This window comes from Procambarus clarkii, chromosome 79 (genome assembly GCF_040958095.1).
Source record: "Procambarus clarkii isolate CNS0578487 chromosome 79, FALCON_Pclarkii_2.0, whole genome shotgun sequence".
NCBI lineage: Eukaryota > Metazoa > Arthropoda > Malacostraca > Decapoda > Cambaridae > Procambarus > Procambarus clarkii.
In genome coordinates this window covers 21884348-22028526 of record NC_091228.1, presented here as the reverse complement: position 1 = coordinate 22028526, position 144179 = coordinate 21884348, and the positions used below count along the sequence as shown (strand labels likewise).

At 44.4% G+C, this 144179-nt stretch overlaps 3 protein-coding genes across 6 annotated transcripts; 2 read left to right on the top strand and 1 right to left on the bottom strand.

Moving 5' to 3' along the window:
• Positions 1–8427: 8427 nt before the first annotated feature.
• LOC138349571 (uncharacterized) lies at positions 8428–26163 on the top strand. The gene is made up of 4 exons (XM_069314583.1): positions 8428–8533; positions 18131–18970; positions 19369–19551; positions 25577–26163. Exons 2-4 carry the CDS (start codon positions 18170–18172, stop codon positions 26087–26089), a joined length of 1497 nt encoding a protein of 498 aa, XP_069170684.1. The 5' UTR covers positions 8428–8533; positions 18131–18169; the 3' UTR covers positions 26090–26163.
• Positions 26164–32415: 6252 nt separating this feature from the next.
• Positions 32416–50145, bottom strand: LOC123764543 (ribosomal protein S16). Its single transcript, XM_069314584.1, has 4 exons — positions 49964–50145; positions 37337–37468; positions 32814–32928; positions 32416–32609 (listed from the first exon to the last, which is right to left on the bottom strand). The coding sequence occupies exons 1-4, from the start codon at positions 50009–50011 to the stop codon at positions 32464–32466; spliced, it is 441 nt and encodes a 146-aa protein (XP_069170685.1). The 5' UTR covers positions 50012–50145; the 3' UTR covers positions 32416–32463.
• Positions 50146–65876: 15731 nt separating this feature from the next.
• Positions 65877–137558, top strand: LOC123764541 (thymidylate synthase). 4 transcript variants are annotated; one of them, XM_045752522.2, is made up of 8 exons: positions 65877–66194; positions 71910–71951; positions 73630–73917; positions 81308–81443; positions 94462–94745; positions 101681–101923; positions 127120–127330; positions 135560–137558. In XM_045752522.2, the coding sequence occupies exons 1-7, from the start codon at positions 66012–66014 to the stop codon at positions 127327–127329; spliced, it is 1386 nt and encodes a 461-aa protein (XP_045608478.1). In that variant the 5' UTR covers positions 65877–66011; the 3' UTR covers position 127330; positions 135560–137558. The 4 variants fall into 4 exon arrangements, with proteins under 4 accessions (XP_045608478.1, XP_045608477.1, XP_069170683.1 ...); XM_045752521.2 differs by having other exon boundaries at positions 65878–66194; positions 73627–73917; XM_069314582.1 differs by having other exon boundaries at positions 65878–66302.
• Positions 137559–144179: the final 6621 nt, after the last annotated feature.

Sequence of the window (144179 nt, the reverse complement as noted above, 5' to 3'; positions counted from 1 at the left end):
GTCTGCCTCAGTTACCTCATCGGTATTCTGTTTGTCGTGACTCCTGTGGTGGTTATATGTTTGTGGGCCCCCTTGGGGGGGTCATTAGTGGTGGTTATATGTTTGTGGCCCCCCTTGGGGGGGGGGTCATTAGTGGTGGTTATATGTTTGTGGGCCCCCTTGGGGGGGTCATTAGTGGTGGTTATATGTTTGTGGCCCCCCTTGGGGGGGTCATTAGTGGTGGTTATATGTTTGTGGGCCTCCTTGGGGGGTCATTAGTGGTGGTTGTATGTTTGTGGCCCCCCTTGGGGGGGTCATTAGTGGTGGTTATATGTTTGTGGGCCCCCTTGGGGGGGTCATTAGTGGTGGTTATATGTTTGTGGCCCCCCTTGGGGGGGGTCATTAGTGGTGGTTATATGTTTGTGGCCCCCCTTGGGGGGTCATTAGTGGTGGTTATATGTTTGTGGGCCCCCTTGGGGGGTCATTAGTGGTGGTTATATGTTTGTGGGCCTCCTTGGGGGGTCATTAGTGGTGGTTGTATGTTTGTGGCCCCCCTTGGGGGGGTCATTAGTGGTGGTTATATGTTTGTGGCCCCCTTGGGTGGGTCATTAGTGGTGGTTATATGTTTGTGGGCCCCCTTGGGTGGGTCATTAGTGGTGGTTATATGTTTGTGGGCCCCCTTGGGGGGGGGTCATTAGTGGTGGTTATATGTTTGTGGCCCCCTTGGGTGGGGTCATTAGTGGTGGTTATATGTTTGTGGGCCCCCTTGGGGGGGTCATTAGTGGTGGTTATATGTTTGTGGGCCCCCTTGGGTGGGTCATTAGTGGTGGTTATATGTTTGTGGCCCCCCTTGGGGGGGGTCATTAGTGGTGGTTATATGTTTGTGGCCCCCTTGGGGGGGTCATTAGTGGTGGTTATATGTTTGTGGGCCCCCTTGGGGGGGTCATTAGTGGTGGTTATATGTTTGTGGCCCCCTTGGGGGGTCATTAGTGGTGGTTATATGTTTGTGGGCCCCCTTGGGGGGGGTCATTAGTGGTGGTTATATGTTTGTGGGCCCCCTTGGGGGGTCATTAGTGGTGGTTGTTGATTCATCTTCCTTTGACTCAGTGAGGGGTTCCTGCATTTGTGGGTCCTTGCACTTGTTGGAGATTGGTACCAGTTAAGGTAGTGGTGATCATATTGCTGACCCCTTGGGCTTTTATGATGTTGCCTAATTTCATCTTCATAGTTTTTTACCTTGTTGCTTTAAAACTGCACTGTATCTATTGCTACCCAATCTCCCAATCTTTATGTACCCAATCTGAACATCTTTACCATTGTGATCATTGCTGTCTTCTTATATGTGCTGTCAATCTGCTGTATGGTGTCTATTACCTGGTTACCTGGTTGATACCTGGTTGATGGGGTTCTGGGAGTTCTTCTACTCCCCAAGCCCGGCCCGAGGCCAGGCTCGACTTGTGAGAGTTTGGTCCACCAGGCTGTTGCTTGGAGCGGCCCGCAGGCCCACATACCCACCACAGCCCGGTTGGTCCGGCACTCCTTGGAGGAATAAATCTAGTTTCCTCTTGAAAATGTCCACGGTTGTTCCGGCAATATTTCTTATGCTTGCTGGGAGGACGTTGAACAACCGCGGACCTCTGATGTTTATACAGTGTTCTCTGATTGTGCCTATGGCACCTCTGCTCTTCATTGGTTCTATTCTACATTTTCTTCCATGTCGTTCACTCCAGTACGTTGTTATTTTACTGTGTAGATTTGGTACTTGGCCCTCCAGTATCTTCCAGGTGTATATTATTTGATATCTTTCTCGTCTTCTTTCTAGTGAGTACATTTGGAGGGCTTTGAGACGATCCCAATAATTTAGGTGCTTTATTGCATCTATGCGTGCCGTATATGTTCTCTGTATTCCCTCTATTTCAGCAATCTCTCCTGCTCTGAAGGGGGAAGTGAGTACTGAGCAGTACTCAAGACGGGACAACACAAGTGACTTGAAGAGTACAACCATTGTGATGGGATCCCTGGATTTGAAAGTTCTCGTAATCCATCCTATCATTTTTCTGGCTGTCGCAATATTTGCTTGGTTATGCTCCTTAAACGTTAGGTCGTCAGACATTATTATTCCCAAATCCTTTACATGCTGTTTTCCTACTATGGGTACATTTGATTGTGTTTTGTACTCTATTATGTTCAAGGTCCTCATTTTTACCGTACCTGAGTACCTGGAATGGTAAAAATGAGGACCTTAAACATAATACAGAGTACAAAACACAATCAAATGTACCCATAGTAGGCAAACAGCATGTATTAATATTATTGTTATTACAATATTATTATTATTTATAATAATATAAAATATTATTATTATCATATTAATCTTGTTTAAATTACCAATCAAGTTGTCAATGTAATCAATCAGATCTTTAATATGCCAATGTGCTTTAATATACTTACTAATCTCTCTCATCTCATTTTTTTCTTGCAATGTATTTGTTATCATTTTATTAATTCTGATAGAATTTACCTACTTAAAATTATCTGTTAGATTAAGGACCTGCCCGAAACGCTGCGTGTACTAGTGGCTTTACACGATTGTATATACTATGCTATGTATTCTCACAAACCCAATGTACCTTCTTGTATATAAATAAATAAATAAATAAAATAAATAAATAAATAAATTAGGTAAGGTTAGGTTAAGTTAGGTTAGGTAAGATGTGTTAAGTTAGGATGGGTTAGGTTAGGTTAGTTAAGTTAGGATAGGTTAGGTTATACAAGTTAAGTTAGGTTAGGTTGGGTTAAATTAGGTTAGGATAGGTTGGGTTAAATTAGGTTAGGATAGGTTGGGTTAAATTAGGTTAGGTTAGTTAAGTTAAGATAGGTTAGGTTATGCAAGTTAAGTTAGGTTAGGTTAGATTAGTTACGTTAGGTTAGATAAGTTAGGTTATGTTAGGTAAGTTACAACAGGGGGAGGGAGGAATAGGTTAGGTTATATATATATTTTAAAAAGTGTAAGTTTGATATGAAAAGCTGAACTAGTTACATTTGGGAGTGTTATTTTACGTCTGAAGATGTCTTAGAGAACAACATTGATGTCTTAGTGAACAACACTGATGGATGAAGGAGAGTTTCTGTGATGAACGAAGGTGTCTTAGAGAACAGCTTTGATGACTGAGATTAACTTTTGATGACACTGAGAATAACTTTGATGAACGAAGATGTCTTAGTAAGCTTCTCTGAATAACGAAGGTGACTTGGAGAACAATTTTGATGACTGAGATTAATTTTTGATGGCTCTGAAAATAACTTTTGATGTCTTAGAGAATAACTTTTGTTATCTCTGAAAATAACTTTTGATGTCTTAGAAAATAACGTTTGTTGTCTCTGAAAATAACTTTGATGTCTTAGAGAATAACTTATGACGTCTCTGAAAATAACTTTGATGTCTTAAAGAACAACTTTGATGAACGAAGATGTCTTAGAAAGGTTCTCTGATGAACGAAGGTTACGTAGAGAATTACTTCGATGACTGATTATAACTTTCGATGACTGAGAATACCTTTGATGATATAAAGAATAACTTTTCAGGATATAAGAATAACTTTTGATAACTCTGAGAATAACTTTTGATGTCTCTTAGAATAACTTTGAGGTCTTTGAGTGTGCCATTGATGTCTCGAAGAGTATTTTTGGTGTCTTTGATTGTGTCCTTAATGTCTTGAAGAGTGTCTTTGACTAATTTTCTTACTCCACGAAGTATAATGGTAGTTAAGAAAGTGTTGAACGAAGCTCCACTTGACTATTTCAGTTGAGAGAAGTGTTATTTTAGTTAAGAAAACGACAAGAAGACATGTTGAACATGGTTATTTTCAGTTGATTGACGAATATTTTTTAGTTAAGAAATGATGAAAGTGACTAAGTTTTAGTTGATTGACGATGGATAAAGTTAGTTATGAACAGTAATGACAAGTTTCCTTTGACTATTTAGTTAAGAGAAAAAGGTTATTTTAGTTAAGAATAGTGTTGAACGAGGTTAATCCTGACTTTTTTTTTGTTGATTGGCAAATATTTTAGTTAAAAATGAAGAATGTGACTATTTTCAGTTGATTGGAGAATTCTTTTAGTTTCCCTTGACTATTTTTTAGTTAATTGGCGAATGAGTTTAGTTAAGGAACATTAAGAAATGAATTTCTTGGTACATTTGATTTTAAAGAACATGTAAGAGAATGTGGTGAACACAGTGAACTTGTGGGGAATATGAACTTGCAGAGAACATGAAAACATGACAAAGAATATAGGAAATACAAAGAATGAACAATGATCTAATGAAGAACATGCTAAGAACGATGAGAACATGACAAAGATCGCAGAAAACATGTAGAAGAACACATTGAACATACGAGGAGCATGACAAAGAACACAGAAAACATGCAAGACAAGTTGATGAACACAGTTAACATGCGGGGAATATGAATTTGCAGAGAACATGACTAATGACAAGGAATACAGAAAATATGGAAGATGTTATGATCTCAGCCTACAGGAGAAACGAGTCTCCCCCTTGAGAGTTATTCAACAAGCCTGACCTAACCGGAAGGTCTAGGAAATATGGAGGTGATAACATATGTAAAATAGTTGGTTGGATTCAATGAGATTATGGGCAATAAATAAGGAAATAGATAAATGACTGGTTAGGAGATGTGGATATTTTGCTGGAGGCGTGAGGCTCGCTTCTGGAGGGCTTTGACCTCACTTGAGGCCAGACATCGCAGGGGGAAAGCCGCGCTCCGTTCGAGCTCCTTTCAGAAAGGAACCCCTAGTGATATATCTCCAAGAGAAGAGAAGTGTGCAGACGTGCCAGCTGTGGAATTGAGCTGAGAACGTTGTGGTCTCAAGTCCTGGACGGCAAGGAGAGTTTATTAAGCTGCCCAGAGACATTTTCGTGGGCTGTGTGGAGCGCCCTGACCAGACGCCATTAGAGGGATAGTGCCCTCAACTAGACAATTTGTGGTAAGCACGATTTAAGCCAGTTCATAGTGATTGCTTGTAGTTGGTCGTGTGCCCAGCGACAGTAGCGATGTTTATTTATAAGTTAGAAATGTTTTGGTAAGGCAGGAAGCCTAAATAAGAGGACAGAGATGAGAGAGACAGCTGGAGGGACGAGCAGCGTGTCCTCTCCCGTCGACCGCTTGAAGCCAACTGAGGGGCGGCGGAGGAGAGTGTGGAGGCCCGCCGGGCTAGGTGGAGCATGGACCCGCCCAACGGGGGAGTCCACTCTCACTGTATGTAGAGGACAGATAGAGGTTGGAGGCAAACATATTGTGATTATTTTTGTTTATGTGTTAAAGGGGAAACATTTTTATTGGAGTGTCAACGGGTTGCAGGTTTGTCTTTGGGGAAGAAGTTGCTGAGAAGTTCGAAGCCAGCACAGAGGGAGTAGCTGATGAGACTCCAAGGTAGTGGAGGAGAGGACCTCGAGCTGTGAGGAGAAGCAGTGAAGAGGAGTGTCACGTGCTTCTGTAGAGGTGGTGAAGCACCATAGTTGCTCGAGGGAACTTCATGGTGTAGCAGCCAAGAGAGCTGTGGAGGAACCTAGCAGAAGGGTGAAGCACCATAGTGGCTCAAGGAAAACTTCATGATAGCAGCCTGGAGGAGCTGCAGAGGATCCTGGTAGTGAAGCCCGGAAGAACCTGAAGATATCAGGGTAGTGAACTTCCGGAGGTGGAAGGGAAGTTCTGGTGGATTACTTGTAAGGAGTTGATAGTGTTTGGTTGTCATTAGCGTGCAAGACGCAGTGAGAGGTGAGTGATTGTTTGCATTCTTATGTCAAGGAGTGTTTTATACTGAAGTTTAGAGTTACAGACGTAGGATTACCTACCTACAGATGGTAATCCTACCTGGATTACCTACAGATGTATGTGTTCTAGGACTGATAGGGTGATCGATTGTTCATTGTTGTGTATCAAGGAACATTTATACTGATATATGTTATTGCATTCATATGCTGATTTTCCTTGTACACATTTATATATATATATATATATATATATATATTCTCTTGCTGATGGTGCAACAGTGTATGTAGACTTGATCAACTTGAGGAGGTTGATTGTATCAGGTGGTGAATCAGGAGATAGGATACCACTTGATAAGCTGATGATAGAGTTCTGATGGTGTTGGAATGCAACCTGATTGTAATAGTATAGAGTGTAGGATTCATTATTATTATATGTGTGTATGTATTGTGTATGTGCTTTGTCCAGTAAATGTATTCCAATTTGCTGGTGTTTGCCCTTGTCCTAGTGAGGCTTCCCAGGAAATAGTAAAGGAAGAGAGAGAGAGAGAGAAAGAACCAAGAACCACTGCTGTGGACAGGGTAGGATGGAAAATTAGTAAGTCAAAAGGGGATTGAAGAGATCATATCACCTAAGGAGAGAGTGGGGAGTCACAGCGGCTCGAGTGGGTGTGTGCACGTGACAACGAGGCTAAGTGTTGGAGCCGCATCCCCTAAACGTGTGACGTTGAGCCCCTCTCCAGGAGCCAGAAGCGCCTAGTGTGATCTCCTAGTGAGGTATAAGCACTTTTTTTTTTTTTTTTTTTTTTTTTTTTTTTGAGATATATACAAGAGTTGTTACATTCTTGTACAGCCACTAGTACGCGTAGCGTTTCGGGCAAGTCCTTAATCCTATGGTCCCTGGAATACGATCCCCTGCCGCGAAGAATCGTTTTTTCATCCAAGTACACATTTTACTGTTGCTTTAAACAGAGGCTACAGTTAAGGATTTGCGCCCAGTAAATCCTCCCCGGCCAGGATACGAACCCATGACATAGCGCTCGCGGAACGCCAGGCGAGTGTCTTACCACTACACCACGGAGACTGCACCACGGAGACTCTACCGAGTTGTGGGTTGGGTTGTCCGTAAAGGAGGATCAACGACGACAACACCACCGACCCACACCACTATAATAAAGAGAACATTATAAGACTGAAAAAGATCACAGAAAATGGAGAAAACTGGTGAAGAATATGAACTGAACAAGTAGTGAACATTTGCAGAACATGGAGTGAGCATTAAAATACATTGAAGAGTGTGCGAAGAACACAGTAGTAGTAGTAGGCATCCATCAGTCTCAGGAGACTATGGAGTTGCGCTCTGATTGTCGGTCTGGAGTGGCCTCACCAGGGCGCAAAGCCAGGGTAGGTTGATTCGGGGGAGAAGCTGTTACCCAGGCAGCAGGTCCCCCCTCTCCACGGCGCTGAAAGTCTCCAATGGAAAGGTATACGCCAATACGATTAGTTCCAGCGCCGTCGCAGGAACTGTGAGTCCCGGGGATGACCTCGAAGGTGGTGAAGAAGGTTCACGGCGGAAGAACACAGTGAATATAGAGGAAATATACAAATACAGTACAATTATTGAAGGGTTGGATAAGTTGGGAAATGGGTAAGACGAAAGGGGGAAGTAAGAGATGAGAAGGTAAGGGGGGGGGGGAAAGTAAAGGGTGTGGGGAGATAAGGACAAAAGGGAGTTGGGCAAGATAAGGGGGTAAGGGGAGGGGAGGTAAGGGATGAGAAGGTAAGAGAGGGTAAAGGTTAGGTGTTATTTGACCGTGTGATTATTGCTTAGTTGAGTAAACAAAAGGTATTGAAGGAAGGGTGCGATCTGGCCGTGTGAATATTAGCACGTTAGTGATTATTGACATAGCTCTTGAAACGTGGTGGAGATAGGGTCCCTCGATTGTTTCAAGCGCGGGTTGGACATGTATATGAGTGGGATTGGCTGGTTATAAATAGGAGTTGCAAAGAGAAGCAAAGAATGGCAAACACTTCATCCGGCCCTGGGGATTTGTTTGGTTTGAGTTTCACTATTTGTTTAATTACATCCTCCCTGGTAACTGCTAAACTCGTCAACCTGTCCTCGTCCCCACCCACATAGACTTGTTCGGCTGAAGGTATTGTGTTAAGTTCATCTTTAGTAAATACAGATATAAAATATTTATTAAAAATACTACTCATCTCCTCGTCATTATCCGTTATTTGACCTGTCTCAGTTTTTAATGGACCTATCCTTTCCCTAGTCTTAGTTCGATATAACTGAAAAAAACTTAAGGATTTGTCTTTGCTTGCTCTGCTATGCGAACTTCATAGTTTCTTTTTACCCTCCTTATCTCCTTTTTAACATTTCTAACCAGTTGTACGAATTTTTGTTCTAAACTGACTTCCCCATTCCTTATCCTTTTGTACCGAGCTCTCTTTCTACCTATAAGGTTCTTCAGATTCTTTGTTATCTATTACGGATCATTAGCATTCGATCTATTCAATTTGTATGTATACTACGTTCCTGTGCTTTGCTTAGAATATTTGTAAATAAGTTGTGTTTTGAATCCACATCGTAATCCCTTTTTACGTCACCATGGTGGAGCTCTCTATATCATTCGACTTTGTGAACTTTGTGCACATGGCAGCTGCAGAGAAGGTGGTTATCAGCTGGTGATAAGTTATCTTGGCCACCTCAGTCGCCACCAGGCTGCCTCCCCACCACTCCCCGCACCAGTCCAAGTAATTACTTACAACCTAAACTATCTATATTTAAGGTGAATAATAAAGTGAATAAGCTTGTAGTCAGGTGTTCAAGTGTCACACGAAAGGACTCAGATTTCCATATCTTTGTTGTTTCTCATCTGAACGGAAAAGTGAACTTCCAGTATGAAGTGGGTCCCGGTATTGCAGTCGGGGTCGTTCTCGAAGCACAGTCGAGAATTCCGGGTTCGAATCCCAGGCGGGACAGAAATGGTTGGGCACATTTTCTTTCACTGAATGTGCCTGTTCACCTAGCAGTAAGAAGGTAGTCAGGAGTTAGTCAGCTTGTTGCGGGGTCAGTAATTCGACCTTGAAGGGAGGCAGGTCTTGATATAAGCATATAACGTGTATGAATACACTCTGGCTACCTGTCCCCTGACACACAATGAATTATTATTAATTATAATGAATGCCACCAGCATGCAGGAGTGGTCATTAAGGTCAAGTGTGTACACACAGTGACCAGTGGTCACACCTCCCTCACCACAATACTCCTGGGTAGGCGGCTCCTGGGTTTTTATGTACCTCTCTTTTATATATCTTTATATATATATTATACCTCTTTCTTATATACCTTTATATATAATATATATATATATATATATATATATATATATATATATATATATATATATATATATATATATATATATATATATATATATATATATATGTCGTACCTAGTAGCCAGAACGCAATTCTCAGCCTACTATGCAAGGCCCGATTTGCCTAATAAGACAAGTTTTCATGAATTAATTATTTTTCGACTACCTAACCTACCTAACCTAACCTAACCTAACTTTTTCGGCTACCTAACCCAACCTAACCTATAGAGATAGGTTAGGTTAGGTTAGGTAGGGTTGGTTAGGTTCGGTCATATATCTACGTTAATTTTAACTCCAATAAAATAAAATTTACCTCATACATATGGAAATGGGTAGCTTTATCATTTCATAAGAAAAAAATTAGAGAAAATATATTAATTCAGGAAAACTTGGCTTATTAGGCAAATTGGGCCTTGCATAGTAGGCTGAGAAGTGCGTTCTAGCTACTAGGTACGACATATATATATATATATATATATATATATATATATATATATATATATATATATATATATTAGTATATTTTGGTAGCAGTCTTTCCTGTAGACATATATTATTAAATATGACCGAAAAAGTAAGACTAATAATTCTAACACGAATTTTCTCAATCTTTCGTACATTACGCTTCACTGTTGGAGGTAAATCAAAAATCAATTCTCCAAAATTCATTTTTATTTCTAGTCTGACGCGACACGGGCGCGTTTCGTAAAACTTATTACATTCTCAAAGACTTTAGTTCACAAATACACAACTGAATAGAACTTACGTATCTCCGATTTTATATCTACATTTGAGTGAGGTGGAAGGGGTGATGTGGCATTAACACAAGACAGAACAAAATGTGGTATTAATAGGGTATTAATTTCATCAACACAAGACAGAACAAGAGTATTAATAGGGTATTAATTTCATCAACACAAGACAGAACACGAAGCAATGGATATTGAATAGAAGTGTTTGTAGAAAGCCTATTGGTCCATATTTCTTGATGCTTCTATATTGGAGCGGAGTCTTGAGGTGGGTAGAATATAGTTGTGCAATAATTGGCTGTTGATTGCTGGTGTTGACTTCTTGATGTGTAGTGCCTCGCAAACGTCAAGCCGCCTGCTATCGCTGTATCTATCGATGATTTCTGTGTTGTTTACTAGGATTTCTCTGGCGATGGTTTGGTTGTGGGAAGAGATTATATGTTCCTTAATGGAGCCCTGTTGCTTATGCATCGTTAAACGCCTAGAAAGAGATGTTGTTGTCTTGCCTATATACTGGGTTTTTTGGAGCTTACAGTCCCCAAGTGGGCATTTGAAGGCATAGACGACGTTAGTCTCTTTTAAAGCGTTCTGTTTTGTGTCTGGAGAGTTTCTCATGAGTAGGCTGGCCGTTTTTCTGGTTTTATAGTAAATCGTCAGTTGTATCCTCTGATTTTTGTCTGTAGGGATAACGTTTCTATTAACAATATCTTTCAGGACCCTTTCCTCCGTTTTATGAGCTGTGGAAAAGAAGTTCCTGTAAAATAGTCTAATAGGGGGTATAGGTGTTGTGTTAGTTGTCTCTTCAGAGGTTGCATGGCTTTTCACTTTCCTTCTTATGATGTCTTCGACGAAACCATTGGAGAAGCCGTTATTGACTAGGACCTGCCTTACCCTACAGAGTTCTTCGTCGACTTGCTTCCATTCTGAGCTGTGGCTGAGAGCACGGTCGACATATGCGTTAACAACACTCCTCTTGTACCTGTCTGGGCAGTCGCTGTTGGCATTTAGGCACATTCCTATGTTTGTTTCCTTAGTGTAGACTGCAGTGTGGAAACCTCCGCCCTTTTCCATGACTGTTACATCTAGAAAGGGCAGCTTCCCATCCTTTTCCATCTCGTAAGTGAAACGCAGCACGGAACTCTGCTCAAATGCCTCCTTCAGCTCCTGCAGATGTCTGACATCAGGTACCTGTGTAAAAATGTCGTCAACATACCTGCAGTATATGGCCGGTTTCAAGTTCATGTCGACTAAGACTTTTTGCTCGATGGTAGCCATGTAGAAGTTTGCAAACAGGACACTTAGGGGAGAACCCATGGCGACCCCATCTACTTGCTTATACATGTGCCCATCCGGGCTCAAGAAGGGTGCCTCTTTAGTACAAGCTTGGAGTAGTTTCTTCAGAATATTTTCTGGTATGTCAAGAGGAGTACAGGCTGGATCACGATACACTCTGTCGGCTATCATTCCGATTGTCTCGTCCACAGGTACGTTGGTAAACAGCGATTCTACCTCCAACGAGGCTCTTATCCCTGTGGCCCGTGTGCCCCGCAGTAAGTCAACAAATTCCTTTGGAGACTTTAGGCTGAAGGCGCAAGGAACATAAGGAGTCAGCAGGCCGTTGAGTCGCTTCGCCAGTCTGTACGTGGGTGTGGGTATCTGGCTAATGATTGGCCGAAGTGGGTTTCCAGGCTTGTGCGTCTTGACATTTCCATACGCATATCCAGGTTTATATTCCCCAATGATCTTTGGCAGGTGGAGTCCGGATTTCTTGGCGTTCACAGTTTCGATCAGTTTGTTGACCTTTGCTTTTAATTCGGCTGTAGTGTCCTTCGTTACCCTTTGGAACTTAGTTTGGTCAGAGAGTATGATGTTCATTTTCGCCAGATATTCGTCTTTTTTAAGAATGACATATATTGGCGACTTGTCACCTCTCCTGACAACTATCTCCTTGTTCTCACGAAGGCTTTTAGCTGCCGCTTTAAGCTCGGGGGACAGTATGGTGCTTCTGTAATTGCCTCGATTCTTTCCTCCTTCTGCAATAAGTTCTGCTTGTAAGGTATCTTTGGTAGTGACCTTCTTTTGTGTCTCGAGGTCGAATATGTCGTCCAACAGAATTTCCAACTCTACTTTCCGGGCCATTTCACTCGGTCTGGACATGACATGACAGTTTATGCCCAGATTTAGGATAATTTGGGCAGTTTATGCCCAGATTTATATATATATATATATATATATATATATATATATATATATATATATATATATATATATATATATATATATATATATGTCGTACCTAGTAGCCAGAATGCACTTGTCAGCCTACTATGCAAGGCCCGATTTGCCTAATAAGCCAAGTTTTCATGAATTAATTGTTTTTCGACTACCTAACCTACCTAACCTAACCTAACCTAACTTTTTCGGCTTCCTAACCAAACCTAACCTATAAAGATAGGTTAGGTTAGGTTAGGTAGGGTTGGTTAGGTTCGGTCACATATCCACGTTAATTTTAACTCCAATAAAAAAAATTGACCTCATACATAATAAAATGGGCAGCTTTATCATTTCATAAGAAAAAATTAGAGAAAATATATTAATTCAGGAAAATTTGGCTTATTAGGCAAATCGGGCCTTGCATAGTAGGCTGAGAAGTGAGTTCTGGCTACTAGGTACGACATATTATATATATATATATATATATATATATATATATATATATATATATATATATATATATATATATATATATATATATATTATTATTAAATATGACCGAAAAAGTAAGATTAATAATTCTAACACGAATTTTCTAGATCTTTCTTACGTTTCTTTTCACTGTTGATGGTAATTCAAAGATCAATTCTCCAAAATTCATTTTTATTTCTAGTCTGACGCGACACTTGAGTGCGTTTCGTAAAACTTATTACATTTTCAAAGACTTTAGTTTACACACACACACACAACTTTAACTGAATAGAGCTTAAACATCTTTAGAGTTTTTATACCTACATTTGGGTGAAGTGACATGTTACAATAGTTTTGGATGAGGTGAAAATAAACTTTTAACACAAAACAGAACACGAAACAATGAAATACAAACAGGTATTAAAGGTAGGTAACTGCAGGAGGCCTATTTTTATTGGCCCATATTTCTTGATGCTTCTATATTGGAGCGGAGTCTTGAAGTGGGTAGAATATAGTTGTGCATTAATTGGCTGTTGATTGCTGGTGTTGACTTCTTGATGTGTAGTGCCTCGCAGACGTCGAGCCGCCTGCTATCGCTGTATCTATCGATGATTTCTGTGTTGTTTGCCAAGATTTCTCTGGTGATGGTTTGGTTGTGGGAAGAGGCTATATGTTCCTTAATGGAGCCCTGTTGCTTATGCATCGTTAAACGCCTGGAAAGAGATGCTGTTGTCTTGCCTATATACTGAGTTTTTTGAGGCTTACAATCCCTAAGAGGGCATTTGAAGGCATAGACGACGTTGGTCTCTTTTAAAACGTTCTGCTTTGTGTCTTGGTGTTGGCAAAGGTGTTGACTTTTTAATGTGTAGTGCCTCGCAAACGTCAAGCCGTCTGCTATCGCTGAATCTATCGATGATTTCTGTGTTGTTTACTAGGATTTCCCACAACCAAACCATCGCCAGAGAAATCCTAGTAAACAACACAGAAATCATCGATAGATACAGCGATAGCAGACGGCTTGACGTTTGCGAGGCACTACACATTAAAAAGTCAACACCAGCAATCAACAGCCAATTAATGCACAACTATATTCTACCCACCTCAAGACTCCGCTCCAATATAGAAGCATCAAGAAATATGGACCAATAGGCTTTCTACAATCACTTCCATTCAATACCCATTGTTTCGTGTTCTGTCTTGTGTTGATGAAATTAATACCCTATTAATACCACCTCACCCCATCCACCTCACTCAAATGTAGATATAAAGAAATCGGAGATGTGTAAGTTCTATTCAGTTGTGTATGTGTAAACTAAAGTCTTTGAAAATGTAATAAGTTTTACGAAACGCGCTCAAGTGTCGCGTCAGACTAGAAATAAAAATGAATTTTGGAGAATTGATTTTTGAATTACCACCAACAGTGAAAAGAAATGTACGAAAGATCGAGAAAATTAGTGTTAGAATTATTAATCTTATTTTTTCGGTCATATTTAATAATATATATATATATATATATATATATATATATATATATATATATATATATATATATATATATATATATATATGTCGTACCTAGTAGCCAGAACTCACTTCTCAGCCTACTATGCAAGGCCCGATTTGCCTAATAAGCCAAGTTTTACTGAATTAATATATTTTCTCTAATTTTTTTCTTATGAAATGATAAAGCTGCCCATTTCATTATGTATGAGGTCAATTTTTTTTTATTGGAGTTAAAATTAACGTAGATATATGACCGAACCTAACCAACCCTACCTAACCTAACCTAACCTATATTTATAGGTTAGGTTAAGTTAGGTAGCCAAAAACGTTAGGTTAGGTTAGGTTAGGTAGGTTAGGTAGTCGAAAAAACAATAATTCATGAAAACTAGGCTTATTAGGCAAATCGGGCCTTGCATAGTAGGCTGAGAAGTGAGTTCTGGCTACTAGGTACGACATATATATATATATATATATATATATATATATATATATATATATATATATATATATATATATATATATATATATATATATATATATATATATATATATATATATATATATATATTCAGTTACCATCAACAGTGAAAAGAAATAATATATATATATATATATATATATATATATATATATATATATATATATATATATATATATATATATATATATATATATATATATATATATATATATATATATACACAACTTTAGAACACTTTCCCACCAGGAGATTCGAACCCTAGCCAGCACAGAAGCCTTACAGCAACTGGCATAACTACGCGTTTAACCCACTGCACCAAACTCAGACCCTTAAAGGAGATGGTAATTTCGGGGTATTTAAACCCCCCAAAGATCATCACCTCCCAAGGGCAACTAGAGTTAGTGAGGGGTCACTCACGTTCTTTCATCAAATTCCTGTTAATATGGTAGAACTCTGTGTCTATGCTTAATGCACAACTTGCCTAAACACACAAGAGAAGTCATACAACTTTAGAACACTTTCCCACCAGGAGATTCGAACCCTAGCCAGCACAGCTGGCTAGGCTAGGGTTCTGTGCTGGTTAGGGTTCGAATCTCCTGGTGGGAAAGTGTTCTAAAGTTGTATGACTTCTCTTGCGTGTTTAGGCAAGTTGTGCATTATATATATATATATATATATATATATATATATATATATATATATATATATATATATATATATATATATATATATATATATATATATATATATATGTCGTACCTAGTACCCAGAACGCACTTCTCAGCCTACTATATATATATATATATGTCGTACCTAGTAGCCAGAACGCACTTCTCAGCCTACTATGCAAGGCCCGATTTGCCTAATAAGCCAAGTTTTCATGAATTAATGGTTTTTCGACTACCTAACCTACCTAACCTAACCTAACCTAATTTTTTCGGCTACCTAACCTAACCTAATCTATTAAGATAGGTTAGGTTAGGTTAGGTAGGGTTGGTTAGGTTCGGTCATATATCTACGGTAATTGTAACTCCAATAAAAAAAAATTTACCTCATACATAATGAAATGGGCAGCTTTATCATTTCATAAGAAAAAAATTAGAGAAAATATATTAATTCATGAAAACTTGGCTTATTAGGCAAATCGGGCCATGCATAGTAGGCTGAGAAGTGCATTCTGGCTACTAGGTACGACATATATATATATATATATATATATATATATATATATATATATATATATATATATATATATATATATATATATATTTTGGTAGCAGTCTTTCCTGTAGACATATATTATTAAATATGACCGAAAAAGTAAGATTAATAATTCTAACACGAATTTTCTCAATCTTTCGTACATTATGCTGTGGACGAGACAATCGGAATGATAGCCGACAGAGTGTATCGTGATCCAGCCTGTACTCCTCTTGACATGCCAGAAAGTATTCTGAGGAAACTACTCCAAGCTTGTACTAAAGAGGCACCCTTCTTGAGCCCGGATGGGCACATGTATAAGCAAGTAGATGGGGTCGCCATGGGTTCTCCCCTAGGTGTCCTGTTTGCAAACTTCTACATGGGTACCATCGAGCAAAAAGTCTTAGTCGACATGAACTTGAAACCGGCCATATACTGCAGGTATGTTGACGACATTTATACACAGGTACCTGATGTCAGACATCTGCAGGAGCTGAAGGAGGCATTTGAGCAGAGTTCCGTGCTGCGTTTCACTTACGAGACGGAAAAGGATGGGAAGCTGCCTTTTCTAGATGTAACAGTCATGGAAAAGGGCGGAGGTTTCCACACTGCAGTCTACACAAAGGAAACAAACATAGGAATGTGCCTAAATGCCAACAGCGACTGCCCTGACAGGTACAAGAGGAGTGTTGTTAACGCATACGTCGACCGTGCTCTCAGCCACAGCTCAGAATGGAAGCAAGTCGACGAAGAACTCTGTAGGGTAAGGCAGGTTCTAGTCAATAACGGCTTCTCCAATGGTTTCATTGAAGACATCATAAGAAGGAAAGTGAAAAGCCATGCAACCTCCGAAGAGACAACTAACACAACACCTATACCCCCTATTAGACTATTTTACAGGAACTTCTTTTCCACAGCTCATAAAACAGAGGAAAGGGTCCTGAAAGATATTGTTAATAGAAACGTTATCCCTACAGACAAAAATCAGAGGATACAACTGACGATTTACTATAAAACCAGAAAAACGGCCAGCCTACTCATGAGAAACTCTCCAGACACGAAACAGAACGCTTTAAAAGAGACTAACGTCGTCTATGCCTTCAAATGCCCACTTGGGGACTGTAAGCTCCAAAAAACCCAGTATATAGGGAAGACAACAACATCTCTTTCTAGGCGTTTAACGATGCATAAACAACAGGGCTCCATTAAGGAACATATAATCTCTTCCCATAACCAAACCATCGCCAGAGAAATCCTAGTAAACAACACAGAAATCATCGATAGATACAGCGATAGCAGGCGGCTTGACGTTTGCGAGGCACTACACATCAAGAAGTCAACACCAGCAATCAACAGCCAATTATTGCACAACTATATTCTACCCACCTCAAGACTCCGCTCCAATATAGAAGCATCAAGAAATATGGACCAATAGGCTTTCTACAAACACTTCTATTCAATACCCATTGTTTCTGTTCTGTCTTGTGTTGATACTTTTAATACCCTATTAATATCCTCTAGTGTTCTGTCTTGTGTTAATGCCACATCATCCTTCCCACCTCACTCAAATGTAATGCCACATCACCCTTCCCACCTCACTCAAATGTAGATATAAAATCAGGGAAACGCAAGTTCTAATCAGTTGTGTATTTGTGAAGTCTTTGAAAATGTAATAAGTTTTACGAAACGCGCCCGTGTCGCGTCAGACTAGAAATAAAAATGAATTTTGGAGAAGTGATTTTTGATTTACCTCCAACAGTGAAGCATAATGTACGAAAGATTGAGAAAATTCGTGTTAGAATTATTAATCTTACTTTTTCGGTCATATTTAATAATATATATATATATATATATATATATATATATATATATATATATATATATAAATATATATATATATATATATATATATATATATATATATATATATAAATATATATATATATATATATATATATATATATATATATATATATATATATATATATATTTAGGTAGCCTAAAAAGTTAGGTTAGGTAAGTTAGGTAGTCGAAAGACAATTAATTCATGAAAACTTGGCTTATTAGGCAAATCTGGCCTTGCATAGTAGGCTGAAAAGTGCGTTCTGGCTACTAGGTACGACACACATATATATATATATATATATATATATATATATATATATATATATATATATATATATATATATATATATATATATATATAAAACTGTCAGCGCTCGATTCCCGATGGTCCAACTGGCTGGGGCATTGTTCTCACATTTAGGCTCCTTGTCCTCATACTCTGCTGCAAGTACAATATATTTATCCTGGCTTAGCGCTTTCTCCTCATAATTATCTGAACTTTTAACAGAAGACTATAGGACGGTGGTGAGGTGTTGCCGGTGGCCCCATGGACGTGCTGGAGTGCAAGGTGTGCTTCGAGTCGTACAACTCCGTCAACAGGAAACCCCGCTCCTTCAGATGCGGCCACACCTTTTGTTCAGTGTGTCTGGAGGACATGTTGGTGCGGGGGTCGTGCTCGTGCCCCCGCTGCCGCCACGACCACAACGCTCTCTCGCTTAACGATATCCCTGTTAACTACAGCATCTTGTCGCTCATAGATGCCGTCGAGAGCTCTTCTGTAGACCTGTCAGAGTTGTGTGCACCCGAGGCGCCCGTCAGGACCCCCAAGACCACGGCGGGCGTCTGTGATGACCACGGCAATCATCTAGTTTTCTTCTGTACAAATTGCGACAAATTTATCTGTCGTGACTGTACCATCCTGGACCACCCGAAGGTGGATCACAGCGTAATCACCATTAAGAACTTGTTATCCCAGAAGAAAGAAGAAAACAAGGCAGCTGTTGAGACAGTAAAACAGCAGAGTAAACAAGAAATGGATGATCTCCTGAAATACTTGGATGAACTACGGGTTGAAACGAACATGCTTGACAAACTAAATGAACAGATTAAGAAGGCGATGGTGCTGAGTGTGGAGGAGCAGGACCGCGTGAAGCAGGCCATGACAGCAGCAGACCAGGTGCCGCTCCAGCTATCGGCCGTCACACGCGCTATGGACGAGGCTTCAACCTTAGACGATGTCAACAACGCTGCTACTAGAACCAGGGGCCTTAAGCAGCATTTTGAACAAATGGTTATTGACAACACGACAAGACTTATGTCTCACGAAAACAGGAACAACTTTCTTAAAGTAAGTAATACAATTCGAGCAGTCAAACTTCACAGATATTTATGAACTCTCAGGTATGCGATTTTCGTAATGCTAGCTTATGCATTTAAACAAGTTATTTAGGAATATGTTCTTGGATAAATTAGAACTTAGCAGCCTCACAGTCATATGAGAACTGTTCATAACACTCCTAATTAAGTCCTAAATATTAAAGTATTTTAACATATATTATGTTCTCTGAACTAATAATACAGCAAGATCAACCATTAAAATCCATTTAATTTACAATTCAGATATATAAAGTACACATCTACATGTCTATCAATAGAATATCTGTTTGTCTAAGGTTGTAGACAAATACAGGCTAATAGACTTTCGAAACCGGCAATATGAATATGACTGAGATTGTTTTGTTGCAGTGGCTGATGATGATGATCTCTGGTTGTGAGGTGCGTGAGGGCGCGGGCGGCGGGCGTGCCATCTACCTGCTGCAGGAGGGTGATGGCGCCACCCGCAGCGCGCCCATCACCCTGCTCCATGGCCGCCTCCACCTTCACGCTCTCTCTAGTAAACAACCTCCAGACGACGCTCTCGTCCTCCCTGTAAGTCACACATACACATTTCCTTCCTGTCCTCATCCGCCTTACAGGCCTCTCTCGACGCCGCACCGAGCCTCAGTGGGTCGTCTTTCCATTTCCTTCCTGTCCTCATCCGCCTTGGCTCCAACCTTGACACCTTTGCACCCTGGGGGGGCCGCTGGACAATTAACATAGCGCGATATATTGCTGTCAGGCTCTTCAGTTGGGGTCCCACACAAGTTGATGCGATTTTCCCGTTCTCCTGTTGTATCGACTTGGACTAATTTTGAATTAAATATTTACACATTTCTTGAACATTTGTTAAAGAATTGTCTCTGAATTCACGTATCTTTTCGCACTCCATCAATATAGTGACGGAGGGTGTGCGAATAATTTAGTTGACAGATTACATTTGGTCAGGTCTACATCAGCAGGTAATGAACATTCCTAGACACTTACAATTTGAAATTTCAAGAACAAAAGTGTGGGGGTTTTCTGCTTTGCTTTCACGACTGCAATGCGTACGTCGCCACTGTACATGTGGCAGACGCTTCACGAAGCTGTCGGAATTTGCAGAATAGAAAATACGAGAGCAACCGTACAGGGCCTGGGAGCAAGGTCGAGTTAGAGTCCTTGAGGGTCTCTTCTCAGACTAGTCTCACCTGGTCCTGGTCCACGTTGATCGTTGGAATCTCCTCAATGATTTAACACTTTAAGGGACTCCTAGGGTCCTCATCACATGTATAGTTTAGTGAGTAATAGGCAACTCGGTGTTGAAGACACTTAGAGCTGAAGGCTTGAGTAAATAGTTGGCAGTATTCAGAAGTGGTTCAACGGAAACACCGCATAAAGCTTAACAGTAGTTTATTTACTAACTTAACCACTAATACAAAGGGTGCTTGATTTACTTTAGATTGGCGTCAGAAAGGCTATGGTTGCAGTAGCGAGACTCTTGACGTCTGGCTAAACGACTCGTATCCACTCGTGGAGTAACACCTAACTTAACACAGTTGACAGCCAATCATTAACACGGCAACCTAACTGCCGGTATGCAAAGGGATCACAAGAGTTCCAACCGGATACTCGGTAATGATGATATGCAATAAACACAACTACACTGTCAATGGGACAGGCAATAACATGTACAATAATAATGTCACACAATAACTAAATGTGTGGTGTATGTGAAGCTCACATTCACAGACGAGTGAAATGCAGTGATACCACACAGATAAACACGCATTCACCGTCGATTCACCTATGACCTGTGACAGGTATGAGAAGGTGAGAACTGTGGTTGATAACTCAGATCAACACAGACTCAATAAAACAATGACAAGATCTTGTACTTACAGATAGGGTACCTTTCCTTACTCACTCACTCAGGCACATTTATACAAGCACTCGTAGGTGGCCTGACAGCTGGCTTCGCTCGTAGACACGGAGGGTACTTGCAGTAGGGCGGGCTGTATGCTTAACAGACAGACACACACACACACACTGGCATTGGCGATGAGTAAGGTGGTGACGTCACGTAGTAGTGAGGGCGGCGGCGGCGCTCGAGGTACTGGGGTACACACTCGTAGCGGCTGTGGTACCATGCAGGTACACTTGTGGTAAAGTCACACACAGGATACTTAGGCGGCAGCACTGCCTTAGTTCACTCTAAGTCACTCACAACGATCTTTGTCACCAGGGGTTACCTGATACCAGTCTGTTTCGCTCTGGAAATTTGTCACTTTAGGCTTCTGAATAATATATTCACACTCGTGATTCTGGGCGAGTGTGTCATATAATCTTCAGACGCTGAGTTAACTTGACGGTGAGGAATAGACAGTGTTCTTCTATCTATTGGCCGTTAGATAGAACAGGACACGTCCTCTATGCAAGAGATCCCTCACAAGAATGGGTTTTTGCCTGAAGCTCAGGGCGTCTTGTGGCACACACAAGGGGATTACAATTTGACCAATGGCATTGCAGAAAATGAGCGGGAACCAATCATATTAGCTCGTTCGATGAGCAGTAGGAGGAGTGACGTCATGAACACGTCACGACCATAGCTGTTATTCACCATCGCGCCGGTTGACCCCAGAGGTCAGACGCTGCTAGCGTCTCCCCTCTGTCCCACGCTCCACCACCGATGTACTCACTAACCCTGTGGCAAGTATGCTTAACTCCCTGTATCTACTTCCTGCCTGGACATACGGCGGCCTCCGTATTATAAAAGTGTTCCTGGTTAAGTGGGCATTCTGGAGATACCCAACATGCCAGGTCACTATCCTGGGTTAACAGAAATAGGACCTTGTGCACAAGATCGGTGCACTGTGCACAGCAATGAGCCATTCCAGTCAGCTGTGGGAGAATCTTGAGAGGCACTCTCTCACAAAAAGATTATAGATTCAAGCTAAGGCAACAAAGATGTCGAAAAAAATGTATCAAGTTTTCTTTTACAAAGAGAATGGTAGATGATTTGGAGCAAGTGAGAAGGCGTTGGACCCCATACCCATCCTGTGGGCGGCGGTGGACCCCATACCCATCCTGTGGGCGGTGGTGGACCCCATACCCATCCTGTGGGCGGTGGTGGACCCCATACCCACCCGTGGGCACACCCACCCAACTGGGCGGCAGCTTTACAGTCATGTGCAGCTGCACCTACAGTAAGCAAGCCGCGCAACCCGTCCTCGACTCAAGTCCATTACATTCAGCGGTCGACCCCACAGACGCATTCATACATTTTAACATGCTGTTCATTCAAAACGGGAATTTTCTCAAATATAAATTAATATTATAATATATTAATATATTGTGCATATATTTGCATAGTTTAGGTTAGGTTAGGTGTTAACCAAACCACACACTAGAAAGTGAAGGGACGACGACGTTTCGGTCCGTCCTGGACCATTCTCAAGTCGATTGAGTGGTCCAGGACGGACCGAAACGTCGTCATCCCTTCACTTTCTAGTGTGTGGTTTGGTCAACATATTTCAGCCACGTTATTGTGACTCCTCGTCTGCCTTAGGTTAGGTGTTTAGGTTCTGTTGGCGATTATTTGTATTTGCAGTACGTGGGTGAAGCATTTATAGCGTTGTGGTTCGAACAAAATTCGTCAGTGAAGCACTTGTTCCGGATATGTTCGAACGTCAGCAGTTGTGAGTCGTGTGTAAACCGCTTTTCATTCATAAACAGGGGGTTTGGCGGGTGGATGGAATCACTTTTGGATCTTTGTTTGGAGGACGGGCTGCAACTAGGTGAATACTTGTTCCGGAAGTGTTCGAATGAAATCAGTTGTGCAGCCCGTCCTCCAAACAAAGACCCAAGAGTGATTCCATGCACCCGCCAAACCCCATATTTATGAATGAAAAACGGTTTACACACGACTCACAACTGATTTCGTTCGAACACTTTCGGAACAAGTGCTTCACTGACGAATTTTGTTCGAACCACAATGCTGTAAATGCTTCACCCACGTACTACAAATGCAAATAATCGCCAACAGAACCTAAACACCTGACCTAACCTATCCTATGCCTATATATACACAATATGCTAATATGTTATAATATTCCTGACAGCTGAGTTGACAGCGCTTCGGATTCGTAGTCCTGAGGCTCCGGGTTCGATCCCCGGTGGAGGCGGAAACAAATGGGCAGAGTTTCTTTCACCCTGTTGCCCCTATTCACCTAGCAGTAAATAGGTACCTGGGAGTTAGACAGCTGCTACGGCCTGCTTCCTGGGAGTGTGTAACAAACAGGAGGCCTGGTCGACCGGACCGGGCCGCGGGGACGCTAAGCCCCGAAATCATCTCAAGATACCCTGTACGGGATGGGGTCAACAAGTGGAATGCACTGAAAGAAAAAAAACGTGGAAGCTGCTGCTATCCACAAGTTTAAACCCAATTTCGACTAAGAATTTGAATGTCACAAGGTTAGGTTTATAAGGCAGCCCGTTCTCGCACTTGCTTATAGTCAATATTGGCTTATTTAATAAGTGCATATGTGACATACTAATTGATTGTGAATATTTTAGTTTACCTTGAAAAGCTTCATAGAAAACACCGACCTCACCTAACCTTCTTAGTATGTTAAGATAAGCATCTTATTGCTTCTTAATTACAATTATTACTTAACCTATACCGTTGATAGGTTAAGTAATAATTGTAAATAAGAAGCAATAAGATGCTTATCTTAACATACTAAGAAGGTTAGGTGAGGTCGGTGTTTTATATGAAGCTTTTCAAGATAAACTAAAATATTCACAATCAATTAGTATGTCACATATGCACTTATTAAATAAGCCAATATTGACTATAAGCAAGTGCGAGAACGGGTTGCATAGGCGGGGCATTCCTAGAGCTACACCTCATCCCTGGTAGACACTGTGAGGTAAGCACTCACACTCACATTCTGGAAACTGGAACATGCTGGAGGGGTGACAGGGAGACTTCTGACATGGAGGAACATTTGCTGACAGATGAGGGACAGTAAACAGAGACAGTGTATCTGACTGGAGGAGTGTTACTAGCGGAGTACCACAGGGTTCAGTTCTTGCACCAGTAATGTTCATCGTCAACATAAACCATCTACCAGAAGGAATACAGAATTATATGAACCTGTTTGCTGATGATGCTAAGATACTGTGGAAGAGAGGATCGCAGCCGATTGTAATGCCGTTCAAATTGATCTATGTAAAATAAGTGCTTGGAGCGTCAAATGGCAAGTGGAATTCAACGTGAATAAATGTCATGTTATAGAATGTGGAATCTGATAAAATAGACCACACACAGCTTACAAATTATGTGGAAAGGAATTACAGAACTCTGATAAAGAACGAGACCTAGGAGTGGTTATGGATAGTAAGCTGTCGCCAGAGGAACCCAAGACAGCATTGCAAGAGGAGTGTATGCGTCGCTTTCCAACTTCAGACTTACTTGTAATTATATTGATGTTTAAATACTAAAGAAAAAGTTCATGACTTTTGTGAGACCAAAATTGGAATATGCAGCAGTTGTATGGAGGCCAAATCTCAAGACGCACATAAATAAACTGGAAAAGGTGCAGTGTGGCATGTTACAAAGTGGCTTCCGGAACTGAGAAACAAGTTACGAGGGGAGACTAGAGGCGTTAAACATGCCAAAACTAGAAGATAGAAGAAAGAGGTGATATGATCACCACTTACAAAATAGTAATAGGAATCGACCACATTGGCAAAGAGGAACTCCTGACACCAGCAACTTCACAAACAATTGGACACAGATTCAAGCTAAGGAAACAAAGGTGCCGAAAAAAATAGAAACTTTTCTTTTGGAAAGAGTGGCAGACGGTTGGAACAAGCTAAGTGAGAAGGTGGTGGAGGCCAAGACTGTCAGTAGTTTCAAAGCGTTATACGACAGAGTGCTGAGAAAATGGGACACCACGAGCGTAGCTCTCATCTTGTAACTACACTTAGACAATTAATTATACACACACAGCTTTAGGGAGCTAAACCTCATGTCCCCTTTAAGACAAGAGTAAGAGGAGACATGATAACCACCTACAAAATTCTCAGGGAAATTGACAGGGTAGACAAAGACAAACTCTTTAGCGGGATGAACACGAACAAGGGGACACAGGTGGAAACTTAGTACCCAAATGAGCCACAGAGATAGAAATAATTTTTTCAGTCTCAGAGTAGTTTACAAATGGAATGCATTAAACAGTGATGTGGTGGAGGCTGACTCCATACTCAGTTTCAAATGTAGATATGATAGAGCCCAGTAGGCTCAGGAATCTATACACCAGATGATTGACAGTTGAGAGGAGGGACCAAAGAGCCAAAGCTCAACCCCCGCAAGCACAACTAGGTAAGTACCCACACACGAGGCAACCCTAAGGTAATGTTTATGTCGTGTCCAGCCTTCTACTTAACTCAGTAATCCTCCGACACTTTATTGCCTAGATACTCATTCATTATTGTGTGTTCGTGGTAAGGCATCATTGATAATGAACATGTACAATGCTTATTTATATCACGTATATAATCTGCCAATTAGACCATAATATTGTGTGCACAGTACGGTCGAGTGCGGAGTCTGGTGGAGGCGTCGTCAGCGCTGACCTTCCTGCAGCTGGCATGGGGTTCCACCATCACCAGCCGGATCTACATCCGTCTTCGAAGCCAAACCCAACGGAGCCATAATTTCCTGCTGCTGTGCACGGGTGAGCGCGGGTTCACCTACAGAGGTTCCCACTTCCTCCAGGCGCACTGGCTGGGTCGCTGCGGGGAATACGTCGAGTGTGGCGACTACGAGCTCGACAACGGGTCCGGGGGCGCGCCTCTGGTAGATGCTCTTGAGTACGACGGCGAACTGAAGCAACCCATCGAGTGCGGGGTGGTGAGTGCCAGGAGTCGGGCCACCAAGACCGCCTCCATGTTCAAGATCTACACCAGAGATTCTCCCGGTTATTTTGACAAAGGTGTCTTCGGCATGGTGGAGACTGGAATGGATGTCATGAGAGAGGCTCTCACGCAGAAAGACATCATGAATGTTGAAGTGTGGGACTGCGGGGTTGTGATTCCTTTTTGACAGCTGATTGGCATATATAACTTAGGGTGACTGCAATAAATTTAAATAATATTTAATATATATATAATTCATAATGTGGCGTTCAAATATTCACTATCCTTTGTATGGTACTTATCAATGGGTTCGAGATCGACCTCAAGTACAGGTTCTAAATTAAGCAACTGACATATGTGGAGAGCTAGTGTCACAATTGATATGTTTGTCCTGCACACCGCCCCCCGTCCAGTGGGCAGCGGTGGATAGGTTACAATCACTCAGTTACTACCTACAGTTAGCAAACTGGGGATATTTGGCTAAAATTTCTGGTAGCAGATCATTTTGAATGAAATATTGACACATCGCTGGAACATTGGTTATAGAATTGTCTCTAAATTCACGTATCTTTTCGCACTCCATCACATAGTGACGGAGGGTGTGCGAATAATTTTGTTGACACAGTTTACATTTGGTCAGGTCTACATCGGCAGATAATGAGAATTCCCAGAGATACTTGTAACCGAGTCTAAGCCGAGCAGTAGTAACATCTAGAAGTCTGCTGATTTTATTGGATGATCTATAGATGTGTGGCTCCTCTTGCATGACAGTATGATGATAGATCGAATTACTGGTGTCAATTTCACTTTGCCTCAGATCTACAAAATTTTGTTGAAGATCTCGGTGTACTGCTGCTCTCAGATTGCTTATTGACAATCTAAGGTTACACTCAACGGCTCCTTTAAAGGCAGATTCTTTGGCTAACTTATCAGCTCTATCATGCATTCGGAGGCCAACATGACATTGAGTCCACATGAAATGGACTGTGTTACCATCCTTAATAATTTTGTTGTATTTGTGTTTAGCTTCGGACACGAGCATGTTACAGTTATGTCTTAAAGAGTTGAGAGCAATTAAGGATGATAAAGAATCATTTACAATTAATGTATCAAGTTTGGAGACTTGTACACATTTCAGTGCAAGGATCAAGGCAAATAGTTCGGTCTGAAGGGTAGAGGCCCAATTGTTTATACGGACTCCCCACTCAAAATATATGCCATCGCCCATTATCATAACGTCATAAATGTGTGAACATTTAATGCTAAGTTACCTTACTCAAATTTAGAGAAAGTTATAGATTTTAAAGTTACTTTAATCAATGATTTTAATATCATTACAGTTGTCAGATTGAGAGAGAACCTATTTCCGTAACAACTTACCCACAAGGTTACAATGATGGCTGTATAAACAGGTGTACAGCAGTCTATGTCACAGTTTATATTTCTGGTATAGAGTAACAGCTTACAATTTGAAAGGTGATGTACATTGGAAAATTAAAGTGTAGTTTACCATTATTGAAATAAGACAGATATTGTCACACTTTATATCACAAAATTAGGATGACGAGAAGACAATTTAAAGAGGAAATATAAACTAATCATTGCGTGAAGTTATATCATAAAAATGTTCACAGCCTCAGCATTCTCCCCTCGAGAGATTGTGCCACTATTCCAGTTCAACATCACAACACAATTCATACAACAGAGATCCGACTTCAATGGGACTCAAAATGCGTCAGTAATTCATCTGCTTTATGACAGAAGTTCCTTCAAAAGTCTAAATATCCATCTGGGGTTCTCCCTGCTTATTCTGCCGAATAAATGAAGAAGAGGACATTGGAATCAGAATCCACCATTCACTGAAGGTTAGGGGTCCGTCTCGCCATGCCCTGTGGCCGGGGGGATCGGGCTCCGAAGCTACATAAAAACCCTATACCCCCCCGAAGTGGCAAGGGGAGTTAGGGGACAAAAAAAAAAAAAAAAAAAAAAAAAAATTGCACAAGTGGGAGCTGCCGTTAAGAAAAAAAAACTATGAATAGTCAAGCGAACCTTTGACTTCAAGGAACAGAAAGTAGTTATTACCTGCTTGATGGGGTTCTGAGAGGAGTTCTACTGCCCAAGCCCGGCCCGAGGCCAGGCTTGGCTTGTGAGAACTTGGTCCAACAAGACTGTTCCGTGGAGCGGCCCGCAGGCCCACATATCCACCACAGCCCGGTTGGTCCGGCACTTCTTGAAGAAAACTATCTAGTTTTCTCTTGAAGATGTCCACGGTTGTTCCGGCAATATTTCTTATGCTCGCTGGGAGGACGTTGAACAACCGCGGACCTCTGATGTTTATACAGTGTTCTCTGATTGTGTCTATGGCACCTCTGCTCTTCTCTGGTTCTATTCTGCATTTTCTTCCATATCGTTCACTCCAGTATAATATATAGTGTTATTTTACTGTGTAGATTAGAGACCTGCCCCTTCAGTATTTTCCACGTGTATATTATTTGATCTCTCTCTCTTCTGCTTTCTAGTGAGTACATTTGGAGAGCTTTGAGACGATCCCAATAATTTAGGTGTTTTATCGTGTATGCCGTGTATGTTCTCCCTCGAATTCAGTAATCTCTCCTGCGCTTAAGGGGAAAGTAAGAATCGAGCAGTACTCAAAACGGGACAGTACAAGTGATTTGAAGAGTACAACCATTGTGATGGGATCCCTGGATTTGGAGGTTCTCGTAATCCATCCAATCATTTTTCTGGCTGACGCAATATTTGCTTGGTTGTGCTCCCTGAACGTTAGGTCGTCAGACATCATTATTCCTAAATCTTTGACATGCAGCTTTCCTACTATGGGAAGATTTGATTTTGTACTTTTTTGATCAGTGTTTTGTACCCTGTATTATGTTTTAGGTCCGTACATCACGTTATTTCCTGCTGTCCAGTTGAACACTTAATAATTGCCTGTAATTTTTTAATGTCTTAAGCGGAGGCAATTTTCATGCTGATTTTTGTCATCTGTAAAGGATGATACGAAACGGTGACTTGTATTTTTAACTACATCTGATATGAGAATAAGGAAAAGCAGTGGTGCAAGGACTGTACCCTGAGGTACAGAGCTTTTAACTGTGCTTGGACTATTTTATATAGTAGACTGTTACTCTGTTCTGTTCGACAGAAAACCAAGTATCCAGCGTCCCACTTTGCCAGTTATTCCCATTGACCTCCTTTCGTGTGCTATCACTCCATGGTCACATTTATCGAATGCCTTTGCAAAGTCCGTGTATACCACATCTGGATGTGTTTTTCTTCTAATTTTGTTAGAAAACAGTGATTTTGCCGTAATGGTCAAGTAGCCGAGAGGCATGATCTTCCTGCTCTAAATTCATGTTGGCCTGGGTTGTGGAGGTCATTGGTCTCCATGAAACTAAGTGACCTGACTCCTGATCACTCTCTCAAATACTTTTATTATGTGGGACGTTAGTACAACTGGTCTATAATTCTTAGCCAATGCTTTGCTTCCTCCTTTATGAACACAGACGGCACCGCTCCTGTGCCAGGCAAGTCCACTACGGGCTCACCATAGCCCGTGCTACTTGGAACTTGTTCCGAGTAGCTGAATCTACAACAACAATCCTCCTTTGTGTAGAGGGGCAATGTCTGCTGCTTTAAGCGCATCTGGTATCTCCCCCGTGTCCAAGCTCCTCTTCCACACTATACTGAGAGCCTGTGCTACTGGCACTTTGCATTTCTTTATAAATATTGAATTCCATGAGTCGGACTCGGGGCTGAGTGCACGGGCATATTGCCAATTTCTTTTCAACATCTGACACCGCCTATTGAACCGTATAACTCTGGTGCGGCCCCACTCTGATTACTGTATCCCAGCATGGAGACATCTTCAGGACATAGCCGCAGTGGAGAAAGTTCAACACCGGGCGACAAAAATCATTCCAGAACCAAGTCAACTCGTGTCGTATCAGGAGCGGTTGAGGGCCACAGAGCCAACAACACAACAAACCAGGCATGACGGGGCTGATCTCATTGAAAATTTAAATACTGAGCAATTTGAAAGTTATTGATTCAGACACCTTCAGAATGAGAGATGTAACACAGACGAGGATCAAGTGTTCTAAGCTCAAGCCACAATGTGGGAGAGAAAGAGCAGCAACACCAAACCTTCCCTGATATTCTAAGAAATAACGAGAGTAACCCCAAAAGTAAAAAATTGAAGACCAATATCGTTCCTGCAACACCCCCCCCCCCTCCCCCTTGTCTAAAATATTTGAAAAGCTGATCTACAAGCGGCTTTACTTCTAACAAAACACAATGTACTTAGTTTTTGCCAGATAACTTGACCCCAAAATCATACCAATAATGCACTAATTAGTGCATTATGATTAACTAATTAGTGTATGATCAACTTGGTACAGGCAGTTCGCAGACAAAAATGGGTTACCTGGTTGATGGGGTTCTGAGAGTTGTTCTCCACAAGCCCGGCCCGAGGCCACACTTAGACTTGTGAGAGTTTGGTCCACCAGGCTGTTGCTTGGAGCGGCCCGCAGGCCCATATACCCACCACAGCCCGGTTAGTCCGGAACGTCTTTTAGAAAAGTCTAGTTTTTCTCTTGATGTACTCTTTGGTTTATTTGCTGACCTTGGTAAGGCTTTTGACACTTAAATACAATAACCTTAAATTACAACACCCGAGTACTCTATCCAGTACCTGCAATGACAGGCTCCAGTGTGTCTATGAATGCTGTTACTACTATCAGTAATGATACAAATAACTCCAAATTGCCAGCCACCTCTTGGCTGCATGGCGGCAGCAGCCCAGAGACCCTTGACGAGTCGACACACTTGGATAATATTGTATTCCAGATACACACAATTGCAAGCTCTCGTGGAACTAGGGATTGATTCCTATGCAGGACGAATATGTTTGAACAAGTATCCTTTTACCTGATGAATCTATTCACCTAGCAGTAAAGAAGTTTACCTAGGGGCGGTAAAGCTAATTTAGTAGTATACAAAATTATCAATATTTTGTTGAGTTTTGATATAACATAAGTAACTTATCACTGTAGACGTATGCAGAAACTACTTGTGTAGAGGAGGAAATGTAGATGTTTATCTCGGAATGTTCGGTAATACGTTTATTGCTTGTGATATGTGTATGTATGTATGTATAAACACCATGTACTGAACGGGGTAAGAATGGCTTCAGCTACCTCATCCCTTGGTGTGTATTTTACCTCAATAAACTTATTTCAATATGCAGGAATCTTTAAGGCCCAAAATACACCAAAATATATATTAACAGGCTCACAAAGATGCAAGGCCTGGCCCCCAGGGAAATACTCCCAAAATTGTCCCAGCAAGGGATGTTAACTACAACTGTACGGAAAAAACATTTCTTCAGCATGGACAGCCAGGTTATGTATACAGGTGACCCGAGAGAGAGTAACATACCGAGGTCAGACAGGTGACATGAAGCTACTTGTCCTCCTTATTTTTCCATCTCGCTCAACACCGAAAATTTCCACTGACCTTTGTGACTAGCTTAGAGAACTACTCCCAGTAATACATTATTGGTTACAGGTTTTAGACAATTACAATGTGTGAAACAAATGAAGTCAGTGGTGGTAAAGTAGAGGGCATGTCTGACATTAAGAACATTGGACAGTTTACACGACACGTACATCATTATTGTTGTTCACTCACACGGAGCATTCAGACAATTCATGCTATAACCAGACATTACTATATAATATAGTTATGGCTATATAACCAAACAAGTACTGTACTTATCAAAGGCACCACGCCGGAAGTACTACCTAGCATCATGAATTCACCTAGTTGTGCATGCGGGGGTTGAGCTCTGCTCTTTTGGCCTGCCTCTCAATTGAATGTTTTTTCCACAAACAAACCCCCCAAGGAAGCCTCCCGTAGCAACTAACTCCTAGGTACCTATCTACTGCTAGGTAACAGGGGCATCAGGGTGAAAAACTGCCCATTTGTTTTCCGCCATCACCGAGGATTGAACCCAGACGCTAGGATTAAGAGTACCAAATGCTGTCCACTCCGCCACAGGGCCGCCCATGTGTGACAAAGAACAATGTCCTAACTAGTAGTTAGTAACTATGAAAGATGGTCATAGGAGACAGCTTTACCTGTAAAGCTGGTCTCTGACATTCTGGCTCCCTTAAAACATACCCTCCCCACAAATTTTTCATATTTATATATATATATATATAAATATCTCTAGCCTAAAGTGTGCAACCAGACCAAATATTTAGCCAGGCCAGATAGATATGCAGCTGCAAGATGTTAAACATCCTTTGTCAGGTCAATTCACTATTCAGCACATCCCTCGCACATACTGTACATTAAAATACATAGTAACTACAGTATATGTTAGATAAAGTATTTTCAATACATATCAATTGCTTGAATAAAACATTCACACTACTGTATTCTGTCCACAAGAGCAGCCAAGTCAAATTATTGAAAGGGAAAGACAAAAGACAATTATATTCCCATCAATTTATTATGAAGGACAGAATATAAAAATGAGGCTTATCGGTAGGACTTTTGGTAGCGGGCGCGAGCTCCTGGACCTCCGAACTTCTTGGGCTCACAGCGTCTGGGGTCGGCAACCAAGAGGGAACGGTCATAGTTGATCAAGATGTTTTTTATTTCTTTCTTGGAGGCTTCATCCACAACTGTAATCAAAATGGAAATACAATGAGTATAACACGTTTGAACTGCGGGGCAAAGTTTAAATGTTTACAAACACTGAACATGCCACAGGCCCACACACTAAGATGTTACGTGACCAAGGATCACATTCACTCCAAACATTTACCACCTGTGGGTTGACAGTGTTTAACACTGAACATGCTACAAAAATTATGAATAATACTTACATTTCTGGTAATATGCTACTAGAGATTTTGAAATAGCTTGACGAATGGCATACACCTGAGAGGTATGGCCGCCGCCCTTCACACGAACACGGATTGTCACGCTTGAGAATCTCTCCTGAAATAACAGAACACGTGAGAAAACCAAACATTGAATGTTGATAACTTTAAATCCTTCATAAACTGTACTGCCACAATACTGAACAGAATAATAAACATTAATGTTTGTGATTTCACTAATATAGGAATATCATTTGCAATGCTAGGACACTTGTACCATCACTGCTGCATAAAACACTCCCTCATGCAGGCGACGAGTCACAATAACGTGGCTGAAGTCTGTTGACCAGACCACACACTAGAAGGTGAAGGGACGACCACGTTTCGGTCCATCGTGGACCATTCTCAAGTCGATTGTGTATCACAATCTACTTGAGAATGGTCCAGAACCGACCGAAACGACGTCGTCCCTTCACCTTCTAGTGTGTGGTCTGATCAACTCCTTTACTTAGTTGTACTAGTTACCAATGTTATCACACATGTAACCCCCTAGCATCAAAAGCAACAAACCCCGTGTCCTCAACACAACTCTTAAACCTGCCACCACAAGAGCTAGTGTTCAGTCTGCCAGCATATTTTATGGTACAGATATATGCATTGTCTACCCAAGGCAATATTTATTAACATTTTTAATTCATCTTACAATACTGTACAATGAATGGTGCTAGTAGTAAACAAAAAAAAAAGAATTCGGGAAAAACGAACAAACTGCAGGACTATTGGCCCACATGCAGAAATTCATGTTTATATCAAAAACTGTCTAACCTCTGTTTGAAAGAAAGCCATTCATCTATTTTGTTACATGGTCAGTTTTACAACTAAGTGGGACAATGCAGTTTGGATAACAAGGAGCTGGGCGGTGTTCCACCAAGTTGCAGTTACCCCAAAAAAGTGGTGGATATTTGGGCCAGCGGGCCGCTCCATGATCAACCCTGTTTGACACACACAGTACTGTACTAGTTAAACACCAGGAAAATCAAGAGAAAAATTATGGGTATTTATTGCACAAGTGGTGTTTTGAGGGATTTCGTTCAGTGTAGACTTAAATTTGGCTCGGCTCGGATACAAAAGTTTATTCTGAAAACAATTATGAAACTTAGCACTGCATAACATGACAGGAGATAATCTTACTTCAGTAATTAATTTTAACTGCAAGACATTGCAGGAGAAGTTTTACATTACTGTGTAAATTACTATGTAAACAGTACATTACTGTGTAAACAGTGGTGCACTATAGTGTGAGGGGCCTCAATATTGAGAGGGACAACCACAAGAAGCAGATGGATTCCTGGATTCCAGGATATAACCTATACAGGTGCGATAGGAAAATTAGGTCACATGGAGGAGTGGGTCTGTATATTAGGGAAGACCTTGTATGCTCGGAGCTCCTAAACGTTACAAATGAGGTGGTAGAGGTACTGGGATTAAAAATAGAGAAAATAAATTTAGTGATTATTCTAATGTACAAACCGCCAGATGCAACGGCTGAGGAATTCACAGAACAGATAAGCAAAATAGAGAATAGCCTTGATAATTTGGAGAACCCGATACCTGATATTATCTTCTTAGGTGACTTCAACTTGCCTAGTCTCAGGTGGAGAATAGCGAACAATAATATTATACCAGGAAATCTATCAGGACCTAACCAACCACAGATTAGAGAACTACTTAGATTCTGTGACAAATTTTCACTCAATCAGCAGATATCGGAGCCAACGAGAAATGAAAATATTCTAGATCTGGTCTTTACGAACAATGAAGACATTATCAGAGACATTACGATATCAGATACCACATACTCAGATCACAAGCTCATTGAAGTGCAAACGACCATCAATACTCAGAATAGACCTAAAACGTTGATAAAGCGAGAGGGGCTATTCAGTAAATTCAATTTTAATAATAAAAGGATAGACTGGGAGATAATAAACAGGGAACTTACAAACATTCCATGGAGAACTGTTCTAAGTAATACAAGTCCTACAGAAGGAATAGAAAAACTGACTTCAGAAGCGTATCAAGTCTGTCTGAAACATGTTCCTTTGAGGAAAGCCAGAAAGAGATCTAACGTAGAAAGAAAACGCAGACGACACTATAAACGCAGGAAAAAAATAACGAAACTGCTTATGCAGACACGAATTTCCCATCAAAGAAGGAATAATTTAAATAGGGAGATTGAAGAAATCGAGCGGAAATTGAAACACTCATATGAAACTGAAGAAAGGCAGTTAGAACAGACAGCAATTCAGGAAATAAAGAAAAATCCAAAATATTTCTTCTCATATGCGAAATCAAAAGCAAAAACCACTGCCAGTATTGGACCTATTCGTACAAGTGAAGGTTCATACACGGAGGATGACAAAGAAATTAGTGAAATCCTAAAAAAGCAGTATGAGGACATGTTTAGCACTCCAATAAACAACATGAAGGTGGAAGATCCAAACAATTTCTTTATGCGGGATATTCAAACCCCTGTAAATATAACTGATATAAACACGAGCGCACTAAATTTTGAAAAAGAAATTGAAAACATGCCCATGCACTCGGCCCCAGGTCCAGACTCGTGGAATTCAATATTTATAAAGAAATGCAAAGTGCCGGTAGCACAGGCACTCGGTATAGTGTGGAGGAAGAGCTTGGACACGGGGGAGTTACCAGATGCACTTAAAGTAGCAGACATAGCCCCTCTACACAAGGGAGGGAGCAAATCATTGGCAACAAATTATAGACCAGTTGCACTAACATCGCACATCATAAAAGTATTTGAGAGAGTGATTAGGAGTCAGGTCACCAATTTCATGGAGACCAATGACCTTCACAACCCAGGCCAGCATGGATTTCGAGCGGGAAGATCGTGCCTCTCACAGCTACTTGAGCACTACGACAAAGTCACTGAGGCATTAGAAGAAAAACAGAATGCTGATTCGATATACACGGACTTCGCAAAGGCTTTCGATAAATGTGACCATGGCGTGATAGCACACAAAATGAAGTCGATGGGAATAACCGGTAAAGTAGGACGCTGGATACTCAGTTTTCTGTCAAACAGGACTCGGCGAGTAACGGTCAACCATATAAAATCTAGTCCAAGTGCAGTGAAAAGCTCTGTACCTCAGGGTACAGTCCTTGCACTGCTGCTTTTCCTTATTCTCATATCAGATATAGACAAAAATACAAGTCACAGCTTCGTATCATCCTTTGCAGATGACACAAAAATCAGTATGAAAATTACCTCGGCTGAGGACATTGAAAAACTTCAAGATGATATTAATAAAGTTTTCAACTGGGCATCAGAAAATAACATGATGTTTAACAGTGATAAATTCCAGGTACTCAGGTACGGTAAAAATGAGGACCTTAAACATAATACAGTACAAAACACAATCAAATGTACCCATAGTAGGAAAACAGCATGTAAAGGATTTGGGAATAATAATGTCTGACGACCTAACGTTTAAGGAGCATAACCAAGCAAATATTGCGACAGCCAGAAAAATGATAGGATGGATTACGAGAACTTTCAAATCCAGGGATCCCATCACAATGGTTGTACTCTTCAAGTCACTTGTGTTGTCCCGTCTTGAGTACTGCTCAGTACTCACTTCCCCCTTCAGAGCAGGAGAGATTGCTGAAATAAGAGGGAATACAGAGAACATATACGGCACGCATAGACGCAATAAAGCACCTAAATTATTGGGATCGTCTCAAAGCCCTCCGAATGTACTCACTAGAAAGAAGACGAGAGATATCAAATAATATACACCTGGAAGATACTGGAGGGCCAAGTACCAAATCTACACAGTAAAATAACAACGTACTGGAGCGAACGATATGGAAGAAAATGTAGAATAGAACCAGTGAAGAGCAGAGGTGCCATAGGCACAATCAGAGAACACTGTATAAACATCAGAGGTCCGCGGTTGTTCAACGTCCTCCCAGCAAGCATAAGAAATATTGCCGGAACAACCGTGGACATTTTCAAGAGGAAACTAGATTTATTCCTCCAAGGAGTGCCGGACCAACCGGGCTGTGGTGGGTATGTGAGCCTGCGGGCCGCTCCAAGCAACAGCCTGGTGGACCAAACTCTCAAGTCAAGCCTGGCCTCGGGCCGGGCTTGGGGAGTAGAAGAACTCCCAGAACCCCATCAACCAGGTATCAACCACTTTGGCTGGATGGTAGAGCGACAGTCTGACTTCATGCAGGTTGGCATTCAATTCCAGAAGGGATGGTTGGGCACCATCCCTTCCCCCGTCTCATCCCTAATCCTTATACTGATCCCTTCCAAATGCTATATGGCTTGGTGCTTTCCCCTGATAGTTCTCTTCCTCTCCCTACACATGTAAAATGTAAAATATTTTATTTTTGTTGTGGTTATAATGCACATTTAATGATTAAATTTTTAATATTAAATTTGTATCTCCTGTTATTAAAATACAGTACACAAAATAATGAGAGAAGTAACTTGCCTTGCCCAGGAGGAGAACAGGCTCCATCAGCTTGAACTGCAGAGTCCTGGGTTCAATGTGCTCGAGGGGTCGGCCATTGACCTTGATCAGGCCATGTCCACGCTTGCAGTGGGCAACAGCTGTGGCAGTTTTCTGTTGGGTAACAATACACCATTTAAACACTGTACAATACACAACTCGTGCCATTATGCCATTTACACAAAAAGAAGACCTACAATGATCCTACAAGTATGGTATGAAAAAAATTTGAATTACTACATTTAGTAAATGTTATGATAAATGGTACTATACATTTGCAATACTTATGGCTTTGTAGCAAATTTAAGTTTATATATACTGTATATGGAAGAAAAACAAAAGTTTCCCCACTATAAAACACTATTGCATGATATACCAGGAGCACTTTTTAAATTTACTGAAAACTTATATAAAAAAAAACATGCTACAGCAGCAAGCAACTTAACCATATTTTTTGTTTTGTTATTGTTCATACAAAATAAAAATTCTATGTTCCAAATGGATTTTTTTTTAAACAGAAACAGTATAATTATAAATATACATTTTCTAATCTACTTTTGTACCTTGTGTGAGAACGAATGATTCTAAGGGACGCTACAACAAAAGGAATAAATCGCAAATGTTCCATCTTCAGCATGGCCTACCCCACATTTCTTTAACCGGAACCACATGTATAAAAGGATCGGTGTAAAAGGGACCGGACCAGACTCCAACTAAATTGAGTCCATGCTCCTCTATTACCACTCCTTGATATTTGACAAAAAAATGCAATGTACCCAAAACAGCCAGTGCAGCAAGCGAATGAAAATATTGGATAAAAATCCACACTTGTGTATTTGTGAAATTTATATAAGGAATTTGCACTCTCCTGAGTGCTGAGTGCAAAACTTGCACTCATGAGTTCTCCTGGGTGCAAAACTTGACTTGATCGAGTAATCAACTTGAGAATGGTCCAAGATGGACAAACGTTGTCATCCCTTCACTTTCTAGTGTGATTTGATGAACATATTTCAGTCACGTTATTGCGACACTTTACCAATTTTATTTTTACCAATCAATTTTACAATACCAATTCAATTTTACCAATCTGCATTGTCAAGTTTTGGAGCTTGTGATTAGAAGACGACTTGCACCTCGACGTGTAATGAGGCTGTTATCCTGGGTCCAGTCCTCTCATTCTTTACCACCTGACCATGTCACCTCTACTCCCCATTTCTAATGTACCTGTGGTAACGTCTTGTACGGAAATATGGTCATGTGACCTTTCTGTAATCCTGCTATTCTGGGAACTGGAGTTATTAATAAAGGTGTTCATCTGGATGCTATCACTCGTAACCCTCTCAATACCCCCAAGGAATGCGGCTAATGGGACCGCTTTCATTACTCCATTTATTGAGATTTAATTTTAATTCACGCAATCAGTTTCCTAGTAAAGCTATTGTAAAGCTTTTGATGTTAGCAAAAATATTTGGAGTACTAGTATTTATTAGAACCCCTTCCACTGCCCTTCTAGTTGTAATATTACTTTTGTAGATCATTTCACTTTTCTGAAAATCAATAGTGTGATCTTTTCCCAACTATGGTTTGCTACAACGCTCTTACCATCCATAATTCTACACACATTGTTCTTCAATTCTGATATAGTTTTTGCCCTGTTCCCCCAAATACTTCATTAAGGGGGCATTAGGTTCCAAAAATGCAATAAATGAAAACTCGTTCGATTTCAATCAAACTTTTTTGACAAGTTCTATATGAAAAGTGTTTCATCTGGTCCAAGTTTCAGCATCGTAGCATAAATAGGAAGGGAGAAAAAAATATTGAAGTAGTTGTGAAAATTATGCAAAAATGGTCAAAATCGATTATCAATCAAAAGTGTCAACTGAAGTCATAGCTACGACTCTTTGCTATCACAATAGTATATATTAAACAAATATTATAATTAGTTTAATTGGAAAAAAATTAAGAAAAAAAAGTTTTTTTTTTTTTCATTTTTTTGGGGCGATTTGCATTAAATTTACACACCTGATTGTACGTAAGCCTATCTGTAAGGATGCCAATTTTGGAGAAAATTGGTTGATAACCTCAGCCACAGATTTTAGAACCTTAGACTTTATTCTTTGTTTTTTTTTCAATTGACACAAATGTTTAAAAAAACGATTCATTTTTTATTCAATTTACATGAAACTTACACAGTATATGTGGAGGGCATCTCTCTACATTGGTGAGTTTTCATTTTTCTCTAAGTTCATTTATTGATTTTATCATAGCAATAAACATGCCATATTTGCATAATTTTTGGGTGGGAACTTTGAACATTTGTATTAGGAAAACTAAAGATGTTTTGGAAATTCTAAAGTCCCAAATCCTTTATTATATGCTAATGTGTCAGAAAAGTGTCACAGAATAACTATATCTGAAACGTGTGTTCTGAAGTGTGGACTTGAAAATATGTAAAAAACGTTGAAAAAAAAATCTCCCTTTCTATTTACGCTGCAGTACTGAAACTTGAAACAATTTCAGCACTTTTCATATACAACTAGTCAAATAATATTGGTTGACATTGAACAACTTTTCCAACACCACTCTAATGCCCCCTTAATCTCTACAAGGCAATACAGTACTGTATATAAACACCATCTGGATTTCCATCATCTCCATTTATTCCTCTATTGTTACTAATCCTTTGACGCCGAGTGAAGACAGATCACGTTCATAAAAAAATATTAAGGATGCATTCCTCTCTACTCTATTCTTACTAATCCTTTCCTTAATTATATTTGGTAAATTGAAAACCATTTTGTTTTATATCCGCTACATTATGGATCAGTTTACTGTAAAAGAGGGTTACAAGGCAATTTCAAAAAATTTATTTTCAGGATTCCAAGGGTGTCTAAGTTATAGTGTCAAGGATGCCTTTAGCTTTACTGTGGGCTTATTCAATGAACCGTGAAGGATAACCTAAATAAAACAAAGTATTTAAGCTTTGCTTCAAGGCAAGACGGGTCACAAATTCTGTAAGCTTTTAGATAAAGACCGGGGCCCCTTTGCTTAAGGGGCCCTTTGGTTACAAAAATGCAATAAATGAAAACTCGTTCGATTTCAATCAAACTTTTTTGACAAGTTCTATATGAAAAGTGTTTCATCTGGTCCAAGTTTCAGCATCGTAGCATAAATAGGAAGGGAGAAGTGTAAAAATTATGCCAAAATGGTCAAAAATGATTATCAAACAAAAGTGTCAACTGAAATCATAGCTGACGACTCTTTGCTATCACAATAGCATATATTAAACAAATATAATTAGTTTAATTGGAAAAAAATTTAAGTTAAAAATTTTTTTTTTTTTTTTTTTTCACAATTTTTCTTTTCTTTTTTTGGACGATTTGCATAAAACTTATACACCTGACTGTAAGGATGCCAATTTTGGAGCAAATTGGTTGATGTCGACCACAGCCACAGATTTTAGAACCTTAGACTTTATTATTTGCTGGTTTTCTTTTTCAATTGACAAAAGTTTACAAAACTTTCATTTTTTATTCAATTTACATGAAACTTACACAGTATATGTGGAGGGCATGTCTCTACATTTGGTAGAAAGCTTTTTTCTCATTTATTAAGTTCATTTATTGATTTTATAATAGCAATAAACATGCCATATTTGCATAATTTTTGGGGGAACTTGAAAATTTGTATTAGGAAAACTAAAGATGTTTTGGAAATTCTAAAGTCCCAAATCCTTTATTATATGCTAATGTGTCAGAAAAGTGTCACAGAATAATTATATCTGAAACGTGTGTTCTGAAGTGTAGACTTGAAAATGTGTAAAAAAAACGTTGGGGGGGGGGGGTCCCTTTCTATTTACGCTGCAGTACTGAAACTTGGGACAATTTCAGCACTTTTCATATACAACTAGTCAAAAAATATTGGTTGACATTGAACAACTTTTCCAAAAAGGTTCTATCGGCCCCTTGACCATTATACTGTGCATGCCGTACATATACGCCACAAGTAACATGTCCCATCGAGCGTATGGCGTATATGTATGCCATAGGGTCTGACCAGTAACTACATGGGTGACAAAATGGATATACCTCTAACCAAAAGCAAGGTTATCTCCTAAAGCTAGGTGAAGGCTACTTGTACCTATCAAGGTGCTGTACATATCCACATTAGACACCATTTGCCCTATACCAATTTACAAATAATACTCATTGTAAACTTAAATGATAAAATAAACTTAGGAAATGCACACCTCGGGGGGACCTCGTAGCCTGGTGGATAGCGCGCAGGGCTCGTAATTCTGTGGCGCGGGTTCGATTCCCGCACGAGGCAGAAACAAATGGGCAAAGTTTCTTTCACCCTGAATGCCCCTGTTACCTAGCAGTAAATAGGTACCTGGGAGTTAGTCAGCTGTCACGGGCTGCTTCCTGGGGGTGGAGGCCTGGTCGAGGACCGGGCCACGGGGACACTAAAGCCCCGAAATCATTTCAAGATAACCTCAAGATAGGGTGAACAGGCACGATTCAAATGGCACGCGACTACACGGGGTTCACATTAGCTTCCTATGGGCTCTTGTAAACAGACGTCATGTTTAAAAAAAATCGTGGGCAATATTCTCCAGTGTGAGAGCCACAGTACTGTGGGAGCAACCAAGGCTGACGCACGCAGCATGAGCTAACAGCATTGCTGTTCAGCTTGTGACCACAGCATCGCCTAAAAATCAAAATAAATATGTAACTGCTATTATTTAGCAATGACCCCTGACTGATAAAAATGACCAGGATTGTGATAGCAGGATTGTTGTGATAATTAGCGCTGTGTGGGAGTAAGGCTGAAGGAGGGAGGAAGATAGCATCACTTACTGTGTGGTCACCTGTTATTGTCCGCATTCATCATACCAGCTCAGTGGTTCTCTATGGTGAACACAAATGTAGATACTTTATATATAAATGTGTGTATACAGTGTAATAACACCGCAAACAGTATTGTTGGGGGAGAAATTTAAGTGCGCCTAACCCTGAGTGAGGGAGGGAGGCAGCTGTGTGTGTGTAGCGGTGTGTCTCAGTGCCTGAACTAACTATATCAGCTTAAGTTGAACAGTTGTGGTGAACAAAACGTGTAGATGCTAGGGGCCTCATAGCCTGGTGGATAGCGCGCAGGGCTCGTAATTCTGTGGCGTGGGTTCGATTCCCGCACGAGGCAGAAACAAATGGGCAAAGTTTCTTTCACCCTGAATGCCCCTGTTACCTAGCAGTAAATAGGTACCTGGGTGTTAGTCAGCTGTCACGGGCTGCTTCTTGGGGGTGGAGGCCTGGTCAAGGACCGGGCCGCGGGGACACTAAAGCCCCAAAATCAACTCAAGATAATGCTTATATATATAACCTGTGTATATAGTGTAATAACAGCAAAACTATTTGTTAATTGCTTTATGAACATAATTAAATCACTAATATGAACACCATACTTTTGAGTATAGCGATGAATCACATTATATAAATATCACACTGCACACTAATGAATAATATTACTGCAAAAAAACTAAGAAAAAATCAGACATTGAAACAATTAGGTGATAATATCTTAGTGGCAACTCCCATCTGTCAGCTCGGGTGACGCTGACCGCCTCTGACAACCGCTGTCAACGCCCACATTTTGCCAGACTTCCTCGGCCTATTGCACCCAAAATATGTCACCTACGATTTTTCTATTTTTCCCCGTGCTCAGGGAACAGATATTAACATTTTAAGACAATATTTTTAGAATTTTTTTTCTTTGACACAGGGGTGTATATCTCCTCAGGACCTCTTAGCAGCTTAAGGGTTAACTAAATTAGAATATGAAAAAAATTTAATCATGCACAGTATTCGAGTTTGTATGTGCTTTTCCTAAGGAAAAAGTAAGGAACAAAGGCCCGACAGAGAAACTATAAATGGTTACTTTTGATGTTCTCACTTTTTACCAATGTGCCTTTACATATAATATTAGATTTTCTTAGAGCACAAGAGGTATTCAATTTCTTTATCATGCACCCCATACCCATCCCGTGGGTGGTGGTGTAAAGGATTACACCACCACCCACGGGATCTTCAGAAATGTGAAATGATCTACAAACGTAATATTAGAACTAGAAGGGCAGTGGAGAGAGCTGTAATAAATACTCCAAATACTTTTGCTGGCAACAAAAGCTTTATTTTGGAAGATTGCTTTACTAGGAAAATGATTCCAAGTAAAGTAAAATTACAGTAGATCTCAATAAATGGATGAATGAAAGCAGTCCCATTAGCTCCGTTCCTTGAGGTACACAGAGGGTTACGAGGGATAGTGTCCAGATGAACACCTATTAACAACTCCAGTTCTCAGAATACTAGGATTACAGAAAGGACACGCGACCATAATTTCATAGAACACATCACCGCAGGTACATCAGAAGTGGGGAGTAGAGGTGACATGGTCAGGTGGTCAACAAGGATAATACTGGACCCAGGATAACAGCCTCATTAGACGTTGAGGTGCAAGTCTCATCCTAATCACATACTCAGACCGTGACAAAGCACTCAGGAGAGCACAAAATACTAAATTCCTTACATAAATGTCAAAAATACACAAGTATGGGTTTTGTGCCATGTTATATGTCTGAGAAGACTTATGTCTGCTGAATGCCACTACTAATGATAATATTCCAATTGTGATTATTTTATTTTATTTTATGGTGACATTGAAAGTTATCTTCAGGTTATCTTTAGAATATTTCAAGGCTTAGCGTCCCTCCGGCCCGATCCTCAAGCAGGCCTCCTTTTGTTACACATCCCCAAGCAGCAGCCTGTAGCAGCTGTAACTCCCAGGTACAGTACCTGTTTACTGCTAGGTGAACAAGAGCATCAGGGTGAAAGAAACTGCCCATTTGTTTCTGCCTCCGCTAGAGATAGAACCCGGAATCTTAAGAATACGAATCCCAAGTGCTGTCCACTTTGCCGCCAGGCCCCTTAGTTGGTTACACACGACCAACCAAGAAGCAGAATATGCTACTCCAGGACTCATTTTTTAATTACGATAGGAAGAAACCGAGGGGGGGGTGTATTGCCCATTAAAAACCTGGTTTGAGGCCTATACTAAAAACTACATGTGAAAGAAAATAATGATTCACAGTTTATAAATTATGAGCAAACTGCAGATGTATGCAGCATGTAAGTCAGTCATAAATGGCGACATTGTGATCAAGTGTAGAGAAAATGTTAAGACATTAGAAAAAATGGGTATAAAGTAAGATTTGTGTGGATCCCTTCACATGTGGAAATACTGTTGAATGAAGCAGTTTATGAGATAGGAAAGAGTAAAAAAACTTGTCAGAATTGCATGTCAGAACTTTGAAACAAATAAAGACATGAACTAAGAGGATGAAAATAAGTCAAGAGAATGACAATGGTTGACAGCAGTAACACTTAAATGTTATGCAATAATAAATACAAATTCGTCCTTCACTTGTGGTAGAGGAAAGTCTACTTGGAAGGATTCAATTTACATGAGATTAACACTTTCGCGCTTTAGATTAGAGATAACTCGTCGCCGTTTTTTCTTACGATTCCGCATAACAGCCTACTTTTGTAGTCCATCGAAAAAATATTTCTATAAATTCCATTTTCTAACCGAAATGGATGGGGATACTCTCAGATTTTTCTCCATGAAATAGTTTTCATGGAGTTTCATTCATGGAGTTTTCATGGAAATAGAAATCATGTTATAGTTTGGAAGGACAAGCGCCCCGTCTCTGTCATCACCAATATCCACAATGCCGACACTACTCAAGCACAGCACAGGAAACGCGTTCGTAAACGTGACAGGAGAACTGGAGTAGAAATTGTGAAAATGAACAAACCAAAGGCCATAGTGGATTACAATAAGTTCATGAAAGGTGATCATTTTGATCAAATGGTCAAATATTATGAGTTTGCAAGAAAAACCCACAAATGGACCAAGAAGATCACACTTTCTATTTTCTGCAAATGGCCATGCACAATGCATACGCATTGTATAACCACTACTCAACAGATACAAAAAACTAAAACTATTAGTTTCACGCAGTAGGAATAAAAGCCTTATTGGCGTGGAACAGCAAGGAATGGCCAACAACAACAAGCATACCACATGTTCCCGACATAGATGCCAGCGCAGCTCCTCCTGCTGACGCGGCAGTTTCAACACCCAGCCCATCTGGTGCGAGGCGTCCTCTGTTCACCTCAACACCTCAAGCCCACTCATCAACCACAAATTCTGAAATGGACATTGAGGACATAGAACCACTTGATGTTTCTGATTTCATAGAAGATTCTACTACAAGTTTGGTGGTTCCTGTAGAAGACAATATTCCTCCAGTGCATCCAAGAAATACAAGAATTATAGATTCAGAACAACGTCTCAACTACAAGTTGACGCATGAACTCGTGCACTTGGCTAAAAAAAGAAGATGCCGTGTTTGTTTCAAGTCTGGCAAAAGGAGGGACGTGATATATGGATGTAAAACTTGTGATGTGGCACTGTGCGCTGCGCCTTGCTACACAAGGTACCACCGAAGAAAGATATTTTGAGTGGAGAAAAAATAACCACCGGCAACAGCTTCACTCCACCTAAGAAACATCAGATGAGCAACTTCAGGATCAAAAGCCTGAAGATGGTGGAGTGAAGAAAAAATGCTCAACTGTTGATCTTCAATCAACATAGACAGGGTAAGTACACCTATTTGGAATTTTTTATCATCTATAAGAAGTTATATTATATACGTTTTGTAGAGAATTTATTTGCGAATTTTTTGGTACCAGAATGAATATTATATCACAAACTTCTATGAGTAAAAAAAAAAACACAAAGTATGTTTGGGGGTGTGGCGGGTGTGGCTCTGGGTGTGGCGGGCGTGTGGCAGTGGGTTCCCTTTAGCTGTTGATAAATCCAACACGTGGGAAATATTTGTATGTGTTATGTATATGTCTGTGTAGGGAATTTTACTGCGATCACTGTCATACAAATTATAAAATGTTTCAACAAGTATAAACATGACAAACATCAAACGAACGAAAACAATGCGTTCGTTTCTGCCGCAAACGCATACTGAGCGACGTGGTTCTATATTTGGCGCTTCTCTTACACATGCTTTGTACAATTGTTATACATTTCATCTTATAGAAAATTTGATTGCGAACACATTGGTATAAAAAAGAAATACGTACATAGAAAAGTAGGGTCAGGAAACGTATAAATGTATAAACTTTCCAAGCATGATTTCCCCCGTGTTTTCGCCAGTGCGCTCGCGGCTAACTACTCTCCACTTCACACACTCTTGCGGGTGGGCAATTACCTATATTAAACATTCATATGCATATGTCCGTGTAGAGAATTTTATTGCGATTCCAATGATACCAAAATTAGCGATGTAGGACAACTGTAGGCTTCGCAACCATTAAGAGAGTGGAAACATTTTGTTGCTGTTTGGCGCTCTCGGCGAGTGATCTGCATAGTTTTTTATTTGGTGTTGATACTCCTTATGCTTGGGCGGCATTTTATAGGTATGCTCTTATAGACAATTTCATTGCGAACACAGTGATACCAAATTTAAATACGTGCGCCTTCAATTATTGTCAGGACAGTCAAAAGAGTGTACACTTTTTCGGTCTTACCGCGTAGACGCACGAAGTGCCGAAAGCATCTGGGGTATTGTTTTTTTTTTGAGCGCCGAGAGCGCGAAAGTGTTAAGGTAGGGTACAAATATATCTGGCAATACGGTGTTGATGCCAGTGAAAACCAGTCTCTGTGGTGTAGTGGTAAGACACTCGCCTGGCGTTCCGCGAGCGCTTTGTCATGGGTTCGTATCCTGGCCGGGGAGGATTTACTGGGCACAAATCCTTAACTGTAGCCTCTGTTTAATTTAACAGTAAAATGTGTACTTGGTTGCAACAACGATTCTTCGCGGCGGGGATCGTATTCCAGGGACCTGCCAGAAACGCTACGCGTACTAGTGGCTCTACAAGAATGTAACAACTCTTGTATATATATATATAAAAAAAAAAGATGTGTAAATTATGTAGTATGCTGCACGGCCACACCTTAGATTATTGGCATCTTATCAATAACTAGAAATAAGGAAATAAGTAGTATACCACATCATATTGTTTGGATGTGATAATGGTATAATAGACAGTATACTTAGGAGCTACAAGAATTTTGCCCCATGAAAGTAACACTTGTATGCTGTTTACTATATTAACCTGCAATGTTAAATGGGATTCTTGTACTGTGATTTGTGGATTTATACTCGCTGGATTTGTGCGTCCCTTGAGGGACTAAGTGGAGGTTATCTTGAGGTTATCTTGAGATGATTTCGGGGCTTTTAGTGTCCCCGCAGCCCGGTCCTCGACCAGGCCTCCACCCTTAGGAAGCAGCCCGTGACAGCTGACTAACTCCCAGGTACCTATTTACTGCTAGGTAACAGGGGGCATTCAGGGTGAAAGAAACTTTGCCCATTTGTTTCTGCCTCGTGCGGGAATCGAACCCGCGCCACAGAATTACGAGTCCTGCGCGCTATCCACCAGGCTACGAGGCCCCATTGGGGGTAGAAATAGCCTAAGCTACTCATATCCCTTTGAGATGTATTTTATTGTCACAATAAAACGTACTTGAACTTGATGTGTTGACATTAACACTTTCGGTACTCAATTCCGGTAAATGGATAAAAAACGAAACTACGGAGTGAGCGGCATGGAACTGCGTCAATAATTTAACAATTTGTAAAAATTCAGTTTGCTGTCCAAATACTATGGAACTTGTTTTAAAATGCACGCCAACATCTTCCCATTCTCTTCGCCCACGTGGAATGAATAATGAGTAAACAAATTATTAATTAACGCAGGTGTTTTCTACACAACTATGTACTTTATCTTATGGTATTGGTAATGTTGCCCTAACATTTGTTCTTGTATGCAAATATTCATTTAGAGCATTCTATTGCATACTATTTGATACAAAATTGAACGACAGCACGGGAATTGAAGTGAAAAAGTTGAGTATAAACATTTGTGTGTGGTGGCAGCTCTCGGTCTTCCTTGACATAAGGTACCTTGATATAATGTTGCTCAATATAAGCCTAACATGTACACACACTTTGGCTGCCTGTCCCCTGACAATGAATTATAATTATAAAATGCCGCTAGAAAAATCCCTCGCAACAAACGACGACGCTGCAATATTTTGTTACCGTCAAAACAAAGAGTCTCGTCTTAGCAACATTCCAAGATGGACGTTACTGAAAATACTCTACCAAACCCTAAACAACTTATATTAGGAACACAAGGTAAGGAGCGAGGTGCAGCACACACACCAGTCATGACCAGAGAGCATCGGGCCAACATGACAACTCACCACCCCAAGACCAAAGACAAGTACGGGGTCTTGATGGCACGCCTCGTCAAATTAAACGATGAAAATGTTTTGTTTAATAAAGTAGGACGTGTGGCCTCAAAATATGTTGAGACTATAGGGTGTTGAAGGTAGAAGAGGGTAGGGTAGAGGAGAGGAGGGTAGATGAGGGTAGAGCGGGGTAGAGGGCGGTATGGGATAGTAGAGGGTGGTGGATGATGGTAAAGTAAGAGGGTAGAAGATGGTGGTAGAACAAAGGGGAGGGTAGTAGAACAAGCTGGATGGTGGTAGTGGGGTAGATTAGTAGAGGGTAGTAGAGAGTGGTAGAGGGTGGTAGAACAAGCTGGAGGTTAGTAGAGGGTGGTAGATTAAACTAGAGGGTGGTAGACGGTGGTAGAACAAGCTAGAGGGTGGTAGAACAAGCTAGAGGATGGTAGAACAAGCTAGAGGATGGTAGAACAAGCTAGAGGATGGTAGAACAAGCTAGAGGGTGGTAGAACAAGCTAGAGGGTGGTAGAACAAGCTAGAGGGTGGTAGAACAAGCTAGAGGGTGGTAGAACAAGCTAGAGGGTGGTAGAACAAGCTAGAGGGTGGTAGAACAAGCTAGAGGGTGGTAGAACAAGCTAGAGGGTGGTAGAACAAGCTAGAGGGTGGTAGAACAAGCTAGAGGATGGTAGAACAAGCTAGAGGATGGTAGAACAAGCTAGAGGATGGTAGAACAAGCTAGAGGATGGTAGAACAAGCTAGAGGATGGTAGAACAAGCTAGAGGATGGTAGAACAAGCTAGAGGATGGTAGAACAAGCTGGAGGGTGGTAGAACAAGCTAGAGGATGGTAGAACAAGCTAGAGGATGGTAGAACAAGCTAGAGGATGGTAGAACACGCTGGAGGGTGGTAGAACAAGCTAGAGGATGGTAGAACAAGCTAGAGGATGGTAGAACAAGCTAGAGGATGGTAGAACAAGCTAGAGGGTGGTAGAACAAGCTAGAGGGTGGTAGAACAAGCTAGAGGATGGTAGAACAAGCTAGAGGATGGTAGAACAAGCTAGAGGATGGTAGAACAAGCTAGAGGATGGTAGAACAAGCTAGAGGATGGTAGAACAAGCTAGAGGATGGTAGACCAAGGTAGAGGATGGTAGAACACCCTACTCCAAGGTAGAGTAGCAGGGGTGGTAGAGCCCCACATGTCAACAACGTGGCTGGGTGGTACTCACCTTCCTGCCGTACACCTGCACCGACGGTATGGTCTCCTTGGTGGTCATCTGTAACACCAACACCCACACGTCACTCCCTCACACAATATATGCCCCAGGTACACACAGTATAGCCAGTAAGACAAGGTATAAGGACAGGAGGAGAGGCGGAGTGCGGCTTACCTCGGCCAGGGCTCAAGAAGGAAGGGCTACAGCACACCGCACTACCATCCTCACCATCACTCTCCACACCTCATATTCCCTCATTATTACTCTCCTCTCTACTCTTACTATACTTAATAATTATCACTTATTACTTATTCAACATAATCTGTGCACAATTTGCCATAAATTTCTCAGTGATAGTAATTAAATATACTGCGGTAATTGAGCGGGAGATTTCTAAAATTTAAACTATGATCACGTCAGAAAATATTATATCAATTGATCTATTCAGTAATATTTGTATATCTACACAACCGCCCACAAAAATAATTAAAATCATAATAATAATAATCCATCATAAGTTTTCAACAATAATAACTTTCTCTATCAGTGTGTATGGTTATCAAACGCTGTGCGTAAAAGTGGCTTTAGGCTTTATATGACAATACACGAAATAAAATAAGGCTTTATATGTACTAGTTCTATCTATAAATCCAACATTATGTTTGTTAACTTACCTTGTATGTATGTACTTTACCTCAATAAATATTTAATTTTAGTTTTATTTGATAATAAAACCCATTAAATCCCATTAAAACCCAATAGGACCCATTATCACCACACCAGAAATAAATATCTCTTTGATATCCCCAGGGTCAAACTTAATCTGTGTAAACACTCTATGCAAATTAAGGGACCTAGTCTATGGAACTCACTCCCTAGTGAATTGAAAAACTGTAAAACTTTTGCCTTATTTAAAAGCAAAACCAAAAAGTACCTAACTTCATCTATTTAGTTTCCTACACTGAGCTTTAAATTTGCTCTGTACCTAGTGTTACCCAATCTCCTAATTTTTATGTAATATCAAACAACCTTATCATTGTGTTCATTGCTGTCTTCTTTTATGTGCTAGCCATATGCTGTATTGTGACTACCAATTTTTTGTCAACTACCATTCAAGCTGTCATTGCAATCAATCTTATATTGTTTCTGCTGTATTGTGCCTACCAATTTGTTGTCAACTACCATTTTAAGCTGTCATTGCAATCAATCTTATATTGTTTCTGCTGTATTGTGCCTACCAATTTGTTGTCAACTACCATTTTAAGCTGTCATTGCAATCAATCATAGCTACCTATGTGCTTTAATATACTGTACCTATAATTTTCTCTCATCTTTTTTTCATTCCATGTAATCTGTTATCATTTTTTGTCTATAAATTTTGCAAGTATTTACCTCCTTAAAATTTTCTTAGATTAAGGACCTGCCCGAAACGCTGTGCGTGCTAGTGGCTTTACAAGACTGTAATTACCATATTTGTATCCTCACATTCCTTATGTACATTCTTGTATATGCATAAATAAATAAATAAATAAATAATGTGATAGTATAAACATCAGCAGAGTTGCCAGATCCCAATTGCGGAAAGTAGCGAGCTGACGGTCTAAAAGTAGCGAATTTGTCATTAAAGTAGCCCAATATTTTGTTTAGAGGCTGATACGGTTTTCAAACCAATATATTTTAGTAATTATATTTATTTTATAAATATATACGAGAGTTTTTACATTCTTGTAAAGCCATTAGTACGCATAGCGTTTCGGGCAGGTCCTTAATCCTGATTTTTCCCCGGAATACGACCCGCTAAATCGTTTAACAAGTACCCATTCACTGCTGGGTGAACAAGGCAACTATCAGGGGAAAATCGCCAAGCCATTAAGACTATACAACACTTGGAAGGAATCAGGATAAGGATTTGGGATGGGACCGGGGAAGGAATGGTGCCCAACAGTGTTGCCAATTGGGATACAAGTAGCGGCTTGGGCTACTTGTGATTTTTAATTTTGCTACTTGCTACTTTTTTGGGCTAATATATATATGTAGATTAGATAGATATCCTTCCCTCCTGGCCGGGGAGGATTTGCTGGGCGCAAATTCTTAACTGTAGCCTCTGTTTAGTGGTAGTAGTAGGCATCCTTCAGTCTCGGAAGACTATGGAGTTGCTTTTAAAGCCTGGGTAGGTAGATCTTTACAGTCTCCGTGGTGTAGTGGTAAGACACTCGCCTGGCGTTTCCGCGAGCGCTATGTCATGGGTTCGTATCCTGGCCGGGGAGGATTTACTGGGCGCAATTCTTTAACTGTAGCCTCTGTTTAACGCAACAGTAAAATGTGTACTTGGATGAAAAAACGATTCTTCGCGGCAGGGGATCGTATTCCAGGGACCATAGGATTAAGGACTTGCCCGAAACGCTACGCGTACTAGTGGCTGTACAAGAATGTAACAACTCTTGTATATATCTCAAAAAAAAAAAAAAAAAAAAAAGATATGGAGGAGAAGCTGTTGCCCATGCAGCAGGTCCCCCCTCTCCACGTTGCTGAAATTATCCAATAGAAAGGCAAATGCCAATACACATGGTTCCAGCAACGTCGCAGGAGCTGCCAGAACGATGTCGACGTCAACAACGAACTGCCTTAGGGTGACGGGAGACATCTCCCGTCACGCAGCGTCACGCAGGGTGCAGTCGCACCTGCACAGATCTCCAGTATCATCCATTGATACTGGTAATGGCTCAAAAGGGCCACCACTTACGGGCTATTCACACCTGTGCCACCTTTTGGGAGGCTTAATCTTCATCAATCAATCAATATAACAGGTAGAGCAGTGGCAGTTTTTGCTAGTGAGTCTGCCTTTTCATTACCCTCTATGCCAATGTGACTTGGTATCCAATTTAGGGTGATTGACAGCCCTAGATTATGGGCTTCTTTTCCTATATGTTGAATTTCTGTGAGGAGTTGTATATTATCTCTGTGTTGACTGGATAACAATGCCTGGAGCGAAGATTTAGAGTCTGTATGAATGATGACATCATGTAAATTATTCTCAATTGTATAGTTTATTGCCTCATTCAGGGCATATAATTCTGTTTGCAATGTTGAGCACCCACTATTCATGCTCCAGTAAGCTTCATGGTTGGTAGTGTAAACTGCTGCCCCAGCAGAACCTCTTTCTTGATCAACTGATCCGTCTGTGAAGATGAGAGTCGTTGTAGGTCTTGAGATGGTTTCCATTTGTTGTTCTATTACTTCCTTGAGCCTCTGCGAAGATGAGAGTCGTTGTAGGTCTTGAGATGGTTTCCATTTGTTGTTCTATTACTTCCTTGAGCCTCTGCGAGACATGCTGATTTTTTAACTGGTAATCTTTCAATGATTATCTTTAGACTCGATTCTTCCCATGGAGAAGGCTGCCGAAAGTGTTGATATGGTCTATCTTCCCCTTTGTTTTTAATGGTCCATTTCAAGTCTACTTTCTCTAGAATCTTGACAAGATTATCCATCCATGAGCTTGTTCTATATTGAAGGTTTTTCTGAAGCGATCCGTGTATGCTGTCTTTGATTGACAGTCTGGCGGTGGTTCCAACAAGTTGTGCTGTTATGCTGGCTATCCTTTGTTTGATCCTGTTTTCTAATGCTGGTAAGTTGGATTCCATTACAAGTCAAGTATTGGACATATATATAGGCAGGAGAGAGAGGTGAAGTGATGTGAGGTACAATGACAAATGAATGGGAATTAGGTGGACACAAATATGAGCCGCATAAGAACTGCAGAAGGCCTATTGGCCCATACGAGGCAGCTCCTATTCATACCCACCAATAGGCCCACACGTGGATAAAAATAATAGCATAAGATTGCAAATATTTACAATGAATTAGTAAGACAAATGTGTATCAATGATCCTACTCAAACCGCACTTTAATTGATCTATCAAAAATAGATCTAAGTTATATAAACCACTGCTAATGTTCAAATTACATTCTTTTGTAACCTGTATTAAAGCAGATTCAATTATGTTCCTGTTATAAGTGCTTTTACAATTCGTTATTGAAGAAGTCATCTCCCAGTCAATTTGGTGAGCATTTTCTGACAAATGAACAAACAAAGCATTAGACAATTGGCCATGTCCTACAGAGTATTTATGGTCACTCCCTCCAGTATCTTCAGTCTTACCTTACTGACGGGCTCCAGTATGTTTCTGTGAATAATTCCATTTCTCCCACCCTACCCATCAACATTGGTGTTCCTCAGGGCAGCATACTTGGCCCTCTCCTCTTTCTCATCTACATTAATGACCTTCCAAATGCCTCTCAACATCTCAAAACAATTCTATTTGCTGACGACACAATCTTCATTTACTCCAGTCCTGACCCCCTTGCTCTAAATGCCACAGTAAATACTGAGCTAAATAAAGTCCATCTGTGGCTAACTGCCAACAAACTCACCCTTAACATTGACAAAACTTTCTATATTTTGTTTAGCAATAAATCCTCTAATCAAATTAATCTAAGAATAAACAATATCCAAATTACTAACAAAGTAGATGGCAAATTCCTTGATGTTCTCAACGATAACAAACTGAATTTCCAGGGACACATTCTAAATATATAAAAAAAATCTAAAACTGTTGGCATTCTTTCTAAGATCAGATATTATGTACCTCGCCCTGCCCTGGTGACTCTCTATTACTCCCTCATCTATCCTTATGTCAATTATGGTATTTGTGCTTGGGGGGTTCTACTACCCAAAATCATTTACGTCCTCTAATTACTCAACACAAAGCTGGTATTAGAACAATATCTAACTCTGGCCCCAGACATCACTTGGTACCCCTACTCAAATCTCTGAATATGTTAGACATTAAGTAACTGCACATCCTCTCATATGTACTCTGTATATTTAAAACTCTAAACTGCCACTAAGAACTGTGGTCAATTGTTTGACCACAGTTGAACTAAGGTCAATCCTGACCTTAGACGCTTCCTAGAAGGTTGTAACAGAACCCATGAGCACCACACCAGAAACAAATACCTATTTGATATTCCAAGAGTACGACTTAACCAAACTAGAAATGCTCTACAAATCAAGGGACCCAGAATGTGGAATGGTCTCCCCAATCATGTCAAAGGCTGTACCTCTCTCAACCAGTTTAAGTGTAAAACGAAGCACTACCTAATTAACTCCCTGTAACCTACCTTACCCCCTAAATGTTAACCCATGTCTTGCTCTTGTTAAACAATGCTGTTTGTTCATCAACTTGAACAATTGTTATCATTTTTTATAAAACTATTATCATTTTTTATAAATTTTGCAAGTATTTACCTACTTAAAATTTTCTTAGATTAAGGACCTGCCCGAAACGCTGCGCGTACTAGTGGCTTTACAAGATTGTAATTAGCACTATCCTGGATTTTCCACTTGAAATTACAGGCAGTTTAGACAAGCGCTTGTCGGATCACGACGTAAATTTACGGTCCGTGTTATAGTGGGTATATACTACTCGATCGACTTGGGGTTTGTATGAATATGTTTGCCATTAAATTTTCGTTTTCTCTAATAGGCACAGTGCCTATTTGAGAAAACGGCAATGTATTGTAACTTAGAGGAGAGACTATTGAGTTAGTGACACAACGAGGGTAATCGCCCACTCCACACACTCTTGTGTTGGCCGCGATCATGATTCTACATTTATATGCATATGTCTGTGTAGAGAATTTTATTCCAAACACTATACAAACAAAAAAAACGGTGTGAAGCAAGTATAAACTTGAAAAAAACATGAGCAAAGTAAAAACTTTTTACGCTCACGGGTACAAACACGCGTAAGATTTTATTCGCCGCAAATTTATTTGACGCTCTGTTGGCCAATTCTACCCATGTTCTTATAGAACCTTCTATTGCGAACACATTGCTATAAAAATGAAATACGTAGCTCGAGAAATAATGTCAGGAAAGTAAAATAAGTATAAACTTTCAAAGCACTGCATCACAATAGTGTCGTCGCTGCTGAAATCACGGCTAACGCTTCGCCCAGTTCCCACACTCGTGCGAAACATAATTAGACATTGATAGGCATATGTCTGGGTGGGGAATTTTATTGCGAGTTCAGTGATATCAAAATAAGCGCTGTAGGATGACTGTGAGGCTGGCAACAAACGAAAGAGTATGAACATTTACTTCCTGTTTGGGTGTCACGGCGAGTCATCTTCGTGTTTATTTACTTCGTGGTGGGATAGCAAATGCTTGGGTGACATTTTATGCATATGATCTTGTAGAGAATTTTATTGCCAACGCATTGATACCAAAATGAAAAACGTAGCTCGAGAATTTATGTTAGGAGCGTGAAAAGATTATAAACTTTTTTGTGTTTACGCTTGAGCGCCCACAACACCGCGCGCACAACCCTCTTTTTTTTCAGCAAGCGCCGTGCGCACTAAAGTGTTAGTATGCTATGTATCCTCACAATCCCAATGTACCTTCTTGTATATATATAAATAAAATAAATAAATTGCTGATTTCTGCCATGTTCCCCTCTTTTTTATTTTTTATTTATTTTTCAACACAATTTATATCTAATCCCAATTACTGTTAAGTTTTAGTCTAAGTGTGGGTTTTCTCCCCGCACCTTGCCCGAAACGCTATGTTTATTAGTGGCTTTAGATATTGTATGTACTAGCTCTATCTATGAATCCAACATTATGTTTATAAATCAACTATGTATGTACGTTTCCTGAATAAAAATGTATTTATTTATTATTAACAATATTCCGAGCGTTGTTGATCGTGTTACTGAAATTAACTGTCAAATTGGTATAAAAATGCTTAGGCTAACTCATCCTAACCCTTGCTCAGAAGCCCTCTAGAATGTCTTTGTTGAAGATCAGCATTGTTCCAGATAGATAAAACTGGGAATGATCTCAAAATGCATCAGGTTTATCATTTGTACCAAGAGAAACAATAACGGCACTTTCCTGCACCGTGGGAGGTTACACCCTTTCCAGTTTTAATCCCTCCCTTTCCACCCAAGAAGCAAGTTAGAGATCAGCCCAAGCTTCGTCTTGAGGCAAAGCTCAACGCCTTAAGCCATATTGATGCTCTGTCCACAGAGCATTCTCTCTCTCAAATTATATACACTGATGGTTCCCTACACCGCACCACGGGTGCAGCTGGAAGTGCAGTTGTTCTGACAATGGGCGATGGCCTATACTTTGAGTGGGGAGTCCGTATAAACAACTGGGCCTCTACCCTTCAGACTGAACTATTTGCCTTGATCCTTGCACTGAAATGTGTACAAGTCTCAAAACTTGATACATTAATTGTAAGTGACTCTCTATCATCCTTAAATGCTCTCAACTCTTTAAGACATAACTGTAACATGCTCGTGTCCGAAGCTAGACACAAATACAACAAAATTATTAAGGATGGTAACAGAGTCCATTTCATGTGGTCTCCATCTCATGTTGGCCTCCGAATGTATGATAGAGCTGATAAGTTAGCCAAAGAATCTGCCTTTAAAGGAGCCGTTGAGTGTAACCTTGGATTGTCAATGAGCAATCTGAGAGCAGCAGTACACCGAGAACTTCAACAAGATCTTGTAGATCTGAGGCAAAGTGAAATTGACACCAGTAATTCCACCTATCATCATACTATCATGCAAGAGGAGTCACACATCTATCATCATTCTATCATGCAAGAGGAGTCACACATCTATGGATCATCCAATAAAATCAGCAGACTTCTAGATGTTACTACTGCTCGGCTTAGACTCGGTTACAAGTATCTCTGGGAATTCTCATTATCTGCTGATGTAGACCTGACCAAATGTAAACTGTGTCAACAAAATTATTCGCACACCCTCCGTCACTATGTGATGGAGTGCGAAAAGATACGTGAATTTAGAGATAATTCTATAACTAATGTTCCAACAATGTGTCAATATTTCTGCGGTTGGAAGAAAACGCGCTCAGATTGGGGGACTTGTTTATTTTATAATAGTAAATAATAAATTAATAATAAATTAATAATAAATAATAAATTAATAATAATAAATAATAAATTATTAATAATAAATTATTATTATATAATAAATAATATAATGATAATAACAAATAGTATAACGATAAGCAATTGTTTTAATGAATCAAATAACTAATTAGGGTAAATGATAAATAATTAGTGACTAATGCATAACAAAGTATTAAAGAATAATTATAATGAATAATCATTATAATGATACAGTATTAAATCAATTACAATTATTAGTTACATCTATAGTTAGTAATTGAAAGTTGCATTATTTGAATTTACACTAATTACAATTCATGGTAATATGTCTTAGCTATCTGCAGGCTTATCACTTTGGGGGTTCTGGCGGAGCCTCCCCCCCCCCTCAAAGATACCACAAATGCTTAGCAAGCTAGAACAAGTGCCCCCTGAGCCTGCCTGTGCGTCGTCCCTTGGAAAAGAAAAACGGGATGCAGAGGATCCCGGGTGGCAAGGGCGGGTGGGGTGGAGGGTGGGCTTTTTGCAAGTGAGCAGCTGCTTGCTTGTCGAGAACAGAGGCCCACCCAGATTGATTGATTGATGAAGATTAAGCCACCCAAAAGGTGGCACGGGCATGAATAGCCCGTAAGTGGTGGCCATTTTGAGCCATTACCAGTATCAATAGATGATACTGGAGATCTGTGGAGGTGCGAATGCACCCTGCGTGACGGGAGAAAGCAGAATTAACACTTTTCTGAGAACTTCACTTGGATTTACGGGCGGTTTAGATAAGCGCTTGTCGGATCACGACGTAAATTTACGGTCCGTGTTATAGTGGGTATATACTACGCGATCGACTTGGGGTTTGTATGAATATGTTTGCCATTAAATTTTCGTTTACTTTAATAGGCACAGTGCCTATTTGAGAAAACGGCAATGTATTGTAACTTAGAGGAGAGACTATCGAGTTGGTGACACAACGAGGGTAATCGCCCACTCCACACACTCTTGTGTTGGCCGCGATCATGATTCTACATTTATATGCATATGTCTGTGTAGAGAATTTTATTCCGAACACTATACAAACAAAAAAAACGGTGTGAAACAAGTATAAACTTGAAAAACATGAGCAAAGTAAAAACTTTTTACGCTCACGGGTACAAACACGCGTAAGATTTTATTCGCCGCAAATTTATTTGACGCTCTGTTGGCCAATTCTACCCATGTTCTTATAGAACTTTCTATTGCAAACACATTGCTATAAAAATGAAATACGTAGCTTGAGAAATAATGTCAGGACAGTGAAATAAATATAAACTTTCAAAGCACTGCATCACAACAGTGTCGTTGCTGCTGAAATCACGGCTAACGCTTCGCCCAGTTCCCACACTCGTGCGGAACATAATTAGACATTGATAGGCATATGTCTGGGTGGGGAATTTTATTGCGAGTTCAGTGATATCAAAATAAGCGCTGTAGGATGACTGTGAGGCTGGCAACAAACGAAAGAGTATGAACAGTCTCCGTGGTGTAGTGGTAAGACACTCGCCTGGCGTTCCGCGAGCGCTATGTCATGGGTTCGTATCCTGGCCGGGGAGGATTTACTTGGCGCAAATCCTTAACTGTAGCCTCTGTTTAACTCAACAGTAAAATGTGTACTTGGTTGTAACAACGATTCTTCGCGGCGGGGATCGTATTCCAGGGACCTGCCCGCAACGCTACGCGTACTAGTGGCTGTACAAGAATGTAACAACTCTTGTATATATCTCCCTCAAAAAACATTTACTTCCTGTTTGGGTGTCATCTTTGGGTGGCGAGTCATCTTATAATAATAATAATAATAATAATAATTTTTATTTAGGCAAAGGTACATACATAAAGAGATTTTACAAAGTTTGTTGGCTTTATAGATAGAACTAGTACATACAATGCCTAAAGCCACTATTACGCAAAGCGTTTCGGGCATCTTCGTGTTTATTTACTTCGTGGTGGGATAGCAAATGCTTTGGTGACATTTTATGCATATGATCTTGTAGAGAATTTTATTGCCAGCGCATTGATACCAAAATGAAAAACGTAGCTCGAGAATTGATGTTAGGAGCGTGAAAAGATTATACACTTTTTTGTGTTTATGCTTGAGCGCCCAGAACGCTGCGCGCACAAGGCCCTTTTTTTCACGAGTGCTGCGCGCACTAAAGTGTTTATTAAGGAGCTGAATGCTAAGCTTGCAATTAGGGTAGCCAGAGATCCCCATTACAATGATATTGCTAAGAAAAAAAAGAGCTCTGTGCTACTCTCAGGGGGAAACAGGAGAAGCAAAAAATGGCATCACAGATCAGTCTGCTACCTGGAAGAGCTTCACCTGCTTGACCAAGCCCGTGAGCTCCTGCCTGTAGAGAGGTTACCTCCCTGGGAGGATGACTCATGCAAGATTATCATCAATGAAATGGCAATGAAAAAATCCAACATGATACCACAAGAAATGAGGCACAAGTACCTCAAGGAAATTTATAAAGAAGCCGGAGATGAACTAGATCAAATCTACACTGACGGGTCATCTGCCCGAAACGCTTTGCGTAATAGTGGTTTTAGGCATTGTATGTACTAGCTCTATCTATAAAGCCAACAAACTTTGTAAAATCTCTTTATGTATGTACCTTTACCTAAATAAAAATTATTATTATTATTATTATTATTATCTAATCCTGTCAATGGAAGGGCTGGTGCAGCATACACGGTAATCAAGGATAATACTTTCCAACGCAGAAATGAAGAAAAAGCGCGTATTGAGAACTATGCCTCTTCAACGCAAGCAGACCTAACTGCCATTGTTATGGCGTTAAGGTTTCTTGAACGGAACACTAATGGTGCAGTGATTTGCACCGATTCAAAAGCAGCACTGCAAAGTCTAAGTAAAAATCGGGCAGAAAATCTTGCAATAATCGCTGAAATTAAGAGAGCTGTGAGAGTACTTACCAATCAGGGAAGAGTCATCAAGTTTCTGTGGATCCCCTCCCATGTTGGTGATGCCCTCCCATGTTGGAATATGTGGGAATGAACGAGCAGATGTGCTGGCTGCTGAAGGCGCTGAAGGAGACCATATTGAATACTTCATACCCAAGACTCAACTACAAATTAGAGGTATTGTCAGGCAACATCACCGTGACAAGGTAACTGAGGAAAGGAGGATAGAAGCACAAACCAGTGAATCTGCACGATGGTACAACATGGTTGCAGCTGGCAATCCCAATCATTATGGCCGAAGAGGAGGACGAGGGAGAGAATCAGTAATAGCGAGAATCCGTCTTGGATACAAATATCCTTGGAGATATGGAATGGAAACAACAGTTGATCAGCGAAGTTGTAGAATCTGTGGTGAGAGTGATGGACACCGCCTTGACCACTATCTACGTGAATGTGAACACCTGAGAGACATTAGGAATATGTGTAGAATAATAAACCCCACATTGTTTGAGTTAGGAAAACACTATTTGTCAAATATTGATACTGTTCATAAAAGATTTCCCCATTTTGCACCCGTAAGATAACGTAAGCTTTTAAGGGTTGATAGATGTTAATCTTCTTGTTTGAGGAGCTGTTCACTTGAGACAGTTAAGCAAGTCCCAGCTATGTCTCGGTACAAGTGACAGGATGAACAACCCACCCGTCAAACACACACCGAAACTACAACGTTGGTACAACGTTCGAACAAGTTTTAACACCTCCTAACCAGTTATAACAACCAATATAGCAAGTTGTAACAACGTTCTAATACGTCATAAACACGTTAAGCCAAGATGGAACAACTTTATTACAAGTTGTAACAAGCGGAAAATAGAGGCAGTTACGGTTTGTGTTTCCAAGGCAGCGGGTTTTCTTCCTATTGGGGAGTGTTGTACATTCTGCTATGGCGGTATGTCCACTCACAAGATGAGTGGCGCTGCCCATTAAACTCGCTCCTCGGGCCAAAATTTAAAAAAATTAAAATTTATGTCTCACGTGGCCCACCCAGTCCGCGACAGAGCTTATATAACCTCGGCTCATTGCGCGCGCAGCTTGAGCGGTTAGACTCAGCTGCCTTAAACACGTTTTCTTCCCTCAGAAAATCTACCGCTTTTTCTTTGGAAAAAGCAGTGTTCTTTTTCATTCAAAATGATCTGCTACCAGAAATTTTAGCCAAATATCCCCAGTTTGCTAACTATAGGTAATAACTAAGTGATTGTAACCTATCCACCGCTGCCCACTGGATGGGGGGCGGTGTGCAGGACAAACATATCAATTTTGACACTAGCTCTCCACATATGTCAGTTGCTTAATTTAGAAACTGTACTTGTGACCGATCTCGAACCCATTGATGATGTGACGACTTATACTGAATTTTGTAACTAGCTCATCAAGATTGTAACTTGCTTAGCTAAATGAATTGTGGGGTTCAGTCCCTGAGCCCATTATGTGCCTCTGTAACCCTTTCCACTACCGCCCACAAGATGGGTATGGGGTGCATAATGAATGAAGTGCCTGAAATACTGCCATACTGCCCGAAACGCTTTGCGTAATAGTGACTTTAGGCATTGTATGTACTAGCTCTATCTATAAATCTATCAATTTTTGTATAACCTCTTGTATGTATGTACTTTACCTGAATAAACATTTTCTGACCAGGGGGAGAAAGATACTGGCAGTATGGGGCGTTAAAGTTTATTGAAGATTAAATTCTGCAGAACATGTAAATATATAAAGTTCAAATATATAAGTAATTATATAAAGTTTATATTAAACACGGTTTATATTATAGACTTATAACAAAGTTGATATTATATTAAACTTAATATTGAACATGTAAATATATAAAGTTTCCAAATATAAATTAAGTAAATATATAACGTTTATATTAAAATATATAAAGTAAATATATAAAGTAAGAATTAACAGTAACAATTCCAAGTCCGAGGACTAGATTTAACTTAAAAGGTACACCCGTAGTAAGTATGAGACCTTAGCCTATAGTGACATGGAAACTAATTCTGCAGAAACCTAAAGGTTAACTGGTACTAGAATTAAGGCCGAGTGCAAATGTGTAGTAATTATATAACACTAGGATATAACAGGCAGGACACAAAGAATAACTAATAAGTGAGAGACCACATAACACGTAATGTACCCGGCCAAGAGGCCGTAAAAGACCTAATGGATAAGGAGAAGGGGGTGTGACTACAAGTAGGGCTTACTAGCACCTAGACTGGGCAAAGTATTAGCTGCGGACAGCGGGACACTTGGGGACCGGCGCTGCACCCCCACCGCAGGCCAGCGGCCGGACCCCCCCCCCCCCCGAAGGGCGAGTGCCAGCTGGCCGCGTGAGGCACTCAAAGTAGCAGAGCAACAACGTCCCGTCTGACGTAGGATGTGAGCACTACTCTTGAAGAACAATTTCTACTTATATTCTAAGCTGCATCACTTATGAACCCATCCCTGCCCTTGTGTGGCAGTGCACAATAGAAAGTTGTTTTCACATATCCACACATTAAAACATTGATTGTAACCGTGATATATATGTGCTTCAGCCTACAGTTTAGACCTATTGTCTTATGTATGACCCTCTGTCCTGCGTGACAGTGAATACTAGCATTAACCTCAATTTAATAAGACTATCAAAATCCTCAGATTAGGCAAAATTGTAATTAATTTTGTCAATAAAGATGTTAATAATAATAATAACTACTCTTCCGCCTGCCGTCTGCCATTATTTCTGATGTGGCGAGCCCGTCCCGAGACAGCTGGGTGCGGAGCGTAGTCATCTGAAGTCACGCCTAGCGCCGAGAGGGCAGCGCGTAGGATCCTGGAGAAATCTCGGCTGGTTACAGGAGCGCTTGTAGGATCTGTGCTTGTAGGATCCGAAGAGTGTTGATTCCTGACCATGTAAGCGATACCTGGTTCAGTCGGAGCGTGCGTCGATTTTTTGTCGCGTAGCTCACCTCCCCCGGGCTGAAAGATATAAGGCAGTAAGGGTGGGCAGAAGCGGCATGCAGTGTTATCGTGACAGGCAAGAGCACAGACGAGAGGGAAACCCTAGCTGAATCAATACGGAGACGAAAAACGGGGGAGGGAGCCCGGCAGCAGGAATTAAGAGAAACCTTAATTAACAATCCTAGATGAATAAAGAGCATCCGAATAATTATACTGTAGCAATGAAGGGGGCTAACAATTCTAAGAATCTTCCAGCAAACGGAAGGGGGAAGTACCTTTGCTAAGAGCAAAGGTGGGAGAAAGCCAGTAGGAGAACAGCAAGGAAGCACAAAGCAACTATAACAGGGTAATACGAAACACTATAAATCTTGAATATAAACAATACATATACCAAGAACTGGTATATACAACTAAGCAATATATACATAAACAATAAAATGGAATAAGAACCAATTCTTAAAGCCAAATCTATAACATGCTTGTGTCCTAAGCGGATGTAGAATGTGAGCGGGGAACATTACCCTTGGTCTCTATCCCATCTCTGCCTCCAGACGGGTGATTGGGCTGGATAGAAGCCAAGGAGTCTGCCTGAAGTGGCCGCTGAGTGTAGTCTTGTGTTGTCAATGAGCGTCTGCGAGCCGCAGCTAGTACGCCGTGAACTTCGTCAACATCTTTAGAACAGGAGCAAAGTGAAATCGACGGCAGGGAGCTGCCATTCAGTAACTGTAATAAGGATAATAATAAGAATACAATGTCGTAAATAATCGTACAATGAAGAATACAATGTAATAACGTAAATAACCGATGACGGCAAGTGCCGCAGAATGGAAGAAATTAAGAAAGCAACGCCAAACCATAATAACAATTTATATTTTAATAAAATAATACTGGAATGACAGTAACGATACGGAATAATAATACTGCCATATAGCCCAGCAAATAAAGGGAAGATAATAGTATTAACGTAGGCCCTGGGCGGCTGCATCCCGGCACCGCTGCGTGCGTTGTAATGGTGATCAGAGGAATATCCGGCTCGCGTTCTCTTCCTCGCCGCATTAGGGTGAGGAGGGGGGGGGGGGGGTTCCAGCTTGTCGTGGCTGCGAAAAAAGGGAACAGAAGAAGCCGGCGTTGAGCGCCAAGCGGGCAGAGCGCAGTGGAAGGAATAGCGGTTGGAGGTAAGGGGCCCCTAACCTAATGATAGATGAGGTAAAATTAAATAGAATACTATTACGTAGTAGGAAACAACAATGGCGAAGGAACAAGAAGAGTAAAATAGCCCAGAAGGCCGGATGGCCAAAGAACGTTAGCGACCGGATGGCCAACAGCATGCTGGCTGCTGCTGGCCAACAGCATGCTGGCTGCGCTGGCCAACCACAAGCTGGCCGACGTCATGCTAACTGACTGGCTTGAGCTTGCCGAAAGGAAGGCCGAATGGCCAGTTTTGTTTTTGCATGACACCGTGCGCGGCCATGCTAAACTTCTCGGTAGCGTCCAAATGTAACTTAATGTACTGTCGATACGATGAAGAATGGGTGGTCAAATATAATGCACAATATTCAGAATATATAATGAGGGAAACGAGTGTAATAGGACGAAATAACCGGAGGAAAAAAAAAATTGGGGGGGGGGGGGCCCACCCGAATGCACTGCAACTAGCGTACCTTAGCTGAAAATAACTTAAAGACACAGAGGCAAAGCAATAGATTAATACAAATCCTAATTGATAGTCCCTTAATAACAAATTGAACGTGAAACTTAAACAAAGAGTAAATTGCGATCCCCCGCTTGCGATCAAGCAGTGACCATTTAAATTTTTTAATTTGATTTGAAGTAAACTAACAACATGGAGAGTTTACAATTACTGACCGTCATCTGTTGACGGTATAGAGCATGACTATCATTGTTGTTGTTAAAGATTCGCTACCTGAAACAAAAAGTTTTAGGTAACACGGGCTATGGTGAGCCCGTAGTGCCTTCATGACTATCAGCTGTTTCAGTTTTATAGCGGTAGTTGATCCCCCTGGACCCCATCCTTCGCCAAGAACCCATCTATCACCGATATATCGCTATAAATACTGACAATGCATCATAGTTTGACACCAATATACATGAAAATGGTGTAAATCAATGTCAGGGAGTAGGGTATGGCGCTTGGTGAAGGGGTTATGGAGGTCAGTAGTGGTGGCGAGAGGCGGCGGGGGACCAGCTGGTGGCAACACAACAATAACAACACACACAATGCGCGGGAAAGATGTTCATTCCCGCCAAGACTCTCTCAGCTCAACAACACTTCCACACCACCTTGTCAAAGTATATTGCCAGGATGTGTTTGTGTACGGTGTAGATATATAGTTGTATATGTCGGTGTAATCCGTGTAATTCTGTTTACAAATAGAAGCAAAGGATTCAAAGAAGAGAGTGAGGAGCAAAGCAGTATTTGAATTTACCGGATTAACCTGATAGATATAGTCTGATATAAACTATACTACAGTAATATATATTGCTGGACAGTGCATTTATCTTGTGCTTTTAACGCAAGTATACAATTTTGCAGCGGATACCAGTCACTTCGTCCCCAAGATGGCTTACAAATATTTAAAATCCTAGTCTAACCTAACCTAACCTAGCCAAGCCTAGCCTAACCTAACCTAACCTAACCTAGCCAAACCTAGCCTAATCTAACCTAGCCAAGCCTAGCCTAACCTAGTCAAGCCTAGCCTAACCTAGTCAAGCCTAGCCTAACCTAGTCAAGCCTAGCTAAGCCTAACCTAACCAAATCAGGCTAATTTAAAATATATTTTGCATTAAACAATTGGTAAATATGCTTGGTTGAAATGCCTCTGTGTAGTTCGGAATGCCTATGTGCAGAGGAAGTAATGGCAGGGGGGAGGGAGGAGATAGTGATGGCAGGGGGAGGGAGGGAGGAGATAGTGATGGCAGGGGGAGGGAGGAGGTAGTGATGGCAGGGGGGAGAGAGGGAGGAGGTATTGATGGCAGGGGGGAGAGAGGAGGTAGTGATGGCAGGGGGGAAGGAGGGAGGGGGTATTGATGGCAGGGGAGGAGGGAGGGAGGAGATAGTGATGGCAGGGGGGAGGGAGGGAGGAGGTATTGATAGCAGGGGGAGGGAGGAGGTAGTGATGGCAGGGGGAAAGAGGGAGGGGGTATTGATGGCAGGGGGGAGGGAGGAGGTAGTGATGGCAGGGGGGGAGGGAGGGAGGAGGTAATGATGGCAGGGGGAAGGGAGGGAGGGAGGAGGTAGTGATGGCAGGGGGGGAGGGAGGGAGGAGGTAGTGATGGCAGGGGGGAGTGAGGGAGAAGGTATTGATAGCAGGGGGGAGGGAGGAGGTAGTGATGGCAGGGGGGGAGGAGGTATTGATGGCAGGGGGGAGGGAGGGAGGAGGTAGTGATGGCAGGGGGGAGGGAGGGAGGAGGTAGTGATGGCAGGGGGGAGGGAGGGAGAGAGGAGGTATTGATGGCAGGGAGGAGGGACGGAGGGAGGAGATAGTGATGGCAGGGGGGTAAGGAGGGAGGGGGTAGTGATGGCAGGGGGAGGGAGGGAGGGAGGGAGGAGGTATTGATGGTAGGGGGGAGGGAGGGAGGGAGGAGATAGTGATGGCAGGGGGAGGGAGGGAGGAGATAGTGATGGCAGGTGGGAGGGAGGGAGGAGGTATTGATGGCAGGGGGAGGAAGGGAGGGGGTAGTGATGGCAGGGGGGAGGGAGGGAGGAGGTATTGATGGCAGGGGGGAGGGAGGGAGGCGGTAGTGATGGCAGGGGGGAGGGAGAGAGGAGGTATTGATGGCAGGGGGGAGGGAGGGAGGCGGTAGTGATGGCAGGGGGGAGGGGGAGGTATTGATGGCAGGGGGAGGGAGGGAGGGAGGAGGTAGTGATGGCAGGGGGGAGGGAGGGAGGAGGTAGTGATGGCAGGGGGAGGGAGGGAGGGAGGGAGGGAGGAGATAGTGATGGCAGGGGGGGAGGGAGGGAGGAGATAGTGATGGCAGGGGGGGAGGGAGGGAGGAGATAGTGATGGCAGGGTGGAGGGAGGGAGGAGGTAGTGATGGCAGGGGGAGGGAGGGAGGAGGTAGTGATGGCAGGGGGGACGGAGGGAGGGAGGAGGTAGTGATGGCAGGGGGGAGGGAGGGAGGGAGGAGGTAGTGATGGCAGGGGGGAGGGAGGGAGGGAGGAGGTAGTGATGGCAGGGGGGAGGGAGGGAGGGAGGAGGTATTGATGGCAGGGGGAGGGAGGGAGGAGGTAGTGATGGCAGGGGGAGGGAGGGAGGAGGTATTGATGGCAGGGGGAGGGAGGTAGGAAGTATTGATGGCAGGGGAGGGAGGGAGGGAGGAGATAGTGATGGTAGGGGAAGGGAGGAGGTAGTGATGGCAGGGGGGAGGGAGGGAGGGAGGGAGGGAGGAGGTAGTGATGGCAGGGGGAGGGAGGGAGGGAGGAGGTAGTGATGACAGGGGGGGGAGGTAGTGATGGCAGGGGGGAGGGAGAGAGGGGGTAGTGATGGCAGGGGGGGGAGGGAGGAGGTAGTGATGGCAAGGGGGGGGAGGGAGGAGGTAGTGATGGCAGGGGGGGAGGGAGGGAGGAGGTATTGATGGCAGGGGGGAGGGAGGGAGGAGGTATTGATGGCAGGAGGAGGGAGGGAGGAGGTATTGATGGCAGGAGGAGGGAGGGAGGGAGGTAGTGATGGGAGGGAGGGAGGAGGTAGTGATGGCAGGGAGAGGGACGGAGGGAGGAGGTAGTGATGGCAGGGGGGAGGGAAGGAGGGAAGAGGTAGTGATGGCAGGGGGGAAGGAGGGAGGGAGGAGGTAGTGATGGCAGGGGGGAGGGAGGGAGGAGGTATTGATGGCAGGGGGGAGGGAGGGAGGAGGTATTGATGGCAGGGGGAGGGAGGAGGTAGTGATGGCAGGGTAGGGAGGGAGGGAGGAGGTAGTGATGGCAGGGGGGGAGGGAGGAGGTAGTGATGGCAGGGGGAGGGAGGGAGGGAGGAGGTAGTGATAGCAGGGGGGGGAGGGAGGAGGTAGTGATGGCAGGGTAGGGAGGGAGGGAGGAGGTAGTGATGGCAGGGTAGGGAGGGAGGGAGGAGGTAGTGATGGCAGGAAGAGGGAGGGAGGGAGGAGGTAGTGATGGCAGGGGAGGGAGGGAGGAGGTAGTGATGGCAGGGGGGAGGGAGGGAGGAGGTAGTGATGGCAGGGGGGAGGGAGGGAGGAGGTAGTGATGGCAGGGGAGAGGGAGGGAGGAGGTAGTGATGGCAGGGGGAGGGAGAGAGGAGGTAGTGATGGCAGGGGGGAGGGAGGGAGGAGGTAGTGATGGCAGGGGGGAGGGAGGGAGGAGGTAGTGATGGCAAGGGGGAGGGAGGGAGGCGGTAGTGATGGCAAGGGGGAGGGAGGGAGGCGGTAGTGATGGCAGGGGGGAGGGAGAGAGGAGGTAGTGATGGCAGGGGGGAGGGAGGAGGTAGTGATGGCAGGGGAGGGAGGGAGGCAGTAGTGATGGCAGGGGGGAGGGAGGAGGTAGTGATGACAGGGGGAGGGAGGGAGGGAGGAGGTAGTGATGACAGGGGGAGGGAGGGAGGGAGGAGGTAGTGATGGCAGGGGGGAGGGAGGGAGGAGGTAGTGATGGCAGGGGAAGGGGAGGGAGGAGGTAGTGATGGCAGGGGAAGGGGAGGGAGGAGGTAGTGATGGCAGGGGAAGGGGAGGGAGGAGGTAGTGATGGCAGGGGAGGGAGGGAGGAGGTAGTGATGGCAGGGTAGGGAGGGAGGGAGGAGGTAGTGATGGCAGGGGAGGGAGGGAGGAGGTAGTGATGGCAGGGGGGAGGGAGGGAGGAGGTAGTGATGGCAGGGGGGAGGGAGGGAGGAGGTAGTGATGGCAGGGGGGAGGGAGGGAGGAAGTAGTGATGGCAGGGGGAGGGAGGGAGGGAGGAGGTAGTGATGGCAGGGGGAGGGAGGGAGGAGGTAGTGATGGCAGGGGGGAGGGAGAGAGGAGGTAGTGATGGCAGGGGGAGGGAGAGAGGAGGTAGTGATGGCAGGGGGGGAGGGAGAGAGGAGGTAGTGATGGCAGGGGGGAGGGAGGGAGAGAGGAGGTAGTGATGGCAGGGGGAGGGAGAGAGGAGGTAGTGATGGCAGGGGGGAGGGAGAGAGGAGGTAGTGATGGCAGGGGGGAGGGAGAGAGGAGGTAGTGATGGCAGGGGGGAGGGAGAGAGGAGGTAGTGATGGCAGGGGGAGGGAGGGAGGAGTTAGTGATGGCAGGGGGGAAGGAGGGAGGAGGTAGTGATGGCAGGGGGGGAGGGAGGGAGGTAGTGATGGCAGGGGGGGAGGGAGGGAGTAGGTAGTGATGGCAGGGGGGGAGGGAGGGAGGGAGGAGGTAGTGATGGCAGGGGGGGGGAGGGAGGAGGTAGTGATGGCAGGGAGGGAGGAGGTAGTGATGGCAGGGGGGGAGGGAGGGAGGAGGTAGTGATGGCAGGGAGGGAGGAGGGAGGAGTTAGTGGTGGCAGGGGAGGGGGAGGGAGGTAGTGATGGCAGGGGGAGGGAGGGAGGAGGTAGTGATGGCAGGGGAGGGGGAGGGAGGAGATAGTGATGGCAGGGGGGAGGGAGGGAGGAGATAGTGATGGCAGGGGGGAGGGAGGGAGGGAGGTAGTGATGGCAGGGGAGGGGGAGGGAGGTAGTGATGGCAGGGGAGGGGGAGGGAGGTAGTGATGGCAGGGGAGGGGGAGGGAGGTAGTGATGGCAGGGGAGGGGGAGGGAGGTAGTGATGGCAGGGGAGGGGGAGGGAGGTAGTGATGGGAGGGGGAGGGAGGTAGTGATGGCAGGGGAGGGGGAGGGAGGTAGTGATGGCAGGGGAGGGGGAGGGAGGTAGTGATGGCAGGGGAGGGGGGAGGGAGGAGTTAGTAATAACCAGAAATAAATACAGTTTTGATATTCCTAGAGTACGACTTAATCAAACTAGAAATGCTCTACAAATCAAGGGGCCCAGAATGTGGAATGACCTTCCCAACCATGTTAAAGACTGTACCCCTCTCAACCAGTTTAAGTTAAAAACGAAGCTATACCTAATAAATTCCCTGTAACCTACCTTACCCTTCTATTGTCATCCAATGTCTGTTTTTCTTTAAAGAGCGCTGTTTGTCGACATATTTGTATTTGTGCTGCTTTTTCATCTATGTTTTCATTTCTTGTTTTCATCTACTCATTATGCTCATTTAGTATTAAGCTTGTCATTTAAGTTTATCATGCCCGAAACGCTTTGCGTAATAGTGGCTTTAGGCATTGTATGTACTAGCTCTACCTATAAGTCAACCAATCTTTGTAAAAATTTATTGTATGTATGTACCTTACCTAAATAAAATATTATTATTATTATTATTATAGTGATGGCAGGGGGGAGGGGGAGGGAGGTAATGATGGCAGGGGGGAGGGGGAGGGAGGTAATGATGGCAGGGGAGGGGGAGGGAGGTAGTGATGGCAGGGGAGGGGGAGGGAGGAGGTAATGATGGCAGGGGGAGGGAGGGAGGAGGTAGTGATGGCAGGGGAGGGGGAGGGAGGTAGTGATGGCAGGGGAGGGGGAGGGAGGTAGTGATGGCAGGGGAGGGGGAGGGAGGAGGTAGTGATGGCAGGGAGGGGGAGGGAGGAGGTAATGATGGCAGGGAGGGGGAGGGAGGAGGTAGTGATGGCAGGGGAGGGGGAGGGAGGGAGAGGTTGGAGGTAGTCAATTTAATATAATGATAATATTAGCCTGGAGCACTCTGCATAGTAGCAGGTTCATTTAATATGCAACATCTGGACCTTAAAATGTACCTCTATCATATGTTCTTTGTCCATATATTTTATGAATAAAGTATTATTATTTATTGTTACAGATTAGGCAAGGTTAGGCTTGGTTGGGTTGGGGTTAAGTAAGCTATAAAATTCGTTGGTGAGCCGTCGTGTGTACGATGTGAGGTATCCAAAGTAAAATGCTGTTTTTTCAATACAGTACTGTATTGTATTGTATTGCTTAATGTACAAGTAATTCAGAACTGGGTTCTTTCAGATGATGACTGAAGAAACTAGACCATCAGTTAATGGCAAGGAGGTGAGTGATATCAAAGTTGACATTCACTAACATTTTATCCCAAGTTACCTTTGGGAATTCATTAATTTATCATCATTTAAGCATGGGTTAATTCTGTGGTTACTCCCTTGAAGTTAAATTATCTTTTAAGGTAGATGGGTAGATGCTATTTAACTTGATGCTTGTGGGCAACAAAGAAAGATTTTCCTTTCTTCTGTATTTGCAATGTTACTTAATTCTGAAAAAAAAAACTAAATTATTGAATGTAAAGTGAAGAGTAACGAAATATATTGGCAGGAATTAAAACAATGTACTGTACTATATTTTCATCAGTCTCCAAAACATGGAGAATTTTGCAAATGTTTATATGCAATCAGGTCAGAGTCCCTGACTCTTGCAAACTTGGGTAATTACATGAGTAATTACGTAAGTGTAGTTACAGGACGAGAGCTACACTTGTGGTATCCTGTATTCCCACCACCCTTTGTCATATAATGCTTTGAAACTACAGTACTAGTACTGATGGTTTTATGTGTTATATGACGGAGTGCCACATGGGACAACATGAGCATAGCTACTACACTTGGCTACATAGCTATACTTCTGTAACTACACTTAGGTGATTACTTATGTAATTACGCACGTTTGCAAAAGTCAGGGCCTCGGAACTGATTGCATGCATATGTTTGCAAAAGTCAGGGGCCTTCGAACTGATTGCATGCATACGTTTGCAAAAGTCAGGGGCCTTGGAACTGATTGCATGCATACGTTTGCAAAAGTCAGGGGCCCTCGGAACTGATTGCATGCAAACGTTTACAAAAGTCAGGGGCCTCAGAGCTGATTGCATGCATACGTTTGCAAGAGTCAGGGTCTTGTAGCAAATTCTCCACATTTTGGGGTCTGATGGTGCAATCAAGTCATTGGTAAAGTTGGGGACTGATGTGTGGAATGAGCTCCAAAACCCCCTCTTGCAAACATGCATATATTCTGCTCCAAGACCCTCATTTTTGGTGCTTCCTATTTATAAAGATTTGTAAAACTTCAGGATATTGTTGACTATATAGAAAAAGATGCAAGTGAGCCAGGGTATGGTGTAGTGAGTGAAGATGAGATTATGCATCCAACATTTATAGTAAAGAAATAGGAAGTTTATATTAGCAGACCAAAGAGCTAATTATAAACGATGCAAATGAAAAATGTAGGCAAATCAAAATACAGCAGCTCATATTTGGCAAGATCGGAAAGCCAAAGACCTTCAACCAGCAAAGCCGCAGCAGCTGGCAGTTAAAGCTGACCTTGTCAAGCATTTCCACAATAAATCTGAGACTAGGTTAGGTGAGCTAAAGGTATAGAATTGCAGTCCTACAGTGATCAAAAAGTAAGCTTCACCAAGGTACGATAATCTGAAAATTTATAGTCATTCTATTTTATTTTTTATGAAGATCCTTCCTTAACCTTGTAAATTGGATTATTTCATGTGGAAATACTAATGATGTTGATATTGGGTACAAAAAAATTACAAATTTGTTTATTTTTCATGTTAGAAATTTGGTTAATTCGGATTTCCGTGTAATTTGGATTGTGGTCTAATTGTATTGAAATCTGATTACCTGTATGATAATTCATTGACCTCATGTGCAATAAAATGAAATATTTGTATATATATAAAGTGTTATGATGAATTCCATTCTTTCAGCAGGTGACAGATGACGCTAAACCACCAGCTGAAGTCAACGGGAAAGAACCACCATCTGAAGTCAACGGGAAAGAACCACCATCTGAAGTCAACGGGAAAGAACCACCAGCTGAAGTCAACGGGAAAGAACCACCAGCTGAAGTCAACGGGAAAGAACCACCATCTGAAGTCAACGGGAAAGAACCACCAGCTGAAGTCAACGGGAAAGAACCACCAGCTGAAGTCAACGGGAAAGAACCACCAGCTGAAGTCAACGGGAAAGAACCATCAGCTGAAGTCAAAGGGAAAACTGTGAGTTTTATGGGCATATTTTTTATGTAAAAAATTTGTGAAAAAATTCACATAATTTTTTTTTATATACTTTATAGTACAGTGTAAGTTTTGAAGAACGTTTAAAAATAACTTGTGTTCATTATTTGGATTATTTGGGTTTTGAAAGGTGCAGTGTTCCTGTGAAGATGACAGCCATAAGAGGATTTTGATTAGATTTATATAGTCTCAGCAAATTGGTAGTTTCCATATGCTGCACGTAGGTATTGAATTCTTCTTAAGAACACTCAATTCTATTCAAAGTTTCCAGCCCATAAGGATGAGAATGCAAGTCATCTTGCACTGGACCAGTTGAACTGGTTAGCTATGTAAAACAGGTATTGTGTGGATTTTTGTGTGTTGTTAATCAATAATTGGTTCAGAAAAATCAATTTGACATGACTGTTTTATGGACTTGGTAAAAATAGTTCTGCTATAATTATTATGATGATAATAATGGTAGAATTTTATTGATTTAGCATCACTGTTTGCAAACCCTTAGGTCTTGAGTATCATTACTGTTTTAAAGAAGTTTAGTTTTTGTTGGTACAGTATCGGTCTTCAACATTAACCCTCCCAAAATATTGGTACTGGTTAATACCTGTATCCAATGTGCTTCTTTTTGAGAGATCATCCACTCCCACAGCCTGGCTTTTGTAGACAGTCTTCCCTGATGATATGATTAGCTGATCTGTGAGGCCGTTTGTCTCCATAACCTGAGGTGGTCAAAGTTTTTGATATGGGTGCATCTCTAGTTAACAAATCGGTACTCCAGAGCCTCCCTGATGCTGAGCAGCACATGGAGTGGAGTTAATGTGTAGGTGAAGGAACTTTCTTGATGTCATTACGAGCCAGATAGTCTTCCCTAGTGTTTTCTTTACTCAAGCATGACCTAGCAACGATGTTTGATAGTGATCACCGCTCTTTCATTTAATGTAACTGACTCGCCATAGATGTATCATGCCTTGTATAGAAACTGTTGAGAGCCTCTTGTTGAATCACTTGTGTTATTAAAAGATTATTGAAGTGTTTGTGTACATGGATGCATGGATGTACTGTGTGTGTGTAATTACCTAAGTGTATTACAGGATGAGAGCTATGCTCGTGGTGTCCCGTCTACCCAGCACTCTTTGTCATATAACGCTTTGAAGCTACTGACAGTTTTGGCCTCCACCACCACTTAACTTGTTCCAACCGTCTACCACTCTGTTTGCAAAAGTGAATTTTCTTATATTTCTTCGGCATCTTTGTTTAATTAATTTAAATCTATGACCTCTTGTTCTTAAAATTCCAGGTCTCGGGAAATCTTCCTTATTGATTTTATCAATTCCTGTTGTATGTAGTGATCATATCACCTCTTTTTCTTCTGTCTTCTAGTTTTGGCATATTTAATGCCTCTAACTTCTCCTCGTAGCTCTTGCCCTTCAGTTCTGGGAGCCACTTAGTAACATGTCTTTGCACCTTTTCCAGTTTGTTGATGTGCTTCTTAAGATATGGGCACCACACAACCGTTGCATATTCTAGCTTTGGCCTAACAAAAGTCGTGAACAATTTCTTTAGTATTTCGCCATCCATGTATTTAAAAGCAATTCTGAAGTTAGAAAGTGTGGCATAGGCTCCTCGCACAACATTCTTTGTGGTCCTCAGGTGATAGTTTTCTATCTAGAACCACCCCTAGATCTCTTTCTTTATCAGAATTCTTTAAAGATTTCTCACGTAATTTTTATAGGTTGTCTGGGGGTCTATGTTCTCCTATCCCACATTCCATAACATGGCATTTATTCACAATAAATTCCATTTGCCAAGTGGTGCTCCATATACTTATTTTGTCTAGGTCTTCTTGAAGGGCATGACAATCATCTAAGTTTCTTATCCTTCCTATTATCTTAGCATCATCAGCAAATATGTTCATATAATTCTGTATTCCAACTGGTAGATCATTTATGTAGACAATGAACATCACTGGTGCAAGAACTGAACCCTGTGGTACTCCACTTGTGACATTTCTCCAGTCCGATACATTGCCTCTAATTACTGCCCTCATTTTTCTATCAGTCAGAAAAACTTTCATCCTTGTTAGAAGCTTACCTGTCACCTCCAATATTTTCCAGTTTCCAGAACCTCTTATGTGGAACTCTGTCGAAAGCCTTTTTTAGGTCCAGATAGATGCAGTCAACCCAACCATCTCTTTCCTGTAAAATTTCTGTGGCTCGATCATAGAAACTGAGTAAATTCGATACACAGGATCTTTCAGATCGAAAACCATACTGTCTGTCTGATATTATATAATTTCTCTCCAGGTGTTCTACCCATTTAGTTTTGATCAGTTTTTCCAATACTTTCACTATTACACTTGTCAATGATACAGGTCTATAATTGAGGGGGTCTTCTCTGCTGCCACTTTTGTAGATTGGAACTATGTTAGCCTTTTTCCACACGTCTGCTACGATTCATGTACACAGGGATGCCTGAAAGATCAGGTGAAGTGGAATGCTGAGCTCAGATGCACATTCTCTCGGAACCCATGGTGAAACTCCATCTGGATCTGCTTTGTTCTTATTTAGCTCCTTGAGCATTTTTTCCACTTCGTCTTTAGACACCTCTATCCGCTCTATGTTGTTCTCTGGAATTCTTTTTGTGTCTGGTTCCCTGAAGATTTCATTTTGTACAAACACACTTTGGAACTTTTCGTTTAATGTTTCACACATTTCCTTTTCATTTTCCGTGAATCTATTTCTCATTTTCAACCTCTGAATATTATCCTTTACCTGCAATTTGTTGTTTATGAATTTATAGAATAGACCTGGTTCTGTTTTACATTTGTCTGCAATCCCTTTTTCAAAATTTCTTTCTGCCTCTCTCCTCACTGCCGTGTAGTTGTTTCTCGCATCTTTGTATCGCTGGTATGTTTGGGGGTTCAGCCTCTTCCTGTATTGATTCCATTTTTGTGTCTTTTGATCTCTGGCCCTATCTGGTGTGTGTGTGTGTGTAATTACCTAAGTAATTACCTAAGTGTAGTTACAGGATGAGAGCTACGCTCGTGGTGTCCCGTCTCCCTAGCACTCTGTCATATAATGCTTTGAAATTACTGACGGTTTTGGCCTCCACCACCTTCTCACTTAACTTGTTCCAACCATCTACCACTCTGTTTACAAAACTGTGTGTGTGTGTGTGTATGTATGTATGTATGTATGTATATATATGTATGTACAGTATGTGTATGTAATATATATATGTGTAATTACCTAAGTGTAATTACCTAAGTGTAGTTACAGGATGAGAGCTAGCTCGTGGTGTCCCGTCTTCCCAGCACTCTTTGTCATATAACGCTTTGAAACTACTGACGGTCCTCCACCACCTTCTCACTTAACTTGTTCCAACCGTCTACCACTCTATTTGCGAAGGTGAATTTTCTTATATTTCTTCGGCATCTGTGTTTAGCTAGTTTAAATCTATGACCTCTTGTTCTTGAAGTGCCAGGTCTCAGGAAATCTTCCCTGTCGATTTTATCAATTCCTGTTACTATTTTGTATGTAGTGATCATATCATCTCTTTTTCTTCTGTCTTCTAGTTTTGGCATGTTTAATGCTTCCAACCTTTCCTCGTAGCTCTTGCCCTTCAGTTCTGGGAGCCACTTCGTAGCATGTCTTTGCACCTTTTCCAGTTTGTTGATGTGCTTCTTAAGATATGGGCACCACACAACAGCGGCATATTCTAGCTTTGGCCTAACAAAAGTCATGAACAATTTCTTTAGTATATCGCCATCCATGTATTTAAATGCAATTCTGAAGTTAGAAAGCATTGCATAGGCTCCTTGCACAATATTCTTAATGTGGTCCTCAGGTGATAGTTTTCTATCTAGAACCACTCCTAGATCTCTTTCTTTATCAGAATTCTTTAAAGATTTCTCACATAATATATAGGTTGTGTGGGGTCTATGTTCTCCTATTCCACATTCCATAACATGACATTTATTAACATTAAATTCCATTTGCCAAGTGGTGCTCCATATACTTATTTTGTCCAGGTCTTCTTGAAGGGCATGACAATCATCTAAATTTCTTATCCTTCCTATTATCTTAGCATCATCAGCAAACATGTTCATATAATTCTGTATACCAACTGGTAGATCATTTATGTACACAATAAACATCACTGGTGCAAGAACTGAACCCTGTGGTACTCCACTTGTGACATTTCTCCATTCCGATACATTGCCTCTGATTACTGCCCTCATTTTTCTATCAGTCAGAAAATTTTTCATCCATGATAGAAGCTTACCTGTCACCCCTCCAATATTTTCCAGTTTCCAGAACAACCTCTTATGTGGAACTCTGTCGAAAGCCTTTTTTAGGTCCAGATAGATGCAGTCAACCCAGCCATCTCTTTCCTGTAATATCTCTGTGGCCCGATCATAGAAACTGAGTAAATTCGATACACAGGATCTTCCTGATCGAAAACCATACTGTCTGTCTGATATTATATCATTTCTCTCCAGGTGTTCTACCCATTTAGTTTTGATTAGCTTTTCCAATACTTTCACTATTACACTTGTCAATGATACAGGTCTATAATTGAGGGGGTCTTCCCTGCTGCCACTTTTGTAGATTGGAACTATGTTAGCCTGTTTCCACACGTCTGCTACGATTCCTGTACACAGGGATGCCTGAAAGATCAGGTGAAGTGGAATGCTGAGCTCAGATGCACATTCTCTCAGAACCCATGGTGAAACGCCATCTGGGCCAGCTGCTTTGTTCCTCCCGAGCTCCTTTAGCATATTTTCCACTTCATCTCTAGACACCTCTATCCGCTCTATGTTGTTCTCTGGAATTCTTATTGTGTCTGGTTCTCTGAAGATTTCATTTTGTACAAACACACTTTGGAACTTTTCATTTAATGTTTCACACATTTCATTTTCATTTTCCGTGAATCTGTTTCCCATTTCCAACCTCTGGATATTATCCTTTACCTGCAATTTGTTGTTTATGAATTTGTAGAATAGGCCCGGTTCTGTTTTACATTTATCTGCTATCCCTTTTTCAAAATTTCTTTCTGCCTCTCTCCTTACTGCTGTATAATTGTTTCTCGCATCTTTGTATCGCTGGTATGTTTGGGGGTTTGGCCTCTTCCTATACCGATTCCATTTTTGTGTCTTTTGGTCTCTTGCCCTCTCACAATTTCTGTCGAACCAATCCTGTTTTCTGGTCCTGCATCTCTGTTTTGGTATAAATTTTTTTGTGCCTTTATCATATATTTCACAAAACTTGCCATACATCTCATTCACTTCCTTGCCTAGCATCAAGTCTGTCCAATTATACTCACTAAAAAAATTTCTAAGGTCACCATAATGTCCTCTCCTGAAGTCTGGTTTTTCAACTGCTTCAACCTCCTTATTTTCTTCCAGCTTATAACGCATTGCATACTTTATTCCCAAAAAGACATGGTCACTTTTACCCAAGGGAGGAAGGTACTGAATGTCAAATATCTCTTCCTCCTTCCTGGTAAATATCAAATCTAGCATGGAGGGAACGTCCCCTTCCCTCATCCTCGTAGCTTGTTTAACATGTTGATACAAGAATGTTTCCAGGATGAGGTCTACAAATTTACAGGTCCAAAAATCTTCTGTTTTAGCTTCATATGCTTCCCAGTCTATGGATTTCAAGTTGAAGTCACCGACTATCAACAGTCGTGATCTATCGTTATCCGCTCTCGCTATAATCTCTCTCATTATTGTTATAAGACCTTCACGTTTACTATCTAGCTCCTCCTTTGACCATGTGCTGCTTGGCGGTGGACTATATGCATTTATCATCATTAGTTTATCATCCTCATAGCAGATCTCTAGTGCTATTATGTCAACTTCTTGTGGATTGGCAGTCATTATTTCCTTCACCTTTAGGTGTTCTTTTACCAGCACAGCAACGCCACCGCCTTTCCTAATTTTTCTGTCCCGTCTCCAAATTGAGTAGCCCCTTGGGAATATGACCTCATTTAAAATTACATCTTCAAGTTTTGTCTCCGTGAGTGCAACAATGTCTGGTGTCTGCAGCTGTATTACATCACTTAACTCCAGTATCTTCGATCTCACTCCATCTATGTTGGTGTATGCAATCTTCAGGAACTTGTTCCCCCTCTCCTTATTCTTCACTCCCCCTCTCTCTATTGATTTTGTTGGTTTGCCTTTATGTACCACTTTACTGGTTTGCCTACCCCTATCACTTTGTAGAAAAAAGAATTTATTTCTTCTTCATTCCTGCTCTCATTTAAATGTTTTGCCTCGGCGAGGTTCAGTTTCAGCTTCTCTCTATCTTCTTTTGAAAGATCTCGTCTTAACGACCACCCTTTCCCATCCTCATCCCTTTGCAATTTTCTAGCATTCCTTAGTACTTCTTCCATCTGTTTGGCACCGTTTAGGGTGTGTGTGTGTGTGTGTGTGTGTGTGTGTGTGTGTGTCTCGTACCTAGTAGCCAGAACGCACTTCTCAGCCTACTATGCAAGGCCCGATTTGCCTAATAAGCCAAGTTTTCTTGAATTAATATATTTTCTCTAATTTTTTTCTTATGAAATGATAAAGCTCCCCATTTCATTATGTATGAGGTCAATTTTATTTTATTGGAGTTAAAACTAACGTAAATATATGACCGAACCTAACCAACCCTACCTAACCTAACCTATCTTTATAGGTTAGGTTAGGTAGCCGAAAAAGTTAGGTTAGGGTAGGTTAGGTAGGTTAGGTAGTCGAAAAAACATTAATTCATGAAAACTTGGCTTATTAGGCAAATCGGGCCTTGCATAGTAGGCTGAGAAGTGCGTTCTGGCTACTAGGTACAACACACACATATATATATATATATATATATATATATATATATATATATATATATATATATATATGTATGTATGTATGTATGTATGTATGTATGTATGTATGTATGTGTGTGTGTGTATGTATGTATGTTTGTTTGTTTATTTGTTTATTTATTTATTTATTTATTTATTTATTTATTTATTTATTTTATATATTTATTTATTTATTTTATATATTTATTTATTTAAAAAATAATGTACATGTGTATGTAATATTAACAATTGTGTAACTAGCTTCACAATATTCACTTGCTTAGCTAAATGAACTACGGGGTTCAGTTACTGAACCGATTAAATGCCTTTGTAACCCTTTCCACCACCGCCCATGGGATGGGTATGGGGTACATAATAAAGAAATTAAATTCACTGTAATAGCATTAGCTATTACTATTGGTATCGTTACATTAGATGTACCGATACCAATATTTTGTCTTGTACCGATACTCTGATGCCGATACACAGGTAAACCTCTAATTATAATATTAAACAAAGCCTCACTTTGCAGTTTGAAAGGCATGATGAGCTTCAGTACTTGGATTTAGTCAGAAACATATTGAATCATGGGACCAGAAAAGGAGATCGGACTGGCACCGGCACTATTTCTCTCTTTGGTGCACAGATGAGGTTCTCTCTAAGGGATGGTGAGTTGGAATTCTGTGTGTTTACATACGGAAATACATGACTTCAGTACGAGGCCATTTTCATTGTCACAATTAACTACTTGGATTAGATAGCACTAATGGTTTAGTTGCATAAACAAGATATGGCAAAATAATCCTTTATCAGTAAATGGGTAAAACCTGAAGACAGTTTGTGTTTTGTAACATCTACGCTAGTTAGTAGACTTGTGCAGTGACTAATTGTAATATTTAAGTGTGTGTAATGCCTGTGTGTGAAGTGTTTGTGATCAAACTGTGTAGCAAGAGTGTCATTGATATGTTAAGATAAATACAAAAAAGGTCCCTGTTAACATGAGGAAGTATTTGTGTATCTATTTATTTATGTAGATAGGATATTTATTTGTATTTGGTCATGGTTACATTTGTGGTTTAACATGTTAGCTGTGCATCACATAATAAGAATGACTGGTGCACATCAAATTCCGAGATGATTTTAGGTACTGTACTGCAAAACCTTTGAAATGGCCGCAGGTACATGGGGCTGACATTCACTTCCTCAGGCCGCCAGTAAACACATGCCGTCTTTGATAAAAGTTATGGTTTCCTCACCTTGTTGTGAAGGCCTCGGGAACAACATGGTAAACACGAGTAGCACGTGCAGCACCAGCTCTCACCTCCATCATATGGCTCGTGCCTGCACCATCACTTAATGAGGATGAAGCAAGAATCATCAATAATTTAACGATGATAACGACATAGAAGGTCCTGACAGTGATAAAGATTATGGGCAAGGTTTAGGTAACTGAACCCAATGCAGGTGGTGGTGATTGCCAGTACAAGGCACACAGACGCATGCATCTTTACATCGTGTGACAATACCTCATTTTCCTTTGGAAAATGAACCTGGGAAAAATATAATCAGGATTTAGTGACCAAGATTCTTATAATAATAGCAGTCGTGGCTAGTATTAGTGGTGTGTTTAGTATACAGTATTGGGTGGCAGTTTGCTTCGTCAGATGCCGAGTGTGGGGGCTGTGTTCGGATTGCATCACTGGTCATAAGGTTATCACAGCCATGAAAACAGCTTAGCATTTCATAATGGTGTATAAGCATGTAGTTAAATATAACGTGTGTATACAGTATATATGATGTGTATGAGCAACAAAAAACAATTTTATTGTTCAAAGAATATAATATTGCGCACATATTAGTGACATAAACCAACCCATCCTCCTGTTTATATAGTATAGTAGTTTCTGGGAGGAGCCCCTTCGGCTCCCCGGAGCTATCCAGGCTGATATAGATATATTAGATTTTGGCATCAGTCAGTGTGACTGGAGTTCTTAGGCCTACCGGGGACCATTAGCCAGAACCTGGCCCCCCTCAGAGAGGCAAGAGGCGCAATGGCCTATAGAATTGTACATGTGATTTGGAACATTCTGTGTCTGCCATTGACCGGGTCAGGCATCCAGAAAGGTAAGCATCCCAAAACAAACTCTTATTCTGGTTGAAACTAGTACTGAAAATTAAACGAGTAGACAGAACTCTCCAGAGAAAAACAAGCAAACGAGCATGACGTCACCACATGCCGCACCCCCATCTGAGCAGCTCCTCGCTTTCTGGGAGGGGGAAGGGGAAGCCCCAGACCCCTCATGCCAGCTACCCACACCTTTAGTTCTCGGCTGATGTGTTTGAGGCTTGGGTGTGTGACTCCAACTCCTGATTCTTGTTTTCAGCGCTGTGCCTTGTGTCTAGTGCTGTCTTCAGGGTGGTGCGTGAGCTGGGAGTAATCTTTACAGGTACTCGGGCTGCGTGTGCTTAGGGTTGCCTTCCCTAAGTGCCCTGTAAGTACCGCCCTTGGGGCTTGGGGTTCTCTTCCACAAGTCACCTTGGAGTCTACCTCTGTTGGTCTTTTGCTGCTTGGTGATTGACCGCCCCGGATGTGCAGAGGGGGGTGAAGAGTTTCCTCCTCCCTTGTTTACCTTGGGGTAAAGGGTAGTTTGCACTGGTAGGGGCACGGGGTACTGCACAGCTAATCACCTGTTAAAGCGACCGGCTCTGTTTCGTCTAGGTACGTTGTCCTCTTGCAGGGTGTTTTTTTTTTTTGTTTTTGTTTTCTGCCTGGTGGGGAGGGAAGTCTGCCTTCGGTTGGTTGCCACTGTACCTCCATATATATATCTCTGGGGTTTTGGTGGTATCCCATGCTAGGCCCCTTTGAGTGGACACGTCCTGGTGGTTCAGCTTTTAGAAGTTTAGTCGACTTGGGTGCCGGTTCGCAGTACCCTGCCTGGGCTTCCCTTAGTGATACCAGTCTAAGGGCCCTGGGAAACCCCGCGGGGACACAAGGGGTCCAATGGATGCAACCCCTGGGTTCCCTCTCGCCTTGTGCGAGTTTGAGGGTTGCTCTGTGCCCCTTGTCTCAGGGTGACTCACTGTTTTTGCCTCCGTCATGCTTCCTGCTGGGTTGGTGACACTTTCGACCCAGAGTCCTGCGCGTTTTGTTGCTTGTTAGTGACTCAGTTCACCCAGTCCACTGATGACTATTTTCATGCGGGTCAGCTCAGGCGTTGCATGCTAGGTATAAGTTGCTGCAACGCTCTAGGTTGATTGCTAACCCGGAAGTCCCAAGGCTGCCCCATTTTCCTTATACGGGCCCGGACTTGGGGGTGTTGGTATCTTCGGCCTTATTTCAGTCTGCACCCCCCTTGTTTTGAGACTTGGGCAGTCTCGGGTGATGCCCCTTCCGGGGTGGTGACGGAGGCATTAGAGTCGGTTCCTCCAGCCATTGCATTGGGGTCTGACAAGTGGGCCCCTTTCCTTCCTGCCTTTTTGGCTGCCCCGGCTTTTTCTTTTGAGGCCGGGGCTTTGGAGGACGATTCGGCCCCGGGTCCTGGTGTGGAGGTTCCCGGGGTTGGGGAGGGGCTGACTTGGAGGCCTTGGGCCCTGTTGGACCCCACCTGTGTTTTCCTACCCTCCGAGTGGGGCTTACTGTTGCAAGGTTGAGTGGGATTTTCTTTCCCCCCTCTGCGTACGAGTTGGATTTGGTGTTGGCCCCTCCCCGGGTCCCTTGGTTCCGTCCTTCCGGAGGTTTTCGGCTTCCTGCATCCCGCTTCACGAGGTGCAGGCGGGCCATTGCAGCTTACCTCCTGCGCGACCCGGATTATGCCTATATAATGGATACGTCTTCATTCAGGTTTGGGTCTTCGTCTTCCTACTGGGTTCGTTATGAGGTTCCGGAGTCGTCCTGGCTAGCGGACTGCCCTGGGCTGTCTTTGGATGCTTGGAGTACTTTCTGTTGTATCCCGCATGCTTGAGACGCTGATGGTGGTCCAGGTTTACCTGGGGGGGCGACTTCAAGCACCTCAATGCGTGTTTGCTCGCCTCTGCCCTTCAGTGGGATGTTGGTTGGTACCTGGTTGATGGGGTTCTGGGAGTTCTTCTACTCCCCAAGCCCGGCCCAAGGCCAGGCTCGACTTGTGAGAGTCTGGTCCACCAGGCTGTTGCTTGGAATGGCCCGCAGGGCCACATACCCATCACAGCCCGGCTGATCCGGAACTTCACTTAGAAAACCGTCCAGTTTTCTCTTGAAGATGTCCACGGTGTGGTGCAGCTTCACCTGCAAGTTCCATCCCTTTTGGCTGCATTGGTATCTGAGGACTTGTGCGCTCGTGGCCTGTTGGCTTCGGTCTTGCAGTTCTTTTCCTTCCTGGAGCTGTCTTCGGATTGGCTTGATGAGGATGTGGAAGCGCTTAGGGCCAGTCCTGCGGGATGATGTGTTGCCATTTTTCTCTTCGCGTCTAACGTATCGGCAGGTGGTGCTCGCTTCCTCGTTAGAATCTGCTTGGGCCCTGGCTCTTAGATTTTCGTCGCCCTTTTGTTCCTTGCTGTTTGCAAATTCTGCGGTCGGGCAGTATCTGCAGCCGGCTTCTTCTAGTTGTCGTCCGATATCGGACTTGTTGGTTCTTCGGGGTTCCCCGGGGGGAGGGGGTTGGGGTTCTTTCCAGTGGGGTTGTGCCAGGGCTCGAGATTCCTCTCGTCGTGGTAGGCCGCTGGTTCCAGTTTCTGTGCCGGTGCCAGTTTCTGTTCCGGCGCTGCCTTCGGACCCTATTGGCCATATTGTGGTTTGTCCCATTAATGGGGCGATGGAAGGGAGGCTCACGCTGTTTGCTCACACATGGTATTACGATTGGTGGGCTTTTCAGGTCGTTTCCGATGGCCTGTGATGGCGTTGGGTGGCCCCTCCTCCTTCGGGGGGTTCGGGGCTGGCGGGGCAGGCCTCTTCTCCTGCACTCTTTTGGCTCATCTCGGAGTGGGTGCACTTGGGTGTGGTCAAAACGATGACGCCCCTCAGATGGGCTTCCCATTTATTCCCCGTCTGTTGTGTGGATTTGCTGTTCATTCTGGACTTGTCTTGTCTGAATCTCTGGGGTTTCTTGCCCCTCCTTTTGGTTGACCACTCTGTTCCAGGTCAGGCTTCTGTTGGAGCTGGGCACTTGGATGGTGTCCCTGGACCTCCGGGACGCTTATTGCCACATCCTGACTCATCCGGGGAACCACATCCATGACCACACCTCTTCGCATCGGTGTGGTCGAGGTGTCTCCTGGTATATGTGGTGCGCTTCCCCGACTGTGAGGCCGTCGGGGTCAATGCTTTTCGGAAGGACTGATCGAGGTTGGGTTACCTGTCCGTCTTTTCCCTGGTTCAGCTGTTGCTTCAGGTTCTAGCTCACTTGGAGACTTAACCAGGGGAGAGTAGTCCTCTTGGTCCCTTGGTGGCCGGCCCAGCCTTGGTTTTAGGTGCTGCTTGCTCCGTGTCTGAACCCAGGAGTCTTTCCGCGGCTCCGCCTCTTTCAGCAGATCGGTCAGGTCCGTTGTGTGGCTGGTTTGATCTTCTCTTCGAGTTTTCGCGTATGATATTTTGGACTCGAGTCTATCACCATCTGTATGGTGATCAGGTGGCCTCGTTAATGGTGTCCCACCTGCGTGCTTCGTCTTGGAGGCAGTATGACGTTTCCTGGCGGTCCTTCCATTTCTTTTTGTCTCTTCGTAGGTGTACTTTGCTTTCTGTTAAGGTTGTTTTGTTCTTTATCTCGTGGCTGTTTCAGGAGTGTCATCTTATGCTGAAAACTGTTGCCTCGTATTGTGCGGTACTGTCGGAACAGCTGCAGCCTGCTTTTGGCATCGATGTTACTTCTGTGCCATTTTGCAAGCTTTGTCCTTCCTTTTGTGGTTGTTCCAGGACTGTTATCTTATGTCGCATACTGTTGCCTTGTATTGTGTGGCACTGGCGGAGCCGCTTCGGCTTGCATTCGGTATTGATGCTGTTACCTATCGTTCGTTACGGCTCGTGACCCTACAGCAGCCAAGCTTTAATTACGTCTAGGGATACGAGAAAACTGCTGTTCTCAAGAGCGGGTCACCAGTATAACCCGTTGATAAGTAATGAGCACATAAATAAAAATCTTCCTTTAGGACTGAAGAATAGATACAAAATATTATATAGATATATATTCAAGACAGTATAATATAAAAACACAGATGGTCAAGTTAACTTATACAACAAACAAAGGTATTGTCCTTCTCCTAATATAGTATAATAAAATATGGCACAACAAGAAGTAACAGACTTATCTCCCACATGTTACTCTTCCTGGTCCCCCGACGCTACTGAACTCTCGCTCTGTCGCCACCCACATTCTCACCTCCCGTCTGCCTCATCCCAGGATGAGGGATGGAAACTAAGGACTTTTTAATATTTAAAACTAATTGAACAACCACTTGTTCTCAAAACACACAAGAATGCAAATTACAGATAATAGTTACTTACAAAATATATAAGTACAATGCCACCTGTTTAATTACAGTAAATAAACAATTACCTAACTAAATAAAAGTGACATCTGGAACTCCCAAACTGAACAGGTCCAGCTTTCCCGAATCAAACAGGTAATAGACGTGTGCAAAGCAACCGCGCTCCTGTCTCCACTGACGCTGCCACACCACACGATAATTTACAAAAACACAATGTGTGTACATATACAGGCAATGATATAATAGAATAAACAAGTTATTTTAAATTTATATACGTATTCTGCTAGGAGTACGTAACACTTCCACCTCCAAGAAAAAAAATGCAATAGATTGAAGATCAATGGCATTTTTTCAAAGTAAAAGGTATGACACTTGAGATTTATGGTATTAATTACACCAAACATGTATAAGTAATTAGAACACATTTCTGGACAAAAATGAAAACACTCCAAATATAGTCTTACAGGAAACTCAGAAATGTCAGTCTTATGACTATGTTCTACATATGTGTCACTGGAGTATGCAAATTTATCTCTCCAAGGTACTATCTCATTTATTTCACTTTGTTTCAGATCATATTTCACACTCCTATCTACAACAGTATCATTAGTAGCATGAATAGAATTGTCAATAAAGGTAGCTGCTTTCACACAGTTATCATGGCAATTTAGCTTTTCATATGTTTCTACTATTTCTCCAAGATCAGTCCCATATTTCCATGTGATCCCTTTTCCACATGGTGAAGTTTTCCAAGACAGACTCCATTTTCCATTTCTCCCTTTTTCTGGAGCTGAACTGCTTAATTGAAGCTGACTGGATGTTGAGTAGATTTGGGACTTCTCCTGGGTATGCTCTGACACAGACATCTGCTCTTCATCACTCTTGATCCTCTGTGGAACACATACTCTCGCCCAATGGATACTAAAATTAGAGAAATTAGCATTAAACCTCACAATTATGCATAAGACTTTCCCATTCATAGAACCTTCCGAAACACAAGACACCGACTTAGCAAACCTTTGACCTTCAAACCAAAAAATACAACCCAAGATAAGTGCAAAGACTACCTGATCGAACTGACTCAGATGATCCATAAGGAACACAGAAATCAATTGCCTCATAACTCTGTCATAACGATCAGTGAAAGAAAACAGGCATATGCCTAGGCACCATATCTCAATCATAACTCTCAAGACAAGTTCACACCCTCTGATGGTGAACTCGAACACAACACACACTTTCATCAACCATCTAGTCTTCCAAAAGACTAAATAAAACATGCCGAAAACTTTACAACCCTCACCATCACTTCCCAAGTGATTTACGTCTGATGACAACCAATCAACCAAGAGGTTTAAGGGTCTTAACATCTGGAAAATGTACAGCAGATTACCTGAGAAACGCCCAAGGACAATCTGAAACCCTTCACAATGATTAACACTAGGTAGGATAACCTTATCCCCCAACTTGAAATACACACCTGGAGCCTCAAACATCTGCTCCCCAGTATGATTTAATCCTTCACCCACAATATGACTCTGAAAGTCAACTCCAATATGACTCTGAAAATCAACACCACACTTGAGTGGAACATACACTTTCATCACTCGTGCATCAAAATAACCTGGATCTGAATATAGAGACACTGCTCTAGCATAACTCACCACTTCCTCAGAACTGGATGCACAACCTACTTGAGTAAACTCTCTCTGCTCAACCACAAGGCTTGACAAAGATGTCCCACAGTCCATTACTTCACAAGAAAATGGCTCCTGCAGAATAAAAGTAGATTTCAACATCCTACACACACACTGACTCAATGTATACAATGAGAAATACTTACTCCACATAGAATAAGAAACACAACTCCGCAACTTAGATCCAAATGATACCTTACCACTCTCAATGATTTTACCAAAATTTCCTCCCATGACTTCTGGAGCTGCTTGGAGTACTGTCTGCTCACAATCAATAATATCACTACCAAGCTGGGTCACATCCTCACAGACAACTGAAGAGGGAGGCTCAATGGGTCTCCATCTACTCAACAGAAGCTGATCCTCTGGCTGCTTTCCCACGCTCTCCAAAACTGGATCTACAGTACAGACTGTCTCCTTGCTTCTCTCTGAAATCTTAGGGTCAGTTCTACTCAAAGCACTTAAATGAAGGGAATCTGAAACGAGCGGGCAAGTAACAGGTAGTTTGACCTCCTCCCCTATTATATCACCTTGACTAGGGTGAGGCGGGGCCTCTACAACGGACTTACTCTCGACAACTGATTCTAAACTTGGAGTGAGCGGGAATACTTCTGCCAACCCGACATCTTGTCCTAAACCATTCACTTGGCTGGAATACAGAGTCGTGGCTTTTAAGTTTCTCTCAACTCCTGGCACAACGTTCGTAGTGAGCGGGCAAGACAATGGTACATGGACATCCTTTCCCAATTTATTGGAATAAAGCAGAGTCATAGTATCAGGCTTACTCTCAACAACTAAATCGGCCACACAGGAATCTGGAACAACCACATCCCACTTCTCCACTGAAGGGGTACTGGTTACTGGAACAAATGCTTGAGTAACAACATCAGAACTGACAACTGGATTTATAATAGTACTGACATCAGCACAGGTAGAATGGACAAAACCATCTTCTCCAACAGGTTGTTCATTCATAGAACTAACTTCAGCACAGGCAGAATAAACATGGTCTGCAACTGGCTGTTTACACAAACGGGGATCATTCTCACCCACAACATGATTTATGGCCACATCATTACCCAATATAACATCCACACCTGGGATGGGCAACTGTGTACTAACACCCACAGTGCATAAACTTGGTGTAATGGTGGATCTGAAATTAATGTCTATTAGAGGTACAGTTTTACATCCTGCAACACTCTGAAGAACAACAAACTTTCCAGTATCTCTCTTTTCAACATCAGAAAGAATACTGGATGAAATTATGGTTTGGGAAGCACCTGTATCACAAAGAATAACCACTGGCTTCCACTTCCCATTAATACACAAAACTTAACCTGAAGACATATATGGTGAATACTGTTTCACCCAATTGGGGTTTACAGTTACATGTTTATTAGTAAGTTTATTTTGCACACCTCTGCAATAAATGAGACCAGTTGGTCGTAACTCAGGGTGCAATATAAAACATGAATTAATTCCATGGCCTTTTCTCTTACAATGGGAACAGGACCTTACAGTGGACACAGCTGTGGAACCAACTGTAGGTTTAGAAATAACCTTATTATTATTTGACATTCCTGACAATGAAGTAGCAGGGTTAGGTTTTGTAAGAGAAGAGCTCATGGGAGTAACTGGAGTACTAGGACTGGATGGATTCTGATAAGGAGTTCGGTGAGCATTATAATTTACTCTACGACTAGACTTAGGTGAAGTGGCCGTAAACTGGGCCTTAGTCAACAACTCATGCTCATCCGCGAGCTTTGACAGCTCATAAATGTCTGTTACATTCTTTTGTTCTGCCATAAAAGTAGACAACTGGTCTGGGAGACATGACAATACTTCTTCCATTATAAGAAGATTCTTTAGAGCATCAAAGTCAGTGACTGAAAGTGACTTTAACCATCTGTTGCAAAAATTCGTCTTCTGACGAGTAAAATCTGCTATTGTCTGATCCCTTATCCTCCTTAGGTTTCTAAACTTTTGCCTGTGTGCCTCTGGATTTAACTGATACGCATTTAAGATGCTTTTCTTTACAAATTCGTAATCAAAGCTATGAGCGTCAGGTAGGGATGTAAAAACCTCCTGACTACGCCCCTTAAATTGAGACTGCATAATGGCTACCCACTGATCCCTTGGCCAGTTCATACTGATGGCAATTTTATAAAAATGTGCAAAGAAAACCTCAGGATCCTCCTCATTGAACTTTGGTAACTCTATATACTTATGCGTCCTGATGGGATTATTATCACTATTTATTGAAACATTACTAGTATTTCCATGCCCAGCTGCCATACGCTGTGATTCAAGCCTGAAGTTAATGTCAGCCATTTGTTGTTGAATCTCTAATTGCCTAGTTTGTTCCTCGGCTTGTTGCTTCTTTGTGGCTTCTATTTGCAACTGTGCCTCAATTTCTAAACGTCTAGTCTCAAGCTCCCTCTGCTGAGCTTCAGCCTCTAATATTTGCTGTTCTTTTTGAGCTTCAAGTTCTAATATTCTCTGTTCTTTTTGAGCTTCAAGCTCTAATTGGCGAGCTTCTAACTCAAGACGCTTTAACATCATCTGATCACTCGACTCCTCTCTTAACTCTTCTAGAATTTCTTCATCTAACTCTCCATTCTCAACAAAATGTGTCCCAATGACTTTCAATATTTGGGCTTTAACCATTCTATTGTTGGCGGTCAAATCCAAATGATTTGCCATTTGTATTAACTCAGTCTTTTTAAGGCTCTTAATCCCTTCAAAGTCTGGGTGAGCCACCAACGCTGCAACTTTCTCCTCCATCGTTACTAACACTTGGCACTTGATTCACAACAATAATTAAAACAATGGCACTGCACTACACTTCACTGTAAAATTGTCACCACACTGAAAATTCGCTTGGCCTCACTGCACAAACAAAATATATAGGATGACTTACCTCAAAATCGTGAAACGTTGTTACTTGACACACAGGAAAGCTTGCTTGGCACATGGAATAGTTCTTAAGAAACACACAGAGACACTTGACACACTGGTACCTAGGAAGGCAAGGTTAGATTAGCATAATTAAGGTTAAGTGGGAACAATATTTCCCGGCACAGGCCCCCATAACTCTTTGTTACCTATCGTTCGTTACGGCTCGTGACCCTACAGCAGCCAAGCTTTAATTACGTCTAGGGATACGAGAAAACTGCTGTTCTCAAGAGCGGGTCACCAGTATAACCCCTTGATAAGTAATGAGCACATAAATAAAAATCTTCCTTTAGGACTGAAGAATAGATACAAAATATTATATAGATATATATTCAAGACAGTATAATATAAAAACACAGATGGTCAAGTTAACTTATACAACAAACAAAGGTATTGTCCTTCTCCTAATATAGTATAATAAAATATGGCACAACAAGAAGTAACAGACTTATCTCCCACATGTTACTCTTCCTGGTCCCCCGACGCTACTGAACTCTCGCTCTGTCGCCACCCACATTCTCACCTCCCGTCTGCCTCATCCCAGGATGAGGGATGGAAACTAAGGACTTTTTAATATTTAAAACTAATTGAACAACCACTTGTTCTCAAAACACACAAGAATGCAAATTACAGATAATAGTTACTTACAAAATATATAAGTACAATGCCACCTGTTTAATTACAGTAAATAAACAATTACCTAACTAAATAAAAGTGACATCTGGAACTCCCAAACTGAACAGGTCCAGCTTTCCTGAATCAAACAGGTAATAGACGTGTGCAAAGCAACCGCGCTCCTGTCTCCACTGACGCTGCCACACCACACGATAATTTACAAAAACACAATGTGTGTACATATACAGGCAATGATATAATAGAATAAACAAGTTATTTTAAATTTATATACGTATTCTGCTAGGAGTACGTAACAGATGCTTCTTCCGCGCGGTTCCGCAAGCCGTCTCGTGCGTTGTTTTCCCTCCGGCCTGCTCATGCGCCGCCTGAGCAGTCCTGGTAGTTGGACAGGGTGCTCTCCTTCCTCTCATCTCCTCGGTTTGTGGTGGCCCCTTCGGTTCAGGTTTGTTTGGCGTGAGCTCTTTTCTTGTTGGAATTGGCCTCTAGGGGTTTCTGCTCTTTTGATCCTGGTAGTTCTTCTGTTCGTTGGCAGCTGTCGCCTTTTCTCGCGAGGTATGAGACTGCTGCTTTCCAGAGGGGTTGTTGATGCTTAGTTGGTCTGGCCGGGGGAGCATCGTGTGTTGTTCGATTGTGGCTCTCCGCCGTTTCCTGTGCCCCACGGTCTTGGTGGGCTTGGGGCGCGGTTTGTGTTGACCAGTTTCCCTTCTTCCCTGTTCCAGGGTTCGGGTCTCCCAGGTTGTCCACTGGGTACAGTACTTCGGTCTCGCCCCCCTGCGGTCTATCCTTGGGTCTGTCCATGGCTTTTGTGCGTATGCTGTGTTGGCGATCGCCTCCCAGGTGTGTCCCTCTTGTGTTATCTTTGGGTACGTAGCTTTGGGGAGCCAAAGGGGCTCCCCCCAGAAAACCAGTGTTGAATGTAATGAAATGCCATTTTCTGGGTGAGACCCGGAAGCTCCCTGGCAATCCTCCTCTCCCTTCGGTTGGCATTTTTTCGCGTGTTTTTGAAATCCAGCCTCAGAACTGGGGTGTGGATAGCCGGCATGAGGGTCTTGGGTGCCCCCCTTCCCCCTCCCGTGGAGGGGGGAGCTGCACAGACATGCGACGCGGTTACGTCATGTTCGTTTACTCATTTTCGTTTGCGGAGTTCTGTCCACTAGTTCGGCTTTCAGTAACAATTTCTCAACTAAAATAGGGGGGATTGTTTTGGGGCACTTACCTTTCTGGGTGCCTGACCCGGTCGATGGCAGACGTAGAATGCTTCCAACCACATAGGTCTTTCTATTGGCCATTGCTCCTTGTGCCTCTCTGAGGGGGGCCAGGTTCTGGCTCGTGGTCCCCGGTAGGCGTAGAACTTCATTTACATTGATTGATGCCAAAGTCTAATATATCCATATCAGCCTGGATAACTCCAGGAAGCCTCCGGGTCTCACCCAGAAAATGGCGTTTTATTACATTCAACACTGGTGTTTTTCGTCTGTCCAAATTCAATATGTCCAATTTCTACTTTCCAATTGGGCTGAACATCAATATGTACTAGGGTCATCATCGTCACTATATGTACAGTACTACCTAAATAGGAGGATGGGCTTCATAAACATACAGGATTTGTGTGTATCAATGTTCTACATATTTTTTATGTAGAAAATTCTCAAATGACACACAAAAGTTCAGCACTGCAATATAAATTCCTGTGAGGGTTTCAAGAAAAACAAGTTAAATTTGAAATTTTATTTTTTCTTTGCACCGGGGATTGTTATGTAAAATAAAGTGCACATTGCAGGGGTTAAGAGGCATAGATTCTATGAAGTTGCTAATGGAACAATTATCTGTACAATAAGATTGGAGATTTGTTCCAAGGTAATATTTTTTTTTTTTTTTTCAAAATAATGTTTATTTATTGAAATAAGATATATTTAGTAAATACATTATTTGTTAGGTATCTTCCCTCTGCTGACAACGAAGAGGGTGTTTTGGCGTGGTGTTGTGGAAGAGCTTCTCTGGTTTATCAAAGGTTCTACCAACGCAAAAGATCTGCAGGAGAAAGGTGTCCACATATGGGATGGAAACTCTTCTAGAGAATTTCTTGATAAATCAGGATTTACAGAGAGGGAAGAGGGAGATCTTGGCCCCGTGTACGGCTTCCAGTGGCGGCACTTTGGGGCGGCGTACGTGGACATGCATTCTGATTATGCTGGACGTGGTCTTGATCAACTGCAGCAGGTTGGTGACCATGTATTTCTTAAGTTAGTTTTTCACATCTATATATATATATATATATTATAGTATTTTATTTACTGTATATCAAATGGAAATATAAGTATTAAATATTTGTTTGGTAACGTGAAATTCAGTAAATTATTAAAATTATTAAAACTTTATTGTTCAAAAATGATTTGGAAAGGAATTCCATTCCTGCATAAAATTGTTATATGAATTTGTTAAATTGCAATTACTTAAGATACATCGCTCGGCTGCTTGTGAAGACATCGACCATAACAAAATGAAAATACTGTACAATGAAAGGATTCAATGTGTTTTTGTTTACTGTATTTTTATAAGGGTTACATTGTATATCTTACTAGAATGTGATTGCTGCTAAATGTTTGTATTTTGCCATCATATTATAGTTCTTGAATACTGATAATAAATTGACAGTTAATGAAATGTTTGAGAATTTAACATGCTGTGACAAAGTAGATTTTCTGTGTAGAGCCCCGTCAGCTTCATGAAGCTATCAAACTGACATGTGCCATATAAGTTTTTGTGCCATCAGTCCTTGGAGTTCGATTGCCTACTGGGGGGCCACAAACCAGAATCTAGCCCTCTCAAAGAGGCAGAGGGAACAATGGCCATATGAGCTCTCTATTTAGAGTTTGTCATGTCTGCCATCGACAGGGAATACCACCAGAAAGGTAGGTAATACAAACCTCTAAAGTGGTTAAAATTGCAACCTACGTCCAAACAGAGCCAAAGAACTCCCCCACCCTCTCATTAGAAAACAATGAATTGAACATGTCATCCAACTAACGTGCCCGCTCTTTAGCGCGTCACCCTTCCCTGACGGGGAAGGGGGGGACCCCTCTCAGGTGAGCTGGCCAAACCACCCTCAGTTCGTCGACTGATGTGCCCGGTGTCACAAATCATCTTTGGCCTCAAACTTTTGTCTAGCTTTGCATTTGTGACTTTGTCAGCTGTGTTGTGTGGTGGCCAGGTGTTACTACAAGTATACAAGGCTGCATGCGCCTAGGGTTCCCTTCCCTAGGTGCCCGGTAAGTGCTTTCCTTGTGAGTCATGATTATCTTCCCTGGGTTGTTCGGGTCTCACTTCCATTTGAGGACTTCATCGTTTGGTGGTGTTCTCTCCCTTTGGGTCTGCCGGGGGTCTTGGACTTCTCGTCTTGCCCCAGGTAGGGAGTGAGTTTGTGTTGGGTGGGACGCAGTGTGGCCGCCACAGCTTCCATTCAGCGGCAACCGAGTATTCTCTCTGGGGTCTGGTTAGTCTGTGCGTGTTACACAAAACTATGGGTATAAATTGGATAAGTTTAGATTTAGGAAAGACCTGGGTAAATACTGGTCGGTAACAGGGTTGTCGATTTGTGGAACCAATTATCACATAACATGGATAGGCCTTCTGCAGTTACCTTTTATTCTTATTTTCTTATGTGTTGCTTTGGGGTTCTTTCTGTGGGAAGCCCCTACGGCTCCTTGGAAGCTTATCGAGCTAATGTATGTTATATTAGACTGGGACATTAGCTATGGAGTTCTGCCCTACCAGGGACCAGCGCCAGAACCTGGCCCCTTCAGAGAGGTTTCAGGGAGCAATGGCCTTGGAAAACCCCCCTGTGGTTGGGTTTTTTCCTTATCTGCCATCGACTGGGGTTAGGCACGCAGAAAAGTAAGCATAACAAAACAAACCCCACATGGTAAGAAACTAAAACAAAAAACCGAACAGAGGTAGAAACTCCCTACAATCCCAAGGAAACAAGCAAACATCACACTTTACTGCCGCTCCGCTCGTCCATACAGCACTCCCCTCCATAAGAGGGGGAGGGGGTGGCTCCAGACCTCACCTCGCCAGCTGCCTAGCACCAGTTCATAAGCTAACCGGGACTGACGCTTCTCTGGCCTCGGTTTCCTAGGCGGTGTTTGCCTTCGTAGCGTTCAGTGCTGTGGTTTTGTGTTGTGCGGTGGCCAGGTGTTCCTCATCAGTACTGGGGCTGCATGCGCTTAGGGGATTCCTTCCCTGAGCACCCTGTGAGTACTGCCCCTGTGTGACAGGTTTATCTTCCCTGGGGCATTTGGGAACCATTCCCGTCGAGGCTCTTGCTGCTCGGCTTTTGCCTCGCCCTTGGGCCCAGCTGGGGCTTGGGACCCTTGTTTGGCCTTGGGTAGGGTGTAACGCAAGGTGTTGCACGGCCTGCCACCTACGCGGCGACTGGTTCCTGTTGCCTCTGGGGACGGTGTACTTTTGTGGGGTTTTCTTTTGTTTTTATTTTCATTTGCCTGGTGGGGGTCTGCCTAGTGTGGCTATAGTTCCACTGGTAGTGTATGGTGGCCCTCTGCTAGGCTCCCGTGATTGTACATGTCGCAGGGGTTTTCAGTGTTGCGTCTACCTCTTGTTAGCTTTGGGTGTTTAACGGGTTAGCAACACCTTGCCTGGGCTTCCCGTAGCAGGCAGTCAACGGGCCCTGGAAAACCCTGTCGGGGCTCGGTGGACCATTTGATGTGTCTTCCAGGTTCCATCCCGCCTTGTGTGGGTTCATTGGTTGCTGTGCCCTTGTCTCAGGGTGACAGTCGCCACTTTTACCTCCATCATGTTGCCTGTTGGGTCACAGATACCTTGACTCAGAGTCTTGCGAGTTGTGTTCTCTGCTTGTTCTCCAATACTCTCCTGATGTCATTACTGTTCAGAGTACAGGCGGCATCAGCGTTGCAAGCTCGGTTTAGGTTGCTGCAACGCGCTAGGTTGGTTTCCCACCTGGATGCCCTAGGGCCACCCCGTTTTGGTTAGGTGCTGTTCGCCCCTATCCCTCCCTGTTTCTGACTCTTGACTGTCTGCGGGTTTTGGGGTCGGGGCGGGGTTTAATTAGAGCCGAGACTCGGGCGGCTTCGAGGGGCTGCCCCGTTCGGGTTGGGTATGGAGATTTTCGAGCCTGTTCCCTCCTGCCAAGGCTTCTTGGTCTTACCAGCACCGCTTTCTTTGCTACCTTTTCCCCTGGACTCTTCCAGGGAAAGAGTCCAAGGAAGACTTGGAAGAAGAGGAAGACTTCCTGTTGTTGTTGTTATAGATTCAGCTACTCGTAACAAGTTCCAAGTAGCACGGGCTATAGTGAGCCCGTAGTGGACTTACATGGCACAGGAGCTGTGCTGTGAGAGTGGAAGACCAACTTCTTGGCCCTTTTCTTTAAGGGCAGAGGGCGTGGAGGACAGCTGTGCCCCGGGGTTTCTGTTGCAGGTTCCCGGTCTGTGGAGGATGCCCACTAGCAGTTCTGGGGATGTTTGCCCCTGCCTGGGTCTTCTGCTTCTGAGCGGGATTTTTCGTCCCTCTAGTCTGCTTACTTCCCATATTTGCTGGCATGTTTTCGGCTCTATTGTGTTGGTCGAGGCTCTTTTGTTTGGTCGCCATTTTCTTTCTGCGGGTTTCCCTGCTTGGCCACCAGGGCGGTGCTGCAGTTTGTTTACATGTGCCTGGGTGTGGGAGCTCGCCTCTTTTAGGGGTTTTATCCTCCTGTTGCCAATTCTTTGCTTTTTCTGGGGTGTTCTGCCCTTCTTCTGTTCCTCTGGGAACTCTTGGGTGCTGGTTTTTACACCGGTTTTTGCGTTTTCTGTGTTTGGGTCTGAGCCCAGGTGTTTGGGTCTGAGCCCAGGTGTTTGGGCTCAGTGTCCCTGTCTGTTTATGCTTGCTCCCACACCTTGTCCCTCAGTATTCAGTCCGTTTCGGCCATTTTCCTGGGGGGTTCTGTCTGGGTGCTGTGCTTTGCCTTTGGTGGGGTGCCTGACAGCTGAGTGGACAGCGCTCTGTATTTGTAGTCCTGAGGTTCCGGGTTCGATCCCCGGTGGAGACGGAGACAAATGTGCAAAATGTTTTTTCACCCTGATGCCCCTGTTACCTAGCAGTAAATAGGTACCTGGGAGTTAGTCAACTGCTGCAGGCTGCTTCCTGGTGGGTGTGTCAAAGGAGGCCTGGTTGAGGACTGGGCCGCGGGGACGCTAAGCCCCGAAATCGTCTCAAGATAACCTCTAGATAAGATGGTGGTGTATGTCCGCCAGCAAATGAGGTGGTTTGGGCTCCCCCGGGTTTGATTCCGGGTTCCTTTTGGTTCTTGGGTTTCGTTCCGGAGGTTTCTTCCTCTTGGGCCCCTTTGTGGGTTCGGGGGGCTTTGTTAACTCGTGTGTGACCTGGTTCTGCCTTCTGGGATTCCGGGGTCTTCCTGGCTTGCAGGCTGATCTTTTTGGGTCTTGGTACGTGTTGTGGTCGTGCTGGGGCCTTGGGTTTTGTTGTTGAGGTGGGCCTCTTGATGCGGTTTTTGTGCTCTCTTGGTGCCTTCTTTGCCTGGCCGGCATGGTGCTCTGGGTCCACCGGTTGGCGGCTTGTCTTTTTCTTTTCTTTCTTTATTTTATTTTTATTTTTATTATGTGTATATATGTATATATGTGCAAGTGTGTGTGTGTGTGTGTGTGTATTTATATATACAGTACTTATATGTAACATGTATATACAGTTTAATAACAGCAAAAGGAGTGTGGGGAAGAAGCCATTTTGGTGATGGGTGTGGCAACATCTGCATGATTTGTTATGTTGATAGGGGTGGCCACTATGCTCTTTGGGCATTATACCAGCTTAGTTGAACAGTTATGGTGAACAAAACATGTAGATACTTATATATAACGTCTGTATATAGGGTAATAACACCACAAACAGTATTGCTGGGGGTGAAATTTTAGTGCGTCTGACCTTGAATGTGTGAGGGAAGCAGCCGCCACCTGACTGTGTGTAGCGACGTCTCTTAGTGCCTGAACTATGTCAACTTAGTTGTACAGTTGTGGTGAATAAAACATGCAGATACTTACATATAGCGTCTGTATATAGTGAATAAAAGCAAAAACAGTATTGTGGGAGGAGAATGTGGGTGAGTCAGGTGAGTTGAGGGAGGGAGGAAGCAGCAGCCAGTGGTGGGCTGCCAGTGGCTGCCACTGCCACTCAGCATGCCAACTTGGTGGTTCGTTATGGTGAACACGAATGTAGATACTTATATATAACGTCTGTATATAGTGAATAATAGCAAAAACAGTATGGTGGGAGTAGAATGTGGGCGAGTGAGGTGTTGAGAGAGTGAGTGGCAGCGAGTGGCTGGCTGGTGTGTAGCGGTCACTCCTCGTTGCTTTTTGACTCATAATAGCAACTTAGTGGTTAGTTATGGTGAACAAAACATGCAGATACTTATATATAACCTGTGTATATAGTGTAATAACCGACGAAGTATTTGTTCACTGCTTGATGAACATAATTGAATCAACAATATGCACACCATATTTTTCAGTACAGCGATGATTCACTCATTTTATTATATAAATATATCACACTACACACTATTGAATAATAATACAGCAAAAAAAAATCAAAAAATCAGTCAGAGACATTGAAATAATTAGGTAATTATCTCTTTGTGGCAACTCATGCCTGACAGCTGGTGAGCAATAGACCGTCTGGGACGCATGCTGAGTCAGCGCTTGTTTTTTGCCAGAATTTCCCGCCCTATAGCGGGCATTATATGCCACTTACGATTTTTTTATTATTTTTCCCATGATCAGAGAACACAAATTAACAGGTTTAGAAGAAAAAATAATTTTGTTTTTGTTTTTTAGTATGCGCCTGTGGGTGACAAATGCTAAATAGCACAGAGCCACACAAGGGTTAAACATAATACAGCAGTACAAAACACAATCAAATCTGCCCATAGGAGGAAAGCAGCATGTAAAGGCTTTGGGAATAATGATGTCTGACAACTTAACATTTAGGGAGCATAACCAAACAAGTATGGTGTCTGCCTGAAAAATGATCGGATGGATTACGAGAACTTTTAAATTCAGGGATCCCATCACAATGGTTGTACTATACAAATCACTTGTACTGTCCTGTCTTGAATACTCCTCATTACTCACTTCCCCTTCAAAGCAGGAGAGATAACTGAAATAAAGGGAGTACAGAGAACATATACGGCATACGTAGAAGCAATAAAGCATCTAAATTATTAGCATCGTCTCAAAGCTCTCCAAATGTACTCACTAGAAAGGAGACTGGAGAGATATCAAATAATATACACGTGGAAGATACTGGAGGGCCAGGGTTCCAAATCTACATAACAGCCTGTTGGACCAAGCTGTCACAAGTCAAGCCTGGCTTCGGGCCGGGCTTGGGGAGTAAAAGAACTCCCAGAACCCCATCAACCAGACAAATGTGGCTCCCCACAGAAAACCAGCGTTGAGTGTAATGAAATGCCATTTTCTGGGTGAGCCCTGGAGCCTCCCTGACCCCCTCCCTCCCTCCGATAGGCAGTTTTCATCATTCTCCGAACTGAGGATCGTGCGGCCAGCTCGCATGAGTGGGGTCCCCCTCCCTCCCCCTGTCGGATGTGGGTGAGGAGCTAACAAGTGGGTGCACTAGTTGGTTGATGTGTTGCTTGTTTCATTGTTTTCTATTGGGAGGAGTTCTTTGGCTCTGTTCAGATGTAGGTTGCAATTTTAACCAGTTAGAGGTTTGTAATGGTTCGCCTACCTTTCTGGTGGTATACCCAGTTGATGATAGATCTGACAAACTAAATATAGAGCGCTGATATGGCCATTGCTTCCCTCGTCTCTCTGAGGGGGCCAGGTTCTGGCTCGTAGTCCCCGGAAGGCACTCGAACTCCAAGAACTGATGGCACCAAGGTAATATGGCATATGTCAGTTTGATAGCTTCAGGGAGCCGACGGGGCTCACCCAGGAAATGGCATTTCATTACATTCAACACTTTTTTTTTTGTCTGTGTTTCAGTATTTATTTATTTTGCAAGTTTTTGCTCATTAGATTTTTTATTCATCCATATTATGTTAAACTTTTCCCATAATTGTAATTCCTTCAAAGTTTCTGTAGAAGACTTGAAACTTTACCTTACAGGTAATTGAGACCATTGAGAAGAACCCTGAAGACCGTCGCATCATCATGTGTGCCTGGAACCCCACAGATGTACCCAAGATGGCTCTACCGCCTTGTCACTGCCTCTGTCAGTTCTACGTGGCCAATGGAGAACTGTCGTGCCAGCTATACCAGCGTAGTGCAGATATGGGCCTCGGAGTGCCTTTCAATATTGCTAGCTATGCACTCTTGACTTGCATGATTGCTCATGTTACAGATTTGAAGGTGAGAGATCTTGCTTTTTTAATTTTCTGGGCATTAGTGTTTTCTTCATTTGTCTGTGCAAAAATAATCTTGAAGCACCATTTGTACTCTTATTGTTACTAATATATCATTTGCTAAAGAATTCTGCACAGTCTTGTATTAAATATTAATACTGTATGTGAGTGTACATGATAAACTTGTGCATTATAATATAACCTCTGCTGTGTTACCTCTTCAATTTTTTGTACAATGAACAAATCCATAAGGACCGTGATAAGGGTTTGAACCTGCGTCCGGGATGATTCCAGACATGCCTTAGTCGACTGTGCCATGACATGGTTAAAAGGATTGCAACCTGGAGTGCTGTTGCCCTCACAAGGCCAGTAGCTTCTCCGAAGCACAGACCGGGGTTTGACACAATGGTGACACAAACACCACGCTTCCTCAGTGGTGTTGCACCATGCTGCAATAATTAGATTCCATAATTTCTACTCCAAATTAGTATTCACACACATAAATGCAATATCTAAATATTTGGAGGGTGAAAACAGCACTTACATGGGGGTTATTTTATCGCCTGCAGCGTTACGACATGGCACCTATATTAGGTATTATCTGAGCTCAAATTAACAACCAAACAAGGTAAAAATGCTGAACTGGTGTCCGTGATTCTGGTAAGCTGCGTCCTCAATCTGACATTCGAGGATGTAAGGATGCCTTCTAGATTGTAAGATTTGTAGGGACCACTTCGGAACACCTTACTGCTAGTTGATCTAATATGGTGAGAGTCCTCTTCCTTCCCGAAAGTCGCGCATGCGCATAGCTCCCAGTAGGGGCCCGAGCATGAATTATATTTATTCATTAAAGCTAAACAGGGAAGGAAGTGTTTATGAATACTCTTTATAACTCGATTAAATCCTTTATGTGGTGATGTTTGATTCTCACAGTGCAGGTCAGTTAGCACTTTCGCCTGGGCATGACGCAGCATTGTGTCATCCGTTTACTGTCGGTAATGACGGGCATGTCGCAGCATTGCGTCATCCACTTTAAATAATCGCCAAAAATCAGGTTTTTATCCGATTTTGTTGGGACTAGTTTTAAAATGCGCGCCGATGTCTTCCCATTTTCTTTGTTGCGCCTCGTGGCCTGCAGGTGGCTCGGCACACGCCGTTGGCCCATTGTTTTCGCTCCACTGTTGTGACCGGTGTTGCCTCCCCTCGCATCTCAAACGTGTGAACATTTCGGCTATTTTCTGTGGCTATATTTCTTACTCCGGCTTTAGAAACTATCTACACTTACTCCACGATGGATAGTGATCATGAACAAGGCCCTTCCAGGAAGAAAATTGCGAAAGAAAGGCGTGAAAAGGGCGGGAATTGGGAGTGCAGCTGGAAAGCGTCTGGGCGCTCACTCGCGGCTAATGTGTGGCCCGTCTTCAACTCGTTGGCGGGTGGAGCGTGACCAGGTTTTTTATTTTATATGCTAATGTTCCTCTAGAGAACTCTATTGCGAACCCATTGAGACCAAAATGAAAGACCTAGGACGAAAATTGAGGTGACCAGAGTGAAAAGAGTGAACACATTTTATCGCTTTTGCGCGCTCCTGGGTAACTCGTTCGCACTTTCTCTGTTTGCTGCAGGTAATTAGCCGGGCTTTTGGAGTTTATATGCATTTAGTGCTGTAGAGAATTCTATTGCGAACACAATGATACCAAATTTAATCTCGGATGAAAATTAAGGTGACAAAGTTGAAGAGTATACACTTTTCAGAATTTACGCGCACTCCCGTGAAACCCTGGGACCCAAATCGCACTGTTGAGGGGTGGCGCGCGGGGTACGCCAAAGTGTTAATGCAGACTGTACAAATTAAACGAGAATCCTTTGGAGGTGGAAAAGATTTTAAATTATATTATTTACTGGAACAGCGATCAAGCTGGTAAAGGAATTCCAGTAAACTGTTGTATACTAAAAGTAAACATATTACTAAATAATTATCCTTGATAAAGGAAAGTAAATGGTTGGACTTCTGTTAGATCTACAGATATGTGGAAATTTATTCTCCGTGGGTGGCTGACTCAACACTGCACAATTCTAGGAGAAATTACATGATTTCATCCTAATCGCCCACATCCTAATGCAATGAATTCTATGATACTAAACTATGAATTAGTAATGTTAGTTAATTATTACACTTAGTACAGGAAATGCATCCCATTGTACTAAGGATTAGTAAATGAGTATTAAATAATAATGAAGCCTAATACAGGAAATACATCCTATTGTATTTAGGATGAGAATAATTGTTGGAAATTTCCAACACCCCAGAGGGTGTCCACTGTTCCCCTGAGGGTGTCCACCTGGCTCCCCAGAGCGTGCCCACCTGGCTCCCCAGAGGGTGTCCACCTGGCTCCCCAGAGCGTGCCCACCTGGCCCCCCAGAGGGTGTCCACCTGGCTCCCCAGAGCGTGCCCACCTGGCCCCCCAGAGCGTGCCCACCTGGCCCTCCAGAGGGTGTCCACCTGGCTCCCCAGAGCGTGCCCACCTGGCCCCCCAGAGCGTGCCCACCTGGCCCCCCAGAGCGTGCCCACCTGGCTCCCCAGAGGGTGTCCACCTGGCTCCCCAGAGCGTGCCCACCTGGCTCCCCAGAGGGTGCCCACCTGGCTCCCCAGAGCGTGCCCACCTGGCTCCCCAGAGGGTGCCCACCTGGCTCCCCAGAGCGTGCCCACCTGGCTCCCCAGAGCGTGCCCACCTGGCTCCCCAGAGGGTGTCCACCTGGCCCCCCAGAGCGTGCCCACCTGGCCCCTCAGAGGGTGTCCACCTGGCTCCCCAGAGCGTGCCCACCTGGCTCCCCAGAGCGTGCCCACCTGGCTCCCCAGAGCATGCCCACCTTTCTCCCCAGAGGGTGTCCACCTGGCTCCCCAGAGCGTGCCCACCTGGCCCCCCAGAGCGTGCCCACCTGGCCCCCCAGAGCGTGCCCACCTGGCCCCCCAGAGGGTGTCCACCTGGCTCCCCAGAGCGTGCCCACCTGGCTCCCCAGAGCGTGCCCACCTGGCTCCCCAGAGGGTGTCCACCTGGCTCCCCAGAGGGTGCCCACCTGGCCCCCCAGAGCGTGCCCACCTGGCCCCCCAGAGGGTGCCCACCTGGCTCCCCCAGAGCGTGCCCACCTGGCCCCCCAGAGGGTGCCCACCTGGCTCCCCCAGAGCATGCCCACCTGGCCCCCCAGAGGGTGCCCACCTGGCTCCCCCAGAGCGTGCCCACCTGGCTCCCCAGGGCGTGCCCACCTGGCTCCCCCAGAGCGTGCCCACCTGGCCCCCCAGAGCGTGCCCACCTGGCCCCCCAGAGCTTGCCCACCTGGCCCCCCAGAGGGTCCCCACCTGGCTCCCCCAGAGCGTGCCCACCTGGCTCCCCAGAGCGTGCCCACCTGGCTCCCCCAGAGCGTGTCCACCTGGCTCCCCAGAGCGTGCCCACCTGGCCCCCCAGAGCGTGCCCACCTGGCTCCCCAGAGCGTGCCCACCTGGCCCCCCAGAGCGTGTCCACCTGGCCCCCCAGAGCGTGCCCACCTGGCCCCCCAGAGCGTGCCCACCTGGCCCCCCAGAGCGTGTCCACCTGGCTCCCCAGAGCGTGCCCACCTGGCCCCCCAGAGCGTGCCCACCAGGCCCCCCAGAGGGTGTCCACCTGGCCCCCCAGAGCGTGCCCACCTGGGCCCCCAGAGGGTGTCCACCTGGCCCCCCAGAGCGTGCCCACCTGGCCCCCCAGAGCGTGCCCACCTGGCCCCCCAGAGGGTGTCCACCTGGCCCCCCAGAGCGTGCCCACCTGGCCCCCCAGAGGGTGTCCACCTGCCTCCCCAGAGCGTGCCCACCTGGCTCCCCAGAGGGTGCCCACCTGGCTCCCCAGAGCATGCCCACCTGGCTCCCCAGAGGGTGCCCACCTGGCTCCCCAGAGGGTGCCCACCTGGCTTCCCAGAGGGTGCCCACCTGGCTCCCCAGAGGGTGCCCACCTGGCTCCCCAGAGGGTGCCCACCTGGCTCCCCAGAGGGTGCCCACCTGGCTCCCCAGAGGGTGCCCACCTGGCTCCCCAGAGGGTGCCCACCTGGCTCCCCAGAGGGTGCCCACCTGGCTCCCCAGAGGGTGCCCACCTGGCTCCCCAGAGGGTGCCCACCTGGCTCCCCAGAGGGTGCCCACCTGGCTCCCCAGAGGGTGCCCACCTGGCTCCCCAGAGGGTGCCCACCTGGCTCCCCAGAGGGTGCCCACTTGGCTCTCCAGAGGGTGCCCACCCGACTCCCCAGAGGGTGCCCACCTGGCTCCCCAGAGGGTGCCCACCTGGCTCCCCAGAGGGTACCCACCTGGCTCCCCAGAGGGTGCCCACCTGGCTCCCCAGAGGGTGCCCACCTGGCTCCCCAGAGGGTGTCCACCTGGCCCCCCAGAGCGTGCCCACCTGGCCCCCCAGAGCATGCCCACCTGGTCCCCCAGAGCGTGCCCACCTGGCCCCCCAGAGGGTGCCCACCTGGCCCCCCAGAGCGTGCCCACCTGGCTCCCCAGAGGGTGCCCACCTGGCTCCCCAGAGGGTCCCCACCTGGCTCCCCCAGAGCGTGCCCACCTGGCCCCCCAGAGGGTGCCCACCTGGCTCCCCCAGAGCGTGCCCACCTGGCCCCCCAGAGGGTGCCTACCTGGCTCCCCCAGAGCGTGCCCACCTGGCTCCCCAGAGGGTGTCCACCTGGCTTCCCAGAGTGTGCCCACCTGGCTCCCCCAGAGCGTGCCCACCTGGCCCCCCAGAGCATGCCCACCTGGCCCCCCAGAGCGTGCCCACCTGGCCTCCCAGAGCTTGCCCACCTGGCCCCCCAGAGGGTGCCCACCTGGCTCCCCCAGAGCGTGCCCACCTGGCTCCCCAGAGCGTGCCCACCTGGCTCCCCCAGAGCGTGCCCACCTGGCTCCCCCAGAGCGTGTCCACCTGGCTCCCCAGAGCGTGCCCACCTGGCCCCCCAGAGCGTGCCCACCTGGCTCCCCAGAGCGTGCCCACCTGGCTCCCCAGAGCGTGCCCACCTGGCTCCCCAGAGCGTGCCCACCTGGCCCCCCAGAGCGTGTCCACCTGGCCCCCCAGAGCGTGCCCACCTGGCCCCCCAGAGCGTGCCCACCTGGCCCCCCAGAGTGTGTCCACCTGGCCCCCCAGAGCGTGTCCACCTGGCTCCCCAGAGCGTGCCCACCTGGCCCCCCAGAGCGTGCCCACCTGGCTCCCCAGAGGGTGTCCACCTGGCTCCCCAGAGGGTGCCCACCTGGCCCCCCAGAGCGTGCCCACCTGGCCCCCCAGAGGGTGCCCACCTGGCTCCCCCAGAGCGTGCCCACCTGGCCCCCCAGAGGGTGCCCACCTGGCTCCCCCAGAGCATGCCCACCTGGCCCCCCAGAGGGTGCCCACCTGGCTCCCCCAGAGCGTGCCCACCTGGCTCCCCAGAGCGTGCCCACCTGGCTCCCCCAGAGCGTGCCCACCTGGCCCCCCAGAGCGTGCCCACCTGGCCCCCCAGAGCTTGCCCACCTGGCCCCCCAGAGGGTGCCCACCTGGCTCCCCCAGAGCGTGCCCACCTGGCTCCCCAGAGCGTGCCCACCTGGCTCCCCCAGAGCGTGTCCACCTGGCTCCCCAGAGCGTGCCCACCTGGCCCCCCAGAGCGTGCCCACCTGGCTCCCCAGAGCGTGCCCACCTGGCCCCCCAGAGCGTGTCCACCTGGCCCCCCAGAGCGTGCCCACCTGGCCCCCCAGAGCGTGCCCACCTGGCTCCCCAGAGCGTGTCCACCTGGCTCCCCAGAGCGTGCCCACCTGGCCCCCCAGAGCGTGCCCACCAGGCCCCCCAGAGGGTGTCCACCTGGCCCCCCAGAGCGTGCCCACCTGGCCCCCCAGAGGGTGTCCACCTGGCCCCCCAGAGCGTGCCCACCTGGCCCCCCAGAGGGTGTCCACCTGCCTCCCCAGAGCGTGCCCACCTGGCTCCCCAGAGCGTGCCCACCTGGCTCCCCAGAGGGTGCCCACCTGGCTCCCCAGAGGGTGCCCACCTGGCTTCCCAGAGGGTGCCCACCTGGCTCCCCAGAGGGTGCCCACCTGGCTCCCCAGAGGGTGCCCACCTGGCTCCCCAGAGGGTGCCCACCTGGCTCCCCAGAGGGTGCCCACCTGGCTCCCCAGAGGGTGCCCACCTGGCTCCCCAGAGGGTGCCCACCTGGCTCCCCAGAGGGTGCCCACCTGGCTCCCCAGAGGGTGCCCACCTGGCTCCCCAGAGGGTGCCCACCTGGCTCCCCAGAGGGTGCCCACCTGGCTCCCCAGAGGGTGCCCACCTGGCTCCCCAGAGGGTGCCCACCTGGCTCCCCAGAGGGTGCCCACTTGGCTCTCCAGAGGGTGCCCACCCGACTCCCCAGAGGGTGCCCACCTGGCTCCCCAGAGGGTGCCTACCTGGCTCCCCAGAGGGTACCCACCTGGCTCCCCAGAGGGTGCCCACCTGGCTCCCCAGAGGGTGTCCACCTGGCCCCCCAGAGCGTGCCCACCTGGCCCCCCAGAGCATGCCTACCTGGTCCCCCAGAGCGTGCCCACCTGGCCCCCCAGAGGGTGCCCACCTGGCCCCCCAGAGCGTGCCCACCTGGCTCCCCAGAGGGTGCCCACCTGGCTCCCCAGAGGGTCCCCACCTGGCTCCCCCAGAGCGTGCCCACCTGGCCCCCCAGAGGGTGCCCACCTGGCTCCCCCAGAGCGTGCCCACCTGGCCCCCCAGAGGGTGCCCACCTGGCTCCCCCAGAGCGTGCCCACCTGGCTCCCCAGAGGGTGTCCACCTGGCTCCCCAGAGTGTGCCCACCTGGCTCCCTCAGAGCGTGCCCACCTGACCCCCCAGAGCATGCCCACCTGGCCCCCCAGAGCGTGCCCACCTGGCCTCCCAGAGCTTGCCCACCTGGCCCCCCAGAGGGTGCCCACCTGGCTCCCCCAGAGCGTGCCCACCTGGCTCCCCAGAGCGTGCCCACCTGGCTCCCCCAGAGCGTGTCCACCTGGCTCCCCAGAGCGTGCCCACCTGGCCCCCCAGAGCGTGCCCACCTGGCTCCCCAGAGCGTGCCCACCTGGCTCCCCAGAGCGTGCCCACCTGGCCCCCCAGAGCGTGTCCACCTGGCCCCCCAGAGCGTGCCCACCTGACCCCCCAGAGCGTGCCCACCTGGCCCCCCAGAGCGTGTCCACCTGGCCCCCCAGAGCGTGTCCACCTGGCTCCCCAGAGCGTGCCCACCTGGCCCCCCAGAGCGTGCCCACCTGGCCCCCCAGAGGGTGTCCACCTGGCTCCCCAGAGCGTGCCCACCTGGCCCCCCAGAGGGTGTCCACCTGGCCCCCCAGAGCGTGCCCACCTGGCCCCCCAGAGGGTGTCCACCTGGCTCCCCAGAGCGTGCCCACCTGGCTCCCCAGAGGGTGCCCACCTGGCTCCCCAGAGCGTGCCCACCTGGCTCCCCAGAGGGTGCCCACCTGGCTCCCCAGAGCGTGCCCACCTGGCTCCCCAGAGGGTGCCCACCTGGCTCCCCAGAGGGTGCCCACCTGGCTCCCCAGAGGGTGCCCACCTGGCTCCCCAGAGGGTGCCCACCTGGCTCCCCAGAGGGTGGCCACCTGGCTCCCCAGAGGGTGGCCACCTGGCTCCCCAGAGGGTGCCCACCTGGCTCCCCAGAGGGTGCCCACCTGGCTCCCCAGAGGGTGCCCACCTGGCTCCCCAGAGGGTGCCCACCTGGCTCCCCAGAGGGTGCCCACCTGGCTCCCCAGAGGGTGCCCACCTGGCTCCCCAGAGGGTGCCCACCTGGCTCCCCAGAGGGTGCCCACCTGGCTCCCCAGAGGGTGCCCACCTGGCTCCCCAGAGGGTGCCCACCTGGCTCCCCAGAGGGTGCCCACCTGGCTCCCCAGAGGGTGCCCACCTGGCTCCCCAGAGGGTGCCCACCTGGCTCCCCAGAGGGTGCCCACCTGGCTCCCCAGAGGGTGCCCACCTGGCTCCCCAGAGGGTGCCCACCTGGCTCCCCAGAGGGTGCCCACCTGGCTCCCCAGAGGGTGCCCACCTGGCTCCCCAGAGGGTGCCCACCTGGCTCCCCAGAGGGTGCCCACCTGGCTCCCCAGAGGGTGCCCACCTGGCTCCCCAGAGGGTGCCCACCTGGCTCCCCAGAGCGTGCCCACCTGGCTCCCCAGAGCGTGCCCACCTGGCTCCCCAGAGCGTGCCCACCTGGCTCCCCAGAGCGTGCCCACCTGGCTCCCCAGAGCGTGCCCACCTGGCTCCCCTGAGCGTGCCCACCTGGCTCCCCAGAGCATGCCCACCTGGCTCCCCAGAGGGTGCCCACCTGGCTCCCCAGAGCGTGCCCACCTGGCTCCCCAGAGGGTGCCCACCTGGCTCCCCAGAGCGTGCCCACCTGGCTCCCCAGAGCGTGCCCACCTGGCTCCCCAGAGGGTGCCCACTATGCTCCCCTAAGCCTGCCCAACTGGCTCCCCCTAAGCCTGCCCAACTGGCTCCCGCTGAGCCTGCCCAACTGGCTCCCGCTGAGCCTGCCCACCTGGCTCCCCCTGAGCATGCCCACTATACTGCCCTCCTTTGTGCAAGAGTGACCCTATTCTGTTGGAAATCAAATTTGCATTATAATCTAGAAGTGAACAGGGAATGAAACCATTGAAAAACTTGATTGCAGGAATGGAGACTGTGGAACTGAGCAAGTTTTATAATTAACTGGATTGAAAAAGATTCGTTGCTATGCTAGAAAGAAAGGGAGATGTATGCCACATTTTGTGTGATACATGATGAAGGCACAACAAAATTTATACCAAAACAGAGATGCAAAACTAGAAACAAGATTTGTTCTCTGGCTCTCACAATTTCTGTTGAACTAAAGACTAAAAAATGTAATTGATACAGGAAGAGGCAAAGCCTCAAACATGTCGGCAACATTAACAAGGGAGAAACAACTATGTCAGTGAGAAGAGAGGCAGAATTTTTTTTTTGAACAAGGGGTAGTGGACAAATGTAAAACAGAACCAGACCTTTTCTATTAATTCATAAATAGCAAGCTGCATGTAAAGGATAAAATCCAGAGATTGGAAATGGAAAAGAGATTCACTGAGAATTAGGAAATGTGGGAAACATTAAATAACAGTTCCAAAGAGTACGTGTGCAAAATTAAGTTTTCAGAGAAGCAGACAATGCCAATTTCAGTGAACACCATAGTGTGTGTCTTCTAATAATTTACTGTTTTTACTGACCTTACTTTACTGATATTTATTGACACCTCGAGACATGAGTTGTCTCGAAATGAAGTAGAGCAGTTACTCAAGATGATGATAATTCATTGTGTCTGTGGACAGTGTATTCATACACATTAGGCTTGTGTCAAGGTCTGTCCCTAAGGTCGAATTACTGACCCCGTCCAGGATGCAACCCCACAACAAGCTAACTCCTGAGTACCTACTTACTGCTAGGTAAACAGGTGCATTAGGTGATAAATACACCCAACCATTTCTTTTCCACTTGGGATTTGAACCCGTGGGTTGTCGATCGTCGGTCGAGAACGAACCTGTGTGTACTACCGGGATTCTTTACATAATACAAAGATACATAATAACTTGCACTTGTAAAATATTTGAAGAACTGGGTCTAAATCTGCACACAGGAACACCACCACATGAGACCAAAAGACATGGCAGGATTTGCAAAACAGTCACACTGAAAAGCAGAGGTGCAGTAGGCACGCAGAGAAAGAACTCGATCAATATCAAAAGGCACAAAACTTTGACATACTTCCCCTACATATTTGGGGCATAACTTCTAACTTGGGACTTCTCGCAGAGTTCAAAAGAGAACTTGACAAGCACCTTAAAAGGATACCTGATCAATTTGAGCAGCTGCATCAAATAATTTGGATAATTAAACCAGCAACCAAGAGGCCTGGTCAGAGACTGACTCGCGGGGACACTGTTCCCCGAAACCGTCAAGTGGTATGTAGATAAGAATATTACAAACCACATCATCAAATTTGCAGTTGACTTCAATTCAATTGCAGATAGAATTTTATTAAATTTTAAATGTATATAAGATAAAAGTTTGAGAAATGAGTCATTGCATTAAATATGACACTGGCACCCCCACTCTGGCTATGACTGACAACCGAGGGAGAGGCCGACCCCTTCAACATGAGGGTGCCAACACATTTTGTGAGTTTTTTGCCAACAGTTGATTTGTGTTTGAGATGTCTGGAGTAGAATCCACACTTATTGAATAGTACTTTGACTTACTTCTTCAAGAATAGTACAAAGAACCAGTTATCCCATTAATTGAATAAATTCCTCACAAATATTTGCAGATAAATATGACAGTCCCATTTCCAGGATTTGCATACATTTTGAGATGTTCTTCCAAGAAAGGGTCAAATTCACTCTGTAGTTCTAGTATACCTAAATAGTTGCCATTTTTTTTGCAGACCCAATAATCTGATTTTCTCCATAAAATGGCAAACCTCTAGAGGCAAGAAAGCAAATTACAGAAACCACACGTGCCTAAAGAATCTACACTTCCAGTTTCTTTATGCCTTATCAAATAAGCTGTCATGCACTTTAGATGTTCTCCATTTTCATGTTGTACAGTAACATTGCTGTGCTTCCAGTCATTGAACCCCCAATGTAGCAAAGGACAATAGGCGACATACAAAGCAGCACAAACGACCTTGGTATGGTGAATAGAGTAGCCATTCACGTTTTACATACTCGCCATTTCGTAGTTCACGTTTGAACACATCGTGATAAAACCTTGCCTTCATATTCTCTACTCCAGCAGTTTTATATACACTCTGCGTGAGTTTGAGAGGTTATCATGATTCTGAATGTTGAGGGCCCACTACGAATCCAGTAATCTATTGTGTTAGTATCATTAATGTTCCATTACCCCGGATCTGTCTCGTGGATTGCAAACTCCTTTTCTGTTACAGATTTTGGTATTTCCTTTTGTAAAATGTCCCCAGCAGCAGCAACAGGTAATGATGGTATGTCTGCTGAAACTGGATGATTGGTAGCGGGAATGGATGTGGATGTGGATGCTATATCTGAAGGAACAGTAGTAGTGGCTGACATTGCAGGAGTGGATGCTGATGTTGATGCTATATCTTGAAGGAATGGTATGAGTGGTTGTCGTTGCACTTGTGTTGAGCCACGATGTTAATTTTGGAAGGTTTCTTTTTCTCCGTCTCCTTTGCAGCTCTCTCTTCCTCTTCTGTGCTCCACTCAAGACATTACGTTTCATTTCTGCTGAAAGGGTTATACACCTGGAAATGTATATCTTTAATATTTAGTCCCACATCAGGATGTAGGCTTGTACAGTATTATATAACTGCGCTTGCATCAAGATCTAAATATTTAAACATCCTGCTTCCATAATGAACAAGTCCTATGCTTGTGGGGTTCCCAGGCAAATGCCCATCGGGCCCATGGGTAAGACGGTTCTGATTATGGCTGCTTCAGACATGGGCAAATTTTTATAGAAAAAAAATACAATGTACATCTTATCCTCTGGCAAATGTGGTAGGTTTGCCCCCCTCCCCTCCAGGTTCATTTCCGGGTGCTCCCGGGTTCCTCAGAATTCGTCTTTTCGGAGGTTCTCTTTCTCTCGGCTTACCCCTGCAGAGGTTCGGGAGGCTTTTGGTGCGTTCCTCCCGTGAGACCCGGGTTACTGTGTGAATCAGGGTTCCTCTTCCCCTAATCGGGTGCATTCTGAAGTTCTGGCATCTTCCTGGCTGGCAGCCTGCCTTGATGGCTTGTAGCCTGCCTTGATGGCTGGTTTATGTGGGCTCCACACAGTTTGCTTGTGTGCTAGCTGGGGTTCTGGTTCTTTCCCAGCTTGCCGAGTTCGGGTTCCTGATAAACTGGCGGAAGTCCCAGTTGGTTCCGTCTCGGGTTCGGACTTGGCTGGGCCTAGTATGGGATTCTCGGACTGCGACCCTTTCTCTTCCTTCTGCAGTCCCACCTTCGGCTGATTTTGAGGGGAGACCTGGGTCACTTGGCAGTTGCTCGAGCAGCTGTAAGGGAACCTGAACTTTACTCTGGTTTATCCGCTGGTCAGGGTTTAGCTTCAGAGGCTGTTCTGGTATCTTCAGGGCAGCCTCTTTCGCTGCTCTCGCGATTACTGGGTTTGATCCCCAGTGTCCTTGCATCAGTTGCTACTTTGCCGGCTTCCTCTTCAGGTTTATTGGGGTTTGGTGCCATTGTAGTTTTCTTTTTCTGCGGCTCCACCTCTTTCAGCAGATCGGGCCAGTGAGGTACCTCGCTGGTTTGCCTTACTGCTGTGCTCTACGTGTCTGGTCTCTCTGACGCGTGCGTGTCACCATTGAGATGATGATCAGGGGGCTTCTTTGATGGTGTCCCACCTACAGTCGTCTTCACAGCAACAGTATGAAGTCTCTTGACGGTCTTTCAGTCACTTTCTTTCTCTTTGAAGGTTTTCATCGATTTCGAGCCATGTTGATTTGTCCTTCCTCTTTTGGCTTTTTCTAGATCGGCATCTCTTGCCTAATACTGCTGCTTCATATCATGTGGCGTTGGCAGAGCTGCTCCAGCTTGTGTTCAAGGTGGATGTTGCTTTCGCTACGTTCCACAAGCTTTCTCATGCCTTTTTTCTTTCTTTCTCCAGCCTGCTCATACACCAACTGAGCCTTCTTGGTCTTTAGACAGTGTTCTTTCTTTTCTTTTTGCTCCTTGCTTTGTTGTGGTCCCATTAGTTAGAGATTATTTTTGGCGGGCTTTGTTTTTGTTGGCCTTGGCCTCTAGGGGTTGGGTTGGGGAGCAGATGCTCTCCTCCGACGCTGGAGGCTCTGTTCATTTGGTCTAGGTGGTCGTGTTGTTCATTTGTAGCTTCTCCTTTTCTGGCGAAGAATGAGACGGTGGGCTTCCAAAGGGGTCCATTGGTTATGGATGCTTGGTTGGTTAGGCCGAGGATGTGTGTGTTGTGTCCGGTGGCAATTTTATGGCACTACCTGCAGGCCACTGGTTCTGTGATGGTGGAAGCTATTTGGGTGGATCCAGTTTCCCCTGGTTGCTTGTTTTGTCTCTTTCTAGGGGAGTTATTTTGATCTTTTGGGACGTAGATTGAACAGGTTAACCAGACGGTGGTCTGTTTTGATTCGCCCACCTTTTTGGGTCTTTTCCGATGGCAATTATGACATACTGTACAGGGGTGCCTCGGTTTAAGAGTTTAATCCGTTCCTGGAGACGGCTTGTAACCCGAAAACTCGTAAACCGAAGCTAATTTCCCCATAAGAAATAATGGGAAATGAATTAATCTGTTCCTGATTACCCAAAAACCTCACTTCAAACTAAAGTTCATACCTAATTCATCGAAATCTATACAGTACTACAAAATTATGTTCAGGTTATTACTTACCCTTGCTGATGACTGCTGTTGGTGTATGGAAGATGGTGAGGAGTGGGGAGGAGGAGGGAAGGAGAGTCCCCTTCCATTATAACATCAGGCAGTGAGGACTTCTCTGGTGTGCACTCTCTGGCACGTTTTGCCTGCATACCACTAGGACCTGCTTGTGGCTCCCTGCGTGTTTGTCTTACTAAGAATCTGTCTAAAGACACTTGTTTTTCCCTACATTTTAACACTTGTCTGTAGTAAGACATCACATTGTCATTTAAAAGGTCAATGCAATGGCCTGCTACAGCTTTATCTGGGTGAGTTTTTTCAACAAAACTTTGCAGTTCTTCCCATACTTCATACATTTTCTTAATGAGGAAGGGACATCCTCTACTGCCTCTATTCACAACTATTTTCTTAGGTTGAACCTTACCACTGGGTTTCTTGGAACCCATTGCGAGATATATAATAACAACTTTTATGCTCAAATGACCAAATATCCAACAAAACACTGTAAATCCTGGCGAAGAATTGAGGCGGGATAGTCACTGGGCACTAGGCACTGGTAAACTGAGGGGTGATCGCTGTGCCACCACGCACTAGGTCGGCCTGTACGCGTATCAACACGCTTGTATCCCGATGCAACGCTCGTATCCGGATGCAAATTTTCCGAGCAAATCCTGCTCGTAATCCGAAAAACTCGTAACCAGGGGCACTCGTAATCCGAGGTACCACTGTACTTTAAATGTAAAGTGCTCATAGGCCATTGCTCCCTGCTGTTCTCTGAGGGGACCAGGTTCTGGCTCGTGATCCCTGGTAGGTAAAAGGACTTGTGACTGATGTTGCCAAACTAATATAGCACTGTATCAGTTCGGATAGCTTCAGGAAGCCTCCGGGGCTAGCCCAGAGAATTGCATTTCATTACATCCAACGCTTGTTTTTTCAAGCATTCTTCTTTCCATCTCTGATTGTATGGGCCCCACAGCTGAGTGGACAGCACTCGGGATTCTTGGTCCTGAAGTTCCGGGTTTGATCCCCGGTGGAGGCGGAAACAAATCGACAGTTTCTTTCACCCTGATGGCCTGTTCACCTAGCAGTAAATAGGTACCTGGTAGTTTGAAAGTTGCCACGGGCTGCTTCCTGGGGATGTGTAATAAAAAGGAGGCCTGGTTGAGGACTGGGCCGCGAGGACGCCAAGCCCCGAAATCATCTCGAGATAACGCCCACATGCGGGTCTTCGTGGTGAGAGTATGGGGTGCGTGGATTTTTAATTTTTCTCCCCCTCTTCCTTTCTCTTCATTGTTGGTGTCTAACCATATGGTGCACTGCTTTCTTTTTAGCCTTTTCTTGTTCGGTGTTTTTTGCCAGTTGCTGTTTCACTTTGTGTGGCATTGGTGGAGCTGCTGTGGCTTGTGTTTGGGGGTTGATCCTTCCTCAGCTCCAATTTGCACTAATGCACTCTTGGCCTGCTGTTGCATTGCCTGAGTCTGTTTCATCTCTTGGCAGTGTTCTTTCTTTTCCTTCTGTTTGGTTTCCGGTGTTCCCTTTTGTCCCAGTTATGTTTTGGTCTCTTACCTCTGGTGGTCTGATTGGCGCAACTCTTCCTCTGAATAGACAGTACGTTTTAATACTAAATGTAATGAGTACATTCTTGACTGTCTGCAAAGTACATAAATACACTTAATTGTGCCCTTAAATTTACTTCCCCATATATTCTCCTCATTTTGTGTTAATACACTCAAAATTTTAGGTTGAAGTTTTCGTGTTCAGTTCTATATACACAAGTGTTAAATGTAAAGAATTTCTTTTTCAGTTTCATTAAACAATAGAAATTTTATACAAAATTTAAAAATATCCTAAGTTACTTTATAATTTATTGAAAAACTTCAGTTTTGTTTTATTAGTTTTATAAAATTGTAATATTAATATAGCTATAGGGTAAGTACTAATTGTAATTAAGAAGCAATAAATGCTATTTACATGCTTGTCCTCCTACACTCCCAAGGTTAGGTTAGGTCATGGTTTTCTGTACAGCTTTTCAGGTAAACTCTAATATTCACAATATTTTGGTGCGATGCTGGCAATTAAGTGTACTGTATTTATGTACTATGCCGATAGTCAGGATTGTACTTATTACATTTAGTATTAAAACATACTGTCTATTCGGAGGAGGGGCTGGGTTAGCGAGTTTCTTGCTCTCCTCCAGGGTATTGCTTCTTCGGCCCTGTTGGGCAGTTGTTATTGCTTCTGGCCTCCTTGTGCGTTGTCCTGTCAACTTGGTCCCTGTTTCAAGGTTTGTTTCTCCTATTGTCTGGAGTGTCGTTCAGTCTCACCAGTCTGTGGACTTCCTTCACAACCTTGCTGTTTGGTTCTTTACCGATTCGATTCTAGGCTAACTTTGCGAGTGTTCTGGGCTGCTCTTTGTGTGTGAAGTTTTTTTTTGACTCTCGCAGGGTTCTGGGGCCTGGCCTCTTTTACCATGCCTGGGCACCAGTTCCCTTGTGAAGGGACCTAGGTTCTGTTGTCAGTTCCCGGAAGACCTAAAGAACTCGACGCCCGACCTAACCCAGTAGAAGGTAACCATCTCGGCAAACAGCTTTAAGGGGCCACCATGGGTCACCCAGAAATTGGTGTTTTGTTACAATCAATGTTAGTTCCATATTACAATTACAGCTCTAGGAATGGTATACACTATTATGCCAATTCTTTGTTCACCAAAGAATATTTTGCAAAATAACAGCACATGTCAGTATTGTTTTAGGTTATCTTGAGTTATCTTGAGATGATTTCGGGGCTTTTAGTGTCCCCGCGGCCCGGTCCTCGACCAGGCCTCCACCCCCAGGAAGCAGCCCGTGACAGCTGACTAACACCCAGGTACCTATTTTACTGCTAGGCAACAGGGGCATAGGGTGAAAGAAACTCTGCCCATTGTTTCTCGCCGGCGCCTGGGATCGAACCCAGGACCACAGGATCACAAGTCCAGTGTGCTGTCCGCTCGGCCGACCGGCTCCTACCTTTAATAACCCTTTAGGTTTTAACACTGCCCAAATTAGGTTAAAGTGGACCCACTGTCCAGCAAATAGAATTGGTTTGAGGTGTTGGGAGGCATTTGGAAGGTCATTAATGTAGATGAGAAAGAGGAGAGGGCCAAGTATGCTGCCCTGAGGAACACCAATGTTGATGGGTAGGGTGGGAGAAATTGAATTATTCACAGAAACATACTGGAGCCTGTCAGTAAGGTAAGATTTGAGGAATTGCAGGGAGTGTCCTCTGACTCCATAATGATGTAATTTAAGAAGGTTGTTTTGGTGATTGACAGTGTCAAAAGCCTTACACAGGTCCACAAGTAACCCAACAGGGAACTCATTTTTATCAAGAGCTGCATGTATCAAGTTAATCATACTAATAAGTGCATCGTTAGTGCTTTTTTTTGGGTCTGAAGCCATATTGACAAGAGCTAAGTATATTGTGTTTGGCTAGATAAGAGTAAAGTTGCTTGTAGATTAGTTTTTCAAATATTTTTGACAAATTTGGCAGGATTGATATAGGTCTGTAGTTGTTAACATCAGTGAGATCACTACATTTGTGGACAGGGGTTACTCTCGCCTTTTTTTTTTAGAATATCTAGAAAGGTTTGGAGTTCAAGTGACTTGTTGAAGAGCAATGCAATAGCAGGGGCTAAAGATCTGGAGGCTTTTTTGTAAATTAAAGTTGGTATCTCCTCAAGGGCACTAGACTTGGTTTTAAGGGAAAGGATTATCTTTTTTTTTTTTTTTTGAGATATATACAAGAGTTGTTACATTCTTGTACAGCCACTAGTACGCGTAGCGTTTCGGGCAAGTCCTTAAGCCTATGGTCCCTGGAATACGATCCCCTGCTGCGAAGAATCGTTTTTTCATCCAAGTACACATTTTACTGTTGCGTTAAACAGAGGCTACAGTTAAGGAATTGCGCCCAGTAAATCCTCCCCGGCCAGGATACGAACCCATGACATAGCGCTCGCGGAACGCCAGGCGAGTGTCTTACCACTACACCACGGAGACTGCATAAATTCTCATTAACATCAGTGGAATTTGCAGGCGTTAGGTACAGAGACTGTGGATAATTACCTGTAAGATGGTCCTGAAGATCAATACTGGAAGATAGAATATCATTTGCAAGGGATGACCCAATGGAAGAGAAGAACCTATTGAACTCAATAGCAGTACAGTATCAGAGGCTGTAAGCTGACCATTGTTATATGACAGGAGTATTGGTTTGTTATTTAAACTCTTCTTTGATCCCAATATTTGTGAAATTGTGCTCAATGTTTTCTTAATGTTGCCCTTTGTTTGGGTAAATTTATCTTCGTAGTATTTAGTTTTGGCTCTTCTAATTATTTTAGATAGCAATGACGAGTAATTCTTTGAAAATTCTTTGGAGACGATTCCTTACCTATACATCTTTTCAAGGTCATGTATTTTTATTAATTAACTAGGTGTACCCACCACGTGTTGCTGTGGCTCAGTCTAGTTAAATGGAAAAGAAAGAAAAGAGAAAATTCACGTTTCTAACATGTTTAATTTTACAATGTTTGTAGGTATACAATATTTTTTCTTGTTCCACTGTCTGAAGATATAGAGATTGTCTGATTGCCGACTCTAGAAAACGCACCATATGATTGTCCATGTGAGAAGCAATTCGTGTCTAGATCGAAACCACACAATTCTAAAGATTGGCCCTGAGCTTTGTTGATGGTGATTGCAAACGCCAATCGAACTGGAATTACGATGTCTTAAATTGAAATGGCAAATCCGTTGGAATCATAGGAATGCAAGGAATGAGGACATCTTCACTTTTGAAAGGTCCTGTCAAGATTGTTGCTTCTACGACGTTGCTGAATACTTTTTTACTGCAAGCCGCGTGTCATTGCTAAGCTTTGGCTGGTTGATATTTCGTAACATGATAATTGGCACGCCAATTTTTAATTGTAGTTAGTGCGATGGTGGTATCCCTAGCAGATCAAGTGAATTAAACAATTCTCTTAGATATTTAACCGCTTCATCTGCTTCCACCACAGTGTCGACGGACTTGTATGTAAATGCCACGTTTCCGTTCCCAATTTCCAGAAATTGATGTGAGAATTTTAACATTTACGTGTCGCCACAAAATAAAGTATTTCAGGCAAGCATTTATTTCGTCTGCTGGTGTCGATCGAGGAATTACAGGTAATGTTTGCAAGAAATCTCCTGCAAGCAATATTAATGCGTTCCCAAATGGTCTCATGTTTCCACGCAAATCTTGCAATGATTGATCAAGAGCCTCGAGCGATTTTTTGTGGGCCATTGTGCATTTATCCCAAACAATAAGTTTACATTTCTGCAATACTTTTCCCATGTCAAATGCTTTGGAAATGTTGTACGTGGGAGTTTCAATGAGTTGCATGTTTTATTAATAGCAATTTCAAAGCCGGAGTAGCAGTTTTTCTACCTGGTAGCATTGTTCCAGCTATTCCGGACGATGCAACAACTAAGGTTAGGCCATTTTGGGATTGAAATGCTGCCGAAATCAATCTAATTAGAAATGTTGTACAGTTCCTCCTGACGCATCTCGGAAGATTTCTCCAAACCCGTTATTTACAGTTTGAATTATTTGATCGTAAATGTCTTTTCGCTCATGCGTTAGCTTAACCCCTTAACTGCGTTGCCTCCAAATATGACACCCCCCCCCCCCAGTGCGCAGGAAATAAATTCTCTGGAAAAAATTCTTTTGATTTTTTAAAGTGTTAAAAACCCTTCCCTCAGTATGGGTATGTAAAAAAAAAAAAATGAAATTGTACTTACTTTGGTTGCTATGGGGTCCGTAAGTTGGTGCGTGACGTCATCATTCCCCGTTTGCCCATGACGTACGCTCCCGGGGCAGGGTGCGCGAGTTGCCGTGAATATATTTTTGTTCATTTTTTGCGCACGGTTCCAAATACATTTTATTTGTTTTTACGTGCTAATCCTATGTATAATGAACACGTACACTATATTACAGTAGTAAAACATCCGTACTGTCTGAAGACACTGTGTTACGTGCATGACACTTGTGTACACATATGCTGCACATATTTACTATGTATCATGCTAATTTATGTATATATATACAATATTTACACACTATACACTGTCACACACTATATACATTCACCATCAACACATTCAGAACACCGCGAGTGAGAGCAGCCACACCCAGCCAGTCTCCCTCACTCCAACATCTTACTCGCCAACATTGCTCCTCCCACCATACTGTTATTGTTCTTATTACACTAATTGCACATGTTATATATACCTAACTACATGTTTTATTTACCAGAACTATGCAAGTAAGCCGGTATTGTGTCCAAACAGTACAGTGGCCACCATACACGGCATGAAAAATCACACAGCAGACGACGCTACAATTACTACGTAACCTCCCTCTCCAAAATAGCTCCTCTCAACATTCTCCTGTTGCTGTTATTACACTATATACACACTGTATATACACATGTACATATGTGTTGCCCATAGCGAACCACTAAGCTAGTATGGTGAGCAAAACAAGAGTGGCAGCCACACACACACAATGAGGCTACCTCAATTCTCTCCCTCCCTCCCTCACCAAAATTCCTCCTTCCACAATACTACGCACAACGCTAATTATAACCACAATCCTGGTCACTAATTCCTGTAAATGAATAATTGACTACACGTTTATTTTGAAAAGGAACCTAAGAAATCATTTGAAGATTCCTAGATGGACGAAATAATGCTGTGGTGCTGTGGCTAGTACTGTGAACATCGTGAACAGCATTGAATTACTGATATTTGAACATTGTACCCAGTCATTATCACACTCAGGCTCTTCTATAACACTATCATGGCTAAATAATACAAGATATATATATTTTGACATTATTAGGCGATGCTGTGGTCACACGCTGAACAGCAGTGCTGTGCGCTCATGCTGCGAGCGCCAGCCTTGGTTGCTCACACACTACTGAGGCTCCCACACCCGGGAATGTGGACCACAATTTTTTTTAAAGATTGCGTCTGTTTACAAGAGCCCTGAGGAAGCTGATGTGAACCCCATGTAGCCGCGGGAGTTTTGAATGGAACGTTAAAAATACAAATACCCGGAGGCGCGTTGTGCAAACCAGACGTGAGCCTGCAGGCGCGTTGCACAGTTTAAGGGTTAAGAATATTTGATTGCACATACGACAACAGATCACCCGTGTTGTAATTTTGTTCATGACGCAATTCTACATCGAACGAAGCAGCAGCAGATCAATTTGGTGATGGCATTCCCAATTGATTGAGAACTTTGTTCGCGATTTCTAAGCACAAATTTTCAATCATTATCATCGCTTCGGTGTAGATTTCTGCTGTGAAATTCATGTTCATATTTGAATTTTCTTTGCGTATTCGACGGACAATATCTTCAGCCATGTGCGATTTGTGTTTCTCCCATACTCTGTTGGAGATGGAGAGCCGGTGGTCAATATGATTGCAAACAATGAAAGAATTTGATTTGGATGTGATGCGTTGTACGTGTCATTAATGCATACATCCCAGTGTCGGTCATTCTCCAATAAATTCAGAGCTTGACATGCACTACGGAAAGTGGCATGTGTTACGTTGCAGACAAATCTTAATTGCTGGAAAGACGTTGGACCGGGCACATTTACCAACAGCTTGCGAAAAAAGAAGTATTCATCTTGATTCGAATGAATGGTGTACAGTCTGCCTATCGTAGTTTGTTTGAATTTGCCAGGTTGTCCGTCGACTCTCTCCTCGTTTACGTCGTTCAAATGATTTTCTGCTGGCATTCCATGTGTAATACGTGATTCGCCGCTCTGCCACCGGAGGGCGCTGACGTTGGATTTGACCTGCCAGTGCTTGCCTGTCGCTGCCGAGTGGTGGTTCATTGTTTGGAGGTGTGGTGCGGCCGCTGGCTGGGGCCCTGGCAGGTGGTAATGGCGGCGGCTGGAGGTGGCCGTGTTCACTGTGTTGACACTATCCAGCTTGACTTTTCTGCCCCTGTTGACTGGCCCCTTGTGGAGATTGCCCTACTGGACGTACTTGGTGTGGATATCCCCGATCTCCTCGGCTTGGAGAAACTTTCGCATACCCGTGTGGCGGTGACGTTCACCACGTCACTTATTTACCAGTAGTTTGTGCATCGCTGGGATGCGCAGTCACGTGTTATTCCCGATTCAGCTGTGACTGTGGAGGTCTCAAATCCGTGGGGGCCCTTGACCTTTGTGAGCATCCACAGTGTGCCTGTAAACTTCCCTGAAACAGAGCTGTGTGCTGTGTTCGCCAAATTTGGTGTGGTGTCGGGACATCGATTCAACCTTCTACGTGGTGGACGGCTGCAGGGGCTCCGTATGGGTGCGCGTACGTTGCGCATGAGGCTCACTGGGACTATTCCCTCCCGGGTGGGGGTGTGTGGCTTCTACGTGTGGGTATTCTACCAGGGCCAGACTTGCTCCTGCTTCAGGTGTGGTGAGGAAGGTCACTTCACTGCTGTTTGCCGTGCTCCTCGAACGGAGGACCCGTCGGTGTTCCATGAGGAGAATTTTCCGCGCTTGCTGGGGAGTGGGCCGTCCCTGGATGGTCAGAGCTCTGTGGATGTGCCTGGTGGAGTGTCTTCACCTGTCGTGCTTGCATCTTCGTCTGTGTGGTGGTCGGTGTTGATCGAGATCCGTGCGAGTCCGTGGCGTTGTGTTCCTGAGGCTGGTGCGGTGGGGCGCCCATCTGCTGTTGCTGGTGATGTGCCTCATGTGGAATCTTTGAGTTCTTCTGCCCCTCGCCGAAAGCTCGCTCTGAAGGATATGTCACGCAGCAAGGCCCCCCTGGGATCGAGGCTTCATGTGGTGTGGGTTTGGTGGGTGTTCCTCCATCGGCCGAGGGGTCTGGCGGTGTGGGAGGCGGTGCTGCTGACGTGGGTTCCGGGGAGGCGGGGGCAGAGTGGATGGTGGCGTCGGAGGTTTGGTGCGATTCATCGCATGGTGTACCCCCCTTGAAACTTCAGAAGTGTCCTCGTCCGCCCGGCAATGTTAGGTCGTCATCTGGGGTACAGCGGGTGGTTTCTCCTGGTGTTGCAGGTGCGGCTCCCACGGGGTGTGCCGGTGTTCCCCCCGGGGGTCGTTTGGGATTGGGGGTGTCCTGAGGTTCTTCCGATGGCGCCCTCTGTTGTATGTGCGTTATTAAACATCCGGGGTTTGAATGATCTTGCGGTCCAGTTGGGCCTGTTGGATGTTCTGCAGGTGCAGCGTGTGGATGTCGTGCGTTTGGTGTGGGTGTGTTTTTTTCCTGGCTTCTGCATGAGCTTCTGCTTGGCTGGGTGTGTTTTGGTGTGGTATGCTTTGCTCACGCCCCGTGTGTTGGGGTGGCGGGCATGTTGGTGTGTGTTGTTGTTGTTCCTTGTGTTTGTTCCGTGGGTTATGTGTGTGCTTCATTATTTCGTTCTGTGCATATTTTATTCCTTGTACTTTTTATGCTATTTATATTGTGTGTTTATTGCTCCTTTGTATATGGCACCTGCCTTTTGTGTACTGTTATGCTCTTCTCTGTGGGGTTTTTGGGAGTCCGTGATATTATTATGTTTAACACCCCTCTGTGTTATGGGGTGGTTGTCTTTATGTTCCTATTTGTTGTTATTAATTATGCCTTTTTTATGTTGTATTTGTGTCCTGTGCCATGTGTTATGTCATGTGCTGTTTGCATTTTGTACTCTTTCCTGTGCCTCCTTGTATTTACATTAAGTATGTTACATGGTTTTTGTAGTATTGTTTCATTCATTGGCACGTTTCTTGTATCATTATGTTGTTCTTTCCTTGTTGCCTGTTTTGTATTTTGGTTTTTTATATCAATAAAAAAATGTGTAATATGTAGGCACTTCCAAATACAGCAATGTTTTAGCAAACGTGTCATTTTGACATAACGTGAAGAAAGCAGTTAACGTTGTTGTAGCCGGTGGATTCATAGCTGTTTGTTGCCCATTTGCAGTTGTGAAATAAACGTGTTGTCCATTTTCTTGTTTTCGAAACAAAAACAAAAAATACTAATGAAATATTTCAATTCAAATGCGGATCAATCGACACAGCTCAATTTCATCACCAATTGCACTGAAAAATAAGAACAGTTAAAAAAACGTAATGAAAAACAATGAAAAAAGAAACAAATTAACTATACCCATGAAATGAACGGTATGGTAAACAATACAGCTAAATTTCAATGCAAATTCACACAAAATAATTAAAACAAAATGAAAATAAATCAAAATCTATGAAAATTCACCTTATCAATGCAATCAGAAACATTGAATTTGAATCGTAACATATCTTGTATAACGTATGTTGCTCTTACGTGCAACAGATGGCGCTGTTTTTAAAAAAATGCATGTTTTTACCTGTCACAGTGGTGGCATCTAAATAGTAGGTATATCAAAACACACACGTATTTGAAAGGAACGTAGTGTCAAAATTTCAAAGCAATCGGTGAAGAACTTTCGGAGATTACTGCGTGTGTTGCTCATACGTCCAACAGATGGCACTTTTTTTCAAAAAAGCATATTTTTTCCTGTCACAGGTGAGGCATGTATATAGTAGGTATATAAAAACACTCGCCTATTCGAATGCAATGTTGTGTCAAGATTTCAAAGCAATCGGTAAAGAGGTTTTGAAAATTTCCCTCGCTTGAAAAACACACGAAAAAGACAGCTTTTCAAAAAAAGCATGTTTTTCCCGTCACAGATGTGACATCTATATAGTACTGTATGTATATAAAAAACCCGCTCGGATGCGAATGGAATGTTGTGTGAAAATTTCAAGGCAATCGGTGAAGAACCTTCTGAGATTAGCGATTTTGAACAAACGAACATTTCCATTTTTACTTACATAGATAAAAGAAAAATGAGTTAAGAGTATCCTCAAAAATTTGTATCGTCTCAAAAAATATGCCTCGCTAAGAGCTGAACATCAGCAAAAGCTCCAAAATTGTAAGAATTTTGCCTCAATGTTAAGAATCTTCACTAAGATAATTTGTTGCATCTTCATTTGAACCCTTGGTACTCACAATGCATATCAAGTCATCTTGAGACACTGTTGTATATGAGGAAGCTGAGGACTCATACCGAGCTCCTGGTTCTCATGAACAACAGTAGTGGATCATCTGTTGTTGATTATGAGGACAATGAAAATGGTTAAATTGAAGGATGCATTGCTTGCTATTAACATGTTCATAGATGAAAGGTTATATTATTCATAATTTTAAAGTCACCACCTTCCTTTAGACCAGTTACCCATTTTCTTGCTACAGTACTAGCCAATAAATATTGTTTTCACATTGCTGTAAATTCCTATGTATCCTGCTAAGGTAAACAAACACATTGCCAGACTTGTGGCTTTAGTGATCAAATAATTACAGTACAGTTACATCTTGCAATAATATCGAGCCATATAATATACAATACATATATACTGTTTAAGCACTTTCTATTCACTATAACAATAAGCAAACTGCATATGAACTAAAGCTAGAACAAACTGAAATTAAGACATTACACCGACCAATGTACTTGTTGTGTTGATTTAGGGGCGACGACGATCATGGGATCGGATGCGCCCAACCAATGTACTTGAGTCACAGCTAGTCTACCGGTCACCAAAACAATAACAGTCAAGCGAGCATCCATCCGGTACAACAATAACTCCGGCCAGGGACGATAGATAAAACACTTTTACTACACATGCCAAAGCTTTTACCATTCATTCATTCTTAAACTAATTGGAAAGCTTTTCTAGGTACTGTATAACATGTGCATAAAACCTGACTTGTTTTCGCAGCCTGGAGAGTTCGTTCACACCCTGGGAGATGCCCACGTGTATGCCAACCACAGCTCTGCTTTAGAAGAACAGCTGAAAAGAGAACCAAGACCTTTCCCAATGTTAAAGATAAAGAGAAATGTTAAGTCCATCAATGACTTCAAGTTTGAAGATTTTGAATTGGTTGGGTATAAGCCTCATCCAAAGATTCAAATGGAAATGGCAGTCTAATGTGAGTATTAAGTAGAAATATTTATAATTTTATTTTTATTGTTTTCAGCTCTTCAATGTTTTTACTGCCTTGTTTTCATGCATAATTTTGCAAGTGCCTTATCCTGACTTGAAACTTAAACACTTGCTTATGCTTATAAAAATAAGCCTCCTACTGAAATTTAGTAATATAAGCCCCTGGAATACATCATACTCTCAGCTACCCACGGCCAAAAACAAATGCGCGTACATACACATTCCCAGGAAGCGGCTGTTTAACTCAAGAAAGAGTTTGGGGAAGGGCAAGGACACCCCCCCCCTCCCTTCGGGCTCCCCCATAGCCCCAGCCAGAGGCCAGCCATGAGGGCCCCAGAGTAGATCTTCATTGTTTGCCCGATAACTGGTACAGATGCACATGGTCCAACAGACCAGGATCAGAGTGAAGTAATTGTTGTGAAAGTGAGGGCTTGGCATCCCCAGTGGGAAGGGACTGCTCAACTGTGTCTGCAGTGAAAGTGGATGGGGGCAACGCCAGAGTCAGCTGAGCTACGTTAACATAATAATAATAATAATAATAATAATAATTTATATTTACAATTTCAAGAAGGTTCAATGGGTTTATGAGATTACATAAGATTGGTATTTGTACGCTAACACACACAGCGTTTCGGGCAGGTCCTTAACCTAACATATCAGGTAAGATGAAAAAGTAAATGGTAGCAAAATTTTATATCAACATATCACTTCTGTCAATTTATATTGTTATAACACTTATAACTGAGTGTTATATATGTCTTAAGTACTAATATTGGGGAAATGGGTAGTACAAGATACAGTGAGAATTTGAAGCACAAGGTAGGATACTATGAGGATGAAATTTAGGTACTTTTCTGTGGGAAGCCCCTTCGGCTCCCTGGAGCTATTGGGCTAATGTGTAATATATTAGACCGGGGCATTAGTCTATGGCGTTCAGCCCTACCAGGGACCACGAACAAGAACCTTGGCCCCTTCAGAGAGTTTGCAGGGACCAATGGCCCTGGGAAAACCTCCCCCCTGTGGTTGGAGGTTTTCCTTATCTGCCATCGACCGGGGTTAGGCACCCAGAAAGGTAGGCATACGAGGTAGGCAAAACAAACCCCACATGGTAAGAAAATGACAACTAAAAACCGAAAATAGAGGTAGAACTCCCTCCAGTCTAAAGGAAACAAGCAAATATCACACTCCTCTGCTGCGTCGCTCGTCCGCGCAGCCCTCCCCTCCCCTTCCCGATAGGGGGAGGAGGGATCGCTGTACCTACACGCGCCAGCTATCCAGCACTCCAGTTTGTTAGCTAATGTGGTCTAGGGTGGACATCTCTGGCCTCGATTTCTAAGGCAGTTTTTTGCCTTCGTGGCGACCTCTGCAGTGTTGTTGTGTGTGCTGGCCAGGTGTTCATCAGTGCTGGGGCTGCATGCGCTTAGGGGCAGCCTTCCCTAGGCACCCTGTGAGTACTGCCCTTGTGTGTTAGGGTTCCTTCCCTGGTGGGTTAGGGATAACCATTTCCGTGGGGATTCTAGCTGCTCGGCATTTACCCCGCCCTTGGTGTTAGAAATTATCAAACCATTATACATCATTTTTGTATTATAATACATCATTGTTGTATTAACCACAAGTAGTTACTAAAAATTACTAACTTGTAAAATTAACCATAATCATGATTTTATAATGCGCAATATTCTGCCAAATCCTTCCTACTGCGTGTTCTGACAGGCAGCCACAAAAATATCTCCACATTTAGTTGAATCTAAACAGAGTCCAGTTAGTTGCTTTCCTTTACTAAGGATAATCGTTTATTCGCTTCGATGTCACTTTATTCGCTTAATGTCGCTTCAGTGGGTTTGACAATCAGGCTCCATTCAGACTGCTCCCCCGTAGTCCATTGCCTGAACCGAGTGGGTTCGATGCGATTCTTGGCTTTTTTGGGCTGGACGTTTTGGGTGGCTCGTCTGCTAAGTTCTCAGGGTTTGGCTCTCCTGGTCGTTCACATCCAGGGGGGTGGGGGTTGTCCAGCGTCTATGGATGGCCTGCCCCGTTCATTTCCATGTCCTCTGCATGGATGGTCGACGCCGGCTCATTCAGTTGGCTCTATCGAATGTACGGGCTCCCAGAAATGGACCTCTTCGCTTCAGTGTGGTCGCGGCGTCTCCCGGTATAAGTGGCGCCCTACCCCGACTGTGAGGCCGTCGGGATCGATGCTTTTCGGCATGACTGGTTGAGATGAGGTTACCTGTACCTCTTCACCAGTTCTGCTGTTACTCCAGGTTCTAGCTCACTTGGAGACTTACCAGGGAAGAGTAGTTCTTCTGGTTCCTTGGTGGCCAACCTAGCCTTGTTTTCAGGCGCTGCTTGCTCGATGTCTGAACATAGGGGTTTTCCCTGGCTCCGCTTCTTTTAGATAATCGGTCTGGTCCATTACGTGGCTGGTTTGATCATCTCCTTGAGTCTTTGCATCTGGTATTTTTAACTCAGGGTCTATCACCATTTGTATGGTGATCAGGTGGCTACGTTGATGGTGTCCCATGTGTGTGCTTCGTCTCGGCGGCAGTATGAAGTTTCTTGGCGGTCCTTCCATTTCTTTTTGTCACTTCCTAGGTATACTGTACTTTGCTTTCTGTTCAGGTTGTCTTGTCCTTCCTTTCGTGGTTGTTTCAGGACCGTCATCTTATGCTGTATACTGTCGCCTCACGTCGTGCGCCGCTGGCGGAACCCCTGAAGCTTGCTTTCGGTATTGATGTTACTTCTGTGCCATTTTGCAAGCTGTGTCCTGCATTGTTTCACCTCCAGCCTGCTCATGCATCACTTGAGCCATCCTGGTCCTTGGATTGGGTGCTCTTTTTATCTCTCCTCTCCTCGGTTTGTTGTAGCCCCTTCAGTTCTGGATTGTTTCTCCAAGGCTCTTTTCTTGTTGGCATTGGCTTCTGTGGGTTGGGTCAGGGAGCTTCATGCTCTCCTCTGGTGCAGGGGTTTATGCTCTTTTGATCCTGGTGATAGGTTTGTTTGGTTGCAGCCGTCTCCTTCTTTTCTGGTGAAGAATGAGACTGCTGCTTTCTGGAGGGGTCTTTGGGTTGTTGATGCTTTGTTGGCTAGTCCAGGAGTGCATCATGTGTTGTCTGATTGCGGCTCTCTGCTGTTATTTGCGTGCCACTGCCTGTGTGACCGGGGGATGCGCTTTGGGTTTATCCGGTTTCCCTTCTTCCCTGTTCCCAGGTTCGTGTCTTCCAGGTCGCCCGCAGGGTTATTCAGTCCAGCCAGCCTGCGGTCTATCCCCGTGTCCATGACATTCGTAAGTTTTCTGCGCTTGCTACTGTTTTTGGTAACTTGTCTTGGGCTGACATTTGGGCACAGGGTTTTTGGCGCTCGAACAGGGTCATGGCTGTGCGTTACCTGGTAAATGTTCCTAGGCCTAGTTGGGCTTGTGTCACTTTGGGTCGGCGGTTGCAGCCAGTTGTCTCAACTTTGTGTTGAGGGGCGAGCAACGACCGCCTCCCGGATAAATCCCACTTGTTTTCATCTTTTGGTAAGTAGCTCAAGGGATCCGTAAGGGCTTCCCCCAGAAAACCAGCATTGAATGTAATGAAACACCATTTTCTGGGTGAGACTCGAAGGCTCCACGGCAACCCTCCCTCCGGTCGGCATTTTTTTGCGTGTTTGTGATATCCAGCCTCAGAACTGGGGTTTTGGGTAGCCGGCACGAGGGGTCTGGGGCTACTCCTTCAACCACCCGGAGAGGGGGGAGCTGAGCAGATGATGGCACGGCAATGTGGTGACGTCATGCTCGTTTGCTTGTTTTTGTTTGGGGAGTTCTGTCCACTATTTCGGCTCGCAGTAGCAATTTCTTAACCAGATTAGGGATTTGTTTTGGGATGCTTACCTTTCAGGGTGCCTGGCTAGGTCGATGGCATTTATTACTATTAACATCTTTATTGGCAAAATTAATTACAATTTTGCCTAATCTGAGGATTTTGATAGTCTTATTAAAGTGAGGATAATGCTGGTATTCACTGTCACGCAGGACAGAGGGTCATACATAAGACAATAGGTCTAAACTGTAGGCTGAAGCACATATATATCATGGTTACAATCAATGTTTTAATGTATGGATATGTGAAAACTTTCTATTGTGCACTGCCACACAAGGGCAGGGATGGGTTCATAAGTGATGCAGCTTAGAAGTAATATAAAATAAAAATTGTTCTTGATTCTTTAAAATGGACAAGCAAGTTTTGGGTAAATTGTTAGGATGTCGTCCAGAACACCTGAGTCAATAAAATAGTTGCACATTTGGTGGTACAAGAGGCCAGGAGGTCTAAAGTCCTTTACGGTTTCACATTCATCAATATAGTGTTCTAGTGAATGCATTAAAGGTTTATCACAGAGTTTACAATCTGAGTATTCTGGTAGTGGCTCAGCCTCACTAACCTGCCCGATGTGTCTATAGCCAAGGCGAATTCGCGCAATGACTACATCACATTGCCTGGTTCGGTTACTGTGCTGACCATACAAATACCTATTACTGTATTACAAAACTTGTCATAACTTTTAATACTGCAGCTTTCAGGTCTCTGGGCATTTCTTAGTTCTTCTAAATCTGAATTAATTTCTTTAATTTGTATGTTTCTAATAACTGCATTAGATAGTCCAAAGTCATAATCAATGTTTTCTTTCCTGCAAGCCTCATTGGCCAATCGATCTACAAAGTCATGTTTTCCAACTCCAACATGGGATGGGATCCACACAAATTTTATACAAGAGTTATTATCATTGGCAAAAATTACATTCCATTTAATATTACAAGCTACTTCCGACATACATTGTGATGGGTTATTTAAGGACTGCAGAGCACTTTTAGAGTCACAGAAAATAACTCCACCACCATTGAGCTTAAGGTATTCAGTGGCTAGATAAATGCCCAATAGCTCGGTCTGTGTCGTGCTTGCCCAGTTGTTCAATCTCTGTATACTAGTCATGATCATTTCATTCCCTTTATATACTGCACATGCACAACCTGTTCTGCCAGTGCCTAACTGCACAGAGCCATCAGTAAAGGCGTAGGATTCAGTCGGTTTGAGAATTTGAAGATGACTGTCAATAGCTTCTAATGTTATACTTCTCAATATGTCAGTATTATACATTTGTTTTACACTGATGGGGGTATAATGCAGAGAGACCTCCACATCTTTCCAAGGGGGAATATAGTGAACAGTTTTATCAGATTTAAGAGACACACATTCAGTTTCTGAAGATTATAGGCACAACTACTAAGCCACACACTGTAGGGAGCTTTTTGCGGTGGATTGAGGGAACAGTCAGAATTGTTTAGAATGGATCTCAATTTAATTTGAATAGAGCTGGAGGGACCATTATTTTTCAAAGTTTTGGCGCAAAACATGGTACTAAGTAGAACTATTCTTTCGTAAATGGAAGGCAAGTTTAGTTCCTTTCTCATGTTAACAATTCTGACAGTTCTAGGACAACCCAGGATGATGCGCATGGCATCATTCTGTACTACATCTAGGCCTTGTAATTGTTTAGGAGAAAAATTAAGAAGATGCAAGGCATAATAATCAACAACAGATCGTATAAAGGCAATATAAAAACTACGAGCATATTTTATGTTAATGCCAAATCCTTTGCCAACAAGAGTTTTGAGAGGTTTAAGACGCTCAACTAGTTTTTTGCGCAGGTTGCTGACGAGATTTGTATCATTAACCTCGACTCCAAGATATTTACAAGACTCTCACGTCTCCAAGGGCACTCCAATAATAGTATAGTTAACATGAAGAGAATGGGGAATAAGAACCCTTGTTTTATCAACAGAGATTATGAGGCCACATTCTACTACTTTCTTGGAGAATTCATCAAGTAACACTTGTAGCCTTGGTTTACTGTGTGCCATAATACAAATATCATCAGCATAACATATAACAGTTTCCGTAGGTTGTACAGGTATGTCATGGATAAGTTTGTGCATAAGTATATTGAAGAGCATAGGACTTAGGACACCACATTGAGGTGTTCCTAGTTTGAATGCATCTGCTCTTGTACTTTTAACTCCTTTAAATAGGACACTAGCACGCCTGTTGGATAGGTAGCTCTTTATCCAACTCAGAAGATTACCTTTGATTCCAAATTCAGCAAGTTGCTCTAATATTATTTCGCCATTCGCTACATCGAAAGCTGACTTTAGGTCAATAAAGGCTGCCTGTGTCCCATCCTGGGAGTTTACAAAATATTCAGCAAAGCATGTTTGTCTGCTACACTTGGGCATGAACCCATATAGGTTTGGGGCCAGTTTTTCTTTGACCTGAAACATGACACGATTGAGAACAATTCTTTCCAAGACTTTACACATACAAGATGTAAGGGAAATGGGTCTGAATCTTTGAGAGTTAGGCTTAGGAGTTGGTACTATGAGACCTTGTGTCCATTACTTTGGCAAGATACCTTGCGAGAGACTCATTTGATAGAGGTCAAGCAGAGGGTGGCTAGGGACATCATTCAGTAAGCTCAAGGTGTTATAAGTTATACCATCCTCACCAGGGGCAGTTTGTTTAGGTTTCCCTAATGCTGATGTCAATTCAAAGGGGGGTTATAGCAAACTGATCTGTTAAATCTGGTGAGGAACGTGCTATTTCAATATTAAAGTTTCTGTTAATGTTGGTATTATTTAAATGCTGCTGTATATCTGGGGGTAAGAAAGAAATTTGTGAGGCACTAGATCATTGAGCTAAGAGCATGTCAGCATATTCTGCAGGAGTATGATGAAGCTGAACTGGGGCTGAAGGTTTGGTAATGTTTTTAATTTTGTTCCACATTTCCGATAATGTTCTGGTTCTATTGATACCTTGTAGGAATTGTTCCCAATATGTGTTCTTAACTTGACCCTAAGCTCGCGAAAATCTCTGTTGGCATTAAGGAATGCAAGTAAATTGTCAGGTGTTTTGTCTCGTTTATAAGAGTCAGCAAGCTGAAGCACTTTAGCTCGCTCTGCAATAATAATAGGATCCTCTGTCCATGAGGAAGAACGAGTGTTCTTTTTTCTTGATTTAACCCAGGTATCATAATAACTGGTAATGATACTGACAAGATCATTGTAAAAGTGGTCCACTGATACAGGTGTATACCCAGTGTACCAATTATGTACATAAGCCTTAAAGTGCTGTTTAAGATTGTCTGGAATGTTAATTTTAACCCTAGGATGAGGATTGGACCTAATATCCGCCACATTGTATTCACAATATATTGCAAAATGATCACTTACTAGCTCTGGGTTGAGCTTAACGTTGACGTTGCTATCTGCTAGGCTGTATCCAATCACATAATCCAGTCTACCCCCCCAATAAATGGGTCTGTTTATCAGTATCATACACAGTAATATTATGATCAGTAAGGTATTTCAAGAAGACCCTTCCATTATTGTTACACTGAACATCACCAAGAGCAGTGTGACGAGCATTAAAGTCACCCATACATAACATAGCTGTGTTACCTGTAGGTTTCGGTAGCAGGTCTGCTTTAAGTACACTACATCGTCCATATATGTTATACAGTAGGAAATGGCTATTTGCAGTTTGTAATTTGAATTTTTGGTAATGTATACTATCACTCCTGTGATTTTTTATTAGTTTACAGATTAATCCACTCTTAACATACGTGAGTAAACCAGTTCCAATATCGTTGGTGTATGCTATATACCCATGGCAGACATAGAATGCTTCCATCCATATGGAGGTTTCTATAGGCCATTCATTGTTCCTCGTGCCTCTGAGGGGGCCAGGTTCTGGCTCGTGGTCCTCGGTAGGCCTAAGAACTCTATTCACACTGACTGATGTCAAAGTCTAACATATCCATATCAATCTGGATTAGCTTTGGGGAGCCTCAAAGTCTCGCCCAAAAAATGGCATTTCGTTACATACAACGCTGGTTTTTTTACCGAGATATAAGAAAATAAATGCACTGGCTATTAGGTAAGGTGCACTTTGTCTAAGTTTAGTACCATAATACAGTTCTGTCTCTTAGGTAGGACATAATATGCATATCTGTAATAGTTATATACAGTAAAGTATGAAAAAATTGTGTAAACCTGTTTTTATACGATACTGTAATACGTTCATTAAAAACTTAGGCTCTTAATATGCATAGTAGTATATCTGATTTATTGTTGGCATGAATCCATAAGTTGAATAAATAAATTTTGTGCATATTCCCGCAGGTAGCGTGTGACTGTTGTGCGGCAGGAGTGTGAGACGTAGCAGTGTGTCATTAGTGTATATTACGAGAATTGTGAGCAGACATTACCTTCATGCATGATTATAACAGTTGTGTGTGGACCTTGTCTTCACACTCTACACTTGGACCAGCAGCACCTGTGTGGACCTTGTCTTCACACTCAACACTTGGACCAGCAGCACCTGTGTGGACCTTGTCTTCACACTCAACACTTGGACCAGCAGCACCTGTGTGGACCTTGCCTTCACACTCAACACTTGGACCAGCAGCACCTGTGTGGACCTTGCCTTCACACTCAACACTTGGACCAGCAGCACCTGTGTGGACCTTGCCTTCACACTCTACACTTGGACCAGCAGCACCTGTGTGGACCTTGTCTTCACACTCAACACTTGAACCAGCAGCACCTGTGTGGCCCTTGCCTTCACACTCTACACTTGGACCAGCAGCACCTGTGTGTGGACCTTGTCTTCACACTCTACACTTGGACCAGCAGCACCTGTGTGGACCTTGTCTTCACACTCTACACTTGAACCAGCAGCACCTGTGTGGCCCTTGCCTTCACACTCTACACTTGGACCAGCAGCACCTGTGTGTGGACCTTGTCTTCACACTCTACACTTGGACCAGCAGCACCTGTGTGGACCTTGTCTTCACACTCTACACTTGGACCAGCAGCACCTGTGTGGACCTTGCCTTCACACTCAACACTTGGACCAGCAGCACCTGTGTGGACCTTGTCTTCACACTCAACACTTGGACCAGCAGCACCTGTGTGGACCTTGCCTTCACACTCAACACTTGGACCAGCAGCACCTGTGTGGACCTTGTCTTCACACTCTACACTTGGACCAGCAGCACCTGTGTGGACCTTGCCTTCACACTCTACACTTGGACCAGCAGCACCTGTGTGGCCCTTGCCTTCACACTCTACACTTGGACCAGCAGCACCTGTGTGTGGACCTTGTCTTCACACTCAACACTTGGACCAGCAGCACTTGTGTGTGGACCTTGCCCTCACACTCAACACTTGGACCAGCAGCACTTGTGTGTGGACCTTGTCTTCACACTCTACACTTGGACCAGCAGCACCTGTGTGGACCTTGTCTTCACACTCAACACTTGGACCAGCAGCACCTGTGTGTGGACCTTGTCTTCACACTCAACACTTGGACCAGCAGCACTTGTGTGTGGACCTTGTCTTCACACTCAACACTTGGACCAGCAGCACCTGTGTGGACCTTGCCCTCACACTCAACACTTGGACCAGCAATGTATGTGTTCTCACGTAGTTGTGCTTGCGGGGGTTGAGCTGTGGCTCTTTGGTCCTGCATTTCAACTATCAATCATCTGGTATACAGATTCTAGAGCCTACTGGGCTCTTATCAAATCTACACTTGAAACTGTGTATGGAGTCTTTGTCCACCACATTACTGCCTTATGCATTCCATTTGTTAACTACTCTGACACTGACAATATTCTTTCTAATGTTTCTGTGGCTCATTTGGGTACTAAGTTTCCACCTGTGTCCCCTTGTTTATGTTCCATCAATGCTAAATAATTTGTCTTTGTCCATCCTCTGAATTCCTCTGAGAATTTTGTAGGTGGTGATCATATCTCCCCTTACTCTTCTGTCTTCTAGGGACGTGAGGTTTAGCTTCCATAGTCTTTCCTCGTAGCTCATACCTCTCAGTTCTCGGGACTAGTCTGGTGATATACCTCTGAATCTTCTTTAACTCTGTCTTGTGTTTAACTATGTATGGACTCCAAGCTGGAGCTGCATACTCCAGGATTTGTCAGACATAAGTGGTATACAAGGTTCTGAATTATTCCTTACACAGGGTTTCTAAAGACAGTTTTTATGTGTGTAATTATATTAAGTGTATAAATTAAGTGTAGTGTGTAATTACCTAAGTGCAGGATGAGAGCTATGCTCGTGGTGATCGTCTTCCCCATACTCTTTGTTAAATAATGCTTTGAAACTACTGATGGTTTTGGCCTCCATCACCTTTTCACTTAATTTGTTCTGTCTATCACTCAGCAAAAGAAAACTTTGATATTTTCTGGGGGGAGCCCCGTCGGCTCCCCGGAGCTTTACCGGCTGATATGCTAATGTCAGACTTTGGCATCAGTCATGTGTATGGAGTTCTAGGGCCTACCGGGGACCACGAGCCAGAACCTGGCCCCCTCAGAGAGGCAAGGGGAGCAATGGCCTATAGAAACCCCCGTGTGGTTGGAAGCATTCTATGTCTGCCATCGACCGGGTCAAGCATCCAGAAAGGTAAGCATTCCAAAACAAACCCCTATTCTGGTGAAAATTGCTACCTAAGCCGAACTAGTGAATAGAACTCTTCAACAGAAAACACGGAAACTAGTATGACGTCATACGTCACCGCGCCGCTGTCTGCGCAGCTCCCCCCTCCCCGGGAGGGGGAAGGGGGAGCCCCAGACCTCCCACGCCGGCTATCCACCCATCAGTTCTTCGGCTGATGCTATAGGCAATGGTTATGTGCTCCGGCTCCAGTGGTTGTTTCAGCACTGTACCTAGAGTGTGGTGTCTGTTTTCTAGGTGGTGCGTGAGCCGGGTGTGATTCTTCAGTACTCGGGCTGCATGCGCCTAGGGTTCCCTTCCCTAGGTGCCCTGTAAGTACTGCCCTTGGGGCTTGGGGCCACCTTCCACAAGTTCCTTGGGTCCTGCCCCTGCTTGGCCGTTTACCGCTTGGTTTTCGGCCGCTCTTTGTGTGCTCGGGTGTTCTGTCTCCCTTGTTCGCCTTAGAGTAAGGGGCAGTGTTTGCACTGGTGGGGCGCGGGGTACTGTGCAGCTTGTCTTTACCAATCATAGCGGCCGGCTCTGTTCCGCTTGGGTACGCTGTCCTCTTGCGGGGTTTTCTTTTTCTTTTGTTTATATACCTGGTGGGGGGGTCTGCCTTCGTTCTTGCCCCTTGTGTCCCTTGTGTTCTGAGTATTTCTGGTGGTACCCCCTGCTAGGTCCCCGTGAGTGTACACGTCCCGGGGGTTCAGCTCTTAGAAAGTTGTTTGGTAGCTTGGGTGCCGGTTAGCAGTACCCTGCCTGGGATTACCTGAGCGCGAGTCCTCTTAAAGTAAACGCTCGGGACCCTGGGAAACCCCTGGGGGCGCGCGGGTCCGATGGATGTGACCCCAGAGCCCCCCCCTCGCTTCCAGCGAGTTTGAGGGTTGCTCTCACCTTTTGTCTCTGGGTGACTCTCTGTTTTGCCTCCGTCTGCTGCCTGTGGGGTCGGTGACACCTTCGACCCAGTGTCCTGCGAGTTTGGTTGCTCGTTGTGGCTCGGTTACCCAGTTGTGCTAACAAAGCGGGTGCGGGCAGCAGGGGCGTTGCACTTGAGCCTTGGTGGTGGCAACGTTCTCGTGGTTTCCTCCCCGGGAGCCCCGGGGCTGCCCCGTTGTATTTCGTTTTTCCCCTGGTTCACCCTTCCTGCCTGCATCCGGTTCCTTACCGTCTGTAGGTTCAGGGCGGGGTGTTTGGTGGTGTTGAGACTCGGGCAGTCTCGGGGAATTCCCCTTCCGGGGTAGTGACGGGGGCATTTGGGCCTGTTCCTCCAGCCGTGTTGTATGAGTCTGCCAGTGGGCTCCCTTCCTTAGTGTTTTCACGGCTGCCCCGGTTTTCTGGTACGGCCGGGGCTTTGGGGGAACGGCTCGGCCCCGGGGCCTGTCGTGTAGGTTCCCGGGGCTGGGGAGGGGCTGACTTGGGGGGGCCTTGGCCCCGTTAGACCCCGTGGGGGGTTTTATCCCCCTCTAGGCGGGGCTTGTGGTTACGCGGAGTGGGGTCTTTCCTCCCCACTCGCCGTACGTGCTGTTGGACGTCGGCCCCTCCCCGGGCTCGGTTCCTTGGCCTTTGAGTCGGTTGGTTCCGTCCGGTGGGTGGATGTTTCCTCCCCCGCTTTTTGGGACGGTGTTTTTGTCATGTTTCCCCGTTCGATGGGGTTCTGCGTGACTTTTGGTCTCGGGTGCGCCTGCGCCTTCGTGTGCCTTCGGGACTAGTGTTGGCTTCTGTGTTCTCGAGGGTACGGGAAGGTTTTTCGCTACTTCCCGCGTTATTGGAACGTCTGTCGGCTCCTAGTACTTGTCGCCCTGTTGGGCTACTTGTCGCCCTGTTGGGCTACTTGTCGCCCTGTTGGGCTACTTGTCGCCCTGTTGGGCTACTTGTCGCCCTGTTGGGCTACTTGTCGCCCTGTTGGGCTACTTGTCGCCCTGTTGGGCTACTTGTCGCCCTGTTGGGCTACTTGTCGCCCTGTTGGGCTACTTGTCGCCCGGTTGGGCTACTTGTCGGCCGTTTGGGCTACTTGTCGCCCGTTTGGGCTACTTGTCGCCCGTTTGGGTTCCCTTTTTTTGGGCTCTTTGCTTCTTTGGCCGGTTTTCTTGTTCCTGCTTCCTCTTTTGGCTCTTTTTCTCGTGCAATAGTCCTGGCTGGCGCCTTCCCGCAGGGAGGGTGTGCGGTTCGGCCAGCGTGTTATGCGCATGCGCCGTGGAGTTTGTTTTGGTCTGGGCGATGGTTCAGTGCTGGGGTTTTGCGCCCTTTTTTGCTACAGTGCTTCGCCTCTCGTTCTTCTCCCTGGCTGCGGTATGTGCCCCTTTGCGCCAGGGGTGTCCTGGTTCCCAGTTGTGGGGAGGACACCGCGGTTTTCTGTGTCATGGGTGTGGACCGCCTCCTTCGCCTCTCCCTGTTCTCCTGCGGGTCCGGCTCTGGCGTCGTCACCTGGCGGTGCTCCCAAGTTCTTCTGGGCACGGTTGAGTCGTGTCAAGTTCGAGCCACCATTCGCCAGGTGAGTTTCTGCGGTCTGGCGTCTTTTGGCCGGGCGCTGGATGCGGCGGTGTTCATATACCTGTCTTTATTTAGGTATAATTTTGTACGACTGAGACCGTTCGCAAACCAGTGACTGTCCCTTTATCACCCCTTCCTGTCCCCCTCATGTGCATGTCCAACCCATGCTGGAGTCGTTCAGGGGACCCTCCTTTTTTAATGTTGTGAGGTGGGGGGGTTGTAGGGTTGGTTCTGTACTCACCTGGTGAGGCTCCTGGCTGTGCTTGCAGGATTTGAGCTCTGGCTCTTGGGTCCCGCCTATCTGGTAGAACTTGCGGGATAGTACCAGTGGAGTGCAGTGGTGCTATTGGCACTTTTGGGGAACACTGTATTACCGTCAGTGGTCTGTGCTTGTTACACGACCTACTTGCGAGCATAAGCCTTCTTGCTGGTTCGTCCGTGGACTTCCAGGGCGCACTGGCCTGTTTTCGTATGGCAGTTCCGGCCCGTCCTGGTTGTGGGGGTATGTGGGCCGGTGGACTGCTCCTAGCAGCTGCCTGGTGGGCCATCCTCTGGCCGGTCTGGCCTGACCTTGGGCCGGGCTTGTGTAAAAGAGCTCCCAGTACCTCATCCAGCAGGTATCGAGCGGGGTTTCTCCGCCGTCGGTCGCCTGGTGCAGGTTTCTGGGCCTGCAGGGTTTTGTCGTGTCTCCGTTGGCCCTGTCTGGGGTCTGCCTGCTCCGTTCTCTGCCTTTGCAGAGGGGAGTTGCTATTTACATGTTGCATGTTGCAGTGGTGCCTGTTGCTGCTGCTGCTGCTGCTGCACGTGAGCATTGGTACCGTGTTTCACGGTGGCGTGTCCTTGTTCCTGTGTCCGGTTGTGGAGTGGCGCTTTGCTGCCGTTTTGTGCCTGGGGATTGCGTGGGGTTTTTGTCCCTGCCTGATTGTCCACCCCTGGTTGTTCTCCTGGTTTTTTTTTTTTTTTTTTTTGTGCTTCTGCTCTTTCTTCCTGCCTCTTCTGCAGCAGGAATGTTCTGCGTGTGTTCTTAGGCGTTGGTCAGCCTGTGTCCTGTGATGTGCTTCTTTGTCTCGGTCTGTTGCAGTTGTTCGTGCCCCTTGGTTCGGGTCCTGTTCTGGCGGCGACCCTTCCGCCTTCTTTGGTTTTCCTAGCTTGCCCTGCCGGTTGTTGTTGTTTTATTTTTTTTTGGGGGGGTTCTTGCGATGTCTCGCGTCGGACCCGTCGTTTCTGAACTCCTGGCGGGCTTGCATGCTTCGGAGTTTTTCTGTTCGGCAGACGTTCCATCTCCTTGTGCCGCCTGGGTTTCGGTGGTCGCGCCCGAGATCTTCTCGCGGCTCCGCCTTTTTCCTGGGCTCGGGGGGGCCTTGTCGGGGCTGCTTATGTTCTGCCTCGTGGTCTCGCCTCCGGTTGGTGGTCGGGTGGCTTCGTGGTAGGTGTCCCACCTGCGTGCTTTCTTGGCGGCAGTATGGGGTATTTTGGCGGTCCTTCTTTTTCCTGTCCCTTCTTCGGTGGGTCCTTCTTGTTGGCTTGGTTTACTCTCGGCTTGGTTTTCTAGTGGGGGTTGGGGGCCGTCGTCTTGCCACATACTGTCGCCTCTTTTCGTGCGGCGCAGGTGGAGCCGCTTCAGCTTGCTTTCGGTCTTGGTGTTGCTTCTGCACCGTTAGTCAGCTGTCTTGTGCGTCATTTCACCTCCGGCCTGTTCGTGCGCCGCTTGCACCATCCTGGTCTCTGGTCAGCGTGCTCTGTCTTCTCCTCGGTTGGTAGTGCCCCTTCGGTTCCGGTGTGTTTTTTCGTCGGCTCTTTCCTTTGGGCCTTTGCCTCTGGGGGTCGGTTCGCTGTGTTTTCTTGCTCCTTCGGTTTTAGCGTTTTGGTTGTTTGATGGCAGCAGTCTCCATCTTTTCTGGCGCGGGGTGGGGCTGCTGCATTCTGGAGGGGTCCAGGGTTTGTTGGTGCTTTGTTGGTCGGGCCGGGGGTGTGTCGTTTTTGTGTTCAGTGGCGGCCCTCTGCTGTTGTTTGCGTGCCACGGCGTTTGGGTCCGGAGCGCGTTTTGCGTTGCTCCGGTTCTGTTCTTCCCGGTTCGCGGGTGATGGTGTCCCGGGTGGTCAGCCGTGTTCTTGCGGCTAAGCTGCCTGTGTTCTTCCCTCATGCCTGTGGCGTTCGTGGCTTCGCTGCTCTCGCTGCCGTCTGGGCGACGTGGCCTTGCAGTCTTTCGGGCATGGATTTTTGGTGTTCGTGCAGGGGCCTTGCTGCTCGTGGTTCTCGTGTTGTTCCCGGGATTTTCGGGGCTGTGGCGCCTTGGGTTGGCGTTTGCTGCCGGTTGTCTCGCCTCCTTGGGGGGGTGCGTGGTGTCCGCCTCCCGGTTTTGTCCCTTTGACCTTCCTCTGTGGGTAGTTAGCTCCGGGGAGCCGACGGGGCTCCCCCCAGAAAACCAGCGTTGAATGTAATGAAACGCCATTTTCTGGGTGAGACCCGGAGGCTCCCCGGCAACCCTCCCTCCCTCCGGTCGGCGTTTTTCGCGTGTTTTGACATCCAGCCTCAGAACTGATGGGTGGATAGCCGGCGTGGGAGGTCTGGGGCTCCCCCTTCCCCCTCCCGGGGAGGGGGGAGCTGCGCAGACAGCGGCGCGGTGACGTATGACGTCATACTAGTTTCCGTGTTTTCTGTTGAAGAGTTCTATTCACTAGTTCGGCTTAGGTAGCAATTTTCACCAGAATAGGGGTTTGTTTTGGAATGCTTACCTTTCTGGATGCTTGACCCGGTCGATGGCAGACATAGAATGCTTCCAACCACACGGGGGTTTCTATAGGCCATTGCTCCCCTTGCCTCTCTGAGGGGGCCAGGTTCTGGCTCGTGGTCCCCGGTAGGCCCTAGAACTCCATACACATGACTGATGCCAAAGTCTGACATTAGCATATCAGCCGGTAAAGCTCCGGGGAGCCTCCGGGTCTCACCCAGAAAATGGCGTTTCATTACATTCAACGCTGGTTTTTTTGGCACCTTTGTTTCCTTAGCTTGAATCTGTGTCCTCTTGTTCTTGAAGTTGCTAGTTTCAGGAATTCCTCTTTGTTAATTTGGGCGATTCCTGTTATTATTTTGTAAGTGGTGATAATATCACCTTTCCTTTTACTTTCTAGCTTTTGTATATATAACACCTCTAGCCTCTGACTCGTAACTCTTGTTTTTCAGTTCCTAAAGCCATTTTGTAGCATGCCCTTGCACCTTTCCCAGTTTATTGATGTGCTTCTTGAGATATGGGCATCAAACAACATCAGACCAATTTTGGTCTGATGTCATGAACAGTTTCTTTAGTAAACTGTGTGTTTAATAATCTGTGTTTAGTAAACTCTTCTTCTTTGTGTTTGTATGTGTGTGTACCTCGGCTAGTTGTGCTTGCAGGGGGTTGAGCTTTGGTTCTTTGGTCCTGCCTCTCGACTGTCAATCAACTGGTAATTATGAAACGTTTGGTAACCGACCTCGCTGCCGCTACTGTAATGTTAGTAAGGGAAACCGTTGCTACCATGGCACTACTAATGGAATACCACTGATATCATGAAAGGGTAGCCCCAGCTACCCTTGTACTCCCGGGTGTTCGACCACCGAGGGCCACATGTACAATGAGCACTATGGCTAACACCCATAACCCGACAAACATTAAGTTGTAGGTTACCCAACTTAATTATTAAGACTGCCACCTCTTCTCCTAATATGGGGAATGAACTAATTGACTCAGGAGAAGCAGAATCAATTAACATATACTACCAGGAAATTGGAATTTAATTACTGGGAAGGGTGGATGGAATTCCTT

What these genes read in the sequence shown, in the direction of transcription:
- LOC123764541 (XM_045752521.2), top strand. Translation starts at nt 66,012, where the DNA reads ATGTCAGGGAGTAGGGTATGGCGCTTGGTGAAGGGGTTATGGAGGTCA. An exon ending in TTCCACACCACCTTGTCAAA is followed by an intron (nt 66,195 to 71,909) that starts GTATATTGCCAG and finishes GGGTTCTTTCAG; the next exon opens with ATGATGACTGAAGAAACTAG. An exon ending in GAGGTTCTCTCTAAGGGATG is followed by an intron (nt 81,444 to 94,461) that starts GTGAGTTGGAAT and finishes ATTATTTGTTAG; the next exon opens with GTATCTTCCCTCTGCTGACA.
- LOC123764543 (XM_069314584.1), bottom strand. Translation starts at nt 50,011, where the DNA reads ATGACCACCAAGGAGACCATACCGTCGGTGCAGGTGTACGGCAGGAAG. An exon ending in CTGTTCTCCTCCTGGGCAAG is followed by an intron (nt 32,929 to 37,336) that starts GCAAGTTACTTC and finishes CTGTTATTTCAG; the next exon opens with GAGAGATTCTCAAGCGTGAC. An exon ending in AGTAGCATATTACCAGAAAT is followed by an intron (nt 32,610 to 32,813) that starts GTAAGTATTATT and finishes TTTTGATTACAG; the next exon opens with TTGTGGATGAAGCCTCCAAG.
- LOC138349571 (XM_069314583.1), top strand. Translation starts at nt 18,170, where the DNA reads ATGGACGTGCTGGAGTGCAAGGTGTGCTTCGAGTCGTACAACTCCGTC. An exon ending in ACAGGAACAACTTTCTTAAA is followed by an intron (nt 18,971 to 19,368) that starts GTAAGTAATACA and finishes GTTTTGTTGCAG; the next exon opens with TGGCTGATGATGATGATCTC. An exon ending in ACGACGCTCTCGTCCTCCCT is followed by an intron (nt 19,552 to 25,576) that starts GTAAGTCACACA and finishes TTGTGTGCACAG; the next exon opens with TACGGTCGAGTGCGGAGTCT.